Raw genomic sequence first — 140081 nt, 5'->3', positions numbered from 1 at the left:
AGCCCAAAGAACTAGAATGTGCTGCTTGTCCTAAGATGCCTCGATGTCCCAGTGGTGACTCGCAGAATTTAGAGTCTTGATTCTGCTGGTAGACTCTGCCGTAACCACCACTGACAAACCAGCCCTTCCCTACAGTTCCTTCCAACTTCTGCTCCTGTGACCAGTCTTGCTTTACTCTTTCTTCCTTGCTAGCAGTACGAGCTGTGGGCATCAAATTCTTTTAGTTTCTGGTGATACAACCATTTTTGAAATGGCCGTATGTGTCTGTGTGTGACACTGATAATGTGACTTAGTTATCTGTACTGTGGACGTGACCAAACTTTCTCTCACTTAGAGTTAAAAGTCCAATTTTTGAGCAAGATGAGATCTTTTTCCTCTCGGTAGCTGAAACTTGGACTAATGCATGGAAATCAAATTTAACCTCACTACTTAAGATGGTATCTTGGTTCTTGAAATCATTGGAACTAAATGGTTGTAGCATTTGCTGTGTATGTTCTAGGTAGTGCAAATGTTCTAGATAATGCAAAGAAATCCAGTGGAAGACAATACTGCTGGCGTAGTTCTTCAGTTTTTTTAACCATCCTAAGTGCTTTTCAGCCTTTTGCAAAATGTTCCTTCAGAGAGGGCTGGGGTGGGGTAGGAGAGTAGAAGACCTCATGTTTTATATTGACTGCTTAATAGTTTCCATTTATTGAACTGTTTTCCCAGAGACTCTTTCCTCTCCCTGTGAATAGAATGATTCCTCTAGTGATCACTTAGCTGCAGGAAAACAGATTAGATCAACTTTCTTGTCAGGCTTTGGAGAGTCAGGACCCAATTCTCCTGTTAAACTGGTGTAAATCCACCCAAGTCAGTGAAGCTACACTGATTTCAGATGTGCAGGCTGGATTCCAGTCTCTGAGACTCGCATTGTGCTTCCATCCAAAAAAGGGACTGGGATTGTGGTCCTTTGTTGAATCACCAGGTGAAATTAAATCTGTTAAACCCTGACAGATTCAGGTATGAAAAAATGGAGTGAATGATAACACTGCTTAAAGGGTTTTCCCCTTGTAATTGCTCAAATATGCAATGGAAAACAAAGTGCTTTGATGGGCACTTAGCTGTGATGGAATATAAAACACAACTACTCCTGACAGCGCAGGAGTCTCCGAACTGTCTAGAGATGGTTTGGAGACTGATTCTGCCTTGCTCTGCTAAGGGATGTGCAGAGAACAAAGTTGTCTTTTTGCCAAATGTGCTCAAGACTTAGTTGTCTGACTCCTCCTGCTCCTCCCTTGCTGATACCGTTTATCAGTTTCTTATAAGTCATGAGGGTAAGTGAAAAGCTGCAGTGGAGACAGTGAGTGATATACAGGGTCTTTGTTTTAAAGGTCCTAAGGCAGGTGAAATGGCTGCTGAAATATGTAAATGCCACATGTTAACTTAGGTTTGTTATGAATACAGATCCCATTGTAGAAACTTCCCCAAATGTGACTTCTGGCTTGGATGTTGTGATTTCCTGTAACATTTCCGAACCTCCATCTCCGATCACGGGCCATATGTGGAAGAAAGGAGACAAGATCTTGACATCTGATAAGGAAACATCTGACTATACCACCTACAAGTAGGTGTCTGAGGGCGGTGGCGGTGGCAGTGGGGGAAATATTGTCCTTGCTCTGGTCTGTCCCAAGAAAAGTTCTAAGGCAGCTGATACTTCAGGTCAGCCAGACCCAAATTGCAATGTTGTGGAACTAACTATGAACATAGGACAGGTACTTCAGAGAAGGATCCAAACTTGGGGACAATAACAGCATTGGACTATCAGGACTAAGACTCACTGAGGCTCAGGACGCTCTTGTTTGCAGACAACTTCACCATACCTGTGCTACCAAGAAGCCTTCTAAAGCATTGAGCAGGGAAATTGACTTCCTTTCCCCAACCCCATTACACCCACGGTCCCTGCCAGTTTGCCCCAGAGAGGAAATTCCTTCCCACTTCTAAACTATAGCAGTACAAGATCAGGCTATTTAAATATCTGGCCTCTGCTATGCCTCTGCACCCTATCCCTCCTGAACATGCAGTGGGATGGACTGTCTGGAGATAAAACATGCTGAAGTTCATGCAGTAATTCAAAGGATCACTGTTGGATTTCCTGGACTGAAGTGGCAATCGTGAGTGCAGTTGGGGGGGTGCTCAGATACAACCCTGGAGTCCTAAAACTTATCCTGAAGGCCAGGAAGTCCTCTGCAGGACTGGGAAAGTTCGGGGGGATTTTAGTGCTCCAGCATTGTATAGAGGTGCTGTGTGTGTCAGGGGGCCTAAGAGATGAGGAACCTGGGTTCTGTTCCCAACTTGGTAACTGTCAGATCTCTCTCACACCAATGGAGAGACTGGGACTTGAGCCCGTTGGTGAAAGGTATATTTAGAAGTATGTGTTCTAGTGTCCTAAATTCGTTGCTTCTTGCTTGTCTGCTGTGTTGACTTTGGGCCGAACTGCTTCAGCAAGGTTCCTTGTGATAAGCTTCGGGAAATGGCTTTGATGAAAATCAAGTGTTCGAAGGCACTCAGATAAACCAAACCAGCATTCCCACTCTCTGGACAGGAAGTGAACTTGTCCCGCTCCTGCAGAGGGCCACATGTGGTGCAGGAGACTCCAGGATGTGTTTTGTTTGTCTGCACTTGAGTCGGGAAAGATTTTCCTGTGCAGTCCTCTGGTATGCTTCCAGGGTTCTGTCCACTGTCCCCAGAGAGCGGCCCTGCTAGTTACAACGGTTACTGCCCAAGCCTTTCTAGTCCCAGGCTCTGGCTGAGAGGAACTGGAATACCAGCCCCATTGTACAGGGGCAATGAGCTTTCCAGTCTCATTACCATCAGCCCCTGCTGGCATTGGCCTAGCCAGCCAGAGCGGCATCATGTCCTTTTGTATGGCAGAGCTGACATGCCTCTCTCCCCATAGCAACAGGGAGCTGAACAAGGATTAAAGTATTTCTAACCCAGCCTCCCTCGCGTGACCTCAATTCCTTAGCTCGAGTGGCTTTTGGAAGGGGGAAAGCTCCGAGCGCAGCAAAACTAACAAAACCGCCCATTGTGTCTGTGCAGTAACAGCACTAAAACTCAGCCCCCTGCATTGGGGATCACCACGTGCAGAGTCGAGCATTTGTTGTGAGGCAGCTTTAATCCATCAAATCCTGTCGCTGCAACCCCCCCCCCCCAAGACACACACGGCAGGTTCTGGATTCAGGGGGATTATTCTGCCCTAATCTGATTTTCTTACTTTTGAAAGCTGCTGCATAGCCCCATGTGCAGCCCTTGCTTGGTGGGCATTTCTGAACGGGAGCTGAGCAGCCACTCCCCCAGTAACTTTCTTTTAAACCCATCCTGCTGCTGCTTTAGCTGTCTGATTTGCAGAGCGGTCACAGGGTTGATGTCTCACGTGAGAGGTTGGACAGCCTATCTGGAGTCTTGCTAACTCGGTTGTTAAATTTTTTTTGGTTGCACGTCTTGTGATAGCTTTGCTCCACTGAGTTAATTTTAAATTAGCCTCTGAGGCCTTTGTTGCCTGAAAGAAAGAGAAGCGTGCTGGAGATAGTTTACACTGAGTATAGCCTCACTTCTGGTGCTTCAGAACCTTGGTTTTGCTGACTAGTTTTGTCCTGTTGTTCACAGCTCCACACTAACTGCAGAGTAAAGAAAACGCAGTGTCATCACCTAGGATGTGTCTATGCTGCAATTAGACACCCCAGGCCAAGCCAGCTGACTCAGGCTTGCATGGCTAAGGGGCTAGGACCACCTCGCAGTGTTCTCTACCCTGGACTCCAGTGCAAGCCTGAATGTCTACATCATAATCAGAGCCCCTCAGCCTGAGCCCCATTAGTCTGAGTCAGCTGGCACAGGCCAGCCATGAGTGTCTAATGGCAGGGTAGGCATACCCTTGGTGGATGACGGGGCCAGAGATAGGAAGGAATGAAATCTGGATGGTGGGCTTACAGGTTCATCTGTCTGGGTAGGACCTTAAAACTAAGCAATCTGGCCTGGGTGGACAGTGCTGTGAGTTGACAGACCTTAGGCCCAGTACAGATTAAGGGGAGGGAAGGCTTGTATGGAGGGCTTCCGCTAAACATATGGATGGGCTTCATATTTTTTAGCTCCAATTCAAGTGCCTAAGTGGAAAAGTCAGCCTATTTCTCTTTCCCATAGGTGAAAGCTCAGCCCTGCTTTCTACAGCCTGGAATTGACGGTTTGTTTCCAGCCTCTGAGCTAATGATGGGATGGTCTCCCTGCCCCGGTAGTATGACAGACCATGACATCCCCTAAATCTCCCTGCTTATGTCCCTTTCTTCTTACAGAATAGGGGAGGTGAATGGAGACAGCTCAGGGGTGTATGAGTGTATCTTTGAAACGGACCCCCCTGTGAGTAGGACTGTGTACGTGACAGGTAACTATTTTAGTATCTCCTCTTGCGTAAAGGGGGTGGACAGATCTGCTCCCTCAACTCTGGCAATTTACAGCTGCTTTTGGTAGTAAATGGGGAAGGAATGGGATAGATTCCTACTAGGCAGCTTCTTCTAGCGTTAGTTTCAGGCGGCTTGTAAACAGAACAGTTTGGCTGCCTGGGGAAACAGAACCAAAGATGCATCAACCTTCTGCCTTCCTGAACAAAGGGAATGATCCCCATGGACGTATGGGCAGGGGTGAAGATAACTAATAGCTGATCAGGTGGTCTTGAGCCATGAATCTCTCATCGCCTGCCTGGGAAGCACCTCGAATGCTCGGCCTTCTGAGAGAAGGGATGGGAGCCAGAGGCCTGTTTCTTGGGCTGACATATAAGCCTATGGCTGCCTTGCCCATGGCGCTGGCTAGCTGGCCTATAGAATTCACAGCCCAAGCAGGCTGGCCAAGTCCCTCTTGTCTGAGCTGCCTTTCTCTGCAGTTAAGCCACATGTGACGGCCTACAAGAAATCTGAGCATGGGAACGAGGGGGACACTGGCGTTATGATCTGCAGGTGTAACTCTTATCCTCCTGTCAGTCAGTGGACCTGGTACAAGATCAAAAGTGATGTGAATGAGGTGAGCATTTTGGGGGGGACCTCTCTTCCCGGAAGAGTGGTAGGGAGGGTGGCAGCTTATCCCTCACCTGGAGCTGTAACCTTGAGGTAGGCAGCTCTGAAGGTGCATCTGAGCGAGGCAGATCTGTGTGGGGTGGAGTTGCTAGTGGTCCAGTCACAAGAGACTGCCCCTGATCATTCGCTTCCTTCCCCCCCTTCCAGGCCATCATCAATGGCACAGAGAAGTTCATCATCAAGTCCAGCGGGAACAAGACAGAGTTGCGCATTGCTAACCTGGACATCGAGAAGGACCCGGGCGAGTACATCTGCAATGCCACCAATGAGTTGGGCACCAGCGGCGCTGTTGTGGGCCTGCGGGTTCGTAGTCGCCTGGCAGCACTCTGGCCCTTTCTGGGCATTGTGGCTGAGGTGCTGATTCTCGTCACCATCATTTTCATCTATGAGAAAAGGAGAAAGCCAGATGAGGTCCTTGATGGTAAGGTGCACCTGGAGTTTAGGGGTCGCGTCTAACCCAGGAACTCTGCAGCATATGGGTGTAACAGTTCTGGGTAGGGTGGGGATGAAAGTACCTTGATTTCAGAGGGGGCTTCCTTTCTTGCAGAGATGCTGCCGGAGGGGTTTCTGATCAGCTGTTAAAGGGGAAAACTGCTCTGGTCAGTGCCTCCTGCCCCAGCCAGGGATAGATACAGCCTCTGATTGGACCTGTGTTGGCTAAACTCATCCCTGATCGTAGCCAAAAGTCTGAGATCCTCCATCTCTTCCTACTACAGTGATGTGTCACATTGGTAGTAGCCAATCACATTGCAGAGAAGAATTACTCGGCAACTTGTAGTGTGGGTCATCTGATCGGAAACCCTTGAGCAGACATTCCCAAGAACTTCTGAAAGGGGGATTGTAGATTCCTAAAATTAGCTGCAGACCAGTCAGTTCTGCCTCTGTAAAAAGATGCCTCAAACTCTGGCCCTCTGATGAAGGGAATTGCAAGAAGCTTATCCTGAGCCCAAAAGGTTATGTGGTGGGTGGGTTTCTGGGATGGCTGAGAACATGGCTGTGACCAATGTCCCTGCTGGCATTATCTTTCCACTCTCTTCCCTTCTCTGCTGCTGGGTGGGACCTCACATGGTAAGTGGAAGAGACAGCTCCTGCTGTCCCTCTGCATCAGTCCTCTCACCACCTGCATATCATCTTCAGAGTGCCCCATTGCAGTTCCCTGGGCCTTAATGCTGGGCGGCACGTGGGGGAAGTGTGGGCCATGGAAATGATGTGTCTCAGCCCTCTCCTGTTAAAGGGTGGCAGATACCAATGAACTGGTGAAAGGTCTGAGCGAGTCAGGTGACACCGGAGATGTCTTTCCCTAGTTACAGTGCTGCTGATGTAGCCAGCGCATGGTGTTTGGCAGAATGTGTATAGGACGGGGGCACAGTACCTCTGATGCTGCCCCCTACTTCCCTGAAAGTCTCCTGTTTAATTTAATGCAATCTTTGCTTGCTGTCAGGGTCTGGGTGTGTTAGTGCTTGGGCTCTGGGACGTTCGGCTGGATCGACGTCCAGTATTTGAGGCCGGAAATGTGTAATTGTGGCTCTGCTGCTGACTTCGGCAAGTCACTCCGCTCTGTGCCAAAGAGGAGTTATACTTCTTGGGAGTGACAGGCTTGATTTTTATGCCAAGCACACTGAAGCTGTAAAGGCTGCTTACGCTCCAGCTTTGACTGTTAGTAAGCAGCTGCCCAGGCATTGCTTCATGGATCCCCAGCAGTGTGGCTTTCAGATCCACCTCAGTTAATGTGGTACAAGAATTCCTCCGGGTTGGGGGTGAAGTTTAGTTCTCCTTGGCAGCTATTGGTCCTCAGGGATCCCAGAAAGGGGGATCCGTGGGACAGCCAAGCCCACTGCTTGCCAAAAAACAGGTGACCACCTAGGAACAATACAACTCTTGCTGCTTCTGGCCTTAAATTCAAATCCCTAGACCCTGCTGAACTGACAGCTATATCGCCTGTTGGGATGCTCAGGATAGGACGGCATCTTAACTGTAATCTCTGCCAATATGCAGCAGCCTATATAGAAAGGCCTGTTCAGAATGCTGGCTCTTAAGGTTCGGGGACCGGTGGCTGGGTGGGGTGCACAGGACGTGACGTTTGGCTAAAGGCTGCATCCTGACCTTTCTTTTTCCTTCTTACTATGCGATCCTGGGCCTGAAGATGATGATGGAGGGTCTGCACCACTGTGAGTACCAACTCTCTCATTATATGACATGGCACAGAGGCAGTGATGTGCTTTGCATACTTGTGGGCATGAACAAACTGGCCAGTGCCCTAGTGCAGTGGTTCTCAACCAGGGGTACATGTACCCCTGGTGGTTAGCAAAGGTCATCAGCTTATCTAGCTCTTTGCCTAGTTTTACAACAGGCTACATAAAAAGCATTAGCAAAGTCAGGACAAACTAAAATTTCATGACTTGTTCATACTGTTCTGTACACTGAAATGCAAGTACAGTATTTATATCCCAATGGATTTCTTTTATAATTATATGTTAAAAGTGAGAGTCAGCCATGGTTCAGTACTAGCGTGCTGGGACCCTTTTTTTGTATGTTTTTTGTCTGATTTTTGTCAGCACGTCGTTTTTAAGTGAGGTGCAACTTGGGGTACTCAAGACAAATCAGCCTCCTGAAAGGGGTTTAGTAGTCTGGAAAGGTTGAGAGCCACTGCCCTAGTAAGCCAACTGGCTCCCAGAAACGCCTTCCCAACTGCTTGTCATCAGTGTGGTCTTTGTTCACGGTATTCAGTTGGGAACAGTGACTTTAGCAGACTTTCGTGTTCAGGTGGCTCATAACTGTGTCTCGCTGTGTCCTGGATGCCTGTCTTTACATCTGTCCACTTTAGAGCCATGCTCCATCAGTGAGGAGGGAGTTGGCTCCTTAGCTCTCTACGAAGCCAGGCAGTTACTTCTTTGTTGTGCTAGGAAGTCCTGGCTCTCCTTTCACTGCCTTCTCTCCCCCTTTTCCTAGGAAAAGCAATCCCCCAAACCACAAGGACAAGAACGTCCGCCAGAGAAATGCTAACTAGGAGCGGGCGGCCAGGTGAGGCATCTCAGCAACAACCTCAGCTGTCTGCACTTTGCAGAACGTGGTGTAGTTTGCTCTCCCTTGCCTCTGCCCCTGGGGTTCCCCACCGCCAGCTGAACTCCTCTTGCTGGAAGCGTAGGCAGCTCCAGCCCTGGGTAATGGATTGTGGGGTCTGGTGTCACCCATTGGGAGCTAGTGGATGCAGACAGGCAGCAGGAAATGGGAAACAGCAGGTACTTACGGCTTCGCAGGGGTCCGTGTGCTACTGATTTGGAGCCATTGTATCAAAGGGACAGTGGTTAAAAACAAAAACAAACAAAAAACAATCCCTTGCCCCTCATGCGAATAGCCCAAATCATTAACACTGGGGACAGGGTCCTCACTTAAGCTCCTTTGCCCAACTGCAGGGCTTCAGGCCCTGGTGCGCCTCCATCTTTCCTGTTCTCTGTCTGTGATGTCAGTCTAGTCTCTGGGCTGTAATACGTGGGTCTCATTTTGTTTGTTGGGTTTAGTGTGCAGGGGCTGGGTGGCCTATGATGCACAGGCAGTCAAACTAGGCGATCTGGTGGTCCCTTCTGGCCTTAAACGGACTCTTAATAGTCGCTAGTTGTAACAACGCCTGTGTTAGGCACGGTGGCAGAGTAACACAGTCACTGCCCCAAGGAAGCTAAGTAGACAAAAGGTGGGAGAAAGGATGAGCCTCTCCATCTTGGAGAGGGAGCGAAGACTTAGGTCTTGTCTACACTACGTTGCCAACAAAAGGCGTATACACTACAAAGCTACTTCTGGCCTCATGGGACTGCTGGGCTGCTTTGACATTCCTCAGCACCAGCAGCTCAGAGCTGCTCAGGATGCTGCTCCTGGCAGCTGAGGAGGCTGTGGGAGAACTCGGAGGGAATCTCAGAACTGCAGGCAGGCAAGGCGAGAGACTGCTGTGCCAAGCAGAGCCGGTGGCTCGGGTGTGTGGGCTCGTCACTCTCCCCCTGCCTCAGCATAGGACAGTCAGCCTACTGTCTCCCCTGCCACGCCACTCTCCTCTCCCTCCCCCCCCACACTTCGGTTGAAAAAGCAGCTGACAATCTACTAGGATGCCCCTGGAACCATGGGATTGAGAAACCTGCGTCATGTGACGCTGTCCCTGCCCTGTGAGGTGTTGCAAACCCTTCCCAAAGCGCCCTGTGGCCAGTTGCACAGTGGGATCGCTACCACAATGCACTGCTCTGCGTCTTTGCAAGAGCTGTTTGTGTGGATGCGCTCTGCCGACACAAGGAGCTAGTGTGGACCTGCAACGGCGATTTTAATTAAAGCGTCAGACTTTTGCTAATGGAACTTCGTAGTGTAGACAAGGCCTTAGGGTGTGTCTGCGCCACAGCTTGGGGGGGTGCTTCCCAGTGCAGGTGAGCCAACGTGCGAGCCCATCTTGAGCTCGCACACGGGCAGCAGCTCAGACTAGCCGCATCAGTGTGTAGAACCAGGGGATTGTATTCAGTTGATTAGCCCATGCTGCTGCGGCCGTGCTGTTTCTAGCCTGCTGCCCTGAGCACAGCTAGTGAGTGGTTGTTTACCCACACTGAGAAGCAGCCTCCCCACTGCTGTGTGGACAGATGCTATGTGATTTGCCTGACAGCACACACACACAGACACAGAACTGGGAGTTGAGCCTTGATCTCCTGAGTCCCAGTCCAGTGCCTTCACCACTAGGCCATTTAAACCACTGTACTGCCTATGAGTGCAGTGCCCCCATAGCTGTCTGAAATAAAACTGCCTGGGCTGGGGACTTCCCGGCAATGGCTAACTGGCTTCTCTCTCCTGTCAGGTGGTGTGTATCTGAGAAGATCACCTGGACGTTTTGTTTTGCAAAGTAGCATCAAGAATATCCTAGGGCGTCCTTGCAATTCAGTTACTTCACTTTTTAAAGAAACAAACTTCAGTTGTAGCTTCTAAAATATACACTTTTTTAAAAAAGCGCGGTGGGAGGATTTTTCTACCTGTAAACTTTAGCCCCTCTGTTACTGGTAGTCTTTGGTCACTGGCTGTCTTTTTGTCCTATATCTCAGTGTTGGTTTAGGGAGGGTGAGGTGGGAGCGTGACCTGTGTGGTGTCTTGCTGGCTTTATGCAGTCTGTAAAGTTAATTGAGGGGGGGGGAGGTGTCCGGGGAGGGGTTGGAGTGTGTCCGCAGACACTGCGCTTCCAGGAGTCAAAGTGCCTCTGCCCCGCTTCCTTGATTTCTGGTCAGAGGCCCTGCAGGGAGCTAAAGAGAGAACTGACATCTCCATGTAGGCAAGCATGAACCTTGGATGCAGGCCACATGCCATGTCCTCCCAGGAGCCCTGTCATCCTGCACTGTTTTGTGCATGTCAGGGAGAAACTGTTTCCATGACCTTTCAGAGGAGACCTGATCTGACCCAAAGGCGAGGAAGCCTGTTATGCACCGGCTAGAAGAGATACTTTACAGAGCTAGGATTGGGTGGTGTGTGCGCTCCCACTCAGGAGCACCTCTCTGTGGCACCAAGAGGGGTGTCTGGCTCCATCTCTTGGGGAGTGGGTGGGAATTCCTCTGAAATCTGCAGGAACCCAAACCCTGCCCCCCCCGCCTTTCCCTTCCCCGCAATTGATCAATGCCATAGCTACTCTCATGGGCTTCCTGCCCCATTGTCTCTCTCAGCAGGCCTGCGTTATTTACCCTCTTAAACAACAAAGACAACTTAGGGGGTAGCTTTGAAAGCTGGCAACTGAGCAAATGTGACTAGTTAACTTATTTCACACTGTTTTGTTAGTCTCTTTTTAAATGTCGCTACACTGGGGTGGGATGGGGGGGGCTGAGTCTTGGAGTGATTGCTGGGCTGCAGGGCTCATGTTCAGATCTGCCGGGGAGCAGATTTAACTGCATGTTTCCTTGTGCTCGAGCCATCTCAGTGTTTCTCTGTGACTAGGCGCCTGTAAGTGAACAAATGCGCCACGCAGTCTGTATTCATCACCCGTGTTGTTGGGTTAGCATTGAAATATTCCATCTGTTAACAAACTTCACAAATAAAGATTATTCCTTTTTCTGTTCCCGCTTGTGTGAATTCTGATTCCTGCTTTCAGCTCCCGGTAGGCCAGCAGCCATCACGGCAGGACAAATCTGTTCTGCAGTGTTATGCCACCTTCAGCATCAGTCATGGGCACCTCTCAAGATCGCTGCGGTTTGGAGACATGGAGTCAGACCTTGACTTCAGGCTGGTTGGACTTGGATCCCCAAATGCTTATGGCTTGCACTGTGTAATCCTCCCTAGCTCTTACAGAGAGCGTTTCATCAGTACATCTCAATATTTACTTTCCTTGGCGAAGTGCTTTAGCCTCCGTTTTATAGATGGGGAAACTGAGGCACGTACTGACAAGGAGCAACTTTCCCAAGCTCACCCCATGGGCTAACAGCGGAGCTGGGAAAAGACCTTCGGTCTCTTGAGTGCTTCTCCTGGGATCCCCTCTGCCACAGGCCCACACAAGGTGAAGTGGTGTTCCTTTTGAGTGGTCCAAAATTGCAGATTCTCCCTTGCCTCTTCTGGAGCTGTGGATCTGATGTGGCCCTCATAGGGTGACTGAACACTATGTTGTGGGTGTTCTGAATGAGCACAATTCTGATGAGTATGGCTGGAGGCTGAAGGCCCTCTCCATGGATTGCGTGCAACACAGGCACTGGCAGAAGTCTAGGCTTACTGCTGTCTCCATCTTGACCTGGATGGGTTACTGGGGGCGTGAAGGGGTAGCTGGGGCACATTCAGTCTTTGCCACACCCGGAATTCCATTTATTACTCAGGTTAATGGGTTTTTGTGGACATCTAACTAGGTAGGAGCTGATTTGAGCCTCAAATGAATCTCAGTTGCAAGTACCCATTGTCTGTCCCTACCACCTTCAGCTGGTGTGGAAGGGATGCTGCATAACTGAAGATGGTAACTGATTAAAGTCCAGAGGTGTCTGATATGTGATCAGTCACTTTCCTCTTGAACCCATTCCTGTCACCCGGGAGGGAGCTATCCCCCTTGCAGCCCCCTTATTCCAACAGCCAGCCTGCTCCCTTCTCTTGGAGCATCCCTCCCAAGAAGTTTGGTCCATAATGCATCCAGCAAGCCAAACAATGGGCAAGGAGACATTTTTAGTTTCAGGTTTCACTGCTTGTAAACAAGAAGCCGAGGGTGTCTCGCTGTTCCTCACAAGATGTGAATTGAGGCTTTCATGGGGATTTCCTTAGCATGAGCTACAGGAATGGCCGTGTGGCATCAGACCAGTGGTCAGTATAGCCTGTATCCTGCCTCTAACAGTGGCTGATAAAGTTGCTTGAAAAGGGGGTGCTATTTTTCCCCCTGGTTTTTGTATGCTGCGATCTGTGTCCTGGGCAGCCGTAGATGAGTGCTGCTTAAGCAACAAGGGCCTGCGCCCCTGAAGGCACAGCTGAGCAGTAGCAGTATTATGAATAGCAGTTTATGGCTGGAATTTTCCTTGCTGCACTCTCCTACCCAAGCCACATCTCTAGTAAGCTCATTGGGGGCAGGGACTCTTTGTACAGCACCTAGCACAACAGGATCTTAGTCCCTGGCTCAGCTGCTGGGTGCTGCCGTAACACACACAAGCACGGTTTTCTAGACTTGTTACAGTGTTTAGTTCTTAGGGGTAGCCAGCCTACCCTGCCTTTGGTATCTTAACTTGCCACCCCTTCTTGAAAATCTAAAATGAAAGCCTAAAGACAGGGGCCCTACAGTCATTTGAAATTCACTGGGATTAGGGCACCAATGGGTGCTGGGGTCATGACTCCCTTAGCCTGGGATTTTCAAAGGCATGTAAACTCTCCCTTTTGGGCTCTTGGCCTTTCTGAGCCAGTGCCGGAGGCAGCTGCTGCTGCCGATACCCCCCCCCCGCCCCAAGCAAGTGCCTCTTTCTTTCTTTTGCAAAGCACTGATAAAATGACCATTGCATGGGGCCGAAAGCAAAGGAGGAAGATAGACACTCAGCACAGCCCGTCCTTCACTCCTGCTGGCAAGGATCAAAGCGCCGACAAGCCTCCAAAAGCAGTGCTGCAATCGTTGTTGTGAAATCTTATCTGCCTGTTATCAGGCCTTCCAACCCAGTGTTTTCAAGGCTCTGAAACGCTGGAGCTTATCAAAATGGGGTGGACAGCACCGAGGGAGTATAAATATTAAACCACCCGCTGGAAACATTCCGCCCCCGTCCTCCTAGTGCTTATAGAGGAGAATGGTATTATCCCTGCCCCCCAGTGAGCTGGGGTAGGAGAGGGCAGGGAGGAAGGAAAACAGGACATCGCACAGCTGAGACATAGCAATTGTATGAAGAATAGTTACTCTCCCTCTGTATCGCTTAAGCGGCGATATGCATCCCTATTCAGAGGTTCCTCATCTGTAAAATGAGGGTTCGGGACTTACCCACAGTCACCCGGCTCTCCCATCCCAGCACAGTTCCTGAGCTCCTTGGCTACCCTGTCACGAACCGCGTCATCCATCTTGAGGGGAGAAAGGGAACTCTTTTCTGTCCACTAGTGATCAGGGTCACGCGTGCGGAGTAGGGAAGTGCAGGCTTGGGTACAGGGGGGAATCAAAGGTCCGTGAGCCATTGCAACAAAGGGTATGTCTACATCTAAAATTTTGCAGCGCTGGTTGTTACAGCTGTATTAGTACAGCTGTATAGGGCCGGCGCTGCAGAGTGGCCACACTTACAGCAACCAGCGCTGCAAGTGGTGTTAGATGTGGCCATACTGCAGTGCTGTTGGGCGGCTTCAAGGGGGGTTCGGGGAACGCGAGAGCAAACCGGGAAAGGAGACCAGCTTCGCCGCGGTTTGCTCTCGCGTTCCCCGAACCCCCCTGCAAACCGCAGGGAAGGAGACCTGCTTGTTCTGGGAGCGCGAGAGCAAACCGGGGAAGGAGACCAGCTTCGCCGCGGTTTGCTCTCGCGTTCCCCGAACCACCCTGCAAACCGCAGGGAAGGAGACCTGCTTGTTCTGGGAGCGCGAGAGCAAACCGGGGAAGGAGACCAGCTTCGCCGCGGTTTGCTCTCGCGTTCCCCGAACAAGCAGGTCTCCTTCCCTGCGGTTTGCAGGGTGGTTCGGGGAACGCGAGAGCAAACCGCGGCGAAGCTGGTCTCCTTCCCCGGTTTGCTCTCGCGTTCTCCGAACAAGCAGGTCTCCTTCCCTGCCGTTTGCAGGGTGGTTCGGGGAACGCAAGAGCAAACCGCGGCGAAGCTGGTCTCCTTCCCCGGTTTGCTCTCGCGTTCCCCGAACCCCTGTGCAAGCAGGTCTCCTTCCCTGCGGTTTGCAGGGTGGTTCGGGGAACGTGAGAGCAAACCCGGGAAGGAGACCAGCTTGATTACCAGAGGCTTCCTCAGGTATGCTGGGATACCTGCTTATTCCACGGAGGTCAAGAAAAGCGCTGGTAAGTGTCTACACTTGATTACCAGCGCTGGATCACCAGCGCTGGATCCTCTACACCCGAGACAAAACGGGAGTACGGCCAGCGCTGCAAACAGGGAGTTGCAGTGCTGGTGATGCCCTGCAGATGTGTACACCTTCAAAGTTGCAGCGCTGTAACTCCCTCACCAGCGCTGCAACTTTGTGATGTAGACAAGCCCAAAGAGTCTGAGCAGAAAACTCATGTCAGGTTCATTCATCTACAAATTGAACCAGGTGATGGCTATTGCCTAGTTCTTCCCTGTACATCAGCAGGAAGGAAAATGGATGTTAAAGCTAGAGAAGATCTTGCAGGTCATCTGTGAAGGATGGAGTGAGGGACTGGCTGGCAGCTGTTCTAATTCCCAGCACTGATTTATGGGGACCCAATTTTAGGCTCTCGGGCTTGATTCTCAGAAGTGCTCAGCACACCCAGTTCCAGGGGAAGCAAATGGGAGCTGTGGGTGCTCAGCACCTCCAGAGACCAGGCCTGCAGGTGATTCAAAAACAAGGGGCCTCCTTGAAATTCTTGGCCTTAACCCTGCTGTGCTTCAGTTTCCCAGTCAAGGAAGGCTTAGTCTATGCTTAAAAGTTATATCAGCGTATTAGTGTGACGGGTTCCTCCTGGGGTACCACTAGGGCCGGCTCCAGGCACCAGCAGAGGAAACACATGATTGGGGCGGCATTCCGGTCATTGTTGAGGTGGCACAGTCTGGGTGGCTTTTATTTATTTTATTCCTTGGGTTGGCAAAAATGGTAGAGCCGGCCCTGGGTACCAGTGAGCCCTCTGACCCCACCAGCCCAGGCTTGCTCTCACAGTGTGCTACTGGGCCAAGCCGCAAAGCCCTCCACACTTGCACTTTCACCAGCATTCACACAGGTCGGGATGCACCCAGCTGCAGTTACATGCAGGCTTCTCTAACCACCAGCCTCCCAGCCTCGTATGTGGCCAGTATATGGGTTTAATACCCAGTCTGCCTCTCCCTCGATGTGAAGAGGACCATGCACGCTTGTGGTATCCAAACTGAGATTATCGGCAGATTAGCCTGGTCAGTCAGGTTATGGGGAAAAACCCCATACCCGGATCGATGTAATTTCACTGACCAAACCCCTGGCGTAGATGCAGTTGTGTCAGCAGACAAGGGCTTCTGTCCACATAGCTACCAGCATTTGATCAGGTGGGGCTCAAACGCCTCTGTCAGTGCAGGCTGCGTCTACACTAGGAGGCACAGACTCCGTAGTTTAGGCTCCTACGTTAAATTAAAGGGCTGCTCTATACCAAAAACTTCCATCCCTAGCTCCGTCTTTCTGGAATGTGAAACATCCACACACACGCACCCCCCCTCCAAGATGTAGCTCTGCCAATGTAACCTCCCTACCTAACTACCACTTCTCAGGGAGGCGGGTTAACTCCCGTGAGGAGCCTGCCTCCCATCGCTCCAGTGCGTGTCTACACTGAAGCGCTGGGGCTACGCCACTGTAGCTTTATACATGTAGACGCAGCCTGAAGATTTTACTTCCTTGCTCGGTGTTGAAGGGCTGCACGTCCCTTGGCCAGGGAAAGCATCAGAGCTTTTAGTAGTGGGGAGGGAATCTGCTTTCAGGCCAGCCAGAAGCTAGCAGGCGTTGCATCGATTAAGCAGTGAAAGAAGGGGCCCTGTGCGGTGACGGAACATCCCGCATCCTCTGCAGTGAACATCCGCAGGAATGCTGCAGTGCAGGCTGTACATGAGAAGGGCGAGATGGGGGGACTCTCCTCCAACGCTCCTTCCCGGGCTAGGCTGTTCACGGCTGGTTACGGTGCTACTACCAGTCCCAGGGTGCATCTACGGTCGGGGGAATGTGATCATCTCCACCAGCACCGGATTCTAGCCACTGCTGGTGGGTTAAGGGGCAGCCCAGGCCTTTGGCTGCACCCCGGCCATCTTCATCAGCAGAGAATGCAGGGGAGAGAGGAGTGATCTGTTTGTCCGATCAAAACCACATGCCCAACGTGCGTCAGGGATTTTACAGTGATCTTTGGTCTGTTCCAGGCACCTCTTCTGCTGGGATCTCAAGCAGTGAACTAGCTCTTCCCCTGCCCCAGGAGGCAATCTGAGGTACAGGGGTTGCTGAAGGAGTCAAAGGCCGAGTTAGAAATAGCAGCCAGGAGACCGGGTACCCAGTCACCGGCTTTCACCACTAAACTGTGCTCCCCTTGTTACAAAGCTTGAGGTTCTCCTGAGCGCTTCCCGGGCACTCTCTGATCCTTTACCACTAATGGCCGTTGCTTAAACACACACTGATCGGCTGTAGCTGGGCACTTCTGCCTTGGCAGCATGGCAAGTTTCCTTTCCTGGGGTGTGGCTGCAGCCCCGTTTGCCCCCACACCTGGGGTGGCAGCTGGCCTGCAGGATTCAGCTGCCTGCAAGTGGATTGCGCAGGGCAGTCTCTGTGCCTGTCTCTGGCTCGCCCTGTACCCTGGCAGCGGTGTACATAGTGTCCTGTTTCCAAAGCCTGACGGCTGCAGGCCAGACGATGGGCCCCTGTCTGGCAGAGCCACACAAAGCTCAGTTTGTGTCTTTGGTCCATGCTGCTGGGCCCCAGCAAAACAAACCCCCGGCTGGGCTGGGCGAGGCAGGGGGGAGAAATAGACCCATGGTTGTGCTGCCCTCTGTGGGGCTGCAGCAGCCCTGCGTGCCAGAGGCTGGGCTGAGCCTGTGTGATGCCAGGATCCCCTCCTGGCAGGGCGGTGGATGGAGGCCCTATGCTCCCAGGGGCTGCCAGCTCTGCCAGTGCCGTGCTGGGCGAGCAGATCACCTCCCTTTGCTGCTGGGTGCCTCCTAAGGCGGCGGGTGCCCTGCTCGGTGGAGTGCTGTCACAATTAATTGAATGGGGTGGGGGGGGGTGACATTTACTAGACATTTTTAATTCTCCGCAGGCCACCTTGGCCCAAATCACGCCCCACTGCAGTGGCAGCTACTTTCTTGGGATCTGGGTTATCAGAGCAGCAAGAGCCCCCAGCTGAGCTCAAGGTGCTAGGCGCTGTACAGAGACAGTCCCTGCCTCAAAGAGTTAGTCTAAATCAGTGGTTCTTAACCTTTACTGTAGCCTGCACCCTTTTGGGTCTCAAAATATGTTCTTGCACCCTTAAGCCTAGATATATTTTTGTTTGTATATTACAGTAATTGTTAAAAATGTATAATGTTAATAAATACAGAGGTTTGATGAAACAAAGCAGTTGTACTTACGTGCCTGTGCTTAATTTGTGTTTTTGATGATTTGCCTTCTAAAAAATTCTGGCATGTCTCGCACCCCCAGAAAGGGCATCTAATGCTGTCTTTGTGTTGTCAGCCTTGGCTGGGAGGACTAGCTCAGTGGTTTGAGCATTGGCCTGCCAAACGCGGGGTTGAGCGTTCAGTCCTTGAGGGGCTATTGAGGGATCTGGGGCAAAAATCCATCTGGGGATTGGTCCTGCTTTGAGCAGGGGGTTGGACTAGATACCTCCTGAGGTCCCTTTCCACCCTGAGATTCTGTATCTGACCCCAGGTTAAGAACAGGCATGGAGCAGGGCAGTACTAGCCAGTCAGCAGCAGACCCAGGAACAGAACTCAACTCTTTTCTCCCAGTCTATCCAATGCCCTAGCCGCTGTCACATCCCCTCTTTGTCTGCTAGAATCCAGTCCCCTCTGGGGTGGGCAAGTCACTGCAACACCTTGGTTACCATATCCCTCCCCCTAGTCCCTAGGGACCCAGCAGCATAGGGCAGTCTTGGCACTGAGATGTCTCTGCTGACTGCAAACCAGATGCTAAGTGACTTTGGGGACCATGAGATGTTTTGATAAGTGGAGGCTGGAGGCTGACAGGTGGGATCAAAAACAGGGCTTTTACTGACCAAAGCCACTCGAAAATATTGCCCTTAACTTCAAAGTTTCCCCAGCTAATAAATCAGTGTTGTTATGGCTACAGGCGCTAATGTCATATGCGTCAGGAATCATTGCACCCAGGATGAAGCTTTCCATACGGGTGGGGGTTGCATGGACTAAAGCATCCTGTGAAGGGGCAGCTAAATGTGTTTCAAGGTGTCTTTGTGCAGTGTATCGAGTGCCCAGAAGGTGTGAAGACCCAGGCTACCTTTGGAGACCATTGGGAGCTGAGCAGTTTTGCTCTGATGGGGGTGACAAAGTGGGAATTTTCTGCAATATTTTTATGAATTCTCCATGTGCCTCCAGTTCCTTCTGTACTGGCGTTGAGAGCCAGCGGGCAGAGCCCAAGCCAGGGGCGTTTGTGCCACGGTGCCGGCTGGGCTGAGAAGAATGGGCTGTTCAGGCCCAGGCTGGAACGTGCTGAAACCGACTTGGCTCAAGGGGGCGAACCCAAACAGACAGTGGGAACCCCAATGGCTGGGACATTCACAGGGAGCTGCCAAGCGGAGGGAGATGGTTCTGCTTCTCTGCTGAGCCATGAAGGGCAAAGTTGCCAGCTCGAGAACAAAGGGGAGAAGTGTCGGATGGCTGGACTAAGGGCTGCCCTGTGGAGAGACGCAGGGCGCTCACCTGGGACTGACAACAGGGCAGAGAGACAGCGGGAATGGATTCCACAGCAGCTTGGTTAGAATGGATTGTGCTAACCTAAGGATTTCCCAGGGCTGGGTGCCAGCTGCCTGGAAAACCCGACTCTGCTTTGAAAAGGCTGCCTGGTGTCCCTGCAAATACCCCCGGAGGTGTGTGTCTGACCTGGGGTCTCTCTGGGCTGAGCTCACGGTGTGAAGCAGGAGTCTGGCGGCTCAGTCTCGGAGGCAGTGAGACCCCAAGACCTGCCCTGGAGAAAGAGGGGTTTCTCCCCGGGCCTGTGGCTGTAGCAGCATCGAGCAGGGATGCAGGTGGCCAGGCAGGGTCTTAGGGTGTGTGCTGACAAGAGTGATGGGCAGAGGGGCACCAGTGCCCCCAGAAGGAGGAAGGGACCATGGCAGCGAGCAGGCTCATCCGCCTTTAGAAGCAGACCGTGCCACACGGGGGCATCCCTGAGAACCCTCTGACTTCCCTGTTTCTTGGCCACTGACTCTACCTGTCCCAACCAGTGACCTTTCCAACCCAGCCCCCCCCCCGCCAGAAACAGTCCAGCAGAGCAGCCCCCGAGTCACCACGCTGGGGCTTCTGGGAGACAGAGAGGAGGCTTGCGCTTGCATTGCTGCTTGATTCCCTCTGTTCCCACCTGCCCGGCTTTAGCTCCCCATGGAAGGCCAGGGGCAGGCAAGACCCCCACACTAGGGGGTTGCCAAAGGGAGCCGAGTATGAGCCTGGGGTGGGATTGTGTCTCAAGGAGAAAACGTATAACGGCATCAGAAAGCACCAGTGTAGCTGAATAGCAGACGTGAAAGGGAGGAATGGGATCGTGTGATCAGAACGGGGAACTGGGAGCCAGGACTTCTGGGTTCTACTCCCATGGGTAATGGCTAAAACAGAGATCCCCAAATCGTGAGGTTCGCCTCCTGGGGGGACACGGAGGAATGTTCGGAGGTGGAACTATCCCCCACAGGGGTGGGGAGGGAGCGCCACCCAGCTCTGCTCCTGGCCCCAGCCCAGCCCTGTGCATAGTCCCAGCTGTTGGCCTCGGCCTCCAGCCAAGCCTCCGCTCCTAACCCCACCCTGCGCTGTGGCCCCAGCCTTGGCCCCTTACCCCTGTCTGTGTCCCCCACTCCCAAAGTGGAGTCTTCACTCCCTGCCCTGGCTCTGGGTAAGGGGGGGGGGTCTCACGAGGTAAAAAGTTAGGAGGTCACTGGGTTAAAGTAGGAGACTGGGAGTTCAGGACGCCTGGATTCTACTTCCAGCTCTGGAAGGGAGTGTGGTTGGAGCAGGCGGCTCAGACTCAGGACTCCTGGGTTCTATTTCTGGCTCTGCCGTAGGGACTTCTCACCCAAAGCAAGCAAAACCAAACCAAAGCCCCCAGGGATATGTAATGTCTGCAAACCATTTCAGACCTTCCTCCCACATGCATTTGGAGTCCACGGGGCTTAGGCTAAAGGCAATGATTCGAGAAGTCTTCCAGTTAGAAGCTTCACTAAACAAAGACATTCAGAGACAAATAAAAGCCACAGGAAGTAACATAAAGCCAGTTACCTGATGGGTAAATGAGAGGAGATGAATGTCGCTTGGGATGATCAAAATTCATACAAACTAAAGCCCGAAGGCGCTAAGTTCCTCCAAGTATTACTCTAAAGTCGTTACGCTGGTTTCACCGGAATGCACTATTCAGACAGCAGCTCTTGCCCGAACATGCAGAACGGAGCCGTCTGAAGTGTGGTCAAGCTGACCCCGAGAACTAGCAGCAAGCTGCAAAAATTAACTCCAAAGTTAAACATCCAAATAACTGAACAATCGTTTTATTTCAATGCACAACAAAATATTTCCTCTGGTGTGAATGAAACCAAACTCCAGGTTCTGAACAACGTGCCCCTTACAGCTGTTATATTGTCCACAAGAGCAGCCAGACGGGGTCAGACCAAAGGTCCACCCAGCCCCAATATCCTGTCTGCCAACAATGGCCAGTGCCAGGGGCTTCAGAGGGAATGAACAGAACAGGGAATCAGCAAGTGATCCACCTCCTGCCGCCCATTCCCAGCTTCGGGCATGTTGTAAACCCCAGATATGCTCAGAATAATTCTAAAATCTGCTTTGTAGTTTTTTCTGATCACCAGTGGGGCATAACCACACCGGAAATGTAACTAGTTCGGTGGTTTGCAAACTTTTTGAGCTGAGCTGCCCCTCTCCCCCTTTGAGTTACAATTTGGGGTTGCAAAGAATCCTGTGGCACCTTATAGACTAACAGACGTTTTGAAGCATGAGCTTTCGTGGGTGAATACCCACTTCCTCAGATGCATGTAATGGAAATATCCAGGGGCAGGTATATATATGTGTGCTAGCAAGCAAGCTAGAGATAACGAGGTCAGTTCAATCAGGGAGGATGAGGCCCTGTTCTAGCAGTTGAGGTGTGAAAACCAAGAGAGGAGAAACTGGTTCTGTAATTGGCAAGCCATTCACAGTCTTTGTTCAATCCTGAGCTGATGGTGTCAAATTTGCAGATGAACTGAAGCTCAGCAGTTTCTCTTTGAAGTCTGGTCCTGAAGTTTTTTTGCTGCAGGATGGCCACCTTAAGGTCTGCTATAGTGTGGCCAGGGAGGTTGAAGTGCTCTCCTACAGGTTTTTGTATATTGCCATTCCTAATGTCTGATTTGTGTCCATTTATCCTTTTCCGTAGAGACTGTCCAGTTTGGCCGATGTACATAGCAGAGGGGCATTGCTGGCATATGATGGCATATATTACATTGGTGGATGTGCAGGTGAATGAACCAGTGATGGTGTGGCTGATCTGGTTAGGTCCTGTGATGGTGTCGCTGGTGTAGATATGTGGGCAGAGTTGGCATCGAGGTTTGTTGCATGGATTGGTTCCTGAGCTAGAGTTATTATGGTGTGGTGTGCAGTTACTGGTGAGAATATGTTTCAGGTTGGCAGGTTGTCTGTGGGCAAGGATTGGCCTGCCACCCAAGGCCTGTGAAAGTGTGGGATCATTGTCCAGGATGGGTTGTAGATCCTTGATGATGCGTTGGAGGGGTTTTAGCTGGGGACTGTATGTGATGGCCAGTGGAGTCCTGTTGGTTTCTCTCTTGGGTTTGTCTTGCAGTAGGAGGCTTCTGGGTACACGTCTGGCTCTGTTGATCTGTTTCCTTATTTCCTCATGCGGGTATTGTAGTTTTGAGACCACCATCAACCTCAGCCTGGACTAATCTACACGGGAGGTCCACTTTCTTGACACCACGGTGCAAATAAGTGATGGTCACATTAACACCACCCTATATCAAAAACCCACCGACCGCTATGCCTACCTTCATGCCTCCAGCTTCCATCCCGGGCACATCACACGATCCATTGTCTACAGCCAAGCACTGAGGTACAACCGCATCTGCTCTAACCCCTCAGACAGAGACCAACACCTACAAGATCTCCACCAAGCATTCTCAAAACTACAATACCCGCATGAGGAAATAAGGAAACAGATCAACAGAGCCAGACGTGTACCCAGAAGCCTCCTACTGCAAGACAAACCCAAGAGAGAAACCAACAGGACTCCACTGGCCATCACATACAGCCCCCAGCTAAAACCCCTCCAACGCATCATCAAGGATCTACAACCCATCCTGGACAATGATCCCACACTTTCACAGGCCTTGGGTGGCAGGCCAATCCTTGCCCACAGACAACCTGCCAACCTGAAACATATTCTCACCAGTAACTGCACACCACACCATAATAACTCTAGCTCAGGAACCAATCCATGCAACAAACCTCGATGCCAACTCTGCCCACATATCTACACCAGCGACACCATCACAGGACCTAACCAGATCAGCCACACCATCACTGGTTCATTCACCTGCACATCCACCAATGTAATATACGCCATCATATGCCAGCAATGCCCCTCTGCTATGTACATCGGCCAAACTGGACAGTCTCTACGGAAAAGGATAAATGGACACAAATCAGACATTAGGAATGGCAATATACAAAAACCTGTAGGAGAGCACTTCAACCTCCCTGGCCACACTATAGCAGACCTTAAGGTGGCCATCCTGCAGCAAAAAAACTTCAGGACTAGACTTCAAAGAGAAACTGCTGAGCTTCAGTTCATCTGCAAATTTGACACCATCAGCTCAGGATTGAACAAAGACTGTGAATGGCTTGCCAACTACAGAACCAGTTTCTCCTCTCTTGGTTTTCACACCTCAACTGCTAGAACAGGGCCTCATCCTCCCTGATTGAACTGACCTCGTTATCTCTAGCTTGCTTGCTAGCACACATATATATACCTGCCCCTGGATATTTCCATTACATGCATCTGAGGAAGTGGGTATTCACCCACGAAAGCTCATGCTCCAAAACGTCTGTTAGTCTATAAGGTGCCACAGGATTCTTTGCTGCTTTTACAGATCCAGACTAACACGGCTACCCTCTGATACTTGACAATTTGGGGTTGCACCCCTCCCTCAAGCCAGACAAAAACAGACACATGGAAAGTAGGCTTGTTAGCCTCCCCATAAAGCTAGGGGAGACTTTAGCCCAGCCTGAATTGAATTCCCTACACCTGCACGTTTCAAACGCACAGCTACTTGCCAGAGGCATTGCCTATCTTGTAGCCAGGTTGCCCCACAAGGGCCAATATGTGCCCCTCCCCCCTTGGGTGTTGGGGGGGAAGGTGCATGCCAGGGACTCTGGGGGGCAGAGCCAGTGCTGGGCAAGGAGGCTGCGGGGAGTGGAAATCGGCATGGCAGATGTTGACGCTGACTCACAGGCTGGGTGGCCCGCTGAGGTGAGTCAGGGGTGGACACGGCCCTTCCTCTCCACCTGGGCCAGGCCCCGCCGCACTGGCATAAGCCACCTGCTCTCACCACACACACACACCCCGCGAACATTCTTCCATGCCCCCCGGGGGGGCATACTCCACAGCCTGAGTTACCGCTTCCCTCTCTCTGAGTTTCTCAGCTTCAGAGGACCTGGGGTCCATTCAGGGTCATCCTCTTTGCGCTCTGTTCTGACTTACCTTTTGCTCTGGGCTTTGCTCCCTCGTTAAGGCCGTAACGAGATCCATTCAGCGAGGTTGTCTTCCTGTTGCATGCAGCAGGTTTCAAGGTCTCAGCGCTGCCCTGCGGGCTGTGCCCACTTCAGATAAACCAGACTAAAAGTGAAAACTACACCTCATGGAAATCCATGGGAGTTTGCCATTGACTTCAGTGGAGCCAGGTTGTCACCTTCAAGCTCTGGATGGAGGCCTGGTGTCTCTCCTCCTCTTAGCTCTTTCTACAGCAGGATGCCAGGGCTGCGTCTTTATCTCCAAAGGCTCTTTTTTCAGCCGCTTGGTGATATTGGCTAAGTTTCACTTTACCCAACAGCGCTAGTTTGGTTTGAAGAGCCTGGAGCCCAGGATGTCCTTTGTCCCAGTATCTCCAGTCTCTCTTTGATGGCTGCTACAGTGAAATCTCTGGCCAAGCGGACACTGTGGGGGCAGAGGGCTTTCTTCAGAGGGGGAGGGATAGCTCAGTGGTTTGAGCATTGGCCTGCTCAATCCAGAGTTGTGAGTTCAATCCTTGAGGGGGCCATTTAGGGATCTGGGGTAAAAATCTGCCTGGGGATTGGTCCTGCTTTGAGCAGGGGGTTGGACTAGATACTTCCTGAAGTCCCTTCCAACCCTGAGATCCTATGACTGGGACCATTTTAGGGAAGGCAGCTGAGGAGCTGGGCTGGGGCTCAGGTCCAATTGCCATGGTAGGGGCAATGATTCTGTCCCCAGACTGCACCTTGGGGCTTTGAAAGGCGGCGCAGAGGTCAGGAACTGAGTTGTGTGGCAGACGGTGACTCCAATAGCCCGGTACCCCCTAGCACCAGCGCGGGTCATTGGAGACTTGACCGCCACCCAAGTCTAGCTTGGGGGAAGTAAAGGGCTGGCAGTATAAGATGGAGGGGGTTACAGGGAATATCGCCTTTACTCAGTGCAGGGTCTGGAGTGCCAATTCCAATTTCCATCTGTCTGTGGTTCCACAGGCTGGGCAGCAGAGGGCACTGCTCTCCTGCAGATGCTGGGCAAAGACAAATGATGGAGTAGCTTCTGCTGAGTCTCCTGTACCCTCCTGGATCTCACCCACCGCCAGGCTACTGCAGCTGCCCGGCCACAAGGCGGGCTTGTGGGAGCTGCCCCCCTTCCTGCTCTGCTCAAGTCCGTTACCAGGAGCCCGGGCAAAGGAAGAGGCTGCCAATCAGTCCCCTGTTATCTTTGCCTTTAGCTCAGCCAAGCATTTCTTGGAGCTGTTATGTGCTTGGCACCCTGTGGCCACCTGCAACCCCACAGGTGACAAAGCGGTATCGCCCCCATTTTACAGGTGGGGAAACTGAGGCACAGAGCTGGGCCACAACTTGCCCTGGGTCACACTGTGCTAGAGGTGTGGAGTTCAGGCCTCCCATGGCTGTGCTCAGAGCCCTAGGCCATGCTGTGTCTGTCCATAGGTCGAGACTCTGTTTGGAGGCACCGAATCTCCCCACCGATTCTCCTGCCCCTCCCCTCACCCCCTTGTGCTAAGACCTGCAAACACTCGTCATCAGCTAGTGTCTCCGATACTTCTCTGTGAAACTCCAATGTGCTTTCAGACAATCCCAGCCCAGCCGCGAGCCCGGCCAACGTCCCCTCTGCTGGTCTCCACTTGAGTGAGGAAGCAGGACTGGGCCCCTATCTCCTGTGTCACGTGCATCTGTACTGGGCCTTCATCCCCTCTGTCTTCCTCCTCCTCTTCTTTTCTCCATTTCCTGCTCTGCAGCCACCTCCTGCCCTCTGTCTGTCCCACCTGCCAGCAGCGAGCCCGGATCCTGCAAAGGGTCTAAATAGGGAAACAATATGTGAATATTTATAACCCAGGTTTCAGGTTCAGCCTGCGGAGCTGGTAGGTGGAGAAACCGCCTTGTGCTCAGGGCTCCTCTGTCAGCCCCTGGCTGGTTTTAAAACACAAGAACTGTGTCCATTTCGCCCTGCTTCGGTTTTGCTTGCAGCCCAGAAGAGATCAGGGAGGACGGGAAAGAAATAGCCCAGGCTGGAAGGAGGCTGCCTATAAGCTAATGACTGTTCCTCGTGGAAGCTGCTTCCACTTCTGAGTATGGAGGAAAAGTGGAAGGGACAGAAATAGCCCCAAGAGGCCAGGAGACAGTCTTGGGTGTGATGGTCCGTCGCACACTCCAGCTATGCCGAGCTTGGCAGAAAATGCCAGAGCATGGTCACGAGGCAACCGGCTAACAACGGGGCTGGTTTGTCTCCACTGAGAACTCTGCGCCTTCCAACGGGAACTGCCATTTTGGCAGCAGAAAGGCAGGGTGGAGCACTGGAGCAGGTGCTGGCCTGGCACGCAGGACCTCTTTTATGGCCCTGCTGTTTGACTTTGGGCAAGTCACTTCTCTGTGTCTCTGTTTTCCCCTCTCCCATCCATATCTGTCTGTCTTGCCAAAACTTCTCAGCACAGGAGGTGTCTCTCCCTCCAGGGTTCTGCTGACAGCTGGGGTCTCTGGCCTTGTAGTAATGGAAATAATAAAACTCTGAAAGATTAACTCTAGACATACTTCATCATCCAGAGAGATATCATCATCATCCAGCCTTCTTCATCCAGAGATAGCAAAGCGCTTCACACAAGGTCATGTTGTCATCTGCATGGTACAAGTGGGGAAACTGAGGCACAGAAGCGGGGGTAGGGGTGTGACTCGCCCAAGGTCACCCAGTGAGCCAGCGGCAGAGGCAGGAATAGGACCTCTTCATTGACTATGAAGTCCAGGATCCGAGTTCCCCACCTCGTGTTCTCATTTCCACCTGCGTAGGATGGTCCCAGCACAGGATTCTTCTCTTGCATCGATGGTAACATTTCACGCTGGGGTAACTGACACAAGGTGCAGGGCCTGGGCGACTCAGTCCCTCAGTGCTCAGGGGCTAGATCCTCTGCGTAGCCCCACGGAAATCAAGGGAGGGATTTGTCTCATGCTTACATCAGATCCGGCTTAGGAAGGTGCAGGCTGGGCTAGAACTCTTAACTCGCTAAAGATCTTCTGAAAAAAATCCTACCAGGTAACTGACATGAACTTCATGCCAGGCCTTCTGGATGCACCCCCTTGCACTCTGCCTTGTGCTGGTCCAGCCCTCTAGTTGTGGAGCGAGCAAGCTGTGCCCCCCGCCTCCCCCATCTGCCCTTTATGCTAACATGTGACATGCCCAGGAGAGAGCCATGCGAGGACACAGAGGGCCCAGCAGACAGCTCAGCATAATGAAAGGTCTGCTGCAAAATGCTTTTGGCAGAGAGTGTGTGTGTGGGGGGGGAACTGGGGTTAGATCCGCCAGCTTTCTCCTTTGTAACAGACTCAGGCGAGACATAAGGAGGGGAGGGGAAATCTCCCGAGGTCCAGGCAGTGGTGGAAGGGACAGGATGAAGCCAACAGGCTGTTAGATCGGGTCAGTAATTCGGCCACTCCTGGGGTGGGGCGGAGTGGAATTCTTCCCATGAATCACTGGGGTGGGGGAGCTCAGGGAACCAAGAGAGGCGCAAGTGGCACTGAGGGCCCTACCCAAGGAGGATGAACATTGCATCCGTCTGCAGCGTTGATGCAGGTGATGGTGAGAGAGAGGCTGGACTGGTGGTTAGGGCACTGCCCTGGGAGATCTGAGTTCAGTTCCCTGCTCCGCTGCAGACTGCCTGGCTAAGTTAATCCATTTCTCCGGGCCTGTTTCCCCCCTGTACAGTAGCACTGCTCACAAACCCCTAAACAAGCGGGAGGGGCTCAGATACCCACCAGTAGGGGCCGAGTCGAGAGACGATCCCCCACACTAGAAGTCTCTCCACTCTTACCACTAGCAGCTAAAGCCAGTGACTGTCCCAGCCCTGTGGCTGTAGTATCAGCCCCAGGGGAAATTGTTTCTGGTCCTTGCCCTCTCTCCACCCAGCCTGCTCGAAACAGGCCCAACTGTACTGAGAGATGGGACCCTCTTGTTTCACTCTGCAGGGAGTTCCTGGCGTGATGGGGGAGAGTGAGTCTCTTCTCCCATAGGATGGGCTCGGGCTTGCATCTTCTCGTGAGCTTAGATGCAGAGTCAGTTAGGAGGGAAGGGTCCCAGCTCTGACCCCAGGACACACGCAGCCAGTCCCCTCTTTCCCGCTCGGCTGACCGGGCACCAGGTACGGCTTCCCAAAGAGGTGTTGGTGCTGGTGGGTCTAAGGCTAAAAGATTCTGATTTCAGCTGGAGGGAGGGGAACAAAGAATTACTGCAGGCCCAACTCTCCCCACAGCTTCAGATGGCCGTCAGCAAACGGGACACTCTCTCTCCGGTACATATATTGTGGTAGTGCCCAGAGACCTCGGTCTGGACAAGAGCCCACCTTTGCTGGGTGCTGTGCTGACAGGCCCAGTCCCCAGGAGGCTATAGTTTAAGATCAGCTGCAACAAGTGATTGTGACAAAAAAATTGGAAGGAAATGGTGCAGGAGGAGATGAGGCAGTTACACAGGCTCCTAGTCAGCTGTGAATCTGTGTCCAGAAGACCAGCCAGGCTGGCAGTGTCAGGAGATGGGCTGAGAGACAGAATGTGTCTCCCACGCCCTTTGGGAACATGTGTGCATGTTTTTCCTTTTTCTTCTTATCAGCATCTGTGCATCCTCTTCTCTGTGCTCTCACCTGCCCCAAGAGGCTTGCATGTAGTACATTGTTCAGCCACTAAATGTCTCTGGGTGCTGTGTAGAGTTCCAGACAATGGTCCCTGGTACACATGGGAGACAAAACTGGCACTCAAGCTGTGTGGAAGCCTGTTTGTGGCTGTAATGGTTTTCTTTACTAAATTGCTCCTATGGTTCCACGTACTGTGATACCGCCCACTTCCCCGCCCAGGCACATCAGTCTATGGTACCCATACGATCCCCATCAGCGTGGTGATACACTGAGCATCTCACAAAACTCCTGTGAGGTACAGCAGGGCTATAAGCCCCATTTTAGAGATGGGAAACTGAGGCACAGAGCAACTGAGTGACTTGCCTCAGATCAAACAGAGCAGACAAAGGAACCCAGAAGTCCTAGGCTAGTGCCCTAACCTCTGGAGCATTCTTCCTCACACTCGCTCTTTCTCCTCCCTTTCCTCCTTTTTTCTTCTGGCAGGTCTCTCTAATGCCTCTCACCTTGCTGTCTAACCTGCCCTCTCCTCACCTGGTCTGTCTCTGGAAAGGCCACATGATTCCAAACCCCTCCAGACTGCCACATGCAGCAGCAGGATGTTTCGCTCCATGCAAACTGCCTCAGCCAGGGCTGTCTGCAGTGACTGATCCTGTGTGAACCTCTTTGCTAGGCAAACACCTTGGTCCACAAGCCACCACTGGCACTAGGGGCTGAGCACATGGGGGCCCTTGGCTGGCTGTCGGCTTGTGACACACACACACACAGCTAGCCGCAGCTGCCAGAAAGGACAACTGACCCCAAAAGTCTCCATAAAAATCAAATCACTTTCAGGGTCTCCTCCCGCTCCCTTCTCCTCCATCTCACAGACACACACACACCAGATGGCTAATGAGGTGGATGCAGAGTTCAGGCCGAAAGATTCTCCCCAGTGCAGCGTTGAGCCATGGATGATTTTCTCTGTGTGGCGTGTCCTGCTGTCTGGTTTGCTTTGGCTGTCTGTCCCTGGAATGTGTTTGTTGGCAGGCCTGATAATGAGCCTGTAAACAGAGGATGCTGCTGGCACGTGTGAGTCTCCTGTATGTGATGGAGATGGCAACCTGCTGCTTGCGGGTGTGTGTTTATCCTTGTGCACGTGGTGCAGGTAATAGACTGGTATGCAAGAGAGGGAGTCATGCAAGTTGCAGCGTCTGTGTAGAGCTGGGGGAGTAACACTGGCTGTAGCATATAGTAAGTGTGTATGTGTGCAGCTGGGGGGATGCATGGGGGATGACTGTAGTGGGGAGAAGCAGGTTATACCATTTGGGTGATTGTAGTGGGATGATGCAGGTTGTAGCATGGGGAATGACTGTAGTGGGGTGATGCAGCGTGTAGCAAATGGGATGGCTGTATTAAGGTGATGCAGGGTGTAGCTCGGGGGATGACTGTAGTGGGGAGATGCAGCGTGTAGCAAATGGGATGGCTGTATTAAGGTGATGCAGGGTGTAGCTCGGGGGATGACTGTAGTTGGGAGATGCAGGGTGTAGCTAGGGGGTGGCTGTAGTGGGGTGATTCAGGGTGAAGCAAGGGGGATGGCTGTAGTGGGGTGATGCAGAGTGAAGCAAGGAGGATGGCTGTAATGGGGAGATGCAGGGTGTAGCTCAGGGGCTACTGTAGTGGGGTGATGCAGGGTGAAGCAAGGGGGATGGCTGTATTGGGGTAATGCAGGGTGAAGAAAGGGGGTGGCTGTAGTAGGGTGATGCAGGGTGTAGCATGAGGGATGACTGTAGTGGGGAGATGCAGGGTGTAGCATGGGGGATGACTGTAGTGGGGAGATGCAGGGTGTAGCATGGGGGATGACTGTAGTTGGGAGATGCAGCGTGTAGCATGGGGGATGACTGTAGTTGGGAGATGCAGGGTGTAGCAAGGGTGATGACTGTAGTGGGGAGATGCAGGGTGTAGCATGAGGGATGACTGTACTGGAGAGATGCAGGGTGTAGCATGGGGGATGACTGTAGTGGGGTGATGCAGGATGTAGCATGAGGGATGGCTGTAGTGGGGTGATGCAGGGTGTAGCATGAGGGATGACTGTAGTGGGAAGATGCAGGGTGTGGTACGGGGGATGTCTGCAGTGGGGTGATGCAGGGTGTAGCATGGGGGATGGCTGTAGTGGGATGATGCAGGGTGTAGCACGGGGGATGGCTGTAGTGGGGTAATGCAGGGTGTAGCATGAGGGATGGCTGTAGTAGGGTAATGCAGGGTATAGCATGGGGGTCTATGCATGAGCATGCATTTGGGCTCATGGTTGGTGCTGTGTGTAACTGTATCTGTGTGTGACATAAGGGGCAGTGTAATATATGGGTGTGTGTGTATGGTAGGTCGGCAGAGTCTGTCCTTGCCACGCAGGTGGCAGCGTGCGTGTGAAATGCAGCTTATCCCAGATCCACAGGATCGGTGCTGCGGCCCCAGCTTTGGAACAGTCTCTAGGAGGAACCCTTCAGTGGGCCAGACACCCAAAGAGTGTCCCTATTCCTCCAGGGTAAGCCATGCAGCTTCACCACCTCCTTGGTCTGGACCTCTGGGCCTTCAGCGCCCCTGCTCCACAAAGTGAGCTCTGTTCAGCCAGCCCGACTGGGACAGATTTGTCCACTCGTCAGGGATTAAAGCAGCTGGCCCAGCATTCACAGGGGCTTGCTAGTCACCTGGAACCCAGCATGGGAGGTCCTTAGGGTAGCACAGAGAACTGAAGGTTAAAGCATGGTCCATTCTGGTGGGCCCAGAGCCCAGCCAAGCTGTACTGAAGCCCTTGGTTCCATCTCTGTCCATCTGACCTTCATCACACTCAAGGGAGAGCCCTGGCTCCTTCCAGAAATCAGATCTTACCCCTCACCGCAACCTGCCAGTCCTTTGATCTCCCTCTCCCTCTGGGTCCTTGGTTGCTAGGTGCCAATGTCCTAGCATTTGGATTTGCCACTGGCTTCTCAGGTACTCCACTGGTATGGACACTAAGGCCCAGGGAGCTAGGCGACACCCACATCTATGTCTCCTAACCTTCCCTGAGAGCAAACAGTCCCCTGCCACCCACTGGGTAACAATGCCGCCTAGAGGGGAAACTGAGGCAGGCACAGGACACACAAAACTATTCCCACTTTGTCACACAGCTTCCAGTCTGGTTTTGAAGAGTCCTGTGGCACCTTATAGACTAACAAACGTTTTGGAGCATGAGCTTTCGTGGGTGAATACCCACTTCGTCAGTATTCACCCACGAAAGCTCATGCTCCAAAACGTCTGTTAGTCTACAAGGTGCCACAGGATTCTTTGCTGCTTTTACAGATCCAGACCAACACGGCTACCCCTCTGATACTTGCCAGTCTGGTTTTATGTCTCTGTGTGATGCGAGGGCCAGGCAGGCTGGTGTCTAGGTCCTGCGGTGGTGGGTGCGCTAGCTGTGCCCTGAGATACCTGCCCACGTGGTCTTGGGATCCTGCTGTGTGTCAAGTCATTTTCAGTCTTCCCTGTCCAGCAATGGCCACTCCCTAGGGCTTCTCACATGCTGCTACAACTTGGCTTCCTTTCTCTTGGCTGATAGACCCCTGAGCTTCCATGCCTGGGTCTGTATCCCAGGAGAGGAGCTGAAATTCTCAAGTCGCTTTCCCCACTGCTCTGTCCAGACCTCTCAGAAGCTCAGACTCTTTCTGCACACAAAACCTGAGCTAGGAGGCTCAGTGACTAAGAGTCTGATTCCCAATTACTCCTGCACTTGGGGAGCAAGGATGGGCTGGGGACAGTTTAAAGTGTCTTTAAGCCACCTTTGCGCTTCCCTTATTCGGGCGCTGTTCAGAAACCTGCCCGGCTGCCAGTCACCACAGGGCTGCTCTAACTTATGGTCTGCTTCCCTGGCCTCTCTGTGGGTTCTGGGAAGCAGAGAATAGGGAAGTATGCTTTGGTCAAGCCCCTGGAGCAGTCCCTCCACCAGGGACTGAGAGCTGGGCCAGTGTAGATCCCTTGCACCTGTTCTGCACCAACTGGGAAGGCTATTTCCGTCCACTTCAAGACCATAGGCGTAGTGTAATCACACCTATTGTTTCCTACCCGGCCCTCAGTCTAAATGAGAGCAACCCCTGGGCTGCTCTAATCTACCCTCTGCTTTCTTCGTCTCCCTACGGCTAGCAAGAATTTCGAGTCTTTCAGATGAGATGTAAAAACTAAGATCCTGACCACATAAGTCCATTCTGGATCCTGCCTACTTAAAATTAGACAGGCCCAACCAACCTTCAGAGTGTTCAAAATCAGGCTCTGGCTCTGAATAGTCCAGCTTGATCCCCTGATCTCTAACTACCCACTCTCACCATGGCAGTTTTTAATTCCTTCCTTGTTCTAATTCTCAGTGGGAGGCGGTGATAGGGAATTGCTACATCCCACCATGAAAGCAGCTGTATTTCAATGGTGGGAGTGAGGCAATTCCTATGTATGCTTTGACTGTTTAGTATTGTTGATACTAAACTGTGTTAACCCAGACAAAATTCTGTAACGAACAAACGAGAAGACTATAGCATTCAGGAAACAGACCAGGCATTGTGCAGGTATATACAGTGATCCATCCAGTTTGATACCTCACCCTGCCTATCCCTGGCCATCTAGAGAAAGGGAAAATTGGCCAACTAGTTCTTAAAATGTCTGTAACCCTTAAGGACCGTTTACACATTGCACCATAAAGAAAGCTATTCATCTCCATTCCCTTCCAACACAGGCCGGGTGGGGAACCTGCAGCGGAAGGTGGGGCTGTCAGTTTCAGGGCTGTGAGATCAGGCTGTGAGATGCAGGCAGATTCCCCTGGGAGCTATCAAGTGGATGATTAACGCCCATCGTTCAGCATTCGACCCCAAAATGGCAGCAATCCTCCATAAAATGCACTTTTCTTCTGAACTGGAGCCACTCAGCACACATGCAAAGATGGGCAAAGGATTCATATAAAACACCAGGAGTCGGAAGATGAAATTGTCCCACAGTGTCACTTTTTCCTCAAGCCTTAGCTGTTTCCCAGGTCCTCTGATTAACTCTGAGTACTACAGCACCAGCAGGCAGTGCCTAAGGATCTGCAAGTGGCTTCCATTATGAAACCTGGGTTTTATGGGTCAGGGTCTCAGCTGCAAAAGTTGACGTGATGGTGAATGAAGTCCCAGCCCCCAGCCGATCTGGCTGGTTTTAAGCCATCGAGGGCATCAAACAAGGGGAAGGTCAATACAGGGTGTGTATCTATCTAATGAAAGTGCAGACCATATTGGCTCTGTGTGTGTCAGAGAGGGTTAGTTTCTTAGCGTGAAATGGCTGCTAATCCTGTTCGCCCTGCAGAGCAGAGAGAGACAGGCAGTGAACAGTGACCTGCACTAGGACAGAGGACTCTTGGGCTGTCACAAACTTCCTGTGTGACCATGGGCAAGTCATTTCCTTTTCCTGCCCTATACCTCAGTTTCTCCATCTGTAAAATGGGAAGAGTGATGCTGACCTCCTTTGTAAAGCACTTTGAGATGACAGATGAGCACTTTATCGGGGCTGAAAAACATTATTTTTTTGCTTCATGCACCATTAAGAAAACTTGTCATCTAAATTCTGGCTGCAGAATTGTCTGTTCCTCATGGCAGTGAGGTCAAACACTGCAGAGTCTCCAGTTTTCAGGCTGAGTTTGCAGAGGGTAAAGTTAATTTAGGGTTGACAAATGGAGGAAAATTGGTCTGGAACAGCCTAGAGAGACCATGTGGGACTCCCACAGCAGGGCAGTGTTCAGAGAGTCACTTTTATAATGTTCTGGGCTTGTGGATTTCAAAACTGGGTTTGTTTATTGTTTTAAATGGCAAAGTTAAGATGATACCAACTCTTTGGCGATTAAGTGACCTGCCCAAGGAGACTGTGACAGAGCCAGGAACTGAATCCAGATTTCCTGCATCCCAGTCCAGTGTTTTAGCTGAAAGACCAGATAGGGAAATATTACGCACGCAGAGTAAGTACATTTCCCTGTAAGTACTTTTCCTCTGAATATTTCCAACACTTAGACCCTGGGCACAGAATGAGCAGCCTCCGGCCCCTGCAGCTCCTCGGCAGGCCTCCTCTACTGCCATGATGTAGCTGTCGTTTTAAACAAACATTAAGGAGAGAAAGTCAAACATAGTCGCTGCGAGGTACGGCACGAATGGGCCCAGGCTAATGCACTTTGTTGAGGCACAGACAGCAATTCCATAATCCCCCAGCCTGCCGCTGAGACCCCTGCAACTCATAGCAGGTGTGTGGTGGGAGGTGTCATCCTTAGCACCCCTGGACCTGGTCATCTGGGCCTCCACAGGGATTTAGGACTCATGCACAACATCTCAGCTGCTCGCTGGGGGTGGGGAGGGGGCTGTGCTGCATTGCTAAGACCCAGCAGCAAGAGGGGACTCCGGGGGGGACTGAAGGCTCAAACCTGAATTCTTTTTCCCAGCGGAACTTCTGTATCTCACATTTCCCTCCCCCCTTTTCTCTCTTCTATCCCCTCTGCCCATCCCTCCTGTCTTGCCTTCCTCTTCCCCTGCCCTCATTTCACTGTCACAAGCTGCTCTGTTATCCTCCTGGGTCCCTCCTCTCTCCTTCCTTTCTCCCTCCAGCTTTCCCTTTCTCTTTGCCTTTCCACTGCCCCCCCTTTCCCCTTTCTCCTGTCTGTCTCTCTCTACGTTCCTTTCTTCAGTGTTATCCCCTTCTCCTGCCTTACTCCAACCCCCCTCCACCCCTCCTGCCTCCTTCCCTCTCTCCCCATCCTTCCCCCCTCCATCCCTCCTGCCTCCTTCCCCTCTTCTCTATCTCCCCTGCCTCCTTCCCCTCTTCTCCCAGTCTGTCTCTCCCTCCATTCCTTCTATCTCATTCCCACTCTCCCTCCATCCCTCCTGCCTCCTTCCCCTCTTCTCCCAGTCTCTGTCTCTCCCTCCATTCCTTCTATCTCATTCCCACTCTCCCTCCATCCCTCCTGCCTCCTTCCCCTCTTCTCCCAGTCTCTGTCTCTCCCTCCATTCCTTCTATCTCATTCCCACTCTCCCTCCATCCCTCCTGCCTCCTTCCCCTCTTCTCCCAGTCTCTTTCTCTCCCTCCCCGCTTTCTCCAGCCGCCCCCCCGCTTCTCCAGGCTCGCTCGCTCTCCCCGCCCCCCGGCCGGGCTGGGCTCGCCACTCGCCGGCTGCGGCTCTCGGGCGGGCCGGGCGAGGGAGGCGGTGGCTGCAGCATGCGGACGGGCAGCGGCGGCAGCGGCGGCGGGGGGGCGCCGGGCCCGGAGGAGCGGCCGGGCCAAGGGGCCAAGCGCGGGCAGCGGCAGCTGCGGGGCGGCAGCATGAGCGGGCGGGCCGGGAAGGGCTCCCCGAACGGGGAGTGCCGGCGGGGGGAGCCGGAGGGCGAGCCCCAGCCCCCCCGGGAGCCCAAGGTCTCCTTCTCGTGCAGCGGGGCCGAGCCCGAGGGCGGCTCCCCCGGGGGGCCGGAGGAGGGCGGCGAGCCCCGCGGCAGCCAGGCGAGCTTCATGCAGCGCCAGCTCGGGGCCATGCTCCAGCCCGGGGTCAACAAGTTCTCGCTGCGGATGTTCGGCTCCCAGAAGGCGGTGGAGCGGGAGCAGGAGCGGGTCAAGTCGGCGGGGGCCTGGATCATCCACCCCTACAGCGACTTCAGGTGCGGGACCCCGGGGGGGGCAGATCACCCCTGCAGCGACCTCAAAGACGGGGGGAGCCCGGGGGGAGCCCGGGATGGGGGGAGAGTGAGGGGCAGAGAGCCCAGGATGGGGGGGGGAAGAGAGGGGCAAGGACCCCGAGAGTGGCAGCCCCGTAATGGGGGGAGAAGAGAGGGGCAGAGAGCCTGGGGGGGGGAGCCCCGGAATGGGGGGGAGTGAGGGGCAGGGAGCCCGGGATGGGAGGGGGAAGAGAGGGGCAGGGAGCCCAGAGGGGGTGTGGGCCTGGGATGAGGGGGGAAAGAGAGGGGCAGGGAGCCCAGGATGGGGGGGGATGAGCCCAGGATGGGTTGATGGAAAGAGAGGGGCAGGGAGCCCAGGATGGGGGAGGAGGAGCCCAGGATGGGGTGACAGAAAGAGAGGGGCAGGGAGCCCCAGGGGGGAGTGTGAGCCCGGGATTGGTGGGGAGAGAGAGGGGCAGAGAGCCCAGGTTGGAGGAAGGAGCAGGACCATCCACTCTTACAGCGACTTCAGGTTCTGGGGGAGCCAGAGGGTCAGGGGAACCTAGTTCATATCCTCCCCCCGATCCCACTGATCAGCCCCTCCGGGGTGGAGAGGAAGCTGAGCGCCAGGGGGAGAGGCCAGGGCTGGCTGGGAGGCCGGGCGATGCTTTGTCAAGAGGGCACCTTGAGCTGTCTCTGGAGGGTGGAGGGGCTGAGCGGAGCCTGGGCTCTGCTTTACACCTTCCCCTCCCGTCTGGCCATGGGGGCGCGGGAGCCTGATCCCCAGCTGAAGCCGCAGCCCCATCTGAGCGGGCACCAGGCCTCCGGCTTCCCTTGGGGACAGGGAGTGAGGAATCCAAGCTGGGTGCCTTTGACAAGGGTATCCCTCAGCCCTTCCCCAGGGCTGGGCTTCTCCTCCACCCAGGAGGCCTCTGAACCTCTTAGCCCTCCCGCCTGTGACCAAATGGGAAGCCATCACAGTGACCCAGCAGTGTTCAGAGACCCGGCTTTGTCCAGGGGTCGCTCCCAGAGAGGCAGAAATGGGAAGGCAGCTGCAAGGAGCAGGAATAAAATATGGCCCAGGCCAGTGGTGCCCCGCTCCCCTCAGTCTAACATTCCACAGCTGGTGCAGGGGAACGGCACCTCCCTGCCATCAGCATTGGGCTGGCCACGTAAACAGAACGGTGGAAGGTCGGGTGGGCATAACAGCGGCCGAGGATCTGGTCTCTCCCCTTATTTAAACATCAGTGATGCAGCAGCTTTGTGTGTGTGTCTCTCCCCTCCTGCACTGCAGGGTGTTTTAATGAGGCCAGATTGTGTTCCTAGCTTTAATTCCCCAGGTTGGATGAAGCCAGGTCCTCGGTGCTGAGGCTTCCTAGCAAGATTTTCATCCAGCACCGTGGGACTAGGGCCCCTTGGGACTCACAAAGCAGAAAGCAAGCTACTGCCACAGTGTGTGTCGTTTCCATCTGGCGCGTCATACGGTATTCTGTCCCCCTGGCCCCAACCTCCTCTGCCAAGGCCCCGGGAGAGCTTTGACTGGTCCCAGTGTTTGCAGAGTTAAATTCAAACTGCTGGGGGGAGGCGTATGAGCTGATCAAATATTGTACAGCTATGTGGGGTTTTGTGGGTGTTGTTATTGGGGGCTGAAAAATTGCACATGACCCACACTCTCCAAGGCAAAAGACTGTGCAGAGGATGCGGCTGTCACGAGACATCTGGGTGCTTAAGCCAGCTTGGGTACCATTTTCTTCCTCCTTCCCTTGCTGTTCCTGCTCTACCTGCGTCTCTCCCCGGCAGCGTTTTGCAAGTAGCAATGCAGGCTGTCTCCACCCCTGGAGAGTAGGAGATGCAGAGCACCCATGCGGCGGACAGAAAGTCTTGCAGTTAGTTCCAGCCCCTCTGTCGTGGTAGCAACTTCACCTTGTTTCCTGAACCAATGGGTTGTTTTATTGCCTTGATGGTTTTGCTGCTGCTTTCTGTCGGTTTATATGGGCATTTCACGAGAGGATTGAACTGAATTCCAAAGCTGTGTGTGGGGCTGTGACGAAGTGGGAGTGTCCTTACTGTTTTCTTTGAATACTGAGTGGGGAGTATTGACCTGGGAAGGTTGCAGGGGAGTTTTGCTGGGACTGGCTGCATTGGGGATGGCAGACTTGTCTTGAGGGAGGATACCTGAGCACGTAACATGAGAACCCAGGGCAGGGGTTGGCGGTCAGGTTACACCTCTGCCCAGGAAACTGGACAAAGGCTGGAGGAGGAGCCGGGGGGAGGCTGAGTGAGACGGCTGGAGGGAGTTTCAGTTTGGAGCTGGCTGGGAAAAGGGAAGGGAGCCCAGATGAGGGTCTTGCCTCCCAACAGAGCTCTGGCCTCCCTGCTCCTCCATTGACCTAAGCTAACCGAGGGGGCAGTGTCCTGTTGTCTGTACCTGCAAGACCAGGCTTGGACTGTATTCCAGTCGTCTAAATAAACCTTCTTATTTACTGGCTGGCAGAGAGTCATGGTGAGTCGCAGGAAGCCGGGGGTGCAGGGCCTGTCTCCCCCACACTCCAGGACAGGGAATTTTGGAGGATTTTATTTATTTATATCCAAACAGCACCTACAAGAGCAGGGCCCCGTGGTACTAGGGGCTGTACAAATATGTAGTGAGAGATTTGTCCCCAAAGACAGGGCAGACAAAGAGTGGGAGGAGAATCCGGGGGAAATGGTTTGGCTGAGGTCACACAGCAGGTCAGTGTCAGAACAAGGGATGGAACCTGGGTCTCCTGACTCCCAGTCCAGTGCCCTGTCTGGTAGGTAACCTCTGGTTACATGCTTGTGGTAGCGCGTGTCAGTGTTTCTGTCGTGTTTCCCCAGTTCAGAAGACTCTAGCTCCTGTCCGCTGACTGCGATTCCTTACAAGAATTCTCCAGCAGAGTCTCATCCAGTGGATCCCCTTCCCCCACTCCCCATGGAGTGGGTCCCTCTCAGGGAAGGAGTCGTATATGCTGCAGGGCTGAAACGTGCCCGAGATACTCAGAGGAAAGGCTCCCTGATATATGACCTTCACTAATCCCAGTCTAACAACCTGTAGGGTCATTAATCTTTTTCTATGAGTCTCTGGTGTAGCGAGCTCTACCTTTCCCCTCCTTGTCAATTACCACCACACATCATTTGTCCTGAGGCATTAATACAGAATAAGCAGCTAGCATAAAGAGCGTGATTCGCATCAGTGTAGAATGAAGGATCAGTTCCATAGAAATCAATTCAGTCCCAGTAGTTTCAGGTCAGAATCTGCCCCTGAGTGTCTCTCCCCTGCCCTCCCGCCCCATTCCATTTGTCGTAGCTTTGTTCTAACGTTATCTGGGGTGGTGCGTTTAAATGGTATTAAAGCATAACTTGCATTGACATCTCTTTGTTTCATCTTGACATCGTAGTGTCATCTCCATTGTCTGTCCTGACCTTGTCATAATGAGATCACTGTGGCAATGCTCGGGCTGTGTTTAAGAGAATTAGGAATTACCAGTGCCATGAAGAACACGCTTGCTCCCCACAGGCTATTTCTCGCAGACAGACACTGGGGCCATTTCAAAGCATTTCTTTTAAAGTGTGTTTTAACAAGAGACAAGAACAGACAGTGCCTTGCACGTTTGCAGCGCTTTTGGTCAAGTCTCTGCAAACACTATCCATTGTGCATCTCCGCTCCCCTGTGAAACATCTCCTCCTCCTCTATCCCATTTTATGGCAGACAAGTCACTGAAGTCCCCGATTCTGCAATGGGCTCTGTGTCAGCAAATCCATGTGCTGGTTACAGAAACTGCTGAGGCCAGTGGAGTTCTGCCTGAGTACCAGGCTCTGCTCTTTCAGAGCTCCTGGCAGAACTGGGGACTAAGAGATTTGCCCAAGATTACGCAGTGAGTCAGTGTTAGAACTGGGAATAAAAATCCATGTGGTGGTTGTTGTGATGTGCTTCAATCACAAGGTCATCTGGTAGGCAGCAGCAAGGGCAAAGAACTAGGAGGTGTGAGCCCTGGGTTCTGTTCCCAATCCTGCTACCAAACTGCTGTGTGACCATGGGCACGTCACTTCCTCTCTGTGTTTTTTCCCCCTCCCATCCTTTGTCTGTTTTGTTTATTTAGGCTAGAAACCCTTTGCGGACAGGGACTCATTTGTTAGTATCGCTTGGGGCATTTAGGTGCAGAATAAAAAGAATTAATAACAAATCCATCCTGTTACATTCACAGATTTAATACCTACACCCAGAGAGCAAAATCCAGGAAGAATTTATCTTAGAAATCATATCAAGGTGCATACGGATTTGGCTTTATTTGATTTCCACTCTCCACGTAAATGCTTATGCTAAATGATATTTCTCATCCCAAAAATCTGATCAGGCTAATGCAATATGTTTCCAGCAATGTTTTCCTTGCAAGATCCATTTTCTCATTTTAAGATAAAATCATGCCCATCTGCATATGTGACATCACTTCATAATCGCACCCATTTGGAGAATGTATCTCATCACAGGCAGAGCACTATAATTATTCATGCAAAATGCAAGGGGGAGATATGCTCTGGAGCTAAAGGTCCTATTTACACAAATATTGAATTACTAGGAGGCAACAGGGTGGCTGTTTCCTATCACTAGTTGCAAATCTGATAAAAACCTTGTAAATTACATGCTGAAACATACAATGCAGAATTGACCCACCTAGTGACGAGCTGTCTTGTGTTACCCTCTCCATGTATTTCCTGTTCCTGTGCCTTTTTAAAAATGTCTAGTTTGCGCTTTTATCCCCAATTGAAGCTAAACTTTAAAGTTAAGATGAGGGAGAACTCATGGGTTCTATTCCCAGTTCTGCAGTGGCTTTGGGCTAATTGTGTAATTTCTCTAAGCCCCAGCTTATCCCTCTGTAAAATTGAGACATAGGAGGGTGAAGAGATGTAATACACCAAAACATGTTTGTGAAATGCTTTGAGATCTGTGGATATAAAACACTAGCATAGCACAGAGTTTGTTATAAAAGAGTTTTACATCCAGCTGATAGGAACAAACATACTGGGCAGACACAGGGTCTATCTAGTACAGTATCCTGTTTCTGACAGGGGCTAGTGCCTGGTGCTACAGAGGAAGGTGCAGGAAACCCCACAGTAGACAGATGTGGAATAATCTGTCACCACGTTAGGATGCGTCCTGATTTCTAGTAGATAGAGCTTGGTTTAAACCCTGAAGCATGCACGCAACCTGGGAATGTTAGAAACGAGAGCAAACACGTGTGCATGAGTCAGTTCATTGCGGCTGCAAATGCGTGTGTGTCTCTCTGTGTATTTGCTTTGGGACTGTCAGGTACAGAGAAACTCAGAGTTCAGGCTGAGGATCAAAACATGCCTAAGGAATGACTGGGACTGCTGTAAGCTGACTCAAAGGCACCATTTCCCTGCAACTGCAGATGGGAAATAAACCTGGGCAAGCCGCAGGTTTTTATTTCCGGTGAGGTCCTGCTGGTGGAGCAATAGCTGCTGAGCTCCCAGGCAGGGATATGTCAAAGCAAGGGTTATGGCAGGTGTGTGTTTTAGATAAACAAGTTTATTCCAATTAGCTGAAGCCTTTGTACCCATGGCAAGTTGCCCATGTGGCTTTTGGTACTGCAGAGCGTGCAGCTGCTCTTCTGGTAATTTTACCAGAATTTGTATTGCTTCCCTGGGATGTCTGGCCTATTGTTTCTGGTGGTGCCTTTTTAAAATGACACCGTAGCTACATATTTATATGATGCCTTCTCTCTGTGCGCTGAGAGACCGCTCTGATGAACTGGTTATTACTGAGATCCGTGGTGATTCCCCCTTGCTATGGAATTAATGCAAAGTGGTCATATTTGGTAGATGGGAGACAGACTTTGTAGTTTGTTCATCAGCAACTGCTGCTTCGGGGGCAAGTTTTAAGGGTTTGGGAATCTTTTTGGATGACGGCTAAGAACGCTGCAAAGCAATCCCCCAAAGGATCCCTACAGGAAATTGGTGGCCAATGAAATGGCACACACAGCTGTGTTGGAATCCTTGCATACTTGACTCTTTGAGATTGAGTTCAATAATGTAGGTCTCACGGGATCTTAAATACTCGGGCCAACTTTTCAAACCTGATTTTTACAGTTAGGCTCCCAAACCCACTTAAATAAGTGCCTGATTCTTTTTTTCAAAAGTGGTGCTGCCCACTGCTCCCGTTAACTTCCGTTGGGTATGTGAGTGTGCAGCTTTTCTGAAAAACAGGCTGTTTATACGTAGGTGCCTCAATATTGATTTAGGAGCCTCACCTTAGACAACTCGGTATGACACTTTTGGCCTTAGGGCCTGATCTAAAAGGTGCTGAGCACCCACAAAGCCAGTGGGTGGCAGTGTAGGATGTGGGTGCTCAGCATCCCTGAAAATCAGGACCTTGTTCTTTATGTCTTTAAATCCTTATTTCTCCCAACGACTATTAACCTTCAAACAGCGTCATGACTAATTAAATGTTGAATTGGTTAATGGTGGGGGGATGCCGGTCCTTCCCTGCTATTATAGGAGTCATGTGTTTCTTGTTTACTCTCTTCACTCACCCTAAAATTTCTGCTTTCCGCACTCTGGTAACGAAGCATATTCTAGGCTGGGCTGGAAAAATATTTGGTGGTTGCACTGTTTCATTTTCTCTGGCATTCTGCTGCTGGGGATCAGTTCACAAATGTTCTCTGCGCTGAATCTCTGACCATGGTGAGCTATCTGTGGTGCTGAATTCAAATGAGCTCGAGATTTCTGTCTAGGAGGAATCATATCATAGAATCGTAGGACTGGAAGGGACCTCGAGAGGTCATCTAGTCCAGTCCCCTACGCTCATGGCAGGACTAAGTATTATCTAGACCGTCTCTGACAGGTGTTTGTCTAACCTGCTCTTTAAAATCTCCAGAGATGGAGATTCCACAACCTCCCTTGGCAATTTATTCCAGTGCTTAACCACCCTGACAGGAAGTTTTTCCTAATGTCCAATCTAAACCATTCGTGCTGCAGTTTAAGCCCATTGCTTCTTGACCTATCCTGAGAGGTTAAGAAGAACAGTTTTTCCCCTCCTCCTTGTAACAACAGTTTTCAAGCACATAAAAAGTTATCATGTCCCCTCTGAGCCTTCTCTTTTCCAGACTACACAACCCCAATTTTTTTCAATCTTCCCCCATAGATCATGTTTTCTAGACCTTTAATCATTTTTGTTGCTCTTCTCTGGACTTTCTCCAGTTTGTTCCCATCTTTCCTGAAATGTGGCACCCGGAACCGGACACAATACTCCAGTTGAGGCCTAATCAGCACAGAGTTGAGCAGAAGAATGACTTCTTGTGTCTTGCTTGCAGCACTCCTGCTAATACATCCTAGAAGTAGTATTTGTAGGAGGAATGGGGTTGATCTGATTGTTTGCCCTGTTGTTGCATCTGCAGTCTTGAAATTCCAGTGGCAAAATTTAAAAGGATTAGTGCAGACGTCTGCAGCAGGCTTCTGTGCTGAGGGAGTTTAGAACTGTCAAGCCTCTGGGACACGTTCTCAGGAAATGGTGGGAAGGCAGTTGCACTGGCATTGGCAGTGCTGTTATTATTTATCTTTTGTATTGGGGTCGTGCCACTGGCATGGGCCAGAGGTTGTGCAAACACACACAAAAATCACAGACCGTGTCCCACAGAATTTACAATCCATTGTCTTCATAATCTTGTTTTCTCTCCTGATCGTTGGGTTCCTGTTAGGTCAGGGAGCAGGGTACCTTATGGAAGAGGTGCCCAGAATTTACATGCTCAAATCGCACCTTTAATTGCTTTTAAAGCTATATTTTTAGTAACGTGGAATGGATCCCTTCTTCCACGCACTCACTGTCCCCTGAGGAATACTTACTAAGTTGGCGTTACCCATCTCTGCTGCGTGACTACACAGGATAGCTCATATGAAAACACAGTAGGTGATCAGGGATGCTTTGTCAGTCTCAGTGGGCCATATTTGGCCCCTGATTCCCAGGGGGTTGTAATGGGATTCAGGTCAGAGTAGACTTTTGCCCAGTGTGTCTATATTTATTCGCTCAGTTTTTCACAGCCCTTGGCAATCTGGCCCTGAGCTATGTTGGGGGATCTGCCCCTCTGTTCCCCCCCATCAAACGGCACGATATTCCGTTCCTTCCCAGGGTGCTGTTAGACTCGGTGAATTCTCTGTAAAGCACTTAAAGATTGGCTCTGCTGTAGTACTATGGGAGTTCTGTTCCTGGCCAGTAATGCAGGATGTTGCCCCCTCCATCTCTATTTCTTCCTTAGTCTAACAGCCGTTTCGTTCACCCTAGACTTTCCAGCTCTCAGCTAGACCTACCAAGTGCCAGCCTGGAGCCATTGCACCTCTGTAAACGCTCAGTCTGCAAGAGCTTTTCCATTGCCTCCACTGCTCGCCTCGCGGCTTGGCAGCAGCAGCAGCAGAGCTTGCCCTGGATCGCCCAGGCCAGCGAACGCTGGGGGGGCCCCTTGGTGTTGTGTGACCGGGGCTGGCCGCAGGCGATGCTGAGCACTGGCCTGTGATGGTGCCAGTCAAGCGTGCCAAGAGGCACGCAGCTGCAAATCTTGCATGCAGACCCCGTAGCGCAGGCAAGGACAGAAAGTTTTGCTTCGGCCGGGCCTCTGGAATCCTGAGCAGTTGCTGCAAACTCGCCGGGCAGAGCTACCCTCAAGAGTCTTAGGAGTGTTTTGGGATCTAGCCTGTAGAATCTGGGGCAAGATGGCTTGTGCAGTTGTTAATGGATTTGAGGACCTTTCTCCTCCATCAATCTCCCCCTACTCCAGTGTTCCCTGAACTCTAAGACCCCACCCTGAGACCTTGAAGAGGAAGGTCTTGTGGTTAAGGTGTGACACGGGAACTTGGAAGACCTGGGTTCGATTTCCTCTCTCTGCCTCAAGTGTCTGTAGGTAGAATGGGAATAATACCTGAGTCACGGGACTAGCTTGACTAATACAGGTGAGGCACTCGGATTACTGTGATGTCTGGGTAGGTGGAGCTCTCTTGCCCCCCGTCGCTGCCTCCTTGACTGGCCAGAGGGGGACCTGAGACACAGCGATTAGGTGACTTGCTCAAGGTCATACAGGAAGGCTGTGGTGGAGCCGGAAATAGAACCCAGACCCTCAATACACAGCCACTAGACCATACTGCCTGCCTCTTCTCTCAGCTGCTCATGTTCCCTCTGCATCCTGGGAGGATAATTGAAGGGTACCTTGGAGACACACCCCGCGCTGTGCTCTGAAGTCATAATTGTGCAGTTGTGACATCACTAGCTGTTGCCATGGAAATGTCTCAGGTGCACGCTGTCACTGGAGAAAGGTCAGGAGGCTGGCTGCAAAGGGAGAGCTGCGTTTCTTTTTGAAAGATGCAGGTTTAATTCTATTCATGTGCCAGCCTTTATGGAGGGGAAAGGAGAGCCAGCACCTCACCCCCACGCACAAATATATACTAGCCCCTTAGCCAGGAGTGACCATGTATATCTGTCTGCTCCCCCTCTCTGGGTGTTCTGTGGCTTGCACCTGCTTTTGCTTTGGTCCTGCGGCTTTGAGACCTTTTGTGCGACAAGGTGCCCCCAGGAACTGGAGGAATAAATTGCCATCCTTAGAGTAAGCGATGAAATACACCTCGTCTCCCATGTAGAAATGAGGCTCTTCAGAGCAGCAGCCTCACCCGTGCTGGCAAAAAACGCATCCCGGCCCCGTGCCATTATCTTATCGAGCAGGGTATCTGGTGCACGAGGACGAGAGGCTGGGAATTAGCTGCCCCAGCCAATTACTGAGAGACACCCAGAGGTTAGACAGAGGGACCATGGGGGGATGCAAGGGGCCCACTGGCTGCGTTCCTGGGGACCGAGAGCATTGGGCTGTTAAACCCGCAGCGTTCTCTCCGTGTCCCCCCACCCCGCACACCTGCGCAGACACATGCCTGCTCTGCTGCAAGGACTTGGTGCGCTCCCAGGGAGGGTGAGCACCATGCTAACGAGGAGACAGGAGCAGCATGCTGATGTTTGGATGGGGCCGTGGGGCTCAGCTTCGACCTTGCAGGCGCTTGGGAAAGGTCCTTGCTGGCCCTGAAGGTGCAAGGAAGGGCCAGGGGAATTGGGGATGGGTGGAAAACACACTGAGGAGGTGAGAGTAGAACCCCCAAACCTTAATCTGCCCCCTCCCTCCGTCTAACGGAGGTTACAGGAAGCTTTGGCTTAAGCTGCAGTTGTACGTGATTCAAACCCAGCCTGTCTCTGGAGGCAGTCCCTGAGAGAGAGCGAGGCTTCCTTCCCTTCTCCGCCACGTCCCCCCTTCCACGTGGAGCCTCTGGGGAGATGGGGTTTCTGGAGTCAGTGCTCTGTCCCTTCCCGGACCAGCTTTCCACCTCTCGGCCCTGAATGGGTCCGGGTCAGAGGGCTCCGATCTGGCAGGAAGCTGTTTGTTCTCGGAAGGGAAGCGCTCTCAAGGGGTTAGAGCAAGAAGCTGGGAGTCAGGACTGCTGGTTTCTGTTCCCAGTTCCAGCGCTGCCTTCTCGGCATGACCAGGAAGGACGAGGGAGCCGTGCAAAGCTCAGGAAGTTGGGTGGCCAGTAGGCCCCAGGTTGCTGAAATGGGGTCCATGCTCCTTGTCCCTGTGGTGCCTCTCCCAGCCTGGCTGTTTGTCCCAAGCAATGAGGGTTTGAAGATCCCTCCAGCTGATGGATCTCGCTACATTTCCTGCTTTTCCATCACCCTTCCGTCCCCTTAGCCCCCGTTTTATGGTCCAGCCAGATGCTGATCCAGCACCTTGAATGTGCACAGACCTAGAGCTAGAAAATCCCCTGCCCTGCAGAGCGTGGGGCCCTGCAGACACCCCCACCATGGGTGCCCTCATCCAGCCATTGGACTTCATGTCTTTGCAGTCAGGCCCTATTCCAGACAGGCACAGAGCCTCACGAGGAGGAGGGTGAAGGAAGGGAGGAGAAAGGGGGCAAGTTCCAGAGAGCTGGGTTTGGGGGAGGAGGAACGGGACACAAGGGAAAGCTTTTCCCGGCAGGTATAGGCGGAGGGGGGAGGGAAGTGGACAAGGGCTTGTCTGGCATCAAGGCACCACATGGCATGTTGCCCATTGTACCTAAACGCTGCTGCCACGCCGCCCCTCCGGGGCAGAGCTGGCAAATCAACCCGTGACGTGGTCACTCCACCCTGTGCTGCTCGGAGCCCCTCACGGAACTCGATTTCTGCAGGGTTTGGGAGCTTCCTTCACACGGGAGGTGCCTTCTCCCCTGGCAAGGCAGAGCTCCTGCTCCTTCTCCCCTTGCACGGCCTCCCACCCCAGCTTCTCAGGAGGGTCACGCCTGCAGGAGGCCGTTGTGAGGATGGGCAGGGGCGGGAGCACAGTAAACCAAGAGGGAACCCGGAGGGCTTGTCGGTGATGCCTCCATCTGCTCTGCCTCTCCAGGTTCTACTGGGACTTCACGATGCTTCTCTTCATGGTGGGCAACCTCATCATCATCCCGGTGGGCATCACCTTCTTTAAGGAGGAGACCACGGCCCCCTGGATTGTCTTCAACGTGGTCTCTGACACGTTCTTCCTCATGGACCTGGTGCTGAACTTCCGCACCGGGATAATCATCGAGGACAACACGGATATCATCCTGGACCCGGAGAGGATTAAGAAGAAATACCTGAAGACCTGGTTCGTGGTGGATTTTGTCTCCTCCATCCCTGTGGATTATATTTTTCTCATCGTGGAGAAGGGCATCGATTCGGAGGTGTACAAAACGGCCCGGGCCCTCCGCATCGTCCGCTTCACCAAGATCCTCAGCCTGCTGCGTCTGCTGCGCCTTTCCCGGCTCATCCGCTACATCCACCAGTGGGAAGAGGTAAGGGGCATCTCTCGGCCCGATGGCCTTTGGGCACCTGCCTGCCTCTGAGGCCGGCTGGGCTGTGTTCCCTTCCTCCGTCAGAGCACAGGCAGCTTCTTGTGGCCCTCTCGCCCAGAGTCCAAAGGGCTGAGATGGATGAATTCAGGCCCCACAGCTCGAGGAGATGGCTAAGAGATGACAGGTTATAGCTCAGTAGCCAAAGGTGCTGGTTGCTTAGGACTCCAGCCAAAGAGTCCTGTGCCATGGGCCCCTCTGCAAAGCAGGTTCTTGCTCCCAAACGTGCAGTGGGTTTTGCTGATATGGGCCCCTGCCCGCTAGGAATGGATGAGACCTGGCAAACTTATTTCACGCAGGCCACCAAATCACCATCAGATGGTGATGACTGGCTGCCGCTAGTACAGCTGTGCTGGCCTGGATTTTCCTGTCATTCTGGTAATAATGGGGTCGAGTCTAACGTGTTGTCTCTCTGGCTCAGAGTGCTTTACAACCCTAAGCTAAGTCTCCTGGAATCTCTACTGGTTCCCCCATAGCTGGGGAAACAGAGGCACATGCACTGAATGACTTGGTCTGACGTAGTCAGAGCTGGGAATAGAACCCAGGGATCCTGACTGCCAGTCTTCTGCTCTAACCGCTAGTGCTCACTCCCACCATCTTTCAGCTTGTGGATTATTGTTAAGGTCCCTCCCACCCCACCCATGTATTACTCCTGCATCTCCTCCTGCACCCCAGAGACTGCATGGTTGGGGACACCGGTCTATGCAGGGTGCCAGCCTGGCCACTGAGCCCGGGTGTCACCCCACGAACCCTCCCCTGCAGCTCCCTGCCACCTCTGTGCCAGCCCCTCCCCAGCTTGAGAGGCTGGTGACGGAGGGGGCGGTTAGGGTGTGTATCGTCACCCCCACTTCCCCACCACGGCCTGAACGTCGCCGAGCTGACAGACCCTTTGTTGTGCTCACCAGCTGAGCAGGAGGCTAAGTCTGTAGGCATCCGCCCGTGTGGATCCGTATCTGTGTCTGGAGCGGGAGGGAGTTGGGCCGTGGTTAACTGAGACGTAGGTTGCAACTGCGTGTGTGTGTTTTTGGGGGTAGTGTCTTTTGAGGCTCCCTTTGAAATGGACAGGCCGGTCCTTCCAATGGAGGGCAGCCCCAGGTCAGCCCTGGGAGGGGATCGTATCCTGCAGCCCGGGTCATGGATCAGGACTCCGTTGCGCTAGGCGCTGTACAGACAGAACCAAAGGCCAGTCGCTGGCCCAGAGAACTGTCAGTCTAATACAAAGATGTCTGCCGTGCGTGTGTGGATTCAGTGTGCTGTGTGCGCACACAGGGAGACACAAGTGCCTCCAGGATTGTGTGTCTGATAAGTGTGCGCTGTCCATTTGTGTGGCTAGAGACATGAATGGATGTCAGTGCGTCTGTCTAGGCACGGGTGTTTGTGTGTGCACATTCACACCCTCATGCGCGGAGACAGCATGGACTAGTGAATTGGGGCCCGGAGCACCACTGCCACCGACTCGACTTTGAGCAAATCCCTTCCCACCCCCTGCCTCAGTTTCCCCTTCTGTGAAACAGGCTGTCTCACAAGGCCTGTTGGGAGGATTTGTTGTCATGTTTTCTTGCCTCCACGGCACTTAAGCACACGCAAAGTGCTGTGTAAGTGCTAAGGAACGTGCTACGGGGCAAGTGAGGGTTGGACGTGTAGCTGTGTGGGCAGGGGTGTCGCGGTAAAAATAGAAGTGGGTAAACTACACTAAACCCCAGAGTCCCCATATGAGAAGTAGGAAAATTCCCTTACTCTCAACTATGCAGCATGGTGTGTGTGTGTGTGGGGGGGAGTGTTATGTACACCTGGGGCTGAGATGTGCCTCTGCCTGCATGTGCCGTGTGTGTAGCGATTGCCTGTGTGTGTGGTGTGTGTACCCAATTGCCGGTGTGTGTGCCGGTTGTTGGTGTGTGTGCGCCAGTTACCTCTGTGTGGGGTGTGTGTGCCAGTTGCCGGTGTGTGTACCAGTTGCCTTTGTGATTGCCTTTGTGTATGGTGTGTGTACTGTTTGGTGTGTGTAGCAGCAGCCTCTGTGTGTGGGGCCAGGTGTGTGTTGTCAGATGCTACCGGTGCGGTGCTCTGCTGTCTCCTTGTTGGTATCACTCGGCTGCGTGCGTGTGTTCCCTCTGTGTGCTGCCCCAGCTCTGTGCAGATAGCTGACACAGCAGACCTGAAGAGAAACCCCAATGACCACAGAGTCTAGTAAGGTACGAAGGCACTTCGGCCAGGTTTATTGCCGTATTGGACACAATAATAGTTCCCTCCAGATCGTTACTCTACAGAGCATCCTACGAGTATGTGCCCACGGTCAATGGACTCGGCTCAGTCAGCGGCAGGACTTTCCACTGCCCCCTAGGCCGAACCAAGACATCGCCCCAGGGATGCATTCTTACACACAGGTACAAACAAGTTACACATCACTCCTGACGTATGAGGACAACCCCTCTACGTAGTAAGGTGCCGCCTCTCACCTTGTACATGTTGGTTCGAACAAAACAACTCTATCCATCATTTTACCCTTTTGCCCCTGTCATTGGGATGGGTCAGCCTGTTCCTTGTTATCTGTGTGGAGTGTACAAGGATGTGAATGTTCTGATATCTGGGGTCCAGTACCTTTTAGGTACGTATCTTCTTGCAGCATCAGCCCTTTCCTTGCCAGCTTCTGTGAGCAGGGCCTGCCTCTGGCTCACAGCTTAACTTCGCTCTATGTTAGCAAAGTCTTGACCATTACTTTAGTTCAGGCCTCATACCAGGCCTTTGATGCCAAGGTTTATATCTCAGGGCTTCTACTTACTACAGTGTGTGCCAATTGCTGGTGTGTGTAGCAGTAGCCTGTGTGTGCGTGGCAGGGTGTGTACCAGTTGCCAGTGTGTGTGGTGTGTGCTGTTGCTGGTGTGTGTAGCAGTAGCCTGTGTGTGCGTGGCAGGGTGTGTACCAGTTGCCAGCATGTGTGGTGTGTGCTGTTGCTGGTGTGTGTAGCAGTAGCCTGTGTGTGCGTGGCAGGGTGTGTACCAGTTGCCAGCATGTGTGGTGTGTGCTGTTGCTGGTGTGTGTAGCAGTAGCCTGTGTGTGAGTGGCGGGGTGTGTACGAGTTGCCAGCATGTGTGGTGTGTGCTGTTGCTGGTGTATGTAGTGGTATAGCCTCTGTGTGCATGGCAGGGTGTGTACCAGTTGCCGGCATGTGTGGTGTGTGCTGTTGCTGGTGTGTGTAGTGGTAGCCTCTGTGTGAGTGGCAGGGTGTGTACCAGTTGCTGGCGTGTGTCAGTTGGAGTTTCCTGACAGCTTTGCAGGGGCCGTGTTGGGAGCTGTCTGTGGCAGGGGGAGCAGGGCCCGTCACCCGCTGCCCCCGAGCTGCCACAGGAGCGAGATAGGCCATGAACTGCCTGCGTCTCTCGCTGTCTGCTGCTCTCTCTGGGGAGCCAGCGGGCGAGGGCACACTGGGTGCGAAGGCAGCACCAGCACCCATCTCCTCGCAGGTAACGACTCTGGGCGGCGGAGGGCATGAGATTGACTAATGGCTCTGCTGCCAGGCAGCACTGAGAGGAACTGCAGTGCGGAGGCTGAGCACAGTGACAGCTCGGGAGGTCACGGAGAAGGGAGTCAGACCCCTCTGGGCTCTCCCCGGCCGCTCCTCTCCTCCGCAGTCCAGCCTGGCGAGGTTGGAGGGGCTCTGGGCTGGAGATTTGCAGCTGGAAACTCCAGGGCCTGAGGCTGCGTCTAGCACAGAGAAGCCGACCAGGCTGAGCTTTGAAGGTCACAGCCAGCCAGGGCTGCAAGTCTCCAGCCTTGGCCTATCTAAGTAGGGGCCAACTGATGGGGTAGCGCCACCCAGTGGGTGCCCTTCACTCTGCCCCTGCTGGCTGGTTGTGTTGGCAGGGGGAGGGGGTGCTAATAAACAGGTTGGACTTGGGAGTTCCTGGCTCCTGGGGCTGATGTCTGAAAGTTGGGCCCTGACCCTCCTGCTGACAGGGACTGACTGAAATGAAGTGCTGAGCTGAGCCCCCTTGCTTCACCCCACAAATCTCCGTGCACGGGGCAGGGGCCTGGGAGAGGCGGCTGCTTTGTCCCTAAATTTCCCTCATCTCCTCCTGTGTGAAGATGGCCTCTCCAAACCATCCCCATCTGCCTCGCCGCTAGCAGGAAGGGGAGTGAGCAACCCAGACTCCTCAGCAGGGGCCTGCCTCAGTCGCCCCTGACTCTCCTTTCTCTTCCGGGCTCCCTGCTCGGCTTCTGATTGCCTTGTGGAGAGACAAGTTTGCTAGGTCTCATCCCAGACTTTAGGAGGAGTTTTCCCATGACCCAGAGCCCGCCACCCGCTCTCAGCTCTGCTCCACGGATGCCCGATGCTTGGCTCTGGGAAGGGAGCCTTGGCAAAGTCCTACAGATGGTGCCACCTATGCTGTACCTGGCTGTCTTCTGCCTAGGTGACCCCAGATGGTCCCCGCACACACAGCCTCACTGAGACTGGCTGTCAGTGGCTGATTAGCCTGGCCCAGACATTTAAACTCCATCAGAGCAGCGGGTGTATGTCTGTGCACATCCAGCTGTGTTTTCACACACATCCATCTGCCTCCAACTGGGGTCAGTGCTTATGCTCCATGTTCATGGTGGCATCTGAATTGGGGATTTCCTGTCAATGGGATCTGGGTCTAAAGGGAGTTGGAATGGGGGCCAGTGGGGGCCCATGGTCAGAGACCAGAGCAAGGAGCTGCCAGGTTCTAAACCTGACTCTTACCCAACTCCTGGGCCAAACTGCATCAGCTGCACCACTTTTCTGTGCCTCAGTTTCCCTACCTGTAATATAGGGATGGCCTTTACCTAATCCTTAACCCTGTCTGGGTGTCAATGGGGACAAGGAATCGGGCACTTAGATTCCTTCCCCGACACATTGCAGAGCAGTGCTTCCCAGCGACTTATGCACACTCCAGGCCTGGTGATCCCTTGCTGTGGTTGGGCAGGGATTGGGATCCAAGTAGCACCCCTGCCCTAAGGGGAGGTTGGGATTTGGGGAGTCACACCCAGCTCTGGGTGGGCTTCTGGGTTTGCTTTCTGCTGATCCTGGCCCATACGCGGGGCCCTGAGTCAGGTCGCTGCTGGAACGCTCCTCAGGGAACCCAAAAAGCTCATGTGGCCCTGGCAAGCAGCTGCCGCCTGCTACAGGTTTCTGTGCCACGAGGAATCCCGCCAGGGAAGCGCCGCTCATGCTGGATCAGAGCTGACAGCCCGTTCGCCGTGGAGCCATCAGCGAGGAGGGTGGCCCTGCACTGTGACCTAACTCAGTATGGGGAGAGCACAACGCTGTCGTTCCCTTGTCTCTGTTGGATACGGGAGGCTCCTTCAGCGTAGACACAGGGTCTGTGGGACCCCTTGGTGCCCAGAGCTCCGAGGAGCTGCTTCCCTGCACCTGACTGACAGGGGAGCTGATGCTGACCCATTCGGGGCTGGAGAGTGGATTCAGATTCTTGCTTTGGGCCGTCATCCCCTGTCTCTCCCATCCTGCTCCTTCACCTGAGTCCCTGCGTGGGGGTTCAGGGGAGTGTAGTACAGGGGCTCTCCACCTTTCCAGACGCCTGCCCCCCTTTCAGGAGTCTGATTCGTCTTTCACCTCACTTCAAAACGACTTGCTGACAAAATCAGCCATAAAAATACAAAAATGTCACAACAAATTGTTACTGAAAAATGGCCGGCTTTCTCATTTCTGCTGTCTAATTATAAAATCAATCGATTGGGATATAAACACTGGACTTCCCTTTCTGTGTACAGGATACAGAGTGGTGTGAACAAGTCATTGGTTGAAATTTTAATTTGTGCTGACTTTGTTAGTGCTTTTTATGTAGCCTGTTGCAAGACTAGCCAAATCTCTGGCTGAGTGGATGTACCCCTGGAAGATCTCTGCACACCGCTTGGGGTATGCGTACCCCTGGTTGAGAACCTTTGGGTAGTACATAGGAATGTACCCCCACCTCCTGGATCCCCATTCCTTAACCTGCCAGGAGCACGACAGCAGGAAATCAGCCTCAGCCGGCAGCGCTAGCTGCTCCATTCGCTCTTTTCCGTCTGTAATTCCTGCCACTCCTGTCAGTGTCATGCATGGATGCAGCAGCCCTGCCTGTGGCCAGCTCCCTCCCTGGCAAATAGCTCCTATTAATAACCATGGCAGCCGTTCGGAATAAACGGTTTAATTTCGTGCCGCCTGCTTCCTTCCGCAAAACAGGCCCTACGGCAGCACTGAAATGCCTCTGGAATAACACCATGCCTAAAAAGGGGGAGTCGGCATGTTGGGGCTGGAATGTGCTGGATGGGTGAGCGTTGGCCTGGCCCCGTCCTGTGGTCAGCTGTGGGCATTGCATAGAAAAGGGAGGGGATGTCTGCACTGTAAAAAAAAAAAAAAAAAAACACCCCACCCTGGGCCAGCAAGTCTCGGAGCTGAGGGTCAAGTAATGTGGGTTTGTGCTAGGAGGCTACAAATAGGGTAGCCGGTTCCAGGCTCGGAGACCTTCCCCCACCACCAGATTTCAGAGCCCAGGCTCCAACCCGAGCGGGAACGTCTACACTCCTCTTTTTATCCCTGTAGCGTGAGCCCTGCGAGTCCGAGTCAGTTGACCCAGGCTCTGAGACACGCTGCCATGTGTATGTATTGGGGGGGGGCGTTACCTGCAATGTACCCATGTCCTTCGGCAGAGAAGTCAGTCCCCTGCATGCTGTGTGACCATGGTCTGCCCAAGTGTGTCCGTCCCACCGTTCTGAAAGCTGAGCCTTGACAACTGGAGAATGACCCCTCCCCACCCCATGCTGTGTTAAAGGCTTTCATTCATTGCTCTCCCCTCGTATCTCATCCTTCCTCTCCTTGGATGACCCAGTGTCATCATAACGTGTTGACATTGACAGGATCGTCATCACCCCTGGAAACAAATAGGACCATTCCCACCTCAGAGCAATTGTTTCAGGCTCTCTGCAGACTCAGGCAGATGCTGCTGCATTGGTCCCCTGTGGGTCGTGTTTGCAAGGTTTGCTGTAACAAGCAGAGACTTGGCGTTTTTTACTGAAAGTTTAGATGATGGGCAACAATTGAGAGGTTTGTCCTTGCCCCCAGCCCTCCCGTTTAAACACACACCCACTAGGACCTGCCCACCTACCCCAGGCCCTGCTTTGGATACTCAGAGGTATCTCTGCATCCCATGTTGTCAGAGACCCCCTGGATTGTCAGTGCAGCTTCCACCAGCCCTGCCAGCATGTGGGCGGGCTCATACCACAGTGATGGGCAGTGATATAAAAACCTAGATAGAAAATGTACCTCCTCTGGCTTCTCCCGGAGGTGCCCTTGGGGGGAAGGGCCAGCACCAGTTTCAGAGTGGTCTGTGTGCCACAGTGCCCGGCTGTGCCCAGGCCTGCCAGGCGACTGCCCCGGAGGCGGGCGTCTCCCGCTGTTAATATTTCATACGTGGCTATTAAAAGCCTGTACCAAGCAGCTGGTGGGCGGTTGCAGAGCCAGCTGAGGAGGGATGGCTCCAGAGTCCAGCCCTGCAGTGGGATGGGGGTGCCAGGCTCGCTCACTAGCAATATCAGGGTGTGTGTGTGTATGTAAAAGGGCTGCCTTGGTCTGGGCATTAAAGTAGGTAGAGGCGAGTGAGAGGACTTGAATCACATTTAATAATATCTCCCTCCTGGCGTCTTTGAAATAGTGCAAGATCCTGGGTGCAGGGCACAGCTGGGTTGGGAAGTGATGCAAAAATCCCCTGCACCTGGGTGTGCTATGGAAGAGCCTAAGCTTAGATCTCATTAGCAGGATCCTCCTTGAGGATCCTGGAGACGGGGGAATTTTACCCTCAAGCTGCGGGGAGACCGTGCTATGAAACACCCATCCCGCCCCCCCCCACACACACACACGTGTGTGTGTGTTCCTGCTCTTTTGTTGTCTTCTGGCTCCTATCTTCCAAGTTTGAAAACCTGCATGTCAATATGTACTGTCTTGTGTGGCTATGGACAGTCCTGTCCCGTATCCTGATTCAGGCAGGGGCGGTGCTGGATCCAGCAGAGGAAGCATGTGGGAATTGCTAGGATGCACCTAGTGCTCTGGAGGAACAGGGGTAAGTGTTCACAGCACCAGCCCAAGAGTTGTGGCTTCTATTCTCAGGTCAGCACCGACGCGCTGCGTGATCTCAGATGCGTTGCATCCCCTGCTCTGCACCCCCTCTGTAGTACAAGGAGGAGGAAGAGGATGGTCTGGTGACTACAGCACAAGGCTGGTAGGCAGGACTCCTGGGTTCCATTCCCAGCTGACTTTCTGCCAGTTGCCACTGACTCACTATGTAACCTTGGGCACGTCCTTGCTCCATATCTCAGTTTCCAGATCTGCGGAACAGGGCTAAAATTGGGGGAGGAGTATTGGGAAGCTTAATTGCGCTCTGTTTGTCAATTGCTTTGAGACCCTCAGCGTGTCTCATGTTTTCACTTCACTGGGGTGCTCTGACCCCTGGGGCCAGGGCTGGGCGTGGCACCCCCAATGCGTCTCTGTCCTGTCCGCTCCACTCGGCAGGAGGGAGTTCAGTCACTGGTGGGAAAGGGCTGCTGCTGGAGCTGGCGACGGCTGGATCCACTGTCCCTGCCCGGCCCCCTGTGTTTGATAGGGGAGCTAAGCTGAGCTGCTCCTGAGAGCGAAACGCAAAGCAGCTTGGCTGAGAGAACCCCAGATCTGTTCGTTCTCACGCCTCAGACAAGAGGCGCCTCATGTCTTAAACCTAGGCGTGGGCAGGAGAGAGGAAGGGCGGCTCAGGCCAGCCCCTGGGAGACCCGTGTCCAAGTCTCTGCTCTGCCCCAGGCTTCCTTGGGCAAGTCACTGAAGGCCGAGTGCTCCAAAGTTACTAGGTGCCTAAATCTCTTTGCAGGTCTGAGCCCCCATCTGTGAAATGGGGTTAACAGCCGTTCCCTACTCACGGGGCTGAGATGATCCATGTGTTAACAAGTGTGAGGTGCACCCGAGATGCAACCCTTGGGTGTGAGACCCAAGCCAGTCTGAGGTTCTGATACATGTGGCCAGGCACCTGTGTGGAGCCGGCTGGGGGCCTCAGTCGTACCCAGTGATCGCCCCAGACAGCCTAGCCCAGGTTTTATCCTCTGAGCTCCGGAGGATGCAGGCTTTTTGAAACCCCTGTGCCTGCACCATGCGAAAGGTTGGTCCCCTCCTTTCCTCTTCTATCCTACTCAGGTCTCCTTCCAAAGTGACTTGCCACGTGGCTGGCTGCTGCCCCATCAACTGGCTCCCAACTGCTCTTTAGCAAACGGCAAGCCCAAGGGTGCCCATTCATGTGGGCGTGGGTCCGTTTGTCGCCCTCATTGACAAAATTGTGCTAATTACCTTTCCACGTGCTTGGCAAATGCGACCTCATTCTCGCAGAGCCCTGGCAAGGCAGGAGATGCTGTTATCCCTGTGGGGGAGGAGGGGAAACTGAGGCAGGCTAGTGGCTGCACTCCGGAAAGTGGTATATGGTTTTAGTGCCTGACTTGAGGGGCTGATTTTCAGGGCACCTGCAACTCCTGGCGATTTCTGCTGCAGCAGGGGCAGCTCAGCGCAATGCCTTAAAATCAGGCCCTCGCTCGAGCTGGATTCCCAAATGAAAGGTGGTGGTGGAAAGCGGTGGCCGAAATGCTGTGCCCCAAGTCTCCTAAGTGTATGTGTGTGGGGCACTGTTGCATTACAACAGGGGATCCCAGTACCCCAGGGTCTGCTCACACCACTGGACTCTGCCTCGCGCTCAGGTTAAAAGTTGTGTGCAGCCTGCCTCCCAGAGGGTGGTCGGTAATGCTGCGGGCTCTTCATTTCTAGGTAGACGCTGAGCCATTAACCATCCCTAATGGGGCAGTAACGTAAGATCTGTCTGTGGAAGGTGCAGATTTCGGATGATCTCAGGTTAGGTTGACAGTTGCGGTGCTCAGGGGTGAGAAAAATCCATCACTTGGGGAGGTTGCGTCTACACTACTGGGTTATGCCAGCATAGCAAAGAGCTGCTTCCTTGTCTCCTGAGACCTGCTACAATGAGCCTCAGCCCCCCGCCCTGCGGCTCACCTGGTATGGGAGGGGAAATTCAGTCCCCAGGCTTTTTCCACCCTGTTCCAATGATCTGGCAGAGGGAGCTTTGCTGTGGGATTAACTTGATGGGAATTGTACCCAGCTTGCTAACCGCAGTCCGTGGGGGCTCCTAACTTCCCTGAGGGGGGAAATCTGGCTCTGAATTTTGCACCATCTCTGCTGTCAATGAGGCTGGTACTCAGATGGCATCATTTTCTCCCCCCACCCCACCTGCCCTGATTTCAGGGTGGCTGTGAGCACCGTTCCCTGGCTGCAGGGATGGGGGAAGGAGAGGAAAGGGTCGGCCTGGTGTTTGGGTGAATGGGCTCCTCTGATTTGGGGAGGGCCAAGACTGACACCGCCTGGTGCCAGGCCTCAGGAGTGAAAAGTGTGTTAGAATGGGGTTGGGAGTGGGGGGAGATCCAAGTGCTGTTCAGTTTGGGGGAGTTCTGGGTGGTCATGGAGGGGAGTAAATCCATCCCTAGCGTAACTCAAATGGAGTCATTGGAGTAGTTGTTAGTAGTACAGCAGCAGTGTGACTCCCCGGACTGGGGCACCTGGATTCTATTCCTGCTGGCTGACCTTTGGCGAGTCATGTCTCCCCGTGCCTCCGTTTCTCCATCCATATAATGGGAATAACGACCCTCCTTTGTAAAGTGCTGTGAGATCTTTGGGTGGGAAGTGTAAGGTGGTGTCATTATTGAGGGCCGGTACAAACATACAGGGAGATATGATGCTTGCAGCCTAGTGTTACCCCAGAGACCAATGTATTTAATCCTGTGCTGCCCACACACCTTTAATCCATCAGGAACCCAGGGTACTGGAAGGGGAAATGTCCACAAGAGAGAGCACTTCTTCCATAAACCCTGCGATTCATCCCTTCTAGGCAGCCGAGTTTACAGGCTAGAGAGAAAGGCAGGGTGGCCTAGTGGCTGAAACTCGGGACACCTGGGCTCTGTTTCAGGCTCTGCCACTGGGCAGCCGGGTGGCCTTGGGCAAGTCCCTTCCTGCTCCGTGCCTCCGTTTCCCCATCTGTAAAATGGGGATAATGATAACGCCCGGACTTTGAGGTCTGCTGAGGAGAGCTGGGGATCATTGTTATTAAAGCTTTGCTGGATCGAAGCCCAAGAACAGGGAGAATAAATGCAAAGAACATGTAGCAAGACCTTGGCAGTGTAGAAAAAGGAGGCAGGGGAAGCCCAGGTCCCTAAAATAACTGCAGGCTCCTGCCGGGAATAGAGATAGTTTTCAAACGAACAGATGTCAGTGAAAAGATGGGCCCCCCCCAACGGCCGGTGACTGGAGAGTTACTGCTCTTACTCATGAAAAGAAGATTCCAGCGATGGGCCCATCCTGTACAGTAACAATGCCGGTCATGTCAAAGGAGTCTGTTGCCCCATCGGCCCAAGCAGTTCACCAATATTCCCATAATGAAAGGTCTCCAGGGTTTTTTTCATGTCCATGTGGAAACTCTGCACTTTAAAGTCTCAGGTTCAAGATCTGCTCACGGCGTGCTGCGCGGAAGTTAATTTATTCCCCTTCAAAATGTGCCTGGCTCGGTTAACCCAGCTGGGATTGGAACCCCTGGTTCCTGCGCGTCTAGGAATTTCAAAGTGGATGCTGCTTTTGCAAAGCAGCCCTGTCTCGGCTCATTAGCATCGTGAGCAGCTGTGAATCAGAACCCCCGTGAAATGGTAGTAACAAGCAAGAGGCGAGGGGTGTGTGTGTCTGTGTTTGTCAGAGACCAGCATTGATAGTGGGCATGCGGAGACAGTACAGATTGTCACTGAGGGCAGCTAAATAGCCCCTAGCTCTTTAGCTGAGTGGCTGCAGGCTAGCAAAGCACCCGCTTGCCCATGTTGTGTGACCCCCTGATTCTGGTCCTGCGTGTGAGGGGGGGTCGGGGAGAGGGAGAGATGGGGCAGAAGAAAAGCAGCCTTCTCGGTTAACATGCAGCAGGTGATTCCTGAGCCTCAGCTCCCTAATGCCAGACAGCTGGGCCTGGAGCCGTGCGGAGCTTTGCTGCTGGTACCCTGCGGAGCTTTCCTGGTTTCGGTTGCAAGCTCCCAGCTCAGCCCAGGTTCAAGAACCCTTGCAGAACACAAGATTTGGCTTGGAATCTGGTGACACATGAGGGTGATAAGCCCGACACTCTGGAACAGGGGTTGCAAATCTTCCAGGTCAGAGTGGAGTGAAAGGCCCCAATCAAACCCTGCAACTCACCTCCGCTAGGGAAGCTGCTACCATGTGCCCGGTACAGGGCATTGCTTTGCAGCTGCCCTGGAGGTGGGCTGGTGCAGGCTGGGACAGCAGTGGGAGGACTGGTTGGTCCTGGGCACCGCAGTCTAACACCGTGTGTTTCCCCCGGCAGATCTTCCACATGACCTACGACCTGGCCAGCGCGGTGATGAGGATCATTAACCTCATTGGCATGATGCTGCTGCTGTGTCACTGGGACGGCTGCCTCCAGTTCCTCGTGCCCATGCTCCAGGACTTCCCCAGCAACTGCTGGGTCTCCATCAACGGCATGGTGGTGAGTGCCGGGGGAGAGCCGCCTCCTGCTCAGGGGGGTGAGCGACCAGAGCTAGAACATGGTGCTGAGGTCCCTTCCCAGGCCAGGGCAGGCCGGTTCCCGGTTCCCCTGGGGCTGGGCTGGTCTAGTTCAAAGTATCCTGAGCAAACGGGGCTCCCAGCACAACCCGTAGGAGATGATTCCCTCAGCCTTATGCCTTCAGCCTAAAATTTCCTTTGGTCGGTTTCATCCCATGACTTCTGGCCAGCGCCCCCCAGTGGCTCCTCTCCCTGCTGGGGTTTAATCCCACCCATGGGTGTAGATGGGTATGTCCTGCCCCACTCGCTTAGCCAGCCTAAGTCTGTCCAGTCCTGCAGCCCCTGCAAACCTCTTCATTGTGTCCAAAGCCTTTTTATCCTGAGCTCCCTCCACTTTCATCCCGTGTTCTGGCACCGAGGGGTGCTGCGCACAGGCATCTGGGTGCTCTTGGGCTCCATTAGGCAGCCCTGGGTGGAGTCACATCAGCTCCAAGGGGTGCTGGGAGCTGGATCTTCTGAATCCAAGACCCATTCAGAACCCCTCTCCTCCCTGCTAAGGTGATGGGCAGAGACTCACCTTCTGCCATCCCTGCCCCCTTCTGACAACTCCACATGGCAGAGTCTCAAACCTCCCGGAGGACGCTCCCTCCCCACTGCTGTGGTGGCAGCTCCCGGAGCACCACAGGAGTCCTGGCTGCGATCTGTGGGGCAGGTGACGGTTAGCTGGGACCCACCCCCAACCAGCAGGTGCAGCGGGGAGCGGAGCCCGTCTCCTGGCTGAGCTGTGCTGAGGGAGGCAGGAGGCTTCGTCTCGCTGGGATCTCATGGACACAGGAGCAGGACTTGTTCTTCTCTTTTTCTGGTGTGTCATTAGCCGAAGGGGCCGGAAGCCAAATCAGTGGTATGAGGCCGGGCACTGTCTCGCTGGCAGAGAGCTCTGGCTCGGAAGTACACGGCCCCCTTCCTCCTTCAGCGGAGCTGAGCAATAGCAGGCAGAGCGGAGATGTTGTGGCATCTTTCTGCTTCCCCTCCTTCCCCCCCCCGCCACTTTCTCCTCCATTTCTCATTTAGCAACAAAACTGCTATTAATAAATAATGGGACATGCTTTTAATTGCACTATCGCAGCCCTGCAGCCGCGTCATGAACAGAGCTCCCCCTCCCTCCTCACAATCCCTTTCCTCTCTTTCCATCTACCCGCTTTCAGCAGCCTGCAGCTCCTTCCCTCTCTCTCTCCTTGTGTTTTCCTTTCTCCCTCTAGGTCTTTCTCCCCGTCCTCTCTTGCCTTCCTCTTTTTCTGACCGTTTCCTTCCCTTTCTTCCTCCCCTCTCTGTTTACCTCCTCGTCTTTCATTCCTCCATGATTTCCTGTTTCCTTCTCTCTCCCCTCCACCCCCCATGTTCCTTGCAATGACTGAGACACAAGAAAAGCTTTTCCAACCCAAGCAGGAGTTCGAGGGAGAGGAAGGTGTTTCCTTAGCAGGATCCACGACCTTGAGGACCAACCTGAAACCGAAACCTAATAGCACAACAAGCCCTGTTTGTGACTTGGGGCATATCACATATGTGAGTGTCATGCCCTGTCTGTGGTATTGGGAGGGGTACATGCCTCTGTGTGTGTTGTGCAGTGGGATTGTGATGCAGGGCTCTGGTAGCTATTGAAAGGGTTCGGGGCTCCTGCTTCCTCTACCACCTCGGGCCCTTTAAATAGCCCCCGGAGCCTGCTGGAGCCCTAGGGTAGCGGCGGCAGGGCTGTGGTGGCTATTGAAAGGGTTTGGGGCTCCTCCTGCCTCTACCACCCCGGGCCCTTTAAATAGCCACCGGAACCCTGCCGCCGCTACCCCAGGGCTCCAGCAGCAGGGCTCTGGAGACGATTTAAAGGGCCCTGGAGGGTAGTGGCAGCAGGAGCCCCGGGCCCTGCTGCTGGAGCCCTGGGGCTCCGTCAGCAATTTAAAGGGCCCGAGGCTCTGCTGCGGTAGCAGCAGCTAGAGCCCTGGACCCTTTAAATCCCCCCATTTAAATTGCCCCTGAACCCCAGGGCTCCCAGCCACCTCTGCAGCTGGGAGCTCAGGGGATGATTTAAAGGGCTTGGGGCTCCCAGCTGCTGCTACCACAGCCCTAGCCCCGGTCCCTTTAAATCCTGATTTAAAGGGCCTGGGGATTTAAGGGCTCCGCCTCTTCCAGTGGAGGCCACGCCCCTTCTCCGGATTCCGGAGTGCTGGCAAGTTCTTTAAGTTACTTTCACCCCTGGCTCAGACACTATGTTCATGGGCACAGGATAAGACTCTAGTGAGAACAGAATAGACTACGCAAGGCGAGGTAAGGCTGGCTCCGGGTTCCATTCAGGTGAATGGGATGAATTGCAGTCTGGGGGCTGGGAGTCAGGACTCCTGGGTTCTTTTTCCAGCTCTGTCACTGACTTGCTGTGTCACCTTGGGCAAGTCGCGTGTCCTCTCTGTGGCACCGTGTAATCACAGCGAAAAGGAATATAGTGCTTTTCTGTCTTCAAGGGGATCTCTCCATCCTTCACGGACCCATCACAGATGTAGGTACCGGCAGCAGTCATTTGGTGCAAGGCTTTAATTCCACGTACGTCTCCTCGTAGAGGAGGACACTTATTGAGCATCGCACCGCTCTGTGAAGCAGGTCAGGTGTTCTGCCTGTTTTACCGAGAGGGAAACTGAGGCACAGAGCTGGGTGTGGAACTCAGGAATGGCTGCCTCCCAAACCTGTTCTCTGACCATTACAACACACTTTCCCCAGAGCAGCATTACTGGGTCCGCTTACGGGTGTCCATGCGCGTTCCCCTTTCCTCACACACCAGTAGCTTTTCATTTCTTGCCTTCTCTGTCTGTCTCCTGCCACACAAGCTGAGTATCCCAGCACAAATACTTTAATAAACTCGGTTCTTTCCAGACTGTCTGAGCTCATTTCCTTCACCGGGATCTGCACTCCTCCCTCCCAGCCAAACTGGCTTCTGTTAGCTCCTCAACCATCAGTAGGGTTTGGCAGAGTCCCAGCTGACTGACAGATGATCTAAACCTGCCTTTGTCACCTCGGCCTGGTTCTGGGAACCAAGTCACAGGCAGAGTAAAGACACAATGCTCCCAAGGCAGGGGTGTATCTACGTGGGGGAGACAGAGAGACAGGAGATTGGGAACCGGACCCTGAACAAAAGGTTTCGGGTTTGTTAAAGGCCTCTGGAAAAATGTACTGCGTGTCTCTTTTGCAAGCAGGACTGTACGTTTGGAGCAGGCTGCCTGCCCATTGAGAGCACTGCCTATCGCTAAGATGCGGCTCCGCCAGCTGCTGATGCAAAGCAGTGACCCCTGCTGGGGAGTTCCATTGGCACTCGGGGACGCGGGCGTTCTCCTTCCAAGCTCTTGTCTTTATTTTGAACCTAAACATGTGACCTCTGAGGCTTGGTCAGTTGCATTTTGAAATGAATCATTGCTTTCAGGGATGCGTGTGTGGCAATGCGATGCATAGGTCTGTCTGCGTGTGAATGTGGGTGCTCATAGGATTCCACCCTGCTGCCCGGACACAAACACTGGGACGTGTGCAGAGATGCTGCTCCGCCCCTGGGGAGGTAGAGCATGTGCATGGTAATTTGGGGGTGTCCGTGTATGCATGTGGTAACGGTTGTGTGCATGTGTGGTGACTAAGGTGTGTATGCCAGTGCTAATTGTGTGAGAGTTGTTATTGCACCCTGTGTATAGATAGTGGTGTGTGTGTGGTTATAGTAAAAGTGGGAGTTAAAGCTGCAGAGTGTGTGCGGATGGTGAGTGTGTGAGGGAGTTGTGATGGCAGTGCAGGTGTGTGTGTGTGTGTGTGTGTGTGTGTGTGTGTGTGTGTGTGTGTGTGTGTGTGTGTGTGTGTGTGTTCCCCAGCCAATCTGGAAGGGTCAGGAATGATCAGTGTGTTATTCCATTAACTGAGGAGGAGAATCCCGCCCCTCCCATGCAGCTGGGGCTGGGATTAGCACCTGGGGTCTGATCTTGCCATCTCGCGAGATGCTCTTCATGAGAGTCGTGCCTGAGGCATGACAGCAGGATCAGGACCTGGAGTGGAATTCACAAAGGTATTTCAGTGCTTAAATTGCATTGAGATCAGTGGGCATTAGGCACCTAATGACCTTTGTGGATCCCCCTCGTAGTGGTGCCTTGACTTTGGGCTGCTCACCCTCTGCCCAGTCCTCCTCTCTATGCTTTGTCCCATTCCTCGGTCACCCAGAATAGTACAAGGCCCCATCTGTTTGTTCAAGCCTTTGGCTGACGTGGAATTGGGCTATTCTAGGCTGAAGCGTCATTTTCCAAAAGCTCCTGTTTGCTATTGAGCGTTGTTGAGGGGTCGTTAATAAATTATGGATTATGTTTTAATTTTTGTAAAATGAGGTCAGGGATCTAGGCTTTTTCATAAACCTGTAAAAACAATCAGATAACTCAAATGGGGTGGGGGAGGGACCGATTGTCTTTGTTGCCATTGATACTATGAAAGGGGTGTAGAGAGGCGGCATTGTCTATGGGCACCGCCAGAAATACACCTCCAACTGCCTGTGTTTATTTCTTCGTGATGCTGTGTCAAAAATCATGTCTCCCGAAGTCCCAGCAAGACTCTAGTGGAGTGGCTGTGTTTTAAAAGCTGGTCCCTAGGAAAATCGGAGCTGGATCTGAGGAGACACACACACAGCAGTTGTCTTTTATCAGCTTCCCTCTCTCTCTCTCTCTCTCTCTCTCTCTCTCTCTCTCTCTCTCTCACACACACACACACACACACACACACACACAGAGCAGCTGTCTTTTATCAGCTTCTCTCACACACACACACACACACACACACACACACACACACACAGAGCAGCTGTCTTTTATCAGCTTCTCTCTCTCTCACACACACACACACACACACACACACACACACACACACACACACACACACACACAGAGCAGCTGTCTTTTATCAGCTGGTCTTGGGGTCTCACACACACAGAGCAGTTGTCTTTTATCTGCTGCTCTCCAGGAAGCTGTGAGTTGGGTCTGAGCAGCTCCTTCCACACACAACCACCCACGTGCACGCACACACTGAGTGATGCATTTGATGCGAGTTATTTGTCGCTGCTGATGTCTTTGCAGAACAACTCGTGGAGTGAGCTGTACTCCTTTGCCTTGTTCATGTCAATGAGCCACATGCTGTGCATCGGGTATGGGAAGCAGGCCCCTGAGAGCATGACGGATATCTGGCTTACCATGCTCAGCATGATCGTCGGCGCTACCTGCTATGCCATGTTCATTGGCCACGCCACCGCCCTCATCCAGTCGTTGGACTCCTCCCGGCGCCAGTACCAGGAAAAGGTAAGGAAGAGCAGCGTGTCCCGCCGAGTGGGGGGTTGTGGCTTGCGTTTGAGTGGGAAGCCGGGAATAGTTTTGACACTGGAGATGGTGCAGGCCTGCGGGCTGCTGGGAAGCTACATGACTGCCCCAGGCGCTTTGGCTGGGGATACTGGGACCATTGGAGGAGGATTCATGTCGATCGCAGAAGAAGTGCTCTGCTGGGCCCAATCCTGTGAAGTGCTGCTGAGCAGCTCCTGAGCTGGCTTCAAGGGGAGTCCAGGTTGTTCAGCATTGGCCCCAAAAGCACATGTTGGGGAGTGGCAGATGCTGTACCCTGGGGGCACTATCCACCTATGGAAATGGCCCATCAAGGCCCTGCTCACTTGATCCCAAGTCCTGGGAATTCTGAGAGAACATGGATGTTAGCCCACGTGCCTGGGCTGAATTCCTGCTTGGATGATTACCTTCTGCCCCCCGAAATCCCCCTCTGCAGTTTCAGCTGGGTACAGTTTTTTTCCCCGTCATTTCCAGCCCTGACCTAAGCAGATGTTCAGTGCAGCTGTTAAACAGCTGCCCATTCCACCCCAGAGGTGGCTTCATTGCATGGGGAGGTGAACTGAATCCTAGGTGTCCTTTGTTCACCATTTTGGGATACAGGATATTATGTGTTTTATTGCTGTGACAGCAATATCTGCATGGAAGCAAATGGGGGCTTGGTCCTACCGCGCTGTGGATAGACTTTGATTCTCTTCAAGTCCACTGTAAATGAATTCCAGGGAGCGACCCTTGTCTTCAGAGGACGTGCCAAGTGAGGGTTTTCATGACACTTAGACGACACCCTGCCTGAGGTAGAACTGAGTACCTTGGACAGGGAGACTTTTAAATCAGTGAGTCCAGGACCATGGACAGAGATAGTGTCTCCAGTAGAATCAAGCACTCAAGGGGGATTCAGACCTGCACATGGCGCCACAAGCCCCAGCCGTCTTCAGAATCATGACCCCGAGTGCAGGAACTGAGCTGTTATATTAAGGGGGACCCAGCCCCCTTATATTAACGGGGAGCCAAGAGGCATGTTGGAACAGCGCAACTGACCAGACACCTAAGGGACGTGACTCTTTTAAGGAGCACAGAGCAGGTGCATCTCCCATTATCTTTAAAACACAGGCATAACCCATGGAGACTTCAGATCCCATTGTGCAATGGGGCATCCTGATCAAAGCCAGGGTCCACGCAAGATGAGCCAGGGCAGCCATGGGGTCTGTGCGCTGTACTGTCATATTGCAGGAGTGGGTGGAGCAGGCTGTGTGCCGGGTTGAAGGCAGCCTGGTGTTAGAGAGAAGGATTAACAGGGCCTAAGATTTAAGCAAATGGTTCAGGCAGGAGAATTTTGGCTGCATGGCATTTTTGGGGACAGATCTTGGCTTTGGAAACTTGCATCCCCCTTTGCTCTGGCTGTAGCAGGGGACTGGCCCATCCTGGCAGGAGAGGCAGGAGGTCTGTGAGACGTGAGGCGAATAATCATCCTGCTGCTAACCCTGGAGTTTACATCCTCACCAGATTGCTGTTTCCCTTCATTAGCCAGTATCCCGGGGGAGCCCGCGCCGCCAGAACGCGGCCTGCTGCATATGTGCCTCCCCGGGGAGCATTCGGGGAGCTCATCAAGACAGGCCTGGAATCCTGAGGGCTCTCGTGGGGCTGTGTGTGCGTGGCAATCGCTCCTCCACCAGCCAGGGATACAGCTGCTTCTCGGGTCCTGGGGTGGGGGAGAGATTCTCACTGGAGGAGCCTGCCCACCCCCCATTGCTCAGGCAGACGGACCGCCCTGCTCACAGCTCAGACCCCTTCCTCATTTTGACGGCTCGTGTTTGTACGGCGAGTGCCCCAGGAGCCATGAGGATCTGGCCCACTGAGAGACCGTCTTCTGCACCCTCATTTCTATTGCGTTCTCCCCCCTCCTCGTCCAGCTCCAGGGCACCCTGCCCCCTCCCCAGTGCCCGTCTCTCTAGCAATGGCTCAGTTTGGATGCCTTCCCAGCCCCCGAGGGGATTGGGTCGATGCAGGAGGCGTTTGCAGTCACAGCTCAGGATGGAACCGGGCTGTTTATAGACGCCGAGACAAAGCTGGGATGTCCTTGGTGTGCGGCAGAGCTAGGAGGTTGGGAGAAGGAGGCGGCTTTGCTCTGCCGTCAGAGCGACGTGGTCATGGGCGCGGGGCTGCGGGCACAGCTCGGCTCTTCTAAATAAACAGTCCCCCCACCCATTCCTCCCCAGAGTGTCCATGCAGAAAGGCGTGTGCTCTGGTGACTCAGGCATGGAGCTGGGAGTCAGGACTCCTGGGTTCTGTTTCATGCTCTGGGATGGGAGCGAGGTCTAGTGGTTCAAATGGGGAACTGGCAGTCAGGACTCCTGGGTTCCCTTCCAGCTGTGTCACTGAGTGACCTGGGGGCAATTCAGAGGCTTAATTTATGCGTGTAGACCTTCGGATAAGGCCATCCACTCCACCACCAGCAGGACCCCCGCGGGTTTACATTTCCTCCTCCTGTTGGTCCAGAGCTGAGAACAGGTCCCAGGAATGATGGCTGCTCCGGGTCTCTTTGCTCTAACCACATCCTTCTACAGAGCTGGAAATGTAAGCCAACAATTTCAGCTCCTACACTACTCTAACCAGTAGGCACCACTCCCTCCCAGAGCTGGGAAGAGAACCCAGGAGCCCTGACTCTCAACCCTTCTGTTCTAACCATTAATAATACTGCCTTTTGTGTGTATAAAGCGATGACAGGGAGTCGAATCCCTGTGCCCCTGCAGCTCCATTCCAGGCATCCCCTTCTCTCTTACCCCATCTGTCCTTCGCAGGACCCCGGCTCTGCAGCAGTGGGATTACGCGGCATCAAACCAATCCTGTTGTTGCACAGAACAATCATTAGGCAGATTGAACTTTGCCACTCAGGCCCAGAGCAAACAGGCCCTAGGGGCTGTGCCAGGGGCTCAGTGTAGGAGCAGTCAGGAAGGGGCGGAGGTTGGGTACCCCCAGGGAGGAGGAACTCAGTATCCCAGCAGAGTCCCAGGCAGCCCAGTTATTGCACTGCTAGCAGGGCTGGTACCTCCAAGGCTCCAGTTCAACACCGGCGTCCTGACCAAGCTCCCTCACTGCAGGGTGTCTCCTGTAGGGAGAGACGGGGTGGCCGGGGCTGCTAGTGACTGGAGCAGCTGCCAAAGGGAGCAGGATGCAAGGCTGGTGTGGCTGGCTGCTGCTGTGCTCTTCCCTGCAAGGGGACCTCCTCGCTCCACCCCTGGAGCTGGGAAAGTGACACTGGCAAATTGCGGCAATGGAGTGAGGCTGCCCAGGGAGCTGCTCTGTGCCAAGCGCCAGGCAGCAGCCAAGGGGCCTGGCCGGAGCCTGGCAGGGAGGGGAGTGAACTCATAGGCAGCAGTTAGAGACCTGCAGCGTGGGATAGCAACAGAGCTCAGCTGTGGATACAAACTCCTCCTATCACCCCCCACCTTCCCCCCATGCTCCCTTGCACTCCCCCAGCAGTTGGCCAGTCTCCTGCTCCCCATATCCATCCGCCGTCCTTCCCCTACCCATATCCTCCCCCCTCCTCACCAGCGGGAGGCAGGATGCCTGGGTTCCATTCCTGGCTGTACCACTGACTCGCTGTCCAACCGTGGGGTTCTCTGTGCCTTCATTTCCCCCATCCCTACAATGGGGGTCACAGTGTCAGCCCATAACAGAAAGAGGGGTCGAGCTGGGAGATTGGGGTGCAGCTCCAAGTTGGGATTCAAATCTCAAAAAGCCTGGGCAGAGATATTCAGAAATGGGGGGAGGAGGGGAGTCCAGGCCTTGTATTCCCAGCTCGTTGGGACCCTGGTGTTGGGCAAATAATCAGATTCTTGTGAAAGTGACCCCTGCTCTGGTGCTGAGGTGGGAAAGAGTCAAAGAAAGTGGCACACAGCAGCTGAGAATGAGAACTCCTGCTTTATCACAGCCAAAGCTTACTTTGTGCTAGAACTGGCCAAGGCTGAGCCCCGGCGCCCCTGGGCCTGGCGGCTCGTAGCCCCGGCGCCCCTGGGCCCGGCGGCTCGTAGCCCCGGCACCTCAGTTTGCTGCATAGGATGTGACAGTAAAAAACATTTATTGAGCCCTGGCACCTCTTTCCTTGCAAATGAAGCCCTGATCAGGTAACCTTACCAAGCTGGAACCCCCAGAGCCACCTTCCTGATCCAGAACGACCTGCTGCTCTAGATGTAAAATATCTCACTGAGCTAGAACGACCTGCTGAGCTAGAGCTAGAATGACCGGCTGATTGAGCACGTCAGCCTCGATCAAGACCCCTTGATTCTCTGAGCGGATTCCAACTCTGCCCCCACCCCCACCAGCCCCCTGGCCTTTCCCTTCCTCAGCTGCCCGCCCCTCGCTTTCCGGCATCCGTAGCTTTCCAGCTATCTACGGTCCCCTTCAATGCTGTTCATTGGGGGGGCTCAGGTGGGAGCCGTCGCTGTGTCTCTGATGAAGGTGAACTGGTGAAAAGCAGCAACTTCCCCTCCGCCACTGGGCTGAGAACTCGTGTGCTGGGGACTTTGACAGGTCATAGGGGGGTGGAGGAGCCAGACGGTGTCAGACGAGCAGAGAGACCTGCCAACGACTGGCTGGAGTCCTTGGAGCGGGAGACTATCACTGGCTGGGAGTGAGCAGGGATGGGCAAAGACGAGTGGCTCTGTCTGTAGTTCTCTCGGGGGGGGGGGGGGTCTGAGCATAGCTGTTGGGATGGGGCTCAGGGCTGGAGCTGACAGCAAAGGGATCAGGGCCCCAAGGGCACCCAGCAGTGCACACAGAGCTCCCCGGGTGCCAGTGGTTTGGTGCCCATGGGTGACGCTGTGATGTGGGTGCAGGTAGGGATCGGCCTGAGCTGCACCTGGGTTTGCGGGGCAGGGACGGCGGGCGGCGCGGGGGTGGGGGGTGAGACCTGAGATCACACCAATCTCTGTTAAAGGCCCCAGATGACAGAGCTCCCACCCACACTGTTTGACCCCGAGCCCCATCTCCAGACCCCGCCAGGCTGCTGGGCCATCCCACTAGAGCCCTGCTCTCTGTGATGGGCCGACCCAGAACCAAACGCTTGGGGGTGGGATGTTTGGGCTCTCCCCGGGCTGCACGCGATGCCTGCGATTGGTTTTGTTCCCCCCGGCAGTACAAGCAAGTGGAGCAGTACATGTCCTTCCACAAACTGCCCGCCGACTTCCGGCAGAAGATCCACGACTACTATGAACACCGCTACCAGGGCAAGATGTTCGACGAGGACAGCATCCTGGGCGAGCTGAACGAGCCCCTGCGGGAGGTGAGGAGCCCTCCCTGGGGGGCTGGCGGATGCCTCCGGGGTGCAGGTGTCATCCCTAGAGCGAGGCAGGGGCTGTCCTACCCCTACCCCAAGAGCCAGGCTGGGGGGAGGAGCCCGAAGGAAACGAGGGTCCCCCTTCTCCCCGCCTGCCTCTTCCTTCCGCTCACCCCCTTCCTCTCCTTCCCCGTAGGAGATTGTGAACTTCAACTGCCGCAAGCTGGTGGCCTCCATGCCCCTCTTTGCCAATGCAGACCCCAACTTCGTCACGGCCATGCTCACCAAGCTGAAGTTCGAGGTCTTCCAGCCGGGCGACTACATCATCCGCGAAGGCACCATTGGCAAGAAGATGTACTTCATCCAGCACGGTGTGGTGAGCGTCCTCACCAAGGGCAACAAGGAGATGAAGCTCTCAGACGGTTCCTACTTCGGAGGTGAGTGCCCACAGGAGGCCCCCGGCTGGCTCTGCCCGTCGAGCCATGCTTGCCTTAGTCCATGGGCACAGTTGCAGGGGCATGGTAAGCGTCGGGCTGGCACTGCCGTTCTCCAGGCTGGATACTGCGTCCCTGGTAAGTGGGAGCAACCTTCTGTGCAAGTCCCGCTAGGACAGCGCTTGGTTCCCACGGGAGGAGGCTGTGGTGTAGTGTTTAAAGCTGTGACCAGGATTCAAAGCTCCTGGCTTCTGTTCCTGGCTGGGCCATAGACTTGGCCAGGTTGCTCCTTCTCTGTGCCTGTCCCCTGTCTCTCCCGGGCTGTGTTAGCGTGTGACGTCTCCTGATGGCGGGCACTAGCGCGGGCATGGTTTTATTGTAACATCTGGGTCCCTCCTCCCGCCAGAAATCTGTTTGCTGACGAGGGGCCGCCGTACGGCCAGCGTCCGGGCCGACACCTACTGCCGTCTCTACTCGCTCTCGGTGGATAACTTCAACGAGGTGCTGGAGGAGCACCCCATGATGAGACGGGCCTTCGAGACAGTCGCCATCGACCGCCTCGACCGCATAGGTACCAGGGGGCAGGGATGCTGCTCTGATCCACGAGCTAGGGACACGAAGGGGGGACACTCCTGGGGCCCATCCCCTCTCACGCTGGCTCGCACAGGCCCCGCGCGATCACTGCTGGGCTAAGGCCTCCCATGGAAAGGGGACCCACCTGGGGACAGCCTCTGGGCTGACTCCTGAGGCCAAATTGCTGCTGAGAAGGTGAATTTCAGGAGCTCTGCAGAAGTTTGGCTGCCCTGTAACCAGAAAGTACCGGGCAGCAGCTGAAGTGGGAAGAAACAGTGATAGCGTCAGAGGAGCAAAGACAACGGGAGGCGTTGGGAGTGGACAGAGGACACTAGATGTTAACAGGGCGAGTGTGGGTCTAAGCTGGCGTGCGGGCTGCAGGGGGCAGCCCTTGCTCTCTGTGCCGGGTTCTCTCCCCCGGGATGGGATGGGTGGTTACCTCCCTGGATCTCAGTCACGCGTTGGACCTCAGGGCCTTGTCCCCATTTTAAAAGGGCCCCACGAGGTTTCCCACGTGCCCCACAAATCCTGCCGTGAATGGCCAGTTAGATTAGCTCCCTCTCCTGTGTGCTGAGATGGGGTCGGTCAGCTCCTCATAGAGGCTGGGCTTGGAGAGCCTCCGATTTCCCTCCCGCCTCCTTCCCCTCTTTGGGACCCCAGGGACAGCCCCACATCCTCCTGCAGAGCTGGCAGCCTGGGCAGCTCGGGCATTGGTGGCTCTTGGTACCCGAGGACAAAGGAGGCAGGGAGCGGCCAAGCTGCAGCCATGCACACCTGCTCATCAGTTTCCTTTTCGCTCGACCAAATCCCTCTTCAATCTCCTGCCCCATTCCTCTCTGTGCTGCCCTTCCCATGAGAGTCCTGGCTCGCCGAGACTCCCCCATACTCCGTCACACGGGGGGCCCCTTCCCTGCAGCCAGCTGCTGCCAATCTGAGGAGCAGCAGGAGGGAGCGGGACTTTTTCCCTTTGCCGGGGGCTGAGTGCCGATCAGCTAGCGAGGGAGCCAGAGGCTGCGAGGGGCTGTCACTGAAGGCTGATTTATGGTCACTGGGGCATTTAAAACCTAGGCGGTAAGGAACAGGCCTGCAGTGTCCAGGGAGGACAAGCCGAGCACGTATAGGCCAGAGCTGGGTAAATAATGATTCTTTTGTTCAGTGACAGTTCTGACATTTCAGTCCATTGAAAAGGTTCATTTTGGGTCTGTGCCGAGAGCAGGGATTTGAACCTGGCTCTCGCACATCCCCGACGGGTTCCCTCACTCCTCGGCTTAAGGCTATCGGGAGAGGGGAGGGGGAGCAGCTGCAGCCGCACCCACCCTGCTCCACCCTTTTGTCATTGGCATTTTTCATCGAATAAACTGTCTGAAAATTATTTTGCCGCATCGGGTGCCAGGACTGCAGCATCTGCCATCGCCGGGGAGCTGCTAAAGTTACAATGCTTTGAACACGTCACGGGGAGGAGAAGGTCTGGACACAGGGAGGCACGTGGCACTGCCAGCTGCCCCGTCGTGCTGGCTACAGCAATGTGTGCGATGCATAGAGGGGGATCGGTGCCGTGCCAGGGCGGGATAAAGGGCCGGGCTGGGGGGCCACATGCAGGAGGACAATGATAGGGATGTGACTAACCCCCCCCCCCTTTTTTCCCTTCCCCATTCCCCAGGGAAGAAGAATTCCATCCTGCTGCACAAGGTCCAGCACGACCTGAACTCCGGGGTCTTCAACAACCAGGAGAACGAGATCATCCAGGAGATCGTCAAGTACGACCGGGAGATGGTGCAGCAGGCGGAGCTGCAGCAGCACACGGCCATATACACGCCCGTCCAGCCCCAGGTGACCTCGGCCATCGCCACCCTGCAGCAGGCGGTCGCCATGAGCTTCTGCCCCCAGATGGCCAGCCCCCTGGTGAGCTCCGTGGCCCTCGGTTCGCCCAGGATGATGCGGCGCCTGCAGTACGCCCAGGGCGTCCCTGGTCCCTTCTCCGTCTCCCCGGTGCTGCTCCAGAACATGTCCCTGCAGCAGCAGCAGCAGCAGCTGCCGCCCCGGCCCACCTCCACTGGCACCTTCGGCTCAGTGGTGTCCAGCCCTCCGACCCAAAGCCCCCGAGCCAGCCGGACGTTCCCTGACGCCGCCCAGGGTCAGTCGGGCTCCCAGTTGTCCCTGACTCAGCAGACGGCTCCTGGCTCGCCCCAGCGGCAGGCTGTCCACAAAAGCACACAGGCCCTGCACACGAGCAGCCTGAGCGAGGAGTCGAGGCCTTTGTCAGCCTCGCAGCCCTCCCTGCCTCACGGGATCTCGCAGACCATGACCCAGAGCCCTCCACCGTCGGCCCACGAGTCCAGCACCTCCGTCGCCGGGGTCCAGGCTTCGGCCTCCCCTGGCTCGGGCCCCCAGGCCGGGCTTAGAGGGGCAGTGCCGCCCCGCATGGCCCTATCCCACCAGATGTCCACGGGCTCTGTCTACACGGGGGCAGCCGGCAGCCAGCAGGACTCAAGCGGCGCCCGGAAGGATTCGGTGATCAGTGCCCCTGACACGGACCCAGCCAAATCCAGGCTCTCTTCCAACTTGTGACCTTTGCTCCTTGCCCGCTGATCCCGGGCAGGGGGGTAACGGTGGGGCTGCCAAGCAGCAGCAGTTTCCATCGTCTCCACGCTCCCGCCTGCTTGTTTCCAGCTGGCGAAGGCCCCGCCCTGGCTCGCTCCCTAGGGGAGTGGAAATCAAAGGGATAATGAGCCCCAGAGCCAACTGTGGGGGTCGCCACCTGCATCCGGGGCCTCTGACCCAGCGGGGGCCCTGCCCCCTTCTGTACAGAGCACAGCAGCTGGGCGTCGCTTCCACACGCTTTGCCCAGAGAAGCCAAGGTAGGAGGGGCGTGGACAGAGGCCCCTGCCGTTCCTTGGGCTGGGGGAGGTCCAGTCGAGCCCCCCACACGCCCCGATGATCATCTATGACCAAAGTCCAGACCCATCGCCCGCTGCCACCGCCCTTGTGAAGAGCATCGTCCATCCGAACCCACTGATTGCACCATAGAAGCCATAACTAGTTAATCTCTTGATTATGAAATCTGTATATTTTATATATATATATGAATATAGATGTGTGCGCAGGCCCCCTCTCATACGGCCGCCCCTGGGAGCCCACACGCACCATATAGCCAGGCTCCGTGACAGCGCAGGGCTCTGTGGAACGGGTCGCCCACCCCGGGGCCTGCCAGGCCCCCCCAAGTTCCCCACTCAACGTGTTCTGGCGCCTGGCACCGGCCGGTGCCCAACGCACACCCGAGCCCTGTGCCACACGCGGGGGCGGGCGCCTTGGCCGAGAGGCTCTGTCTGCAAAGGCCTGTGAGGACGGGCAGTTCCTCGGGCTGCCATGTCCTCTGCCCTTGCTGGACTAGTCTTTGGGGCTGGATGCTTCTGGCCCCCACCCACCTCATCCTGTCGCCCCTGCCTTGTGCCCTGGCTCCTCTCTGCTCTCCCTCCCCCGGCGCGTCACCTGGTCCCCACCCCGGCTCTCTGCCCCCCCCAGCGCCTCGCCTTGTCCCCCCATCCCCCTGCTTCCCCAGCTCCTTGCCTCGTCCCCGCACCCCCGTTTCCCCCCAGCGCGTCGTCTCATCTCCACCCCCACTCTGCTCCCCCCAGCTCCTCGCCTCGTCCCCGTGCCCCCCTGCTCCCCCCCAGCACCTCACCTCGTCCCCACCCCCGTGTTCCCCCCCAGCGCCTTGCCTCGTTCCCACTCCCCTCTCTGCTCTCCCCCAAGCGCCTTGCCTCGTTCCCACTCCCCTCTCTGCTCTCCCCCAAGCGCCTTGCCTCATCCCCACTCCCCTCTCTGCTCCCCCCCAGCACCTCACCTCGTTCCCACCCCCCTGTGTTCCCCCCCAAGCACCTCACCTCGTCCTCACCCCCCTGTGTTCCCCCCCAGCGCCTTGCCTCGTCCCCACTCCCCTCTCTGCTCTCCCCCAAGCGCCTTGCCTCGTCCCCACTCCCCTCTCTGTTCTCCCCCAAGCACCTCACCTCATCTCCCCCCACTTGGCATCAGAGGCAGAGAGGAGGGGATCTCTTTCCCCCAGGAGCTAGTGCAATCCCTAACCCCACTTCCAGCCTGGGTCCCCCCCGGGTCCCATCAGCCCCCCCCCCATGCCTTTGCCTCCACCTCCCTCGCTGTGTTCCAAGGAGCAGCCTCCAGGCTCTGCTACCTAGCCTGGGGAGGGGAGGCCCCGTTCCCATCTCGCTCGCTGAGTCTTTTCTATGTTTTAAATAGAAAAAATCAACGTCAAGCTGCTCAACACCCCTCCCCTTTCCCTTCTTCTCCCATCCTCACCCCACATAATTTCACGGGCAGAGTGAGGGACCAGGCGTTCGAGTCCCTGGCTCTGGCCCAACTCGCTGTGTGGCTTTGGGCAAGTCTCCTCACCTCTCTGTGCCTCGGTTTCCCCATCTGTAAAATGGAGATGATAATACTTACGTCACAGCACAAGGGGTTGGGAACTAAAGTGCTTTGAGACCTTGCAACAGAGATGGGCAAAGTATTATTAATTATTAGCATCCCTACGCTCTGCTGTCCCCTCTCCTCACCTTCCCAGGGCACAGCTGCTTGGCGCCTCCATCCTAGCTGGCTCCTGCAGTCAACAGGACGCGCACTGAGGACAGTTGAAAGCCTGGCACCAGCCCTCGTGGGCACCAACACCCCCTCTCCCATGGGAGGGTCCAGGGTCCTAGGGAAAACTTGCCCTGATCTCTCTCTATCAATGGGCCCCACACGCCCCCTCCAGGATGCTGGACTGCAGCCGTCATAGACGGGAGAGCCATGTGCTCAGCCCCTGGCAGGATCTGCATCTGGATCCCTTCCTTGCTGTCCCTGAAGTGCCATCAATTCACATACCAGCCTCTGTGAGAGGTAAGTGAGCCCTGGGCAGGAGGGGGTCGGGGATGCGAAGAGGGGAGGGTTGGCTCTGGGAACTCCTGGCAGAGCAGAGGGGTGGTGGGCACCATCTCCGGGGGTGGCTGCCCCCTTTTGACATTGCCACTTTGCAACCTGGGCGGCTGTTTGTTTTTCAAGTGCAATATTGAAACGGAAAGCGCTGGGCTCGGCGAACGTGGTCTGTTCCCTCCTGCCACCCTCATCACTGCAATAAGCCAGCAGACACAAATACTACTCAGCCCCTAGCATGGCCCCTGGCCTGCAGGATGCTGGGGCTGTGTGTGGGGTGCAGGAGCAAAGCCCCTTTCAGCGGGGGCTCCTGCTTCGTTCTCCAAAAGCTAATTCCCGAGCGAGCTTCCGTGGTGCTGGGGGGAGCAAAATCCCTGTTAGCTTAGTAAGAAAGGAAATTAGGCTAGGGTTTTGTTGTTGATGAATCCAGAGCACGTTGGCAGTGGGCCCCCACCTCCACTCAGCCCCTCAGCTGGGGGGCTACACCAGCCAAGGGGACAGCATTAGAGGCAAGGTCAAATGACCGCCCCCACCCACCCTTCACAGCCAAACACCCAACTTGGGAGAACTTGGGTCTGAACTTGTCAGCTTGGGCCCCTCGCTGTAGCTGAAGAGCAAGGAGTGTGTGTGTGTGTGTGGGGGGGGGGATTGCCACGTCTTGCCAGGACCAGCTGCCCCTACCCTTCCAGCTGCCTCGCAGTGTTTAGTGCCACCCAGTGTCTGTGGTGTCTGCATGTGTCTGTCTGTGTCTCGCCATTGGGCCTGCTGGGTGCGTCTTTCGTCCCGTGTGCGTCTGCAGATGTGGGGAGGTGCCTCACTTTCTGCATCTGGAAGGCAGGGGTTGGGGGGGAGCAGAAGCTGGCTGAGGACCGGAATTAGCCCTGGGTGTGTGGGGGTGTGTCTCTCCCTCCTGCTCTCCATGTACAGGACTGGAATTCAGCTGCCACAGCCTGGGGCTGGTAGCGGGAAGATCTCATACTCACTGATTCCCCCCCCCCCCGAGAGGTAACAGGGCTGCTCCTTTCCCTAGCCTAGCCTCCCTAGCAGAGACAGAACTGACCGCGCAGCTTCACTCAATCAGCCTATATCTGGCTCCCAACAGCAGAGGCACCAGGTCTTGCCCCACCCACGCCCCTGATGCCAGGGCCCCTAAACGTGTTCTGCCACCCTGGTGCTGGGCTCAGCGGCACCGCTGCGGTAGGGGCCAGCCTGCCAAAGCCAGCTCAGTCTGGGGGAGAAGGGGCTCGCGCCACCCAATCTCTTGGGTTACCTGGATTCCTCCCAGGTAAGGCGCTGCGGGGAGGGAAGCTGCAGAATGGAGAGCGAACAGGGACTTGCTGCCGGGTTGCCCAGTAACCAGCCCAGCTCTCCCCTCCTTAGAGCCAGGGGGTACCCATCCGACTGCATTTTGTGAAGGCTCCCCACGGTACATGTTCCCCGAAATCTCAGACTCAGGTCAGTTCAGCTGAGCAGAAGCAGGTGCTAATTTTTCTCCCCTTAAAGGGGATCTGAAGAGCACAGTCCAGGGAGGTTTCTTAACATCGGGGGCAAAGGGCTGGGATTGACTTTGGCGTTGCAGGAAGAGTGTCTGGTTTTCTAGTCCAGCAGGAGTTGAGCTTTGAGGAAGGGGATGGTCCTTTTAGTGCTTTTCTCGCCTTCGATTTGAGTTTGTTGCACGGGTGCGTTGGTGCTTCGTGCGTGAATTTTTTATGCACAGTTCCCTTAGGACGACGCTGGGGGGGGGGGCACAGATGGCCATTTTAAGTGTTTTCAAAAGCAAAAGCTGGCGTGGCAGGCTGCAGCCCGCAGGGGCTGTGACCTCCTGGCAGAGGTTTGGTGGAAAGCAAGCCCTGTCCTGGCACTGATGAGATGGGGGACGGAGCGAAAAGCTGGGGCTGGGGGGCAGCACAACCCCTGGGCCTGGTGAGTAGTATTTGTGTCACGCCTGGCCGGCGATGAGGGGTTCTTGCTTTAATCCTCGACATCTGATCCACAGCGGACAAGGCAAGGAGCGGACCAACGGGTTTCTTATTATCGATACTACTTCCTAATATCCTGATGATGCTAATGTGTAGCCGGTACCTTTTCTAAGGCAGAGGCAGGTGTGCTGTGTATGCTAATGCCTGTATTCCTAGCATCCTTGCGCCTTTCATGGTGAATGTATAACTGATAACGGACCGCAGGGTGACAAAAGCCACTCCAAGCGCCCCGTAGCTAAGGAGACGGCTGGCTTGTGGCACTGGCACTGGCGGCTGTTTCCGGTGGAGAATCCACCTTTTTTTCATCCAGACCATCCTGTGCAATAAACTTGACAGCACTGGCAGAGCTACGCCAGAGTCCGTCTCTTTTCACTGCTGCCCGTCACCTTCGCATGGGCCTTCTCCTCCCTGGCCTCTCCTTGACTCCACTCCAGCCGGCTACCCCTACTTCTCTCTATCTTCTACCCCCTTTCCAATCCCTCTCCTCCCCCCAGGCCTGCTGCAACACTTCCCACCCTGCCCACCTCCAAGTGCAGCTCAAAGCCATTGCTCCCAGTCCAGCATGGTGCTCCAGCTCTGCAGAGGAGCAGCCCCAATTGCAGCCTTTCCCGGCAGGAGGTGCTGCATGGAGCAGGGAAGGAGCTCCTAGCTACTCCTGGCCTGGCCCCTCTCAGGCACCGGCCTGGTAGGCTATGCTCTCAGAAGCCAGGGCCAGCTGGGACCGCCTCTCCAGCTCTTTTGCCAAGTGGAGATGTTAAACAGACTCTGTTTGAGGATTTTTGAATCTAAAGAAAGCCCCAGGGTGGCTCATGCAGCCGTGGTACGAAGCGCTGGTGCTGCTCTTTGCACCGAGCAGCTGTGCCTGTTGCAACATCGGCATTTGGTTTAGTCCCCACTGGTCCAAGATCTCCTTTATCCTCCACCTACGCAGGCCAGTTTCACCCCCTCCTGTAGACCGCAGCTCCTAGCTGCCAAGGCCAGGGGTGATGCCTAGGCTGACTCCTCCATAGCCCAGGCCAGACATGCATCCCTCAGATCCTATGACCCAGGCACCTACTTGCCAGGGTGCAGGAACTGTTTGTATCATAGGGGTGCTGAGAGCCACTGACCCAAACTGTAAACTCAGCCGAGAATGGCAGCCACACCCCTTCTTCCAAGCAGCCTCTTGGCACATTGGGGGGGGGGGGTTAACGCCAACCAGCACGAAGGCAGTGGCCAGCTGGTGGGGGAGTCCATGGCATCGCCAGGGCAAAGGAAAGTTGAGCCTTAATTCCTGGACGTGCATCTCCAAAGACAAATGCACCCGTCTCCAGTGGGGATCCCAGCAAGGTGAGCCCATTTCCCCCCCCCTTGAGAAAAGCTGGGGGACTAGTCTGACCCTCCTCCCATCTTGTTCAATTTGGTTCTTCCAGCAGGACAGGAAAAAAAACAAAAACAGAGAAGCAGCTGCAATCTCTGGCCTGAGGAAGTGAAGGGTGATTAACGTGGCTCTTGCTCCTAATGGCTTCTCGGGCTTATTAACACCCACTTGCTTTGGTGGGTCCTTTATCCTCTCCCCCCACGCACAGCTCTGCTCCCCCAGCTTTTAGCAGGCTGCGTTATCTCTGCCAGGGAAGGTAATTAATATCCAGGCCCGTGCACACTGTGACACTCGACTCTCCCCCCTCCTCCCAGCCCGCGGGATCCATGCAGGTCTGTGGTTTAATAGCCCCTTCCCTCATCCGAGTCCAGCCAGCTGCAGAAGCAGCATCAGTGCGCAGAACTTGCCAGAGGCTGCAGCAGCTTCCATGCGGCTCAGCTGCAAGGTCGTTCCAAGGGCAGCTCTGCTGCGCAGAAGGCGAACATCTCTCCTGCCACATGGGGCATGCAGCCAGGGAGACAACAGCACTGTGGAACAAGCCCCCCCCACCCCCCAACACTCACAGAGTGCTGGGAAATGGGACCCCGGCCTCAGAAGCAGCTCAGGCCTTTGGTTGATCACCTGAAGGGCCAGCCCCACCCTGGCGGAGGAGTCAGCATCCTTCTGGGCTGCAGAAGAGACACTGTCTCACAGCTTCCCGGCCCACAGTGGTGAAGCAAACAAGGCTGTTCCATGCTGGGGGGGGGGTTGGCTCACTGTAACCCCCCAGCCATCGTGTTGCCTGTCACACAACGTCCTCCCCTTCTCCAGCACCTGCCATAGAAGGCCAACACCTTTCCCCGGCGTTAATGACAGTTCACAAGGATTTTAGCCCCATGTTGCAGATGGAGAAACTGAGGCAGAGAGCCTCATAGAAATGGAGGCGTGAAAGGCACCTCGCTAGGTCATCCTGCACCAAGGCAGGATGAAGGAGGGGACGTGTCTTGCTCGAGGGCTCCAAAGTAGGACACAGAGCTGGGAATAGAAAACTAGCTCCCGTTATCCCCCCACCCCCAGTGCAGGGAAGAGAACACAGGAGTCCAGAGGCCCAAGTCGCCTCCCTGCTCTAACTACTAGACCACATTCACCCAGTGTCAGGAACAGAACCCAGGAGTCCTGACTCCCACTTCTGCCTCCTTTCCTGCTCATCTAGGCTGACCTCCTGTATGGCCTGGGCCAGAGACCGGCCCACACACAACACCTGGAGCAGAGCGTTTAGACAAACAGTCAATCTTGAGCTGAAAAGTAGCAGAGATGGCAAAGCTGCCCCACCCCATGGTCCCAGGGGTTAATTACTCTCATCCTTAAACATTTATTTCCAGTCTTGGTTCCCCCACCCCAGCCCCAGGCCTCACACATTTCCCACAGCAGGAGGGGGCACGGCAGTGCCCAGCTCTGCACCCCAGCCCATGAGTAGCTAGTGAGGGCAGGGGCAGCACTTCAGAGGAAAGGAACCATCACAGCAGCAGCAGCGGGGCCCAACAGCTGACACCGTCTGGGGCTTTGGAAAAAAACAACCAGAAAACCACTGCCAGTGCCCACTCCCGAACAGGCGCGCCACTGCGCTCGACCGGGCTAGGGCAGGCGAACCATTAGCATAAGACCAGCCGGACTAATGGCGCCTGGAATGTACTTTGTTTGGTTATTTGGCAAGCCCAGGTTCATTCAATTATTCATGACGCGTCACCACATCCCGAGCAAACCACCTGGTTCAGGCACTGTGGGCTCAGCACTGGGGAGGCCCTGGCCACTGCGAGCTGACACCTGACAAATCCAGGCTCTCCCCAAGAGCAATGGAGGCTAGTCTGTTACCCTGTCCCTGAACCTCTGTGCTCCCCATCTTTTGGAGCTGGGCAGGTCTCCACCCAGCCCCTAGCGTAAACAAGAGCAGCCTTGGGGCTGCTGTCATCTGCAGCCTATGTTCCCCTGGGAAGCAGAGAATAACCACAGCGCACAGCCTCTGCCCATGCCCCCAATGCACCCGCTACACCAGAGGCTGGGAGTAGGGCCAGCACCTGTTGTGGGTCAGCTGGGGATGACCTCTGGGCATGAGATCATCTCGGGGTCATTTCCACCCACTTTAAGGGCCCTTGATGCTACCAGAGCAACGCAAAAGCGGCTGTCCTGGAGAACACACAGTCTCTCCTGTTTGCTGGTCAGTCTGTGTGTGAATTAGGGGGCGCAGGGATTAGTGAGGTTCCACTCTGCCTCCCAGAGGACAGTGCAGGGGGGGGAAGAGAAAAGATTCCTTGGTACCTGGCACCGAGAGGCTAATGCTATGGGTGGGGAATTGCTCCCAGCGCAGGAGCGTGGCAGGGGAAAGCGTGATCCTGGGTGGGTAGGTAGACTGGTGTGACTCACAGGTACCCGCTCAGCTCAGAAGAGATTTCACTGGGGGCGTTTTCCTTTCAAGAGGCAGTTCCAGCCAGAAAAGTGACAAATATAAAACCATCTCACCGTCTTACTCCACAGCCTCACCTCCTATCCAGTGGGCTGTATTGATACACCCATCCCCCTTCCTCACGCAGCTCAGAGCTCTGGCCTGGCTGCAGATCTTAGAAGCAGAACATGATGGCCACAGCCAGACTGTCAGATCCCAGCTGGAATTTGAACTAGAATAACCAGCTTTGAAATGAAGCTGCCAGCTACCGAGGCACTTAGCCATCATTCAGAGGAGCCAGGGTCAATTCCCCCAGTCTCGTACTGACTCCTTGGGCAAGTCACTGGGATGCTCTGTGCCTCAGTTTCCCCACCTGTAACATGGAGACAGGGATACTTACCTGTGTGGCAAGGGAACAATTCTGGTGGGGACCATAGGGTAATTAACAACAAATTAGAGTCCTAGTCATTGCTACACCCAAAACTTGTCTCCCTTCAGCACCCCATAACTGGGGGGCGGGGACAAAAGTAAGACGGAGTTTCACTAGTCACTTTCCTTCCCACTGCAGCAGAATCTTGCTCAGCTCATCATCTCCCTCCCTCAACCTATGTGAGCTATGACTGAACAAGAGCGCACGACAGGGAGGTTTCATCTCCCTTCCTGTGACAAAACATGCTACAAAACACTTGCCGGGAGACGCAGAAGGATCGTAAATAATTAAAACTTAACTTCATTTGTCAGATACAGGAACGCCGAGCATTTCAGGAAGGCGGCGACCTTGCTCCCACTGTCTCATCAGCTCACAGGTTCAGTCATTTGCACCAGATCCTCTCGCACCCCTGGGGCTGCTGCAGAAAAAGGAGGCACTAGAGAGCCAGTCATGATCCCAGGAGGGTGATGCATGGGGGTTGGAAGGGCACCGCCCTTGCCAAGCACAGAGCTTGTTCCAAGAGGCCTTTGCTCCTGCTGCTTACCCGGGTGCTGATCTGGCCCCTAGCATCACAGGGGTGAGCTGTGCACAGTCAGCGACACCCACCCGCCCACCCCCTGGAAGAAGGGAGGTGGCATGGACAGGGCCCTACCAAAGTCACAGCCATGAAAAACACGTCATGGACCATGAAATCTGGTCTTTCGTGTGCTTTTACCCTCTACTATACAGAGGTCACAAGGGAGACCAGCCTCTCTCAAATTGGGGATCCTGACCCAAAAGGGCATTGTGTGTGGGGGGTGTGTGTGTCACAAGCTTATTTTAGGGGGGCTGCAGTATTGCCACCCTTACTTATGTGCTGACTTCAAAGCTGGGCAGCTGGAGAGTGGCAGCGGCTGGCTGGGAGCCCAGCTCTGATGGCAGCGCCACCATCAGCAGCAGCAGCACGGAAGTAAGGGTAGCAGTACCGCGACCCCCCACCCCAATTCTTTTTTTGGGTCAGGACCCCTATAATTACTATACCATGAAATTTCAGATATAAATTACATGATTTCAGTTATTTATGACTTTTAAAATCCTGTGGCCGTGACATTGACCACAATGGCCTGTGAATTTGGCAGGGCCCTGTGGGAGATGAAGTGACGCACCCAAAGTGACATGGAGGGCATGTCTCCACTGCAGCTGAAGACTAAGGGGCTGTCTCATTGCAGGGCACATGTCCAGGGGATTGGGCTGGAGCACAGGTGGTAGGACCCCGGGTGGTGCGAGGGTCCCAAGCCCGGAAGTCTACACCGCAATGAAACAGCCGTAGCCTGAGTCCTGCGAGCTGGTGAACTGGCTCTCAGCAATGGGACCTTTCCCTTGGCCAGCTCCCGCCTCCCGGCTTGCGATGCTGCCACGCATTCGCTATTTCCCCCCCTTCAGCCCTGATCCATTCCCAGCAGAGCCCCCAGTGCACTCAAGCCTGGGATTTCTAAGACCAAGGCTCCGGCTGCCCACGGCCCCTGCCCCCAATCACCGTCATGTCCTGGCTGAACCCCGGCTGGACTAATGATGCTCTGCAGCCCTAGACATCTCCCTGCTATGCTGTCAATCAGAGGAGTGATCCTTCCCTCATGGCCTAATGTTGCCGCATCCCACCCCAGCATGGGCTGCAATTTACTCGCAGTGGAGTCCTTCTTACAGAGTCAGTCCATGGAGCATTTCTGAGCCTCCAAGATAGATACAATTAAACCCAAGACTTCAACTGCCCCTCCCCAGCCCGCACAATTCACAGCCTCATGCTAACGGCTACTGGGCTTGGAATCAGAACCAACTGCTTCAAGGGAAAAAAAACCTCGCACGACGGTTTGGGGCATCTGTTCAGCACAAACCAGAAGAGAAAGCGCCACCTCCCGCGGCACCTGGCTGTTCCTTGAAGGTCTCCCATCCAGTCTCCTCACCGCCCCCATCCTGGGGAGGTTGAGCTCAGCGCAGTCTGACTGCAGCATGACAGGCCTCCACTTTCAACCCGTCCCTCTGCCGGGCCTCTGATGAGCCGAGATCCCTGGCCCTTGGCTGGTTTTGGGATCAGCCCTGGAAAAGGCCCATTTCCAAGGTGCAAAGAGCAACGAGGCTGCTAAGCTAGGAGGGAGAGCGTGAGAAAGTCTTCGCCTCCCCTGCAGCGCACACTCCCCTCGCCCCGTACAGCTTCCTGCCTCCAGGCCTGATCCAAAGCTCACCAGCGCCAGCTGGAGACTTTCCAATGACTTCCCAGGGCTTTGGGACCTAAGCCCCTGGTTGCTCTTGACTGGGGACGTCTAGTCCCCGCTGCTCACCAAGGTAGGTGGTGCGACTTGGGGCCTAAGGAGCCCACCAGCTTACTGCAGCCCAGAGCATCAAAGCCACGTCCCACAGCAGCCATGACTGCCCCCAGCCAGGTTCACGCAGCTGGCTGAGAAGCGATACCCTCCGCATCCCACTACCATGGCCCCAGGGAGGGATCCGTGCCAGCCGCAAACAGGCCCAAGCAGGGCTGAGGGCAGCAAAGGGCGTGCGTCACTCAGCTGGGGAGGGCGGCCAGCCAGATACAGAAATACCCTTAGGAGAGGAGATGTGCTCAGTCACACATCCTTTGAGGGGGAGAGCCATTCAGGAGCTGGTCCCCCACCAGTAACTTTAGCTTTCTCCATAGAACGGAAGGGGAGAGGCCCCCCACGCCTACCCTCCAGCTGGGCTCTCCTGCCACCTCCATGCTGGCATCTGTGTTTGCCCTTCATTTCCTCATGCAGTCCCCTCCACCCCCAAGATTCATGCTGAGTGCACCCAGCACAGTCATCGGCGGCTCCCTTTCACTGCAGCCTGCTGCGATGCCGAGCTCCGGCTGCTGGCTGCAATCTGCAGGGCCCCCCCCGGCTCAAACACGCCAGCCAAAGAACAAACAGAACAGCCCTCCATCACTCCGATCTCCACGCACGGCTGCTTGCGCAGCTGAGGAGCAGACTGATTCCCAGACACTCAGCTTCTCGCCTGTAAGCATCAAGCTGGCAACCTGCTCCCCTCCCTGGGCAAGGGGCAGCTGCATCCTACAACGTGGTTTCTCACCAGCCTCTGCCAGGCCTGCAGACGAAGTGCACCCACTGCTGGTCATCATGGGAGAGGTTAACACACGGATTACGAGAGGAACTGTCCTCTGGAGCAGACCAGGAATCAGAGATTATTACGGTTGGAAGGGACCTCAGAAGGTCATCTGCTGCTCAAAAGGGGGACCCATCCCCATATGGCCCCCTCAAGGATTGAGCTCACAACCCTGGGTTTAGCAGGCCAATGCTCAAACTGAGCTATAGAGCCAAAAATGGCCAAGATTAGCTGATTCAGAGGCAGGTGCAAGTAGTAGCCAGTTACAGAATAATCAGCCCCCAGGATCCTCCTGACCCACCGTTAGAGGTAGGCTTGAGCCCTGAAGCATGAGTACTTACATCCCCTTCCAGAACACTCACTACTGTCTCTGTGCACAGTCTTGTTCTCTCAAGGGCTTATTCCTTTTTCGAATCCCAAAGAGCAGGACCCATCCCTCATTAACCCCCCTAGAAGCTTAGGCAGAATCTAAGGCCAATTGGAAGTGGAGCTGCTGGTGTTATTAGCAACAGGTGCAAATCTCTTAATTAGCTCAAAACCGCACACCTGTAAAGCCAGACTTGAAGGGCATTAAAAGGCAGATGGCTTGTGGCTTTTGGAGGAAAAGGAGAAAAAAACCCAAAGTAACTCCAGGTCGATTAAGAGCAAGGAAATTAAGCAGCAGCCAAGCTAGGGTCTGTCAGCGAGCTGCCTGCACCAGACCAGCGGTGACAAGGGCAGGGTGCCCCTGGAAAAGGGACATGTGAGGACTGGGACCTTGTGAAACATCACTGACCAACTCATCAGAGGCCCGGCAGAGGGACGGGTTGAAAGTGGAGGCCTGTCATGCTGCTGTCAGACTGCGCTGAGTTCAACCTCCCCAGGACGGGGGCGCAAGGGGACTGGATGGGAGACCTCCAAGGAACAGCCAGGTGCCACGGGAGGTGGCGCTTTCCCCTCTGGTTTGTGCTGAACCGATGCCCCAAACCGTCAGCAGATACTGGAGGCAACAGGCCTCAATCTCAGAGTCTGAAGCCACTCAGGCTGCAGGTGTAATGACCCTTTAAGGCCCCCTGAGGTTGCTGAGGTAAGCGGGAAGAGGCCTTGGTGTAACTGAGAATCAGGCCCAAAGCCCAGATTCACGTCTAGCCACAAGGTACCTTCCGCGGCAGCAGAAAGGGGTCTTGGCTGGGTTCCTTACCCCTGCTGAGTCAGTCACTGCTTGGTAAAGGCAGCCCCTAGGGGTACACACCCCTGCAGTAGATCGGGGGCGGCCCACCTGTGGCTCTTCAGATTTAACATACGGCTCCCTGTACAGGCACCGACTCGGGGGCTGGAGCTACAGGCGCCAACTTTGCAATGTGCCCGGGGGGGCTCACTGCTCAGCCCCTGGCTCTGCCATAGCCCTGCCCCCTCCCCTGAGCCTGCCATGCCCTTCCCCCTCCCGCACACCGGGTAACAGCTGATCCGGAGGTGCGGGGAGGGAGGGGGAGGCACTGAACGGAGGGGCTGCTGCTGGGCCAGAGGTGGTGGGAGTGGGGCAGTGGAGCCGATGCTGATGTATTATTACAGCTCTTTGACAATGTACAGTGATAAATTCTGGCTCCTTCTCAGGCTCAGGCTGGCCACCCCTGCAGTAGACGGTACACCTGCCACACAATGCTGTCTGCAGAGCAGCCCAGCGATAGGGTAGCAGACTGGGAGTCAGGAGCCCTGGGTTCTATATTCCTGCCACTGATCTCCCTGCTCTGTGCCTCAGTTTCCCCTGCCACCCTCTCTCTCTTCCACTGACCCTGTCAGCTCTTCAGTGCAGGGACGGGCCCAACCAGCCCTGAACTCAGCGGGGGCCTCTAGACGCCACCAGAATACAACCACACTTGCTAAAAGAGCAGCCCCAACAGGAGATGTTTCAAAGGGCTTTAATGTACGGTGCTCCGCCCGCCCCACCGGAGACCGTGCAGCCGAATCTTCAATATCCCAGAAAACGAGACCCCGCTGGAAAGCGCCCAGTGAAGGACTCCGCGTACCAGGGAGAGAGGGTGAATCAGTACGAGAGGCTCCTCTGGACTCCAGTAGTGACTGGCTTCCCCCAGTGCAGAATAATCACTACCCTGGGGAGGCGCGTCTCCCCCCTTCACTCTGCTAGAGAAAAGGAACAGAAACAGAGTGAGGGGCTGAGTGCCGCACCGCAGGCAACCCCAGCCAAGTCCTACGCAGCTGCAGAGACGGGCAGGTTCTCACTCCCCAGGCAAGTGGTTATTCAGCAGCTTATTGGCCAAGAATCCTAAAGCACTCTGGGGCCTTTGGTTGTAGGATGCTGCTGTCCCTGGAGGAGTTCTCTGGCTCGCTCGGCTAGCCCGCAAAGGCACCATTAGAGCTATTGGCGCAGGAGTCCAGTGAAGAGAGGTGTCTCACCGGGATCCTAGACCCACGGCCCCCTTCACTCCGCAGACCGACAGCGCTGCGGCCTGGCGTGGGTGGGGGTGACCTAGATGGTGTTCAAAGCCAGGCCTGGAGGGCTCCATCTGCAGGATGCCCTCCTCCCCGGACGCATGGGGTAGTGAGCGGGGGTGAAAGGCCAGGTCGATTGGCCTAGAGCACCTGAGTTACCCGCAGCAAACAGGGGCCCCTTGCTGTGTGAGGCTGAGGTCGCAGGGAACGCCAGTCCCCAATCAGCCCCTTGCCTTCCACCTCAGTTTGGGGCCAGAGGCTCTAGGTGAACAAAGCAACTTCATCTTTGGGTGAGCGTCAGCGATTCCTAGACGCCGGGGATCTCCAGCTCTGCACAGAGGGAGGAGCGGGTGAGCTGGGCTGGCGAGAACCATACGAAGGCAGTGCCACGCCCCCCCGGCACAAGGGAAAGCAGAGATCCTGCTTCCTAGTGAAGCCACATGCTCCTACTTCCAGGCAGGGTCCATTTCCACAGCGGAGGGGCCGACACAGCCCCTGTGGGAATTGCGCTAGGCCAGCTGTCTGCTGTGCCCCCAGGACGAGGTGCTGGAGACAGTCTCCCCTTGTTCTCTATGGGGGGTGCTGTGAGCCAGGTCCCATCCTGGACTCAGCTGGCTGGCACCTCTTGTCCAATTAGCCAGTGTTCGATAGACAGTCCAGGGCCTTGCTCGAGGTCCGTTTCAGCTAAAGAAATAAGTAGATTCCTTCACCTTCTGCAGGTCAAAGTCACCTGGAGGGGAAGAGGGAGCAGAGGGAAGGTCAGCGCAGGGGCTGCACAGGTAGGAGACTGGGGGCATCTCTTAGCATTCTAGGGGACAGGATTCAACTACGTGCTCTGGCTTAACCACAAGATACGGGCTGGATGCAGGAAGCACTGGGTGAGCTTCTCTGACTCGTGTTATGCAGGCACTCAGATTAGACGATCCCATTGGCCCTTGCAGCCTTAAATTCTAGGTTACACCCCGTCGCCCCCCAAACTCAGCACGAGCCCCCCACTCCAGGGAGGAGTGAGCAGCAAGAGACATATTGCAACCCCTTTGCTGCAATCAGCCCGACTCTCCCTGACCCCACCCCAGGGGGCCCACCCTACTCACAGGACCCCTCCTACTGACCGGCCCATTGTGGGCGGACACATTCCCTGGGGCAGAGGGTTAGCGGGGGGGGGGAGGAGGAGGAGCTAGAACGCCCACCCCAGGACATGTTATCCCCCCTCCTAGGCTGTGGTGGGTGCAATGCTGGATGGCTTCAGTACCAGGGCAAGGATGCTTCTAGCTTTGCGTGGACCAGGCCTTGCTGAAGAACCAGTGAGGGACAGACAGTGGGTCAGGACAAGGGCCGTTTGCTTGGTGACTTCTGATTATCTATACAAGCTAGTTAGGTTCTGCTCTGCAGCTGGTCTGGGCTCGCACGGCAAGTTGGATGCCAGGGTGGGAGCCAAAGGCAGCTTGCTGTGCGGGGGGTTATGTCCTACCAGGGCAGAGAGGGGACCTGCACAGATGAAGGCAACTCATCCTTCGAAAACTCGGGTCTGATTGCAGCTCTCGGGGCACCTGAGAACTGCAGCAGCGTGTCTGCCCCGCGCGCAGTAAAAACCAGTCCTGCCTGATCGCCAGGGCTCCCTCAGCAATGGCTGAGTTAAGAGTCATCCCAAAAGGAAGGCTTCACCCGCCACTGAAATGCAGCCACCTCTGGGGGCAGTGGGTGGCAGCTGTGTAACAGCAAGCGGCAGTGCTACTTTCTCCCACCTTCTCTTGTGGAGACTTGGAAAATGTAGAGAGACGCATGCGACCCATATGAGATGCCCACCTAGGGATTAAGGGAACTAAACGAATTGCCTTACTCCCGCAGCATGAGTATCAGCCGCATCTCGGCAATCGCCATCCCATGCGCCTAATGTCTATCCCTGGTACGATGTCTCATTAGTGGCAAATCCGAATGTTTGGAGAAAAGCAACAAGACGTATTAAGGCACTGGGGAGACTGGCTTCCAGGGGGAGAAGAAACAAGCGAAACTCTGTCTAAGGGGGGCGCTGGGGAGGGGAAACGGAGGAACATGCTCAATTGAGAACCACTGGCAGATGCCCCCCCCAAGGAAGCAGAGCGATCCCTTAGGCTGGCACGGGGCAACAGGACGGAACTGAGAGGGGAAAACGGCATCTCAGGAAATGCTTCGAGATCTCCCAGATTGCAGGATTAGCTCTCAAGGGATGGGGCAGGAGTCCCCTCCTGGGACGTTTACATCTAGACTGGACAGAGTGCTAGAAAACATACAATAGGAAAGCCCTGCTGTGGCTCTAGGTGAACCCAAAAGGTTTACATGTGTCTAATATGTCATAGGGAACCCAGCTACCTACTCTCCTGGCCCCATCGCCGGAGCACCTCGGCAGCCCCTGATATTTACCAGTCTCTCCCCCACCCACGGGGACGCTGTGGGTACCATTCCCATTTCAGAGTGGCTACAGAAGCCCAGAGATGAAGCGACTTGCCCAGGGTCACACAGCGAGTGCATGGTGGAACCAAGAACTGAGCCAAATCTTCTGAGACCCAGCCCAGCGCCTCAACCACAGGCGCCAGCCTTCCTGCCCGTGCCCCTAGCTATGAGGAGCAAAGCCCCACGGGGGAGTTCCAGGGAGGCAGGGTGCAGGTTCTCCCATCCACAGGGCAGCCAGCCGTGCATCCACTCCAGCCTCGCGACGGGGACCGGGAGGAGATTCTGCTGGGGTGGGCGGGACTGGCAGCCAGACACAGGGAAGATAGTGATGCTCACCCAGCCTTCCTGGCAGCGCGAGACGAATCCCTGGGATCAAGCAAGCTCCTGAGTAGGATCCGGCAGGCTAAGGTGCGTCTACACTACCAGCACTACACAGGCACCACTGCAGCCCTGCCACTGTTCTACAGACACTTGCTGCAGCGACAGAAAGGGTTATCCCACCCCGAGAGGCAGTAGCTAGCTGACGGAAGAATCCGTCTATTGACCTAGCTGTATCTACACCGGGGCTTAGCTACATCTCTCCAGCACCGGAGCTAGGTCAACCTACATTTAAGGCGTAGACCAAGCCTCTGTCCTGTCACCCCCCAAGCACAGCACCATGCCCTGTCTCGTAGGTTCCTCCTGCCCATTGCAGGATGAACTCAAAGACACTGGTCATCAGAAACATGGCTACTGCCGGGGAAGGGTTGGGGGCCGGCTCATTCCATCACTCAAGCCTGGGAGCCGCCCCTGGGAACCAGCTCCAGAGGGAAGTGCCGGTCCAGTGCCGAGCATTCACGGGTGGCCCGGAGGCACTATCATCATAACAACGATGGATAACAATACCTGTCTCAGGGACCTTGGACAGCAGCTCCACCAGCTTCTTGTGTTCGAGGGACTTCTTATCCCTCCACTCAGCCCTGGGTCAAAAAACACCACGACAAAAAGGGGCGTTAAACAGGAACGTGAACCCTTCCTGCTCCCAGCCTGACTCTCTCACATCTCCTGTGCAGTCTGTGGGCACGTGGCTCTGAGCCAAGGGGGCGGTGACAGGTCCCCGGTGTCAAAGGACCCACCAGATCAGCTTCAAGATAAGACTCTCCTTATGTGTCCGCTTGGGCATCTAAGTATCTTCCTGTGGTCCATGTTATCTCAGTGTCGGTCATTGGTGCCTAGCCGCCCCCATCTGGCTGGAGTATCTGAGCACCTGCCAACCTTCACAGAGTAACTGCACTCAGAGCCCCTCTGAGGCAGGGCAGTGATCTCCCGCTCCTTTGCAGATGGGGAGCTGAGGCCCAGAGAGACATGCCCAAGGTCACACGGGGAGTCTGTGGCAGAGCAGGGGATTGAACCCAGGCTAGCTGTAGCCTAGCTCGCTAACCACTGGGCCATCCTTGTCCTAGAGCGGCCCAGAGGCAGCCGGAGGAAGGATACTGTGGACAGACTCCAAGCCGGAGGCTGTGGGGCTGCGTAACTTACACAGCGCAATCAACAAAGGACGTTCCCCTGAAGGAGCCCCCGAGAGGGCAGGTGAGCTGGGTACTTACAGAGAGTGAGTGCAATATTTCTGCAGCATGAACCTGGACAGATCCTGCAGAATGGGCTGGCTGTGCAACTCCACAAACTGCTCTCGACACACCTGGCAGCGCACGGAGGTCACACGTGAGTGGAATACAATAGCATGCACCCCCCTCACCCCAAGACAAATTCCATTTAGACCTATTCTCACTGGGCTGACGGTGGGGTGCACCTGCAGAGCACGGAGCACAGCGAGGGGCTGCAGGTCGAGGGCTGTCAGCTGAGCTGGAAGGAAGCCTGGGGCTAACACCCCAGGAAGGGCCGTGCATTACGAGCGAGGGGCAATGGCAGAGCTATGTGCCTGGGGAGCCCAAGGCTGGGGGCAGGGGGCTGCGGGTCGAGGGCTGGGAAAGGAGGGAAGCCCGGGGCTAACACCCCAGGAAGGGCCGTGCATGACGAGCGAGGGGCAATGGCAGAGCTACGTGCCTGCAAAGCCCAGGGCTGGGGGCTGCGGGTTGGGACTGAGGGGCATCAGCAGGTGCCATCTTGGCACTCTGTCTTTTGCAGGGTGCTTCCCCTTGGTCACCAACAGCCAATCAGACTACAGGGTGGGGAGGGAAAGGAGACCCACGTAATTGGGGTGGAGGCAGGAGACGCTTTTCAGAGCCAGGGACAGGGGCCAGACAGCACCTGCTGAGCCCCCTCGTGCTGGGTCAGTGAAAGAGGCTCTGCTCACGCAGGGGTGGAGCTGGGCTCTACCTGGTTCATGACATCCACAGTCAGTGCGTGGGTCCAGTAGCAGTCATGGACCGAGACAAACGTCAGGCCCCGTCTGAAAGGCAGCAGAGCAGCTGGGTCAGGTGTCGCCCGCAGAGACTCTCCCTCTTCTCTGATGTCAGCCCAGGCCCTGCCTCGGGAAACCAAATCCTCTTGCTGGCACCAGCACAGGGGCCTCCGTGAGCTGCCATCCCTTGTGGCACTGCCTAGTGCCCTGGGCACGGCGCCTCCCTGATCGCAGGCCCATGGGGGGAGGGGCTGCCAGCTGGAGGAGCAGGGCTGGACCCCGGCAGGGGCAGCTCAACCCTGCGGATTTGCCTCCACCAGTGCTAGAGTACCCCCAGGGATGCCCCGAGGCGGCCCTACCTGTGGCAGTGCAGCGCCGTCAGCATCATGTGCGTGGAGTCCAGCGAGTGGATGAAGTTGGGCGGGAAGGCGTTTTTCTGCTTCACCGTATCCGGTTTCCTGCAGCAGAGCATGGAACAGTCAGACGGCCTGGCTGCCCACCACGGCCAGAGGCGGGAGGCAGAGTGCCCAGGACCTGCTGTCAGGGTAACGCCAGCCAGGACTGCACACTCGGAGGGGACGGGATACAGTGGGCAGAGCACAGGTGGGATGGAGCCTGGGCTGCATTCCCTGGGGTGACGGGAGCTCTAGGGGCTGCCCCCCCACTGGCCCATGGAAACAAGAGAGCAGGTGGCAGATGTGCCCTCTTCAGGAATCCCACGCCGGGTGCTACGGCCCTGCACCCCCAATGCTGTCCACGGACGCTGCTGGATTCCCTCTGGAGCTTCCTCCCTTGCCACCCCCTACGCCTGCTGGGCAGCACGAGGTAAGGAAAGCAGGAGCGGGTGAATACCCGCAGCGGCCCTGACCAGTGCCTGTCTCTCCTACTGCGGGCTCAGCTGCCAAGCTCTGCTGATGGGAGGGTTTTCTCTCCAAACCGCCTGGAGGCGAGGGCTCCCCCAGCTCCAGGCTGCACCAGGGCGAGGCGGTGGAATCACTCAGCCTGAGGGGAAAGGAACACAGACTCTGCGCCGAGCACTCGCAGTCCGGTACTTACTGGTTGGCATCAAAGCGCACGTTCAGACTCAGGGTTTGCATGGTGCTGTTCAGCTAGAGAGGGAGAGATACAGAGACCGGACTCAGCTGCAGAGAGACACAATCACCCATTGCCAGAGAGTCCCAGGCACGCCACCCTAGGAGAGCGGCTCATGCCAGCAATAGGCCCCGAGCATGCGTTGTGCAGAGCCTAGGACCAGGACTGGTCCGGCCAGCTCCCAGGGCAGGGAGCCTATGGCCAGATTAGAATAGCCTACTTCAGATCTTTGAAAGTGGGCAAGAGCCTTCATCCTGCTGGCCAGCATGACTCCCGGGAGGCGCCTGGCGACTAGGCTCCCCGGCTCCCAGGCTCCCTGACTTTAAAGGCCTTTATCTCACCAGCAGAACTGTGAAATGCAGCAGAACAAATCAGCGGCTTGGAGACAAGCAGGCCGCCCTGAACTGCCCCATAACTGCTGGGACGTGGTGTGCCAGTGGCTAGGAGATGGGGCAGATTGTGTGTGTGTGTGTGTGCAGTTGGGCAAGCAGGAATGTGTTTCCCTGCTGATGTGCCGGAAAATTGCCCACGTCGGCACCATGTGAGGATCTCGTCATTGAGCCTTCGGGGAGCCATGGTTACTCGCCAGCTCCACTACTCTTAAATACCATCCTGACTTCATCCTGCTGACTCACCCTTCAGCCCCCCAAGGATGCTGGCTCCGCTGTTGGCCTCGCCCCAGAGCTGACTCATCCCTGCATGTCAGTGCTCATACAAGCCCCCTCTGGTCTCTTCCTCTCAGGGACAAACTCCTCCCACCTCCAAGAATCTCAGTTGCTGAATTAGTCAGGTGGAGCGGGAGGGAGAGAGCTGCTGAGAGGACTAGACTGACTATGGGAAGGAGGAAGGGGATCAGCAAGGATGAGTGTGGCACCGGAGCGAGAGTGAGTCACATGAACCCTTAGGAACCACTTCTCATCCTGTTTCTCTGCCTCGTGCTGGGCTCATCTCCGGGAGTCCGAATGATTAATTACCCTGGTGAGTCAGTGGGAAGGGGGGAGAGAGAGCAGCCTGACACCATACCCATCTCTCACAAACCCTCCTACGGGAGACTTCACTGTACTACGGGTATGTATAACACAACTAGATTCAGCACCCCCGCTGGCTGGAGCCTGCCCAGCATGGTACCCACACATGCACAGCAAGGTTCTACACACATACACAGGCTGGAGACTTCGCCATGCTGCCCCTTAATGCCCTCGGTCCAGGGCGGTGGTTGGCAGGGCGTCGATCTAGATCCCCCATGTTCCATACCCAGGTCCCAGCTCACAAGCTGCCGGTACCTCTGCTCCCCTTGGCACTCACCACTGTGGACTTGGCCCGATGGTACGGCTGCACGATGGGGAGGCCCAGGGGGGTAACCCACTCCACCGTGTTCCCGGACTTGGCGATGAGCCGGGCGCTTTCTGTCAGCCAGATCTGCAGGGACAGACTGGAGTGAGCAGCTTCCACAGAGCACCGACTCAGCGGGCCACGAATCCTGGAGGCTCCAGGGGTTCTAAGAACAGATTCACCCCATAATGTCCCCACCCACCATGGATGGCACAACACCCTCCAGCCCCATCCCCCAGGGGAGTCATTCCACCTGGATGGGAGTCAGGAATGCTCCTGTGGGGCTAGGATCCCACAGAGACCTGCTGCTTGAGATGCCAGATCCAGTGGTCCCGATTCACTTCCTGAGCAGGGCTGGCATTAGAGATTGGGCTGTACTCCCCGGGGTGATGGGAGGAGACAATCTCTAGGGGCTCCCCCCCCCCCCCCCCACCCCGCTCCTCTCCTGTTCTCCAGCCTGCCTGTAGCGCTCCCAGGAGCTCTGCGGTGCTGCTTTCCCAGCACACAGGGAAGCCAGAAGAGGAGGGGAGTGAGGGGAAAAGCAGGAAGGATAGAGAGAGGGAGAAAGGCAGCAGGGATCTTACCTGGATCTCTCGAGTCCCTGAGAACATCTCCTTGAGGCTGTTGAACACCTGCTGGACGAGGTAATGCGACGCCTCCCAGATATACTCCTGTGTGGATCAGAGGCAGGGTGAGGGGCTCCCCTTGGGAGAAGTGGGAGTCCCTGTGATGAAAGCACGCCTGCCTTCTCACCCGAAGGACCACAGCCGGGATGAGCCGTTGCTAATGCGTCTCCCTCCCCTCCAGGGTTACCGCCTCACAGAACCTGTCTTCACACCTGGGCTAGCTGAGACCCAAGATCTCGCTGCAAGTCAGGGGAGCCGGGAATCTGAACCCTGATCTGGCTGACAAGTGGGTGGAGAGGAAGCTGAGCTCTGGCACTTAACACGCCTCTCCTCTCCCACGGGAGGAGGCCCAAGTCACTGGGCACCCTGCCGGCCTCTGCGCTGCATTACTGGCCGTGTAAGTAACAGGGACTACAAGCCACTGAGAGGTGCTGAGGGGAACCCTCTGCTCTGCAGGAGATGCCGTTAGCCCAGCCCAGGCACCAGCAGGCTGCATAGAGACAGACATCTGGGAGTTCAGGGGGGCCAATACGACCCCCAGAGGGAGCAGAACAGTCTCTTACTGTACAAGACACCAGCTGAGGCCTATGACTGTCAGAGAGGCTGGATGTCAGATGACAATGCTGGAAACCAAAGGGACAGGATACACCTGACTGAAGAATCCACCCCGTCCTGCGAAAGGCGGAGAAAGGGGCTCCCATTCCACCCCACTCACTGAACCCCCTGCCCTGGATCTAGCCTAGCAGGACCCAGAAGGTAGGGCAGCGCCAGGGAGGAGGAAAAGGGAAATCTCTCCACAGGGAAACAGGCACTTCACAAAACTCAGCCAGGCACCAGTGGCAGCGGCCACAGACAGGACAGAGGGGAAGCCGGGGTGGACGTCATACCTGTGGGAAGCCGTCGATCTCCTTGAGCCGCTTCTCGATCTGCAGCCTCCCTCCGTACCTGGTGACACCATACACCACTGTCATCACCGTTTGCTTCACCACCTTGCGGCTGATGAAGCCGTCCAGGACCTGGGCAACCTTCATGCCCTCCTGGGCATCCTGCTTCCGGAATTCTTCTACCTAGGGCAGCGTGGAGATGAACAAAGGGGGAGATGCCATGATCCTGCCGCCGCTGAATCAAGACCCGCCTACTCTCCTGAGGTCTCTTCCAACCCTGATATTCTATGATAGGAATAGGGTCATCGAGGGAGCCCCAAAGCCCAGCTGGGCTGCACCCCCTCTACACAGACTGTGGAGAAACCAAGCCAAGACCACCGGTCTGCACTAGGAATCCCCCATGCACACAACAGACACTGTGGCCCATGCCAGCCACCCTGGATAACAGAGGCCACTAGCTGAGGAACTTCTGGACCACAGAGACACCAGCTCAGGGCACTGGTATTGTGATACGGAGCTTTTGCCCCCCTGTGCTGGCACAGCACCCAATGGCTGTCAGGTGCACCGTGTAGCCAAGTGGATTGAACACTGGACCAGGCCTTGGGAGACTAGGGTTCTGTTCCTGGCTCTGTCAGTGACCCTTTGGGTTAGCCGCTCTCTGTGCCTCGGTTTCCCCATCGGAAAACTGAGGGATAATGATACTTGACCTTGGTGATCCACAGATGAAAAGCTCTAGATAAGAGCTAAGGATAATTTCTGTGTGTGGAATGAATGTGGCAGGTCTCAGTCCAGTTCCCAGCAGGCCGATTTCATATTGTAAAACATGCCAAGAAAACCCCAGTCTCTGAAGAGAGGCCGAGGACTGAATGTGCCATGGAGATCAGTTTCCCATGTTGCCCAAAAGAAAGAGAAATCCCCATCTATGTGCTGGCCAGGTGCTAGCAACTCAAGTGGAGCATCTCCCTGCTGCTTGGAGACCCTGTCTCACCAAATCCCCATCAGCACATGGTGGAAACCCAGAGAGAAGCAGGATGGGGATGGTTCAGGGCTTGGAGATTTCTCAGTCACAGCTCCTTCTCTGTCTACTGTGATCACACCCTCCCCTCTTCTAGCACAATCTCAGCGGGATTTTCACTGTGGCCACAGCAGTGCTTCCCTCTAGGGGAGAGAGGGACAGTCCACCGCTGGATTCCAATCCGATGATGTCTACTGAGCCTGCTGCATGCATAGTGCCATCTATCTCAGCCTCTCTTCTTCCCCCAGAGGACAGGAACTGCACCATCCTGCTCAGGGATACTGACCACCAGCTCCACGGTGGATCCGAGCAGAGGGGTGAACTGTAGGGACCTGCCAGGGTTACCGGCGCTATCTCACCTGCCGGGCCACTCCGCTGTACACGTCCTGGGGGCTGTCGCACGGCATCAGGTTGACCGAGGTGGCGCCGATGACGTCACGCCCCAGCGCGGCATAGTGCTGCAGCCCGTTGCAAGAGCCGTCCTGCGAGCAGGAAGAATGGAGGGTGGGACTGAGAGCCTGGCCATTTAAAGGGGCATTGCCTGGTTAAAAACCAAGGCTGGGATTTTCAGTGAAGCCTAAGGGAGTTAGGCACCCAATTCCCACTGACTTTCTCATGCTCTCACCAATATCGCTGGAAACTGTTCAGGAGAGAAGAATTTTTTGTTGACTTTGCACCGTTTTTGCTTTTTTACTTTTCCCAGCAGGGACAAAGGACTCAGCGATTTCCCTTTCACCTCCTGTCTGTGTCACAGTCTGAATCTCAGGCACTAGCCCGATGCCACAATGACGGGGTTGCAAACATGGCATGGGATGTTTATAAAATCAGCCCCCCTCTCTACCCACAGTAAGTTTTCACTGGAATTAAAAAATAAAAATAAAAATAAAAGGAAACATTTTAATTATTGTTCTATATTGTTTGTATTATAGGAGCACCATTGTGCTAGGGGCTGTACAAACATAGTAAGAGGCAGCCCAGAAGAGCTTACAATTGAAGTAGATAAGACACAAAAAAGGTGGGAGGGGAGACCGACCCAGAGAAGGGCAGGGAATTGCCCAAGGTCTCACAACCTGTCCGTGGTAGTGCCAGGAATAGAAACCAGGGTTCCTGACTCCCAGACCAGTGCTCTAGCTACTGGGCCAGGATGCCCCATCTCTATTGCTTGGAAAACCTTCCTGAAACGAAAGAGGCATCTGAGCCAGAGTTTTGCTCCAGATCTCAGCTCACCCGAAACTCTGGGGTGTTCAGCTCTGAGGGTTTGGTTGGGCCCCCACCAAACCTACCATCGACCTGTCCCAAGTGTGGCACTGCAGTCTAGGTGACCGGACAGGTATCAGGCCTCCTTGGCAGATGCTTGCCACTGAGCAATCTCCCACAACAGCCGGATCGCCAGCTGCCGGGGGGCCTAGGTCAGCCTGGGACAACATGGACAAAAACATGCCTGGTGTGAACCAAGCAAGGGAGGGAGGGGGAGAGAGTTAAAATGCAACCTGGCAGGTGGATAAAAATCTATGTTTTCGAAAACAAAATTTTTTAAAAACTGATTTTTCTTATTTTATTTAAACAACAACATTTTCTTTAAAAAAATAAACCTGTTTAAAATGAAATCTGAATTTAATACAAAATATGTCAAGGCCTAAATTTATTATAATCTCTTAAAACATTACAGTAAAAAAAATATGCTGAATCCATGAGCCTCTAACAAAAACTTTGCGTTAAAGGCTGCTTTTCTGTATAAAGAAAGAATCAAGGCAATAAACATCCAACTTCTGAAGTCAAACTTTATAAATATGGTACAAAAGATCCACCTAAGTAACTTAGGAGACTGTCTCATTTTCAAGAGACTTAGGCGAGTAAGATTTTAAGCTCCAGTCACTTTCATTTAGGCTTATTTGAAAATTTTCCCAGGCTGACCTGAAATAATCAGTTTAGTTCACTGACTGTGGTTAATCCCTCTGTTTAATAAACCATTTAGTTGAAAATCTGAAACATGTTTTGATAAGAGAAGTGTATCTGTCCAAAACATTTAAGGGTGTGAATGTTTACATGCTGTTGTGTTTCATTACATCCCAGCTGCCATCCTAACGCAGCTTGACACAAATCATGAGGAAAAAGTTAATTACCTAGTAACTAAGCAATGTGTTATTCCCCATTTCCTAACATATTAAAAATGTTCAATTCATAAGAATCTGAAAATGTTAAGCTGTATCATTGCTTAAATAAATGTTTATTTTTCTAGCGGTCCCCCCCAGGTAGAAAATAGATGTACCAAATCCAATGGAAAGGCTCTGTTTAGCTGTAAATCAACATGTTTTAATGGTTATCTCAACCAATGAGAATGCACTTCTTTTTCAGAAAAAGAAAAGCTGATTCAAATTGATGACTTAAATTGAGCCTTTCTACCGGGTGGTTTCAATCAATCCACCCTGCAACACACACTTTGAACCTTGATGCTCACTATCTCCCACCACTCCTGCTACAGTGTCTATATTCGGGGGGACTGAAGCAACCAGGAGAAAGGACCACTCTGTCCCACCTGGGGCACCTGCTGCTCTGCAGACAGGTGAAATGGGATCCACAGGCCATGGCAGCTGTGCCCCCATGTTAGAACGGCTTCTGTTAATGGGAGGTTGATAGGTCAGCTGTTAAGTGACTCCCAGCACCTCTGCTTGATCTTTGATTTTCCATTCCGCCCCCATCCCCATTGGCTTTCGCTGTCACACCGAGATCCGAGTCATTAGGGTTAGTTTCTGACACATGCTCCCCCTGCCCCCATCAGGACCATCCGGCCTCTAAGGGGAAAACACAGACGCCTCTTGCAGGGAAATGTTAATGACGGGGTCTCTCTGATGACACAGGCCTTTGAGAGATGCGCTCTGGCTGTGCTGACAATGCTGCCTGAGGGAACGGAGCCGGGCAAAAGGACTGGGCTAAGGTTAATGAGACCAACTGATCCTTTCTGCCGCAGCTCCTCTCTGGATGGTAAGGGCAGCCCCCGCTAGCGAGGAGGCAGCATGAGTAGACCAGGCTCAGGGTTATTCTGCTTCCACTGCCCGGCTGGAGCCTGGACGTACTGTGAGCATGAAGCACTTGGACTCGCATCATTTAACGCAGCAGGAGCTATCTCTGCCCTCATCCAGAGTCAAGCTTTAATCCTTCCAGCCAGCAGAGCTGCTCTTCTCCAGCCCTCAGACCAGATGAGCAAGGACCCAGAACAGCCACACAAGCCCTCTGGCTACAGCCTAGGAGAGAGACACACCCACACACATACTCCTGGGCATATACCGAGCAGTTGCAGTGCCTTTCAGAGACTGCAGCCAGGACTGCTATCCGCAGCAAGCCTGCCTGATCCAAAGCAACACGGGGTCAGGCTGGATTCAATTCCCAGCTCTGCTACAAACTCATGGGGGAGTCACTGCAGCTTTGTGACTCAGTTTCCCCATCTGCACAGCATAGTTAGTGATGCTTCCCTACCCCGCAGGAGTGTGTAGGGAGACTGAATCTACAGATCCTTGGGAGGGGTTTAGAGACTATGGGGATGGCCGCCATATAAATACCCAGATAACAGGCCTAGTAGCTAATGAGGAAGAGACCAGGGATTTGTGCACGCTGATCCTTCCGGTCTATACCCTGGAACGGGAAGCACTTGAAAGTGGCCTGGTTCTTGTCATGGGGAGCAAATTAGGGTCTCTTTGCTTACAGGTCGAACCCAAGCATCACTGCAGTTCCAACAGCCGCTGTGACCCAGAGCCTCCCACATCCCTCTGCTCTCTCCCCACGGAGTTTCTGTTAGCTCCCCAAGCTCTCTGCCCCACGCAGGAGGAATCCAGCAGTCCCCGGGCCCTTTACCTGATGAATGGGGAAGTGAGAGATGTAGGCTGTGGGGTCTGGCGATCTCAAAGCCTTGGCTATCTCCATGCAGCACGCCAAGGCCTGCCAGGGTTCATCAGTGTCCATCCACCACTTTCTGCCCTGGGGGCGGGGAGGGAGAGAAGAGCATCTCAGCACTAGAGTAGAAGAGCCCCTGGGTACTGAACTGGGTCAGAACCAGGAGCCACGTCTCCCGCCACTGACCTGCAGCACAACCTCCGGCAAGTCGCCCCACCCATCGGTGGGCTAGTCCGCTCTAGAAAAGGTTTGCTGGTACAGCTGTATCGGCAGAGAGACAGGTTCTACTGGCAAAAACGTGCTTTGGCGATAGAGCGTATCCCGGCTCCCCGAATCCTAGAATCTCAGAGTTGGAAGGGACCTCAGGAGGTATCTAGTCCCAACCCCTGCTCGAAGCAGGACCAATCCCCAGACAGATTTTTGCCCCAGATCCCTAAATGGCCCCTCAAGGACTGAACTCACAACCCTGGGTTTAGCAGGCCAATGCTCAAACCACTGAGCTATCCCTCCCCCCAGTGAAATATGCAGTACCACCTTTTGCCAGTATAACCGCATTGACACGAAGGCTTTGGCCAGCATAAAAATGTTGCAGATCACACCCCTAACACACACTATTATACCAGCAAAAGTTTCTAGTGTAGACCTGGCCTCAGCATCCCCCTTTGACCCTTCCTGTTGCGCATAGTTAGACTGGAAGAGCTTCAGGGCAGTGCCTGTCTCTCACTAGGCCTAGCACAGTCTCGACTGGGACCCCAGGGTGCTACTGGAATATTAATAAAGCCACCCAGCGTGGGTGGGTGCTCACCGACTTCCACTCTGGGCGCTTCTGTATTTGAAGCCTCACAGGATCACGGAGGCCACGTCTAGACTAGAGGTACTTTGCCGGCATAGCAATGCCGAATACAATACCAGCTAAGTGCTCCTAGTGCAAACACAGCTTCTACCAGCAAACCGGTGCTGCTGCCAGCAGGTTTACTCCAGCCCCACTGAGTGAAACCAGCCACCCCAGTAACAGCACAGATCTGCCAGTATAACTGCATTTACACTGGGGCTTTTGCAGGCACAGCTGGATTGGTCAGGAAATCACAGCTCTTTGCACCTCTGACCGACACAGCTCTGCCCGCACGAGCTTGTAGCGTGGACCTGAGCTGAGAGCAGCTGTGAGAGGTCCTGGATTCCAGGGTACTGCTTTGTCGCTTAGTTCCTGATGCCTCTCCCCGAGAGCTAGCAGTGCTAGGCTTGTTCTGGGCTCCCTCTAAAGCCAGAGAGATCATTCCTACTCCATACCGTCAGTGGGTTGTCAGCAGAGTCCAGGATCTCCTCCATTATCTCGTTGGCGTAGGCCAGCCGCTCCCGCAGAGAGTTCTTCTTCTTCAGCCCCGTCAGGTTAATAAGGTGGATCTTGAGCCAGTCGAGGCCATGTGCCCCCAGTGGCTTTCCCTCTGCGAACAGCAGAATGGCCCGGGTGACGTCACTGCCCAAGTGGTTGAAGTAGGGCGGACAGGGATAGGTCCTGCCCCGGAAGTCCATGTTGTGGGGGAACCAGAACACCTTATCCCTCATGTGGTTGGCTATGGAGAGCTTGTAGAGGGAGTCCATCCGCAGGCTGTACATTTCCACCATCTTCTTCCTGCACTGCGTCAGCTCGCGTTTCAGGGACGATTTGCTCCAGGGAGTGCCGGGCCCCAGGTGGAGGGCCACGGATGGCTTGGGGGCCTCCGAGAGGGGCGGCGGGATGCTCAGCTTCTCACTGCCCTTGGCATTGAAGATGGAGATGATGATATCCAGCACGGGTTGGTTGATCTTCCAGGGGCAGTTGCCCAGCTGGTTCAAGGCGTCGAGGACCGAGTGCAGGTTGCTGCGGGGACATTCCTCCAGCAGGAGCTGGTGCTGGATGGCCCCCTCCACGCAGCGCATCAGCTTGGTGGGGAGGAGGATATAGGCCCCAAAGTGCGGCGAGGTCCACGGTACCGGGGGGCAGAGCATGGGCATGACAAACGAATCGAAAGTCAACGTGGTCTCGGCAGCGCTCGACAGGATCTGGGTGAGGATCGGATGGGGCTTTATAAACCCAATCTGGGGGGGGGGAAGGAATTAAAGAAGGGTGAAGCTCTGTAGGGAAAGGGAGGCAAGTTAATTAGCGACACAGGGGGCTACAATTCCCTTCAGACAAGACAGTTCAGTAAGGCAGCACAATGCAAAGCTCCTGTAATCCTGCACTGCAGCTTCACTTCGCTCACTGCTGGAGAAAGGGGCCTCTCGCCCCAGCCCTCTCCTTCGGAACCAAACGGACAGACTCCAGTTCATCCATCATGCTTGGCTTCCCTAAACCTGCCGATCCATTTAACCCACAGCACGGGGGCAAGGATGACAGCTACACAGGAGTGGGGTGGCAGGAGCAGAAGCTGCCAAACACCCTGGAGCTGGCGAGGCCGTGAGGGGGGTCCCGGCTGGAGCAGACCTGGATGTCTGAACCATCGGGCAGTTTATGACCCTCTGTCCCTTCTAGGGAGGCTGTGGGGTGTGCCAGGAACTGAATAGGGGGGAGGGAAAGAGGAGGAGGAAGTTATTTGGTCAGTGGAATGGGGCATGCATGCAAGGCACACAATGGGCAAACACAAGTCAGGGCAGTTGGGAAGAGGAAGGAAAGAAACTAGAACTAACATGACATCTGCCTGACCGTAGCCCTTTGCTGGTATGAGGCATTCCAGTCTGAGGAGTCATTGGAGGTGGTTTTGGAACAAACTGATAAATTAAAGAGTAATAAATCACCTGGACTAGATGGGATTCACCCAAGAATTCTGAAGGAACTCAAATATGAAATTGCAGAACTACTAACTGCTGTATGAAACCTATCATTTAAATCAGCTTCTGTACCCAATGACTGGAGGAGAGCTAATGTGACGCCAATTTTTTAAAAAGGTTCCAGAGGTGATCCTGGCACTTACAGGCCGCTAAGCCTGACTTCAGGGAAATTGGTTGAAACTCTAGTAAAGAACAGATAAATAAATTAACATGATTTGTTGGGGAAGAGTCAACATGCTTTTTGTAAAGGAAAATCATGCCTCACCAATCTATTAGAATTATTTGAGGCGGTTAACAAATAGGTGGACAAGGATGATCCAGTGGATATAGTGTATTTAAGAGACTTTCAGAAAGTAAGCAGTCATGGGATAAGAGAGAAGGTCCTCTGATGGATCAGTAACTGGTTAAAAGATGGGAAACAAAACAAACGGTAGGAATAAATGGTCAGTTTTCAGAATGGAGAGAGGTAAATAGTGATGTCCCCCAGGGGTCTGTACTGGGACCAGTGCTGTTCAACATATTCCTAAATGATCTGGAAAAAGGAACAAACAGTGAGGTGGCAAAATTACTCAAGATAATCAAATCCAAAGCAGATTGTGAAGAGTTACAGAAGGCTCTCTCAAAACTGGGTGACTGGGTAACAAAATGGCAGATAAAATTCAATGTTGATAAATGCCAAGTAATTCACATTGGAAAACATAATCTCAACTACACTTACAAAATGATGGTGTCTAAATTAGCTGTTACCATCAAGAAAGAGATCTAGGAGTCATTGTGGATAGTTCTCTGAAAACATCTGCTCAGTGAGCAGCGGGAGTCAAAACCACTAACAGAATGTTAGGAAAGGGATAGAATATCGTATTGCCACTATATAAATCCATGGTACGCCCACATCTTGAATACTGTGTGCAGACTTCAGAAACGATATATTGGAATTGGAAAAGACACAGAGAAGAGCAACAAAAATGATTAGGGGTATGGAACAGCTTCAGTATGAGAAGAGATTAAAAAGACTGGGACTTTTCAGCTTGGAAAAGAGACAACCAGGGGGGATATGACAGAGGTCTATAAAATCTTGACTGATGTGGAGAAAGTGAATAAGGACACGCTATTTACTCCTTCACATACCACAAGAAGCAGGGGTCACCCAATGAAATTAATCAGCAGCAGGTTTAAAACAAACAAAAGGGAGTACTTCTTCACACAACACAGTCAACCTGTGGAACTCTTTGCCAGAGGATGTTGTGAAGGCCAAGGCCATAACAGGGTACAAAAAAGAACGAGATAAGTTCATGGAGAAGTCCAGTGGGTATTAGGAACGATGGGCAGGGATGTAACACCCTGCTCTGAGTGTCCCTAACCTCTGTTTGCCAGGAATGGCCGACAGGCGATGGATCACTTGATGATTCCCTGTTCATTCCCTCTGAAGCACCAGGCATTGGATACTGGGCTAGGAGGACCACTGGTCTGATCCCGTATGGCCGTTCTTAAGTTCAGTTTAATAGCGATGCCTCCATAGCAGGATGGGAGACCTTACCTGGTGCTGGCAAGAGGCTGGACCTGATGATCTAGCAGATTGGTTCTGATGGAGGGTTCAGCTGCCTGGTTACAGACCTCTCCCTGCCCTGGGGCCCTTACCTGCCGGCTACTGCGGAAGGAGTAGACGTGATACAGGACGGGGATGAGTTTCGCCTCCAAACTGGGGTTCAGGATGTTACTCTGCACCTTGATCACCTGCACAAGGAGCTCCACCATGTGAGTGCCCAGCTGCACCATCAGGATGTGAGGCCAGGTGCAGTCCTTGCTGAGCAGGGAGGACCCCGAGCTGGCCTCCAGCTTCTCCCAGTACTCCCGCGGCAGGTAACTATCCAGCTGAGGAGGCAGGAGGAAAACAGCCCAGCGTGAGCAGCAATTATTTCTTCCGAGAGATTAATTAGGGCTGACTGAACTGTCTGGAATCTGGGTTAGATAACCCTCCATGCTCCCCCCAGGGGCTGAGGGCCTTCTGGAGAGGGGCAGCCAAGGCTTCACAGCGCGGGTGAGAGCAATGCTGAGGAGCATTCCTCCCCCGCCATGCCCGCAGGGCAGCCGCACACTGTGTGTAAATGTTAACAGGAGCGACAGCCGAGGAGCAGAGAGACACAGGCATGGTCAGTGCAGGTAGGAAAGGGGCCGGCTTCCTGCAAGCAGCTTCTGCCAACCCCCTCCAGCCTGACCTGCAACGACCCTCGCCTTTCCAGACCTGCACCTTCACCAGCAGTGCTTATGCTGGACAAACCCAGGGTCGCTCCTGAGCCAGAGCCAGATCTAGCTTGGCCAAGCAGTGCCCAAGTGACCCTTCCGGCTCTGACAGTGGAGTTCATTCCCGGAGCCACACCCGGGAGGGAAGAGACCGCCAGGCACGCCAGACAGGCTAGTGGTTTTGTTAGCTCTCGCGACCTCTTCTCCAGACCCTGCAGTTCCAGAGATGACCTCCCAGGATACAAGCCCTGGATGTTTGCAGAGGCAGAGTCTGCCCTCCAGACACCCAGTCTCTGGGAGACGTCCTCCAGCCTGCCAAGTCCTAGGACGATGACGACTCCAGCTCTCAGCTGTTGAGAGTCCTGCCGTGGGAAGCATTAGTCTGACAGCAAATCCCAAAGCCTCTGGAAAAACCCAAACATCTTAGGTGTTGGGGGAGCAGCGCGCTTCACACCTCAACTCCTCAGTCAGTGCTTCCTCCCCACGGACATGGGCTCAGCACCAAGGCACCAAAGCCTGATAGGCCTGCATCCCGCAGAGAAAGAGACAGTGCTTCCTGGGTGGGGTGAAGGGATCTCCTACCCAGGCTGCTTTCCTGCAAACAGCTGCTCATTCGCTTACTTGGGCAGATCACCTGGAGAGCCTGAGACAAGGCCCCGGGTCAGCCTTGGAAGCTACATTTGCCCTTGTCTCTATCACACCTGGCCATCACGGTCCACCACCCTGGGGGCCCCCCCCACCCTTGGGGCAGGGAACTAAGACAGGCCTACCTGGGCGTCCTTCGCCAGCAGCTGGACGTACTCATCATAGACCTTCTGAATCTTCTCCATCAGGCGGCTGCGTGATTTCTTCCGGACGGCATACTTGTTGTAGATCTTGGTGCCAAGTTCTTTAGCTAAAACCAGCAGGGATTCTCCTTGGGGAGGGAGGCTGGAGAGGCTCTGAAAAGGGGGAGGCAGCGAGGGTCTTAGCGGAGAAGGGCAAATCAATCAGGGCGTTAAAGGCACCACCCAGGCTCCTGGCAATGAAGAGAGAGTGCGACACAGACAAAAGCCAGCAGGACGCAGCCAAGATCGGGATGAAGGAACAGCTGGGCTAGATCGTGGGCTTGCTACTCAGCACATGGAGCAAACGTGGCCCGGATCTAAGGCCCAGTCCAGGCTCATGGCACAAGTTCTGGTTCTGCAGGCCCAGATGTAAATCCCCCCCCATGACAGTGCCCCGCAGCACAGCTGCAAGCCCACTTCATTGGCCAAGGGGGGTACTCAATGGCATGAAGACTCTTCCATTCCCACACGGCAGCCTAACGGGGCCGGGGAAAGCATCCTACCTGCAGCATGATGTCCACGTATTCCTTGTCCTCCAGCAAGCACAGATAGGGATAGAGGCTCATCTGCCAGGACCGCCTATTCGCCATGTGGATCTTAGACTCCCGCAGGGTCTGGAGGAGGGACTTCCGCCACTCAGAGCGCAGCGCGGTCAACAGCTCCCGCTGCACACAGGCAAACAAGGCAGTCAGCCGCTTGGCAATCACACGGTGCTAGCCATAGAGTCCATGAGCTGAGGAAGCACTTCCCCAAACGCACCAGCAGGGGGCACTCCCCAAGCAAAGGGATCCTCCAGCCTTCCATCTCCACATTCTCTCAGCAGGGCGTTCTGTTTACACAGAGCACAGACCGGCTTCTACTCCCTACCCCTAGGACAGGGGTAGGCAACCTGCGGCACGTGAGCTGATTTTCAGTGGCACTCACGCGCCTGGGTTCTGGCCACCGGTCTGGGGGGCTCTGCATTTTAATTTAATTTTTAAAAAATCTCCTTAAACATTTTAAAAGTCTTATTTACTTTACATACAACAATAGTTTAGTTCTATGTTACAGACTTATAGAAAGAGACCAAAAACGTTAAAACGTATGACCGGCACGCAAAACCTTACATCAGAGTGAATAAATGAAGACTCAGCACAGCACTTCTGAAAGGTTGCCGACTCCTGTTCTAGGACATCAGTTAGTACATGGAAGGCCCATAGATAATCCAGAGCGAGCCATTAACAAGCCCAACCCAGCGGAGCAGGGGGTTACACCCGGGGGAATCTAGTCCCCTGCTTGTTTTGAATGATGCTCTTTAGCTTCAAATAAAAGCAGCAAAGAGTCCTGTGGCACCTTATAGACTAACAGACGTTTTGGAGCATGAGCTTTCGGGGGTGACTAGCCACTTCGTCAGATGCATGTCAAATACCTTCTAATGGTGGGTATTTACTGACTTTCCAATATTGCTGTAACCCCTCGGCCGCACTTCGCTGGAGAGCCAGTGATCTCCAGCCACAAGGCTCATGCAGATCATCTAATCCGACCTCCTGCATAACACCATCACCGATTCCCACATGCAGCTCATTGCCTCTGGCAGAGCCGCCCAAACTCCATTTACAGCCCTCGCTCTCGGAGGGGGCCGGCGTTAACTCCACCGAGCGCCAGGCTTTACCGCTTTGACGGCTTGCTCCGTCAGGGGCTTGGCCGACTCCACAGAGCTGATGGTGACGGTGTTGGAAGCCTCCATCTCTAGCTGCTGCCGGAAGCGTTCCCGCAGCTCGCACACAGAGAAGTCCAGCTTGGGGTAGGAGACTGGCTTTTCCTGCAGGGAGACAGAGGTGGTGAGCGCTGGGATTCAGGTACAGGACGTTCGGGTGCTTCTGTCGCTCAGTGGCTGGACACTCCCAGGTGTAAATAGTTCACTTATTTACAGACCTGAGGCAGAGAGACCCCTAGTGACTTGTGGCAGAGCAAGGCATTGAATCCGGGTTCCCGGCTAGCACCCACGCAGCTGAAACCCAGGCCGCCTCCTCAGCAGGGATGACAGTGAGATGAGGGTCATCGCTAGCAGCTCCTGTTAATTAAGAATCCCAACCTCGTGAGCAGAACAAGGGAGCTTCCAGGGCTGGCCCCATGCAGCCTCTCCCCTTTGCATGCCGTTGGCTGAACTAGACGAGATGCTGTAGGAAAACACTGCGATTGATTGACAGCTACACAGAGGCTGCAGTCGTAAGTCAAACTATGCTGCTTCCATGCCTTTGTCAGCTTTATTTCCAGCAACGAGGTAGCACCCTACACACCTGACGTGAGCATTACTCCCAGCTGTTTCTGCCAGTGGATTCCCCACCTCCCGAGACATAAGGCCCCATTCTCCATGGCTCTCAAGTGAGGCACCTTGGGGACCTAACCGCAAGGAAGCAGGCATGCCGGAGGGACCGAACCCCAGCTCTTAGCATGGCCGGATGGGACTGATCACAGGATTAGGAGCCAGGAACCTGGGAGTTCTCATCCCAGCTCTGACACAGGCCTCCCTCTCTGGCCTTGGCCAAGTCATTTATTCTCCCAGCTCCTTTCTCCTCACCTATAAAGCTGGCTCTGCCTCTTGGGGATGCTGGAAGGATTCATGTATCCGTGCTCCGTGCTATTCATATGGCTGGTTCACTCAAGGGGCTCGTGGTCTGTGCAACCAGTTCTGTGACAATTACCCTGATAATAAAGGCTCCGTGCCCCAAAGAGCCTACCCCAAAAGGGCAGATGTCATTAGCCCTGCACGATCCCCGGGCACATGCGCCTAGCAGCCCCCCTTTACCTTGGAGTAGAAATCCCGGAGCAAAGGAGAAGTGCAGATTTCCGGGTGGGGTTGAGACAGCGGCTGAAAGTTCGGCTCGATTATCCTGATGGCCTTCAGCACCATCTCCCGCTTGTCGTCCTCGTAAACGGCGTCTCTGAAGAGCTCGTCCAGGTTGAAACCATCCTCTTCCAGCTGCTGCACACACCTGGGGAAACAGGCATGGATCAGCAGGGGGGATGAAGGAGAGGGAGGGAATATCTATCCAGGAAGACGAGAAATGTTTAGGCACAGGACAAGGGATGGTGCAAACAGGGAACCAGAGACTAAGCAAGATGCACGCCAGAGGGGAGAACAAAGGAACCGTGTGGATCAGAGCAAGCCCCACCTTGGGGAGCCCCGATGGAAGGGTCCCTCTGGGCCAGGTCTGCTGTAGCCTCTCCTCCTCCCAAGCACAGTCAGGTGTCAGCCAGCGCACCAGGAGTCACGCTCAGCTGGAGACGCTGGCCGTCGTGAAATGCAGACACCTACCAAGACAGGGCACTGGAGCTGGAACCTCAGTTACTTGCTACCAGGCTTCCAGCTGCCGCGCTGCCCAGGCCTACAGACCCGGGGCAGGAGCCGACAGGATCTTGAGGGGAGCTACATAGAATGGGTTTGATGCACTGCCCTGGCCAGGAGAGGGGGCGGCTTTGCTGACAGCAATCTCTTGCCCTTCTTTCATGCCATCCCGTACAGATGGCTCCATCCCATGCACCCCTCCGCCCTTTCCAAACATCTCCAAAACCCAAGTGAACCAGGAAACCTCACACCATAGACACCCCGTCCCAATGATCTGTGCTGCAGTGGCCCAGCCACAGGCTCTTGGGGCAGGGCCTCAGCTCGGCCAGCCAGTGCCAGGTCCCCCACACAGCGCCGGCGTTGTCCATGGGGAGCCTTTGAAACGGGGCCTGCAAAATGCCTTCAGTTAACAGAGGGAGCGGGAGCCAAAGAGGGTTTGAAATGAACTAGTTTCTACTGTGCAACCCAGGGGAGACTGGCCCAGGGGTTCTCAGCCTAGGAGAGGTGGGGTCAGGACCAGGCACTGGGGGGGGTGGGACATTGACCCCTTGGTCTTACCCATGCAGCTAAATGGGTGGGTTGGGGGGAGTGGTTCTGGCTAGATGCCAGCTGGATGAGACACAGGTCTCAGAGTGGATAAGGCTGAGAACCAGTGGATTAGATAGATGGGCAGAGCATTTGACAGGCAGGAAATCAGCCCGCACCCATGTCAGGAATAAAGACAACACCAATCCGAGGGGAAGTTACCCAGATGGCAAAGCAATGGGAAAAGGAGAAAGCGCTCAGAGCACTTTCCTGGCCTCTGCTTGGGAGCATGCGGAATTGCACACGTGACTGAATTCATGCAAACACCCACATGTGCACTCTGGGTACGTCTACAGCGTCCCAAATCCCTGCAGCAGCGAGGTTCAGAGCCCGGGTCAACGGATCCGGCCTGCACCAAGGGGCTAAAATAGTGGTGGAGATGCTGAGGCTCAGGCTGGAGCCCAGGTTCCGAGACCCACCCCCGTCGCTGGGTTTCAGAGCCTGGGTGGGAAAGTCTACACTGCTATTGGGAGCCCAGCAGCCTGAGCCAGGCAAGCCCAGCTCTGGGACATGCAGCTGCAGGGTTTTTCTGCAGGGGAGCCGTATGCTTTGCGGGCTGGAGCCTCAGCTGGCCTACAGGGGCACAGGTCCATTGACTTCAATAGAGCTGCCGACTCACACAGCCAGTGACTGGGCCGACAGACTTGCCTGGAACTTGTCCACATACATCAGCAGGGAATCTGTCTCTCTGTAGCCAGGCTGTAACAGGGAAAGGCAGCACAACCAGCGACGCAGGCTGGAGGGAGCGTGGGGCAGGAGCTGCCAGCAGAAGATGGACCCCTCAGCCACCCGGGATGGTTAAAACCAGCAACTCTCGTGTCAGCAGAGGCACCGGCCAGCAAGATCCAGTCCCTGGGGAGAGCACAGAGCCCTCTCTGCCCACGTGCTTCATGCAGGCCAGCAGCGGGGAATGTAGGAGGCACTGGTATTGAAACGCTATTTACCAGAACGTCATCACAAGTCACCTGCCTCATGTTCCATCCATTACCCTCCCTGCTCCGCATCCACCTCCACAAGGGGCCTGGGCTTAACCTTCATGTTCCATTTGTGCAGAGCTGAGCAGAGACCTAGCTCCTATGGCGGTGCCTCAGGCCTGACCAGACGCTGCCTGGAAATATGAAGGCCTGATTCCCTGCGTGGGCTTCGTCCCTGCAGCAGGACCCACTGCCCTCCCCAAGCACATTCCAGCTCTGCCATGTCGGTTTACCCAGCACTGTTCACAAGGCACTTTGGAAACCTATGATGGTCAAACCTCGAGAGGTGCCCCGCACCTACAATCCCACTGGCCCAGGATTCAGCCCCACGGAGGTGTAGAAGAGACATCACCAATTACTGAAATCCAGCTGCTGTGTTGGGGCATGCCGCTGTTTAACAGCATACAGCAGCCTGGCACAAGAGGTGGACAGTGGATCCAAAGCCAGTCAGAGCTCACGTACCCATGCTGGAAATCGACTGGGGCTAACACACCTCCTCCAACCATTCAAGATCACACGAGCAGTCAGATCCTCGGTTTTACGTGCCATCTGACAGGAGACCTCCCCAGCTCCAAAACCAGGTGCCACTGGCTCCATTTTGGTTCGATGGGCAGCGCGTCTCCTAGTGACCTGGCACCACTTCCTGCAGCATTCTGGATTTTTCTCGCAGGGTCTCCCAAACCAAGCCCTAACCCTGATTAGCTGGAGAGATGCAATGAAGTCACAGCCTGAGCTAGTGGGGTTACAGAGCCAACTGCAAGCTTGGGAGGAGAGAGACCTGAAGCCCCGACATCTCTGGGTCTCAGCACCTCCGAACACATGCATACACCTGTCATTCCGCATTAGCAGAGGCTGGAAAACGATGTTAACGGTCCAAGGGCAGAGAACCATGTTCTGAATATGCCCCTTTCTCCCTTAGAGGATCCTCCTCCTATTCTAGTAGCAAAGCAGCTGAATCCCACTGTTCTGTCGGAGCCTGCTTCCAACACATGCCTCGTATCACATCTCGTCAGAGCGTGCTCCCAGCCACGATGCAGATGGGTGGCATCTGGTAGAGGGCAGAGAGCATGGATCTGAAGGATGGCAGCAGGACAGCTGTCAGCGTGACTGAGGGCCAGGGAATTTCAGCCTATTCCAAACCCATGAGGTTGGCTTGCAATGGAGTCATGCGATCAAAAGGGAGGGACAAAGGGAAGCTATTTGTACATCCATGTTGCTCAGCACCCACACTGTTATGCCTGACTCCTCTGATGCCTGTTAGAAGGGCAGAGGCGAGCGCTTGCATAGAGGGTGCTGAAAGGCAGCCTGCTCTGGGGTGGAGAGCAGCAGCCAATCAGCACACTGGATGCTATTCTTTCAGAAGCACCGTGAGACCGTCGATGTTCATGCAGAGCAGGGAGGACTGTGGGTTTACCATCGAGCTGTCTGGACAAGAGCCTGGGGGTGCTGTGGGCATAACTCAGGCCAGGTTGATGCTAACTAAAAGCCAGTTGCTGCATAGATGTAAGGAAGCAAACCCAGTGATTTGGGTCAGGACCATCTCCATTCCCGTGATGCCATGCCCTGGGAGTCTTCTGCAGCCATCCTGACCCCCAGCATCAAAATCTCTCCCATACATGGAGTCCTTCGGCTCCCAAGGTTAATCAGTCACTGCTGCTCATAGCAGCTACAATCCTGGGAGTCTGCGGGCCGCTATTTAAAGCCACCAAGATCTCTGGGACACCAGCAAGGCAGAGTGCAGACAAAGCTGCCTGCTCAGAGCGCCATCTGGTGGCCCCCCAAGCATTACAGAGCAAGTGACCGAGGTTGACCTTGTAGAAATGAGCGAGGAGAGGCGTGCTCATTACAGAGGCTGATGAACAGTGCATGAACGATGAATGGCGCTGCTGGGAGAACTGCAGCATGTTCTCCATCCTAAACTCAACTCTGACTGCGAGTGAAACCGATCACCTGGAAAACCGCGGTCCTGCCTTGTCCTGTGAGAGCAGGAAAGATCCCAGCGCATTTTATATCAACATCCTTGGCCAAAACTCCTCCTAGTGCAGCGTGCTGTGCACCTGGCTGCTGCACTCCTCCCCAGAAGTGACTGCATTTCAGCAGTGCGGTATGTAAAGACTGTAGCTACTTCAGGAGCCTCCATGATGGAAAATTTTACAGCAGTGTAAGTCACTATGACCTCTTTTCTTCAAAGCTGGCCAGTAAACACCCCACTAAAGCGAGTGACCCACAAAAGGTGCACTGGAAATATCTGATTACTACCTGTATTACAGTACCACCTAGCGCCCTGATCTTGGCTGGGGCCAGGGTCAGAGACAGTCCCTGCCCCAAAGTGTTTACAATCTAAATATACAAGATCAGGGCCGGCTCCAGCTTTTTTGCCGTCCCAAGCAGCGGGGGGTGGGGAAAGCCCAATCGAGCTGCTGCCGAAGTGCCGCTGATCCGGAGCAGGCTGATTGAGCTGCTGCCAAAGTGACACTGCCTCGGACCTGCCACCCCGACAACGGATGCATTGCCGCCCCTTTCCATTGGCTGCCCAGGCACCTGCTTCTTTCGCTGGTGCCTGGAGCCGGCCCTGGACAAGATACAAAAGGTGTCAGATGAACAGGGAAGTGATTTGCCCAAGGCCCACCCAGCAGCTCAGTGGCAGAGCTGGGAATAGACTCCAAGTCTCCACTCCATTGAACTCTACCCATTAAACCACACAGACTCTGAATACAGGATGGTCCATTCTGAATCTTTATGGCGGGGGGGGAAGGGAGGAGAGACATGCTCAGAGCCAAAGAGATGTGCAAAAGTTTTTATAGGTTTGTGCAGGCAAGAAATCAACACAACAGAGCTCTGAACAGGTGACCCGAGACAAGTTAACAAGAGGCGCAGACTGCCATAAAGTTACTGAGTCCAAGAAGCACATAAACAGAACGGCAAGGAAACTATCAATGGTCCCATTTCAAGGCAGGTGATAGACACTGGGCCACAGAAATTCACCTGGATTGAGACTCTTTTGGAGAGACTCGTTAGAGAGCTCCCAGAGGGAAGCAGAGGAAAAGGGAGAGGCAGTGTAGTTATGTACATAGCACGCCGGGCATGCCCAGAGAGTTACCTTTTGATGACTGCGGCGGGGGCTCCAGCACGGCCCATGCACTCCAGCGCAGCCGCGTAGCAGCTGAGATTGGGCTTCAGGCCAGCTTCCTCTAGCATGACGAAGAGCCGGCCAATCTGGTTCAGGGAGCCCTGAGAGGAGGAGGGAGAGGGATCAATTCAAGCTCCAAGCCCCTCCATTTCTCTTCCAGATTAAACCTGCTTCGTTTTGAACCCAGCCACTGAATGGTCCCACCATCGAATGGCTCCGAGGGGTGCTGCATGAGGTGAGAGTGGTGGGTCTCAGACTAGTTCCCAGTGGGCATTACAATGCAGCAACCCCCAAACCACCATCCCAACTGGCCCCATTCTCGTTCCCAGTGGTGCCAGACTGAACGGGCATTCGAGCCTGGGTTCCCCTTTCACCCATTCCAGTCCAGTCAGAGATGGCTGGGTGGGTGTGTGTGTGCGTGTACGTACACCAGCGCCAAGGACCTGGTCCCCACGGCTGGCAAGCCACTCCCATCACTGCTAAACTCCTGCTCGAGTTAATTACTCCCAAGGTTAACAAAATGTCTAATTTAAATTGAATTTTTTTGACTTTGCTGTTTAAATTATATATTTTATTTTTAAAAATAAACCTGTTTAAAATTAAATCTCAATTTAACACAAAATATGTTAAGGCCTGAACTTATTATAATCTCTTAAAATATGTAAATAGAAAAGAGAGGCTCATGGATTTAGCACACTTATCACCAATTTTGAGTGAAAGGCTGCGTTTCTATATAAAGAAAGAAGTAGGGGGAAAAACAACTAACTTTTTTGGTCAAACTTTAAAAATATGGCACAATAAATTATGTCCTGTATTAAGGGTTTGTTTTGTTCAACAAAAATAAATTTGATATGCTGTTTTGTGTGTTTAATTAAATTTCAGTTACCATCCTAACGCAGCTTGACACAAATCATGAGCAAAAAATTGATTAGCTAGTAAATATGCAATGCATCACTTTTCTAACATACTAAAAACATACAATTAATAAGAATCTGAAAATATTACATGATATAATTGATTAGATAAACATTATAGCGTACCCACCTAGGTAGGAAAAAGATGTACCAAATCTAGTGTCAAGGCTCTATTTAGTTGTCAATTAGCATGTTTTAATGGCTATATCAACCAATGAGAATCCATCTTTCTTTAGAAAACAACTGAAGTACAAACGGAAAAGCTGATTAAAATCAACGATTTAAATCAATCTCCCCTGATTGCACCATTTCAGTAATGAATAAATATGATCAAATTCAGAAAACTCCACCCTCAGAAACATGCTATCCCCCATTCAAAACAGACACTTTGACCTGGGTCAAGGGTGTGCGCTGAAAAAAGATGCAGTCGTGCCCGGGCTGGGCTCCCTGCAGGGACCGAACCTCACAACTCCGGATCTAAAAGCATGCGATTTCAGCTTGCACCATTAGCTCAAAGCCAGCGGCTGATTCAAACATCTGTATGTGGTGCGGTCACTGGAGGACGAGAGCCCCCATCACACCGGCGTGGGTTACTGGGATAAGGTACCTTGTTAGCCCAGCCGTGCATGAGGATGTCATACATCTTGATGCCCAGCAGCTTCCTCCTGGCATGGGAGCGGTGGTAGAACATCAGGCACTGCTGGGCCCTCTCGGGCTGGTGGAGGAAGAGGCAGCTCTCCAGGTAGGACATGATGATGAGCTGGATGCTCCCGTACTTGTTACCTTCCTTGTCTTCCAGCCGCAGCCTCGGTTCCCACTGCACCATTGGCCCCTCTAGCTCCCCCACCTCAGGCAACTCCTCCAGTCTGTTGCATTCATATCTCTGCGTAGCACAGGGGCTGGCAGGGGAGCCCAGCTCGGGAGAGCCCTGGGCAGGAGCCACCGCAGCCCTGGGGCTTTCACGGAAGGTCTTGGATTTGCCGAATACCTTTGGATTTGTCCCTCCCTTTGGGGGACTGGCTTTGGCCTGGCCTTGGCTCTCTTTGGCTCCAGCAGCCTTGCCTTGCTCCAAGACCGGCAGGCTAGTTCGTTCTGCACCAGGGGGTGAGGCAGCTGCGGAGAATTTCTGCTCCAGCTTCAACTGTCTCTTATGCTTGATCCATTTCTCTTTTTTCAGCTTTTCAACCCAGCGGCTGGGCTGGGACGGGGCCCCGGAAGAGGAGACGCCCCCCTCCCTGACTTTCGCAGCAGGCTCCTTCCCTGCCGGGCTTGGCGCAGGGCACCGGAAGCTGCTCTTCCGCAGTGGTGCAACGTCCACTCGGTCAACTGTCACCTCCGAGATGTTATCAGCCTGGAGCTGCTTGATGCGAGCCTCCAGCACTGCCAGAGAAAAGATGTCACAGAGCGAACGGGGAATTAAAGTGATTCGCGGTCACTGCAGACAGTCTCCATCCAGGTCCCCCTTTCCGCCCCCCGCCCAGTCAAGCCTCTCGTCGCTTCCCACACACCCCAGATTCTCAGCTTGACACTTCTTTGACAAGAGTGAGTTACCTCTCCCCAGCCTCGGGCAGGCGAGCGTGATCCCCAGCTCCCACTGAAGGAAAGTGACTTGGCCAAGGTGTCCGAGCGTGGCAAAGGCAGCTGGCCTGGACCCCCGAGAGCAGTGTTTCCCAGCAGTGGATCCTGCCTTACCACGGGGTGGCTGGAAGGTTGCCACATCCAGAACCAGATGAACCTATCTCTAAGCCCTGACTTAGGCAAGCACACATTCCCGGCCCAGCATGGCGGCCTGGAGGATTGGAGAGGAAGCTCGCCTTGCACTCATGCTGCAGTGGCAGCTCCTGTCCTGCGGGCCTAGGCCAAGCCCGAGCAGCACTGCAAACCCCCCATGCCAGGTCAGGATGCCTGGAGCAGGGGAGGTTCTCTCTCTAATCCCCACCCCGGGGGTTTCCCTCCACACCAGGCCAGGATTAGGGTTGCAAGGCTGGGGCTGCATGAGTAATGGTGGGTCGCAAAAAGAGACCAAATGCAGTTGGTGGTTCGCCTTATCAAGCATTTGGGAACCATTGCACTATGGGAAGCATTCGCAACCACCCTCCCGCTCCTCATGGCTAGGTGGGAGGGCTCCCCAACCTTTGCCCCCCTGTAACTTGGGGTCAGAGCAGGGAAGAGGCTGAGAACCCCTGCAGCGCAGCACACCTCAAACCTGACATCAATGCATGAGCCAGCCAGGCGGTGGAGTTGGCTAACGGGCATTTCCCCCAAGCTATGGGTCTGCACATAAACCCCACTGACCAGGAAACCCAGACTTCTCCGGGAGGGCTCTTATGGGACAGATGCTTTTGGTTCTCCCCCGTGTTTCCAACTTACCCTCCAGCAGCTCAGCCCTCCCACAGGTGGCTCTTCTCCTGGCCTCCTCCCTTGCGCTGGCTGAGGAGTAATTTCTCACTATGGTCCATCTTCCTGCAGCAAAAAGGGACAGTGAGCGCAAGGTCCTGATCCCAGGGTGGACGAGATGGATGGAGTCACTGCTCTGCTCATGAGATGACCTCTGAGGGTCCCCTCCCCCCCGGCATTTCAGTGATTCCCTGCACGCCCCGAGCATGGCTGGATGGAAGCACAGCGCAGAAACACACACACGGAGTTACCCCTGGTCCATGCAGTGTCCCACTGGGCATCGAGATGCCCCAGCAGCACAGGGACAGGACGGGGGGTGCAGCAACCAAGCCACAGCAGCTGAGTGGAGAACCAGCCTCCCGGGCTGCTCCCCAAAGGCCCCTGCGGCTTCGGAGGAAGGGGAGTCCCATCCCCATTATGGGGACTGCGCAGAGGAGACTGAAAACTGCCCAACCCGAGGAGCAGCTCGTGCCCCATCACCCCCCACTTCCCCAGCATGGCTATCAAGGAGGGGATGGGATAATGGAGGGGGGCACTCAGTGATCCCCCCGGGGCTGTGCAGGGGCAACAGAGAAAGGGTCAGGGACTCCATGGCCCCTGTTGTCTTCTATACCTGGGATTTGGGAACAAACCTTCACCACGCTGCTGGGAGGGAGGGGGCCAGGAGGCTCAACCCCCTCCCCCGACTCTGTGCCCCTGAGGGGAGGGGCGTGGGGGCTCAGCCCCCCCGGCTCCGTGCCCGTTGGGGGGGGAAGGGCGCAGAGGCTCACCCCTCCAACTCTGTACCTGTTGGGGGGAAGGGTGCGGGGGTTCACCCCCCCAGCTCCGTGCCTGTTAAGGGGGAAGGGTGCGGGGGCTCCCCCTCCCGCTTCGTGCCCGTTGGGGGGGAGGGGGCTCAACCCCCCCCCCGGCTCCGTGCCCGTTGGGAACCCCCCCGGCTCCGTGCCCGTTGGGGGGGGAGGGGCGGGGCGCGGGGGCTCAACCCCCCCCGGCTCCGTGCCCGTTGGGGGGGGAGGAGCGCGGGAGCTCACCCTCCCCCCTCTGTCTGGACCCGCCATTACCTGGGCCCCACAGCCAGGCCGCCTCCGGCCCCAGCAGCGCCGCCCGCAGCGCCCGCCACATGCCCCCGCCCACGTTAGGCCGCCATCCCCCCACTCAGCGCCGCCGGTTCCACCGCGCACGCGCCGGCCGCACCGCCTCCCGGGAGCTGTAGTTCTCCGCCCCACCCCCGGGCTCCGTGGTACTACATCTCCCGGCGTGCACCGCGCCGCGGCCAGCCCAGGAGGGGCTGTCTCCGGCGCTGGAGACTCCAACTCCCAGGATGCAGTGCAGGCTCGGGGAGCTCTGGCTCCCTCTGGTGGGCTGATCTGGGAGTGCAGGGCACTGCTGCTTGTAACCTTCTCTCCCATGGTTGCTGCTGCTTCCTCCCCTCTTCTGCTCCTGTGTCCTCCTGGAGCTTTGCGAGCCTGGCATGGCTGGTGCTTCTCGTAGGGCAGGCACGGTTCCTGCTTGCTACCCTGCTCTCTCCCCCTCAGTCGCCCTCCTCCTCCTTTGATTCCTTTCACGCTCACCCTCCAGGGCCGGCCCGCGATAGCACCAGGCATCCTAGGCAGGTTGATTCGGTTAAAATCAGGGGGAGTAGTTCCACTAGCTACAAGGGATGCAGGCAGGAGCGGGCCCTTGGTTTGTAAAATCCTCTGCTTCCCACCTTCTCTGCTCATATAGCACCAGATCTTGCCCATATTGTCGGTGCAAGAGCCTGCTCCTTGGCAGCCCCTGCTCTCCCATCCCATCCTCTGCTTCACCGGGTCTCTGCATTGCCAAGGCCTCATGTCAAACAGGTATTTAAATCTAGAGCTGGCAGTCTGCACCTGTTCCAGCAGAGGGTGCACACACCCTCTCCCTCTGCCCAGGGTCACAGACTCCCATTGGTTTTAATAGGCTTTGGCCCGGAGGATCTCAAAGCAAACCCTAGAAGAGGCAGCGTAGTCCATAGCACACTGGGCTGAATATCGAGTGCTCTGAGGTTTGTTTTGGGTTCTGCCGCTATCTTGCTCTCTGTCCCCGAGCAAGCTGCTTCCACTCTTTTGGCCTCAGTTTCCCTGTCTGAAAAATGAGGGGTGATAGAGCTGACTCAGCTCTGAGAGACAAATACTATATTATCATAACTCCTGGTGATGGAGGTCAGGGCTATCAGACATTGTACAGATGAAGAAACTGAGGCACGGGAAAATGACCTGCCCAAACTGGCTTAGTGAGTCAGTGGCAGAGCTGGGAATAGATTCCAGGAATCCTGATTCCCAGCCCCACTGTTCTAACCATTAGACAGCACGCCCTCCCTGATCCAATGACAGAACCCAAGAGTGTGAACTCCCAGCCTCAGTGCTCTAACCATTAGACCCCGCTCTTCTCCCACAGCAAGTAAGAGGACCCAGAAGGAGTCCTGTTGCCTAGCTCCCCTGTTCTGACCAGTCACCTGCACTCTCTGCTTGGTTCCCACAGACCTTTCCTCTGAACCAGCCATTTCTAGGGGAACAATCCCCCGGGTGACACCAGAATCCCCCCTGCAAATAAACTCCTGCCAAGGCAAGCCTAGATAACGCCACCATGGTGCAGACAGAGGAACAGGAACGCCGCACGCCACCTGCTTGGCACAAGAGCTGCCGTCTGCTCCAGTGAGTACCCTGGGGAATTGAGAGAGGGGCATGCAGGCACCTACCCTGCAGGAGAATAGGAAGGGTTAATGGTTACACAAAGCTCCCACCTCCTACTATCAGCTTTGCCAGACTGGATCAGACCCGAGGTCTTTCTAGTCCACCCTCCTGCCTGCCACGGGGTGGGGGCCAGTACTGGGATCAGTGGAGGAAGGTGCAAGAAATGCTGCAGGAGGCAGATGTGAGATAACCTGCCCCCCACTTTAGGGCTCAACCTGGGGTCTTATAGTTACAGACCAGATTAAGCCCTAAAGAACAAGGTTTGACAGGCCTTCTAACATGAGTTACTGTCCCAAGGTGGAAGGGGTTCATTTATGGTCATTCTCCCCTCCCAGAGCTAGGAATAAAAACCAGGAATCCCAACTCGCAGCCTCCGCCCTGCTCTAACCAGTAGACCCCTCTCCCCTCCAGGAGCTCAGAGTAGAACCCAGGAGTGCTGACTCCCAGCCCACAGCTCTGACCATAGTAACCCCAGAATTTTGCACCCCTCGATTTCTCACCCGCGGAGATGCCGCCCCTCCTCCCGAACAGCAGAGGGGAACACTTTAGCAAACGACTCTTAAATCCACCAAGGACTCCTTTCTAGCAGGCTGCTGTTGGCAGAACTAGAATGCGCATCACCCACCAGCATTGTGGGGGCCAAGGGCCAACCTTCATTAGGGTTTGTTTGCCTCTCAGCTAATTGGCAAGACACAGTAATCAGCAGTGGGCTTCCCCGTCTGCATAGGCACCTATAGAATAACACTTAGCAGGGTGAGGCTGTGAAAACACAACACGCACCTACGGTGGGAGTAACATCAGCTGCAGGTGTGGCCAGCTCTCCCTGAGCGTTTACACGAGTGCAAATCTGGAGTGACTGTGGAAGTCAGTCACACGGGAGCCAGAAGGGAAAATGCGTCCAGCTCCAGCTGACATCAGTAAGACCCCATGTTCTCCAAGGATGGGCATTCAGGGCGTGAGGCCAAGTGCCGGAGTCGGTGCCTAGGCAAAGCTGTCGGTGATGTGAAGGGCAGCTGGGACTCAGCTCATGGTCACCCCCACCCTTAGCAGGCAGCCTGCCTTTTCTGGGAGATGGACGCTCTCCCTACGACCAAACCGCTGCCCCGCAGCCACGGTTTGGTCACCCCGGCCTGCAGGGGATTTGAAGCACTGACCTCGAGCTGGCAGAATTGGGTGGAGCATCACCCAAGCTCCCGGAGTGGGGCTGCCGCTGGGATAGCAAAGGCCTGGGCACCGCACGGAGATCAGATTAGCCTCTATAACCATGATATAACTACGTGCGGTGGGAGGGGGCAGAGGTGATACGTGCAGCGGGGGACACAGCTGAAGAGAGATTTGTGGGGCAGGAATTCTTGTTAAGCTGCCGGGTCTGGAAACCCAACCCGACGGGGCTTTGGGTTTGGGGGACGTCCTCAAGCTACGGCCAGCGATGGGCCCCCTCCGAGTCCTGTTGGTGGCTCATAGCAGAGGGGATCCTGACACCTCTGTCTCCCTGAGCTGCCAGCTCTGGGGATACTGATTACGAGGAGTACAAGGGGAGGTGGTTTGCAGTGGGGGTGACGTGGGGGGCAGTGCAGCAGCAGGCAGCTGCAGTGAGGGGTATATGGGCGTCACCAGTTGCAGGCAGCTCACACTGCAGATGGCTGACACCAGCGCTGAGTGACACTGCAGGGGGTGGGGCCCTGGGGCTGGGTGGCGGACACTGATCCCACCCCCAGGATGTTCATGTGGGCAGGTGAGCCAGTGGGTGGTGCAGTCCGAAGCCCTCCTAGAAGCGGCAGGTGACGCTGATTGCAGGCAGGTAGGGTGACCAGATGTCTCGATTTTATAGGGACAGTCCCAATATTTGGGGCTTTTTCTTATATAGGCTTCTATTACCTCCCACTCCCCGTCCCGATTTTTCACACTTGCTATCTGGTCACCCTACAGGCAGGTGAGCAGAGCTGCCAGGAATCCCTGGCTGGCACAAAGATAATTTGGGAGTGGAAGGAAATCGATCTCCGTTTCCAGAGCTGCTGGGCGAGTGCTGAGCCACCCAGCCCAGTTGAGTGTCTTCCTCTGGGCCAGCAATAGACACCACATCTGCAGCTGCTGCCCAGAGATCAACGGGTGAGCCGCTCTCATTTGGTGACCCAGGGCCTTCCTTAGCCAAGAAAGAAAACCATCAAATCCCGGCACTGGGGCAATCACTGGAGATGTCAGGTCCCAGGACCTTCCGCATCATCCGGAGCCTGCCCTCTCCCTCCCAGCCCCCAGCGTGGCACCCGCCTGCATTTCTAAAAGCCATATCGGGTTTCTTGGGAGTAGGGTGACCCGACATCCCCATATTATAGGGACTGTCCTGGTATTAGGGATCTTGTTTTATATAGGCAACTATACCCCCATCCCAGAAAAGGCCAAAAGAACAAAATGTCCCAATTTTTCACCCTTGGTACCTGGTCACCCGACTTGGGAGGGAGGGAGATAAATGCTCCTCTGCAGGGAGAGTTTACAGGAGAGTTATTGCCCTAACGAGAAATCAAACCTTGGACCTTTTAATCTCCAGCGATAACACAACAGACGCCAAGAGATCAGTTGGTCTGTCTGACTTAAAGATGGACTCAGGCTGCATGGCTTGGCTCCTGATCCTGGCTGTCCATCCCCACTCGCCGTAGGATCTGAGCCCCAAAGACCAGGAGTGGCCAGATCTGAGGGTCTTAGTTTAGTCCCATCTGTTGATCTTTCTTCCCCTCGTCTCTTGCCCCCAGGCTCCAAGAAGCCCTTTCCCCAGTCTGGATCGATAGATTGCTTCCACTCCCTTCCTGCCCACTTTCCCTGGGCACGCTGGTTTGCTGCCAAGAGGCCTATCCGGGAGCTCAGGAGCAGCCTGTGCTCCTCTGACTGCTGTTTTAGAGGTGAGCCGGTGAGCCAGGGTAAGACTCACCCCTGTCGCAGGGAATCAAGAGGGCAGGGAGCTCTGGCGAGATCCCACGGCTCTGGGGACGTGGGGGAGCCCCGGAGGCCCATTCCCAGTGCCACATGGTTGGTTCTTTGTCTGTTTCTGGCCTTGTCACCGTTTTGTGTTCCAGAATGTCACTGCTCGACCCATCTGCTGCACCCAGGGGCATCGCACGGGCCTCTCCGGCATTGCACCACCAGGAGGGTTCCTGCTCCTCTGAACGCCACGGTCGGACGGACGGAAAGAGGCAGGCGGATGGCGACGGGAAGGTGATGGGGTGGGTCACCCCTTCCAATCAAGCCCTAGTTGGTAGTGACCTGGGTTTCTCCCATCCCACTAGCAGAGCCTAGGAACAGCTGCCTGGATTGCCAATGAATCCCACCGCAGCCGGCACCCCAGCTGGCAGCCTCCATGTCAGGCCCCCCAGCATGTCAGGGTAAAGCCCATCTACAGAGGGCAATCCTGGGCCTTCAGTCCCCTGGGGCTGGCGATCAGGACCTGTTGCTGGCCCTAGGGGTTGGATCCCAAGCCAGAGCAAAGATGCCCATTGGCTGCAATGGACCCTGCAGGGAGCCTGGTGTTTTAAAAGGCAAAGCCAAGCCAGATGCACCAAAAGCCACAGTCCAGCTGCGCAGACTCAATGAGGAGCCATTGCCTGAGTCAAGCTCAGGGTCGCAGCTGATCAGCGGAGGTGACATATTGCATGGCGTGAAGCTGAAACCTGCCCCCACCGCCTGGGCCAGTATCTCTTAATAGTGCCCAGGACAGGGGCGGCTCTAGGCATTTCGCTGCCCCAAGCACGGCAGGCAGGCTGCTTTCGGCGGCTTGCCTGCGGAAGGTCCACCGAAGCCGCGGGACCAGTGGACCTCCCGCAGGCAAGCCGTCAAAGGCACCTTGCCTGCTGCCCCCGCAGCGCTGGCAGAGCGCCCCCCACGGCTTGCCGTCCCAAGCACACGCTTGGCGTGCTGGAGCTGCCCCTGGCCCAGGATCAGAAAGGGTCCAAAGCCTGCTGAATGAGCCCTCTGACTTCTCTATCACAGCCAGAGCCAGTGCTGGCTTTGCAGTTGCTCCACTGGCCAGCCCACCTGTTTAAAGCCAGCTGCAGCTGGGAGGGACAAGGCTGTAGCCTTCCTGTATCCCCCCAGGACTCACTGCTGGGTTTGGTGCATCAAGACCCCACTTGAATTCCAGGGTTTGCCACACTGACTTTTGGACAGGGGTTGTTTCACGGAGGCAACAGCTGATAGTAATTACCATGAAAGCACTCATGGGTGCACGCACAAGTCACAGTACTGGTGGTTGTATTTGTGTGTGCATGTGCTGTACTCGTGTGTGTGTGTGCATGTGCTGTACTTGTGTGTGTGTGCATGTGCTGTATTCGTGTGGGTGGGTGTGCCCGTGCTGTACTTGTGTGGGTGTCTGTGCATGTGCTGAACTTGTGTGTGTGTGTGTGTGTGTGTACATGCGCTGTGCTTGTGTGGGTGTGTGTGCATGTGCCGTACTTGTGTGGGTGGGTGTGCACGTGCAGTACTTGTGTGGGTGTCTGTGCATGTGCTGAACTTGTGTGTGTGTGTGTATGCATGTGCTGTACTCGTGTGGGTGGGTGTGCACGTGCAGTACTTGTGTGGGTGTCTGTGCATGAGCTGAACTTGTGTGTGTGTGTGTGTACATGCACTTTGCTTGTGTGTGTGTGTGTACGTGTGCTGTGCTTGTGGGGTGTGTGTGCATGTGCCGTACTTGTGTGGTGGGTGCATGAGTCACATGATCAGAAGTAGTGTGTGCACACATCAATGATACCTACACATCACATGGCCAGCAGTCATGTGTGTGTTTGTGCATGAGTATATACATGTGTATGCCTGAGTCATATGATCAGCGGTCACATGGGAGTATGCATGTGTTTATACACATATGTATGTATGCATGTCACATGTATATGTGTGTTTGTGTTGCAAAGTCACATCCCCGGCAGTGCGTGTGTGTGTGTGAATAGCATATCGATACCCAAGGTTGCACTCTGTCAGCAGAACAGGGACTCCAGGGCCTGCTCCAGTACCTCGTCATTCTATCCCGGTGCAGAAATACTCCTGGTGACACGCAGTGACTCACGGGCTGCGATTAGGCTATAAAAAAACTGGTCAGGTCAGTGCTCACTTCCCTCCCTGCTGCTAATTAGGGAGAAAAATGTTTGTCAACACAGGACAGTAGCTGCCTCCCGGAAGCTCATCTCCTGCTGCTGGGGACCAGCAGGCTCAGCATGGCCATCAAAACACTCTGTGTCACAGCAGAGCCCACCAGGCCAGGGGGCATCCTGGGATTTGTATGTCGTGCCTGTGCGTCAGAAGGTGCAGAGAGTCAGACGGGGTCAGCACCCATCGTGCAGATGCTGATCTGGATTCTCCAAAGCGGTCTGGCCTGTTTCCAACTTCTCCCCTCTCCAGAGCTGTCTGTCCAGGATATTTATATAACCCCTGTCACCTTAGTACCTCACAGTCTTTAATGTATCTGTCCTCACAGCCCCGCTGGGAAGAAGCATGGTGCCATCATCACCACTGAAGAAATGGGGAAACTGAGGCACAGAGCAACTAAGTGACTTGCCCAAGGGAGTCAGTGAAGAACTGAACTCGGGTCTCCGAGGTCCCAGGCTTGCACTGGACGACTCTTCCTCTTTATTACCTCCTCCAAATGCAGAGGAGTCAGGATCAATGGTTAGAGGGGATAGATACATAATTAGGTATCTAAGTGACGTAGTCAAATTTCACAGCCTATTCCATGAACAAGGAGGGAGCAGTGAGTCTGCAGGGGGCTGGGGGAGGGGGACTGGTGTCCCTTCTTTAATGCGTATTTTAATGCCTCTGGAACCTTTGCTGGAGCTCTGACTTCCAGCTGGTTACTCTCTCAATGGCTAATGGTGCTTCCAGGACCTCAGGGCAGAAAGTGGGAGAAAGGGGAAAGTTCTCCAGCAGACAGTTTACTGCTTTCGAGGCGTGACCAAAAGCCAGCCCGGGGGAAAGCAAGGGGCAGGTGCATTTAGCGGCACTGAGGCTCTAGCCCACTCTACAGATAGGAGTCGCTGCAAATAGGGAGCTCAAGCTACAAAGCATGGGCCAGATGTTTCCCCAAAAAGCTCAGGCCCAGATTTTCAAGAGCTCAACTGCACCCACTGGTCAAGCACCGTCAGCAGCCTCAGGACCCTGAGGGAGGGCCTTGGAATTGTGTAACTGGCTTGTGCACAGGGAGGGAGACCCAGAGCCTGCCTCTGATAAGAAACTCAGTTTTATGTGTGGTGTTTCTGTGAGTTCTCTTCTCAGGCTCTCCCTCCCTCCCTTCCCTCCACCCCCGGTTCCCATGTCTCCCTCACATGTGTAAACATACGCACCGATTTTCACACCACCTGTTGGGCACACAGACAAATCTCCACTTCACAATGTACTGGCATAATTAGCCGAAGAAGAGCTGCGGTTGGCGTGAAAAAGGCAGAATGTTCAGGTGTGTGTTGACATCAGGACACAGCTACATACTCACGCACACGTCTACCCCCAAGGTGAGGAATTGCCCATCTTTTACAGAGAGGGAAACCGAGGCATGGTGACAGGACTTGCCCAGGGTCAGTGGTGGAGCTGAGGTTAGAACTGAGAAGGTTGTGGTGCACAACGTCTCTCTCTTTCTCACACACACACACTTGAGTTTCCATGTCACTGTCCCTTGCACAGCACCAAGTGGCTGTAAAATGACCAGGTGGCGATTGGTGGGGCAGTTGCAGGGAGTCCCTGACACTGAAGGGGAGGTGAAGGGGGCACACGGGGAGCTTGTGGGGGGCAACAGAGGATGGCAGGAGCCCTGGTGGCATGCAATGAGCTGGGCTGACACAAGGTAGGACATGTGCAAGTGACGGCACCAAGGGCAAGGCAACACACACACACATGCACACGCACACATGATCCCAAATACACTCACATTCGTACACATACACACATACATGCACACACACATACGCATACACGTGCACACATACACACATATGCACACACAGAGAGATATGCACACCCAAAATGCACACACCCCCACACACATACGTCTGTACACATGTATATACACACACAAACACAGGCATGCACCCATGCATGCAGACACACCCACACCCACATGCACACCCCCACACAAACACGCACACGCACGCCCGTACACATGTAAGCACACACAAACACAGGCATGCACCCATGCATGCAGACACACCCACGCCCACATGCACACCCCCACACAAACACGCACACACACGTCCGTACACATGTACGCACACACAAACACAGGCATGCACCCATGCATGCAGACAAACCCACACCCCCACACAAACACGCACACACAGGTACTCACACACGCGCGCGCACCCAGAGGTTTAAAGACCTCGCAGCCGCGCAGATTTATGAATGAGGAGCCGCCCCGCCCTCTGCCCGCTGCCATTGGCTGGGACCTCGCCGGGCAGGGCCCCCCCCCGGGAGAAGCGGCAGCTTTGCCTGTCAATGGCCGGAGTCCCCGGGTCCAGCCGGCCCCGCGTGACGTCTGCGCCCCCCACTTCCTCCTCCAGCGCCCGAGCCCGAGCCGCAGCCGGCGCCGGGGCTCCCCGCTGCCACCCACTCTGCCCCTGAGTCCAGCAGCGGCCGGGCAGGGGGCACCCGCCGGCTCCTGCCTGCTCTGGCTGGGCTCCCCCAGGGGCTGCTGCCCGCTGACCCCTGCCTGGGGGGGTTGCCCCCCCGCCCTAGGAGCCCTGCGGGGTAGCTGGCACCAGGGATGCCCCCGGGGAGCTCTCACCCGGGCTGGGGACGCGCTCCGGAGAGCACCCCGCGCCTCCTGCCAGCCTGAGCCCGGGCATATGCTGGAACCAGTCATAGCACATGGTCACACCCGTCCCGCCTGCCGCCTGGAGCTCCTGCCCCCAGGACTGCCATGGGGCGGCAGGTGGCAGCCGGCCCCGTCTCTCTGTGGCTCTGCCTGGCCCTCTCGCTGCTCACCGGATCGGCCCACCGGGACCCAGCCGCCCCGTCGGGGAGCAACCCCTCGGGAGCCCCCAGCAGGCGCCCCCGGAGCTATAACCATCTGGAGGGTGACGTGCGCTGGAGGAGGCTGTACGTCTCCACCCACTTCTTCCTGTGCATCGACAGCAGTGGCAAGGTGCAAGGCACACGGTGGAAGGAAAGTCCTAACAGTGAGTATGGAGGGCAATGGGGTGGGAGGGTCCCCAGGAGCCATTAGAGGCCTGTGCACCAGGTAGCAGAGGCTAGTGGTTTGAGCACTGGGCGGGGAGCCAGGAACAGCTCCTTTCTAACCCCTGCTCTGCCTCTGGCTGCAACCCTGGGTGCATCACTTTGCCTCTTTGTGCCTCAGTTTCCCTGTCTGTGACATGAGAGACAAGACTTGCGGGGAGGCTTGGTTAATGTGTGTAAAGGGCTTTGAAGGTGGAAAGCTCTGTTATTAATGGTCCTATTCCCATCCCCCAGGTCCTGATCCTTCCTACCTTGCTGGTGGACCTGGTCTTTTTGCCTGGCAGTTGGGAGCCTGGGTTCCCCCAGGTTCCCACTCCCATCACAAAGGAAAATAACAGTAAGAGAGTCACCCAGCTGGGTCATTACAAGCATGTTAACTCTCAGAGCTGTACGTAGGCCTGGGGAGCATCTGTGTATAGGGGTGCCAGAGTGGAGAGGTGGTGTGCTGGATACACTGTGGCAGGTGTTTTTTCAGAGGAATTTTTCTGGGATGACTTAGTCTGGCACGGACATAACCATAGCGCACTGACCACTTTCCCATCTCAAAGTGCTCCGCAAAGGTGGGGAGGTGTTGCTAGCCCCATTTTGCAGATGGAGAAACTGAGGCCCGGAGCGGGGAAGCGACATACCCAAGGATAGGAAGGACGGACCATGCATCTCGGTGAGCACAGGGGTTTTCAGAGATGGGAAGCTCCATTTAAAGCAGAGCTGAGGAGGTTTGGCTCTAGATAGGGCCCTGAAATGTGGGGCCGGATCTAGGTTTGGATTCCAGTTCAGATTCAGGCCCATCTCTAGCAGAAACTCAAGTAAGGCCCGGACTTTCAAAAGTGATTAGCAGCAGCTTGAGCTGCTTCAAAGAAGCCTGATTTTCAGAAGGGACCTGGGCACCTGCTCTCTAAAAATCAGAGTTTTAAAGTAGCTTCAAGTTGAGTCCCCAGATGCACTGAATCACTTTTGAAAATCTTGCCTTAAGTATGCATGAGAAGACCTCCTGCAAGGCCACCGGAAATCTCCAATTCCCCCTGCATCCCAGCCCTGAGGCCCAGCCCCTGCAGTCGACACCGGGCCTCACCAGGCCGTTGGGACATCAGCTTCTTGTCTGATCGCTAAAAATTCTCTCTAAAAGTTCCCTGCAGCAATTCTTTGCCCTGTGATGGAGTCGCCTGTCCAGCTCCGTGCAGCGATGAGCGAGTGTTTCATTAGATCACAGGGTCACTTGCCTGCTGCTAATGAGGGTCAGGATGGGCTTGTGACCTGTGGCTCAGGGGATCTGGGACCACTTGCCAGCTCTGACATTGACCTCTTGTGTGGTCTTGGGTGAGGCACTTTAAAGCCCAGATCCTCATTGAGATTTAGGCACCCAACTCCCATTGATTTGAATGGGACCCGAGCTATATACCTTTGAGGACCTGGGCTTTAATCTGTCTGGTCCTCAGTTCCCCATCTTTTACTCTGTATGTTAGCACTGGGGGCTGATCTTGGCCTTAGAGATGCTCTTGTAGTGTTAATACTTAGGCAAATTGCTCTTAAAATGAGTTGGGCTTGAACCAAATTTCTGTTGGAGGGGGAGGCTCAGAATCCAGGTCTGACTCTTTGCAGACTGAGGCCTCCTCTAGTCCTAACACCCCTCCGCTCCGTTAATCCTGGCCCGGTCCAAGCTCGCTTCCCGGTCGGCTGGAATTCTGCCCAGCTCTCTCTGTGCAACAGACCGGCCCTGAAATGCAGCAAGGTACTATGTGCATCTGCCTTTGTGTCAGAGCCCAGAACTGCATCCTAGTTAACACCAGGAGGTCTGGGCAGATGCATGGAGGCCTGTGTTCGTTACAGGAGGCCAGAGAGTGGTGTTATGATACCTTTGCACAGGGCCTGAGGTACTTAAGGGTCAAATACGAAGGTGAGGCCACGGCCCGGAATAGCGCGCAGCCTTACCCCGTCGGACAGCATTATGATATGACATCTTGAGTGCATTAAGGAAGGGACAGGGAAAATCACAGCAAGGAGATCAGGAGCATAACATCAACAGCAAAGTCACCTGCATCCCACAGAGAGGCGGTATGGTACAGCACACCCTAGATTTGCCATGATGCTAGAATACAGTAACAACAACACAGGATTAGGCCTTTCCCTGGGGCATGAAGCTGCCGCTTTGCCTCCTCCACCGGCCTCTAATCAGGAGTTCCCCAGGCCGCCAGCAGGAGGCAGGAAGAGGCGGCTAGTGACCCCTGTAGCTAGTAGAGTTTCAGTTCATCGGGGTTGGACCGTAATATTTTCGCTGTAGAAGCAAAGTCCTGATCAATTCCACTCTCTACCTGCTCTGCCAATCGCCACCCCTCTCCCATCTCTTGATAACAGCGCTGCAGCTCCTGGCAGGACTTGGCACCCAAGTGCAGCCGCAGAGACAGGGATGGAGGCTGGCGGCATCTCGAAGAGAAAAGCCTGGAGTCAGGAAAGCCCCTGAGATCTGGACGCAATCCGAGGGGTTGGCTCCTGCAGGTTGCACCCAGGCAGTTCTATTGACCCTAACGAGAGTGGAGTCTAGCCCAGCATGGCTATGTGATGATTAACATGACCCAGATCAGCCAGGGTTACCCTTCTCTGTGAATTTGGTCGAGTTTATTATTGGTGTGACAGTGGCACCTGCAGGCTCCGGCTGAAATCTGGATCCCATTGTGCTGGGAACTGAACAGACAGAGAGACCCTGCCCCCAAAGAGTTTACAATAATAATAAATAAGACCAACAAAGGATGATCTCCATCGTACAGATAGGGAAACCGAGGCACAGAGCAACGGGACTGACTCCATGCAGGGGCCCAGTTGCAGAGCCATGTCCTTCCTCTAAAGCTGATGGTTGCAAACACTGAGGGCCCAATTGGGATGATTGCATCACCTTTCACTCCTGCCAAGATCCCCTAGCAGGAGTCGAAAGCTTGGAAAGGAGCAATGAGAGCAAAGCAGTGACTCCATATCAGTCCTGGCTAGCAGCATGGCCTGGGGTGATTGTGGGGGACTTTAGGCAGATGCTGCAGCAGCATATGCTATCCTGGAGCCTCCCGAAGGGAACTTGGCTAGATCAGTTCCTCCTGTGCAGCCCCTCTGCTAAGCCTGAGGCTGGCCAAGGTGGGATCTAGCCTTTACTGGGGTGGCGATTTTATTGGGCTAGGGAACAGAGCCACTGGCGGGTTTGAACTCCCAGGACAGAGCCAGCCAGGACTGAGAGCAGAGCAGCTTGTGTTATTTTTAGAGAAGCAAATGTCCTTTGTGATTAATAGGAACAACCGCAGAGGATTGTTAAACCTGACTAGGGTTGCAGCCACCTAATTAGCTTCTCACCACCTAGGTTGTTGCTGGCGGTTTTGCTCCGACAGTGCAAAAGACGACTGGTTGGTTTCACTTGATTCCAGCCAGCGCCAGGTCCTGGCTCCTGGCATTTGTGCAACGCTGAGACGAGTGGGTGACAAATGCCACAGAGGAGGGGGTAAATTTCTCTCCCCCCGGGAAAAGATCTGACCCTTTCATTTTAGGCAGAAGCCAACCACTAACTGAGGGGCTGAAGAAAAATTTTTCCTGTAAGTGCTTGCTACAGGATTTCATGCACCTTCGTCTGAAGCAGGTGGTGCTTGGGCCTGTTGGAGACGGGGTGATGGGCCTTTAGTCTGATCTGGTCTGGCAGTTTCTGTGCTCCCATTGATTAGAGGCTTCGCAAACTCTGGTTTTCGTAAAATGCCATTTTCATCCTGACCATGTTCCTTTAAACGGCCTCGATGAGCCAAAATTATATGCAAAACAGGGACAGAAAATGTTGCTTAATGGAGACAAGTTTTGCTCATGCGAAGAGATGAAAGTGGTGTCCAGCTGAGTGTGAAAATCTAAGGGGGACGTTCTCACGAAAGAGAGAGTCCGGGGTTTTCCTCATGTGATGCCCCATCCTGGCTCCACCTCCACACACAAAACTCTAGTGCTGTGGTGCTTTAAACGTGGACTCCCTGGCCCATCCTGTCCTGAGTTCACTCCCGCTGGTAACCTGCCTTCTTGGGGAGGACATGGACTAGCACCACTTGAATGCTGCCTGCCCTCCAGCGCCTCCTGCAATCCCCCCCCTTGGTGCCTGGAAAGACAGACAAATCCTCCCACAAGTCATTGACGGGGGGGGGAATGAGAGAGCTGCTGGGCCGCCCGCCGCACGAAATGGCCTCGGATATGTCCCAGGAGCGCCGCGGTTTTGCAGCAGTGTCACCGCTCACACCTGGGCTGAGTTAACCCAGACTCAGCTGCTGATCCCCCTGCGGTGCTTCCACTGCCCCGGGGGCAGCCCACCACAGCAAAGCCTGCCTTGGCTGTGAACGAGGCTGCTAGTTTGTGGCGACGGGTCCGTTCATCTGCGGCTATGGCAGGCCGTTGTGGCGCAAAGCAAAGTAAGGAGCCTGCTGGCTGCTTCCAGAGAGAGGGAGACTAATCTCTGTCCTAGCCAGCAGGGGGTGCTGCGGGAAACGTTCTGCCCTGTTGGCCAGGGCCAGAGGATGTGGCCAGAACCCCTTTGCCATACAGATCTGTAGCTTATCTCTGGTTCTAGAAATGAGCCTACCTGTCACTCCAACTCCTTTGTAACAGCTGCTGCAGCCGCCCCACCTGGGACCATGTTGAATGATCCTTTCATGTGAAATAATTTGGCCTAAATTTTATCTGTCCATCCATCCATCTGTCTCCTATGGCGTCTGGAGCCTTCTCGCTTGCTCAAAGTTCCTGCCAGTTTCCCACCCACCTCCTTTACCCTGACCGAGGCAGCTCCTGACGTTTCTCCTATCCTCATCTGGGCTCCATCTGGCTCGGATCGCCCCCGGGAGCTTCCCCCTCTCTCTGGAGAGTAAGAGCACGTCCTCCGCCTTCCCCCCATGCGGGGCCTGGGGCGATGGGGGAAGAATTCTGGTTTGCCGGTGCCGGCCCATCAGGGCAAGGGGAGGTTGATTGCAAACACACCAGCTGGGGGAGCATTGAGTGGGGTATCTAGACTCCCTCCCCGGCTCCCAGCCTCTGCAAGGGGGGCAGGATGCCGGGTGCCTTCCAGTTCCCAGCCAGCTCCCCAGCCGTGAAGTGCAATCGGAAACAATAAGAGCCATGTGACCTTTGATCCTCAGAGGCTGCCAGGCTTCCTCGGAGCTGACCTCGTTAATGAAAGACTTCCTGCCTTGTGATCACGCATAGGCGCCAGCCTGCCCTGGCCATAGTTGCGAGGGATGTTCGGGGGCAGATCTGGCTAGGAACTCCGCTGTATGACAACAGGTCAGGCGGCAGCTGGGAAAATGCACCTGGGCTCTCTCTCTTGGTGTCTTTTAAGCCGCCACATACGTGGCTCCATCCGTGCATCGTGCGGCACCCCCTGGAGGGTCACCGCAGCCTGCACCCGCCCCTTGCACCTCCCCCGCGTTTAGACGGCAAATCTTGGGGGCAGGACCAGTTGCCCAGCGCCTGAGTAGAAGGGTGGACGTGCTGCTGGTGCATCTCCTCGTGGCTTTGTTCCAGTGCTTCTGGCACAGGGGACTGCTCTTTGGCCAGGGCCCTATTTTGTTTCCACCCCGGAAACAAAAGTCCAACACAGCAACTGTCCAATGTTGTTCTGACAGGTTTGCAACCCACGACTCTGGGCCCCTGTGGTCCGGACACACCCTTGTCCCAGGGTAGTCAGAAGCCCTGATCCCCTTGTCTCTGCAGGTTTTTTCCCCCCACCACCTTCCTTGGTGGCTGGTAGAGAAAGCCAGGCCCTTTCTCTCCTCGGGGTGCCAGCCCAGGGAGCGTGTAGTAAGCAGCCTGGGTCTGTCTATTCAGACTCATCCCCTGCTGCCTCCCACCGGCTTCTTCCTCCCCAGGACTGGCAGCAGGCCTTTCCCCACAGCCCCTTCCTGGGCCTGCCAGGCAGCCGTATTTCCCTCAGGTGCTCCAAGGTTTCAGCCCTCACCCTTCCTTCAGGGCCATACGCCCCATCATCCTTCCCTAGCGCTCGCCAGCAAATCCCCAAACCACAGTTACCATCCCTTCCCACTCTCCACTGCTCCGCGCCCTCTCCTTCTTCTCTCATGGGTCTCCCCCAAACTGAGGTTCACCTGATTCCTTTCCAGGTGGCCTTGCTTAATTGACCCCCTCCAGGTGCCAACAGGGAGCAGATTGAGTGCCAAAGCTCCCAATAACCCTCTCACTGCCAGTGTGGGGTCTATACCGCCACCCAGCCTGGCGCACTGGGGCTCTGATCCCTAGCTGCTCCCGTGATACAAAGAACTAATGGGATGCTGTGCTGAAAACCCCACCTGCCCCCGACGAAAAGAGATTTGTCAGTGTGACGGAGTGGATTTCACATTCTCTCCTCCCAGGGCTGCTGCCAGGAAGGGGGATGCTTCTGTAGCTCATGGTAGAAGTGAGTGTGTGTGGGGGGAGGGTGTTTGTCCTCCTAGAGCAGCAAATCCCCAGAAGAGGATAAGAGCCTGTAGGAGCTGCCAGTTAATAGAGTTACTCCTTTCGCTCAAGCATTAGAGGTGATGCTGCTAACAGGCATGTGGGGAAGGAGACACCTTCCTAGGGAACCACTGCTCTGGAGAAAGGACACAGAGAATGGAGATTCCCCTCCAGAACTGAGCAGTCCCTCCCTGGCCTCCCATACCTTCATGCTGTGCAGCAGAGAACCTGGTCGTGTCCTGAGCGGGAAGACGTTTGCTTCCAGATCTGCTCTGCTGAGACCTGTTACCTGGATCAGAGCTGAGATGGAGGCGGCATGAGGCTCTGGGGGACAGATTCTCCTTTGTTCATAGTGGCTGTGAGTGGGGAGGAGCGGCACAGAGAAGGGATTGGACGGGGATCCTGTAAAGGGACCCCATTGTTTTTTCTCAGTGGGGTTTAAGCAGTGGCCTGCTAAACCCAGGAGTGTGAGTTCAATCCTTGACGGGACCATTTAGGGAACTGGGGTAAAAACCTATCTGGGGATTGGTCCTGCTTTGAGCAGGCGGTTGGACTAGATGAGCTCCTGAGGTCCCTTCCAACCCTGATATTCTATGCTTCTATGATTCCTCTGGGTTTAATAAGAGAGTTGAGATTTCCCAAGAGCATAGCAGGTCTAGAAATCTGAGCAAGCACCTGCAAGCGAGAAGCTCCTAACCTGAGTGCCTGGCTCTGATGCTGACCTGCTGTGTTAGCTTGGGTGACTCATGGCCCCATTTGTGCCTCAGTTTCCCCAGTTGCAAAATGGGACTGAAATACTTCCCCACTCCCCAGGGTGTTGTGAGAACTAGCCATCTGCAAAATGCTTCGAGATCCTCGGGCCCCAGCCAAAGGCAACGTGAACTCTAATCACATGCCTGGGCAAGCAGGTTGTGCTAGGGACACTGAGTAATGCTGGCTGAGTAGAACCACTGATGGCAGTGCGGCTTGCAAGTGCCAGCGTGGGGGGCTGTGAAGGAGTCGGCGGCGCATGTGGGGAGCTGTGCGTCTATGCAGAGGCTCGCTACGCCAGGGTGTTGGCCAAAGCAGGAGCGCTGGTAATCTGGAGATAGAGTTTCCTGAAACGGCACTGGGTGTTTCTGTTGTAAACCCTGCCTTGTCTAGCCACATGCCTTTCGCATTAGTGCCTGTGCTAAGAGATCTGCCAGCCAGACACTCACCTCTGGCCAAGCACAGAGCCAGCCCCCAGGCTAGGTCCCCCCCTCTCCACACACACACCCCTACCTGCTAACCATCCACGGCCCATAAATCATCCCCCAGCCCTGTTCACACATGCACACCACTCCTCCAGCCGCATTCCCTCCACTTGCCCTCACATCCACCCACATTCCCATGGGTGCACACCCTGTGCCGCTCACCTCCTCGTCCAAACACACACCCCGCCTTGCACTGAGCCAGCCCCCTTCTCTTCCATATACACACAGCTGCACACCTCCACCCCATTCTCACACGTGCGCAGGCGTGCATGCCCCTCCATCCATTCACCTAGACACACTGCACCTTTGCAACCCTGTCTGTGCAATGCATGTTGTGTGTACGTGTGCAAGTTATGTGCGTGGCATGTACACCTCCATTGCATACATAGTGTAGCGTGTGTATAGGGGCAGAGTACGTGTGTAATGCAGGCCACATGTTGTGTATATGGGGAGAACATCTGTGTTTATGCATGTACTGCGTATATATGCATGCACGAGACAGAGCATGTGCCCATGTACGCACCCCTACCTTACGCCCATGCACGTGTGCACGCCACAGATACACCCAAGGCTGAGTCCTCTCTCTCTCCTTGGAAGGTGAGTCAGTGGGCTGCAGGCTGACACGAGGAAGTCGTCTGGGACCGGCCTGGGGGTTCATGAGGGATGCGCTCACACAGCTAGGACACGGCAGGCGTTTCCCAAGAGGAAGGGAAAAGAAGCAGTTCTGAAAAAAGCAAATTCAGCCCTAAAGGCACTGGAGAGCAGGAGAGAATTGCAGTTTGACCATTTTAATCCCTTTGGTTCCTCTTTCCTCTCATCTTTTTGGGCCTTTTCCCCCACCTCTGCCACTCTGCGAAAGCAGCCAGGAGCTAGTGTCAGGCTCTCTGCTCCCCATTTCCCCCGGCCCCGCTCAGGTGGGAGTGAATGTAACAATTAACCCTTAGTCGCTGGGGGCCGATTCTTCCCAGACCACACAGGTAGCGGAGCTGAGGAAGGGACCCCAGGAGGGTTCTGAGGTGAAAAAGCCTGGAGGAGCTAACAGTGGGGGTCTCTGCCCGAAGATCAGGAACCACAGTTCAGCTAAACGCACAACCCAGCTGCCATTAGGGGGAATAAATCAGGCGCAGGTCAAAGACTGACAATTTGTTCCAGCCAAGTGGAGGTTTTGCTTAGATCCCGTCTGCCTGGCTCTGGGGAAGCAGCTGGTCTCAAGGAAGAAGGGGAAAAGAAAATCACTCAACAAAACCGGACTTTTCCCCGCAGGGCAATCAGTCCCCAATGTTCATCTCCTTCCCAGCGTGAAAGGACAGCCATGGCTGTGGCTAATGCAGCCAGGTACCAGCTGGGGTGGTTTTGTTCTTTGCTGTTCCGTGGGAAGGACAGGCCTGATCTCGCTGCCCGTGCAGCTTGGGATCAAAGCGCTGGCCTGTTTTTCAAG

General features: G+C 54.7%; 4 protein-coding genes across 4 annotated transcripts in view; 3 read left to right on the top strand and 1 right to left on the bottom strand.

The window, feature by feature from the left end:
* Nucleotides 1-11160, top strand: part of BSG (basigin (Ok blood group)) — a gene marked incomplete at its 5' end in the record, with an annotated part of 11785 nt that extends 625 nt beyond the window's left edge. Inside the window, 7 exons of the mRNA XM_030540354.1 lie at nt 1444-1603; nt 4326-4414; nt 4910-5046; nt 5247-5520; nt 7243-7267; nt 8049-8120; nt 9922-11160. Coding sequence (XP_030396214.1) covers nt 1444-1603; nt 4326-4414; nt 4910-5046; nt 5247-5520; nt 7243-7267; nt 8049-8106 — 743 coding nt within the window. The remainder of the gene's footprint in view (nt 1-1443; nt 1604-4325; nt 4415-4909; nt 5047-5246; nt 5521-7242; nt 7268-8048; nt 8121-9921) is intronic.
* A 25086-nt stretch (nt 11161-36246) lies between these two features.
* On the top strand, nt 36247-76096 carry HCN2 (hyperpolarization activated cyclic nucleotide gated potassium and sodium channel 2). The gene is made up of 8 exons (XM_030540254.1): nt 36247-36407; nt 47846-48269; nt 60749-60910; nt 66057-66275; nt 71443-71589; nt 71780-72020; nt 72424-72588; nt 74251-76096. The coding sequence occupies exons 1-8, from the start codon at nt 36262-36264 to the stop codon at nt 75156-75158; spliced, it is 2412 nt and encodes an 803-aa protein (XP_030396114.1). The 5' UTR covers nt 36247-36261; the 3' UTR covers nt 75159-76096.
* A 12601-nt stretch (nt 76097-88697) lies between these two features.
* On the bottom strand, nt 88698-121219 carry POLRMT (RNA polymerase mitochondrial). The gene is made up of 21 exons (XM_030540253.1): nt 121116-121219; nt 120028-120120; nt 118265-119037; nt 116714-116844; nt 111515-111701; nt 110378-110527; nt 109230-109391; nt 108670-108840; nt 107297-107530; nt 104141-104929; nt 102815-102937; nt 99325-99447; nt 97954-98133; nt 97025-97111; nt 96414-96527; nt 95073-95125; nt 94376-94474; nt 93992-94064; nt 93262-93353; nt 92561-92634; nt 88698-89975 (listed from the first exon to the last, which is right to left on the bottom strand). The coding sequence occupies exons 1-21, from the start codon at nt 121174-121176 to the stop codon at nt 89926-89928; spliced, it is 3819 nt and encodes a 1272-aa protein (XP_030396113.1). The 5' UTR covers nt 121177-121219; the 3' UTR covers nt 88698-89925.
* A 9431-nt stretch (nt 121220-130650) lies between these two features.
* FGF22 (fibroblast growth factor 22) overlaps nt 130651-140081 on the top strand; it is a 16073-nt gene continuing 6642 nt past the window's right edge. The window contains 1 exon segment of the mRNA XM_030540792.1: nt 130651-130909. Coding sequence (XP_030396652.1) covers nt 130651-130909 — 259 coding nt within the window.

This window comes from Gopherus evgoodei, chromosome 22 (assembly GCF_007399415.2).
Source record: "Gopherus evgoodei ecotype Sinaloan lineage chromosome 22, rGopEvg1_v1.p, whole genome shotgun sequence".
NCBI classification, from domain to species: domain Eukaryota; kingdom Metazoa; phylum Chordata; order Testudines; family Testudinidae; genus Gopherus; species Gopherus evgoodei.
This window is presented reverse-complemented; position numbering and strand designations above follow the sequence as displayed.

What these genes read in the sequence shown, in the direction of transcription:
- HCN2 (XM_030540254.1), top strand. Translation starts at nt 36,262, where the DNA reads ATGCAGCGCCAGCTCGGGGCCATGCTCCAGCCCGGGGTCAACAAGTTC. An exon ending in CACCCCTACAGCGACTTCAG is followed by an intron (nt 36,408 to 47,845) that starts GTGCGGGACCCC and finishes CTGCCTCTCCAG; the next exon opens with GTTCTACTGGGACTTCACGA. An exon ending in CGACCGCCTCGACCGCATAG is followed by an intron (nt 72,589 to 74,250) that starts GTACCAGGGGGC and finishes CCCATTCCCCAG; the next exon opens with GGAAGAAGAATTCCATCCTG.
- POLRMT (XM_030540253.1), bottom strand. Translation starts at nt 121,176, where the DNA reads ATGTGGCGGGCGCTGCGGGCGGCGCTGCTGGGGCCGGAGGCGGCCTGG. An exon ending in CCTTCCGCAGTAGCCGGCAG is followed by an intron (nt 104,930 to 107,296) that starts GTAAGGGCCCCA and finishes CCCCCCCCCCAG; the next exon opens with ATTGGGTTTATAAAGCCCCA. An exon ending in CTGTGGATGTCATGAACCAG is followed by an intron (nt 93,354 to 93,991) that starts GTAGAGCCCAGC and finishes GTGCGCTGCCAG; the next exon opens with GTGTGTCGAGAGCAGTTTGT.